Source organism: Trifolium pratense, linkage group LG6, assembly GCF_020283565.1.
Source record: "Trifolium pratense cultivar HEN17-A07 linkage group LG6, ARS_RC_1.1, whole genome shotgun sequence".
In the NCBI taxonomy this organism is placed as follows: domain Eukaryota; kingdom Viridiplantae; phylum Streptophyta; class Magnoliopsida; order Fabales; family Fabaceae; genus Trifolium; species Trifolium pratense.
In genome coordinates this window covers 23,007,423-23,141,992 of record NC_060064.1, presented here as the reverse complement: position 1 = coordinate 23,141,992, position 134,570 = coordinate 23,007,423, and the positions used below count along the sequence as shown (strand labels likewise).

At 32.8% G+C, this 134,570-nt stretch overlaps 14 protein-coding genes, 4 long non-coding RNA genes and 1 other non-coding gene across 20 annotated transcripts; 14 read left to right on the top strand and 5 right to left on the bottom strand.

Annotated features, from left to right (window-relative positions):
• The first annotated feature begins 5,130 nt into the window (after positions 1-5,130).
• LOC123891317 (proteasome subunit alpha type-6-like) lies at positions 5,131-13,683 on the top strand. Its single transcript, XM_045941151.1, has 9 exons — positions 5,131-5,397; positions 5,834-5,928; positions 6,016-6,097; positions 6,730-6,826; positions 7,283-7,341; positions 7,499-7,581; positions 9,168-9,263; positions 10,375-10,434; positions 13,288-13,683. Exons 1-9 carry the CDS (start codon positions 5,322-5,324, stop codon positions 13,378-13,380), a joined length of 741 nt encoding a protein of 246 aa, XP_045797107.1. The 5' UTR covers positions 5,131-5,321; the 3' UTR covers positions 13,381-13,683.
• Positions 13,684-25,831: 12,148 nt separating this feature from the next.
• Positions 25,832-27,487, top strand: LOC123891277 (non-specific lipid-transfer protein 1-like). Its single transcript, XM_045941117.1, has 2 exons — positions 25,832-26,274; positions 27,251-27,487. The coding sequence occupies exons 1-2, from the start codon at positions 25,925-25,927 to the stop codon at positions 27,261-27,263; spliced, it is 363 nt and encodes a 120-aa protein (XP_045797073.1). The 5' UTR covers positions 25,832-25,924; the 3' UTR covers positions 27,264-27,487.
• Positions 27,488-33,591: 6,104 nt separating this feature from the next.
• LOC123889737 (RING-H2 finger protein ATL74-like) lies at positions 33,592-35,232 on the top strand. Its single transcript, XM_045939223.1, has 2 exons — positions 33,592-33,679; positions 33,766-35,232. Exon 2 carries the CDS (start codon positions 34,463-34,465, stop codon positions 35,024-35,026), a length of 564 nt encoding a protein of 187 aa, XP_045795179.1. The 5' UTR covers positions 33,592-33,679; positions 33,766-34,462; the 3' UTR covers positions 35,027-35,232.
• A 1,663-nt stretch (positions 35,233-36,895) lies between these two features.
• On the top strand, positions 36,896-37,576 carry LOC123891933. Its single transcript, XM_045941798.1, has one exon. It carries the CDS (start codon positions 36,896-36,898, stop codon positions 37,574-37,576), a length of 681 nt encoding a protein of 226 aa, XP_045797754.1.
• Positions 37,577-38,721: 1,145 nt separating this feature from the next.
• Positions 38,722-41,228, top strand: LOC123890688. Its single transcript, XR_006802925.1, has 2 exons — positions 38,722-39,170; positions 40,828-41,228. It is a non-coding gene; the product is annotated as an uncharacterized LOC123890688 (long non-coding RNA).
• A 1,897-nt stretch (positions 41,229-43,125) lies between these two features.
• LOC123891932 lies at positions 43,126-44,256 on the top strand. Its single transcript, XM_045941797.1, has one exon. The coding sequence runs from the start codon at positions 43,126-43,128 to the stop codon at positions 44,254-44,256; it is 1,131 nt and encodes a 376-aa protein (XP_045797753.1).
• Positions 44,257-46,988: 2,732 nt separating this feature from the next.
• On the top strand, positions 46,989-49,265 carry LOC123891931. Its single transcript, XM_045941796.1, has one exon. The coding sequence runs from the start codon at positions 46,989-46,991 to the stop codon at positions 49,263-49,265; it is 2,277 nt and encodes a 758-aa protein (XP_045797752.1).
• A 7,917-nt stretch (positions 49,266-57,182) lies between these two features.
• On the top strand, positions 57,183-60,912 carry LOC123889698. Its single transcript, XR_006802605.1, has 4 exons — positions 57,183-57,379; positions 57,462-57,555; positions 57,931-57,989; positions 60,585-60,912. It is a non-coding gene; the product is annotated as an uncharacterized LOC123889698 (long non-coding RNA).
• A 625-nt stretch (positions 60,913-61,537) lies between these two features.
• LOC123889697 lies at positions 61,538-63,442 on the bottom strand. The gene is made up of 2 exons (XR_006802604.1): positions 62,893-63,442; positions 61,538-61,699 (listed from the first exon to the last, which is right to left on the bottom strand). It is a non-coding gene; the product is annotated as an uncharacterized LOC123889697 (long non-coding RNA).
• Positions 63,443-65,824: 2,382 nt separating this feature from the next.
• Positions 65,825-70,600, top strand: LOC123889696 (probable serine/threonine-protein kinase PBL1). Its single transcript, XM_045939157.1, has 5 exons — positions 65,825-66,410; positions 67,830-68,503; positions 68,967-69,224; positions 69,514-69,633; positions 69,781-70,600. Exons 2-5 carry the CDS (start codon positions 67,871-67,873, stop codon positions 70,396-70,398), a joined length of 1,629 nt encoding a protein of 542 aa, XP_045795113.1. The 5' UTR covers positions 65,825-66,410; positions 67,830-67,870; the 3' UTR covers positions 70,399-70,600.
• A 1,584-nt stretch (positions 70,601-72,184) lies between these two features.
• Positions 72,185-74,912, bottom strand: LOC123891930 (B3 domain-containing protein Os07g0679700-like). The gene is made up of 7 exons (XM_045941795.1): positions 74,623-74,912; positions 74,116-74,212; positions 73,821-73,995; positions 73,655-73,728; positions 72,856-73,098; positions 72,440-72,480; positions 72,185-72,281 (listed from the first exon to the last, which is right to left on the bottom strand). The coding sequence occupies exons 1-7, from the start codon at positions 74,910-74,912 to the stop codon at positions 72,185-72,187; spliced, it is 1,017 nt and encodes a 338-aa protein (XP_045797751.1).
• A 4,638-nt stretch (positions 74,913-79,550) lies between these two features.
• LOC123893161 (elongation factor P-like) lies at positions 79,551-83,935 on the top strand. The gene is made up of 7 exons (XM_045943082.1): positions 79,551-79,770; positions 79,851-79,928; positions 80,167-80,273; positions 81,827-81,904; positions 82,045-82,146; positions 82,925-83,006; positions 83,773-83,935. Exons 1-7 carry the CDS (start codon positions 79,632-79,634, stop codon positions 83,892-83,894), a joined length of 708 nt encoding a protein of 235 aa, XP_045799038.1. The 5' UTR covers positions 79,551-79,631; the 3' UTR covers positions 83,895-83,935.
• Positions 83,936-84,907: 972 nt separating this feature from the next.
• On the bottom strand, positions 84,908-92,120 carry LOC123893049 (CDK-activating kinase assembly factor MAT1-like). 2 transcript variants are annotated; one of them, XM_045942969.1, is made up of 7 exons: positions 91,859-92,120; positions 90,107-90,324; positions 87,205-87,308; positions 86,110-86,183; positions 85,899-86,002; positions 85,712-85,774; positions 84,908-85,459 (listed from the first exon to the last, which is right to left on the bottom strand). In XM_045942969.1, the coding sequence occupies exons 3-7, from the start codon at positions 87,267-87,269 to the stop codon at positions 85,208-85,210; spliced, it is 558 nt and encodes a 185-aa protein (XP_045798925.1). In that variant the 5' UTR covers positions 87,270-87,308; positions 90,107-90,324; positions 91,859-92,120; the 3' UTR covers positions 84,908-85,207. The 2 variants fall into 2 exon arrangements, with proteins under 2 accessions (XP_045798925.1, XP_045798926.1); XM_045942970.1 differs by having other exon boundaries at positions 90,107-90,279.
• Positions 92,121-93,724: 1,604 nt separating this feature from the next.
• LOC123892573 (pentatricopeptide repeat-containing protein At1g09900-like) lies at positions 93,725-95,956 on the bottom strand. The gene is made up of 2 exons (XM_045942384.1): positions 94,358-95,956; positions 93,725-94,254 (listed from the first exon to the last, which is right to left on the bottom strand). The coding sequence occupies exon 1, from the start codon at positions 95,884-95,886 to the stop codon at positions 94,375-94,377; it is 1,512 nt and encodes a 503-aa protein (XP_045798340.1). The 5' UTR covers positions 95,887-95,956; the 3' UTR covers positions 93,725-94,254; positions 94,358-94,374.
• Positions 95,957-99,974: 4,018 nt separating this feature from the next.
• On the top strand, positions 99,975-107,441 carry LOC123890506. Its single transcript, XM_045940128.1, has 4 exons — positions 99,975-100,435; positions 100,535-100,967; positions 104,361-104,482; positions 106,508-107,441. Exons 1-4 carry the CDS (start codon positions 100,325-100,327, stop codon positions 106,958-106,960), a joined length of 1,119 nt encoding a protein of 372 aa, XP_045796084.1. The 5' UTR covers positions 99,975-100,324; the 3' UTR covers positions 106,961-107,441.
• A 3,166-nt stretch (positions 107,442-110,607) lies between these two features.
• Positions 110,608-114,778, bottom strand: LOC123890161 (leucine-rich repeat receptor-like protein kinase PXC2). Its single transcript, XM_045939710.1, has 2 exons — positions 112,740-114,778; positions 110,608-112,294 (listed from the first exon to the last, which is right to left on the bottom strand). Exons 1-2 carry the CDS (start codon positions 114,146-114,148, stop codon positions 110,848-110,850), a joined length of 2,856 nt encoding a protein of 951 aa, XP_045795666.1. The 5' UTR covers positions 114,149-114,778; the 3' UTR covers positions 110,608-110,847.
• Positions 114,779-117,442: 2,664 nt separating this feature from the next.
• On the top strand, positions 117,443-117,576 carry LOC123893329. Its single transcript, XR_006803435.1, has one exon. It is a non-coding gene; the product is annotated as a small nucleolar RNA Z247 (small nucleolar RNA).
• Positions 117,577-120,202: 2,626 nt separating this feature from the next.
• On the top strand, positions 120,203-122,013 carry LOC123890460. The gene is made up of 2 exons (XR_006802838.1): positions 120,203-120,356; positions 121,666-122,013. It is a non-coding gene; the product is annotated as an uncharacterized LOC123890460 (long non-coding RNA).
• A 7,963-nt stretch (positions 122,014-129,976) lies between these two features.
• Positions 129,977-132,452, top strand: LOC123889495. Its single transcript, XM_045938847.1, has 2 exons — positions 129,977-130,704; positions 131,984-132,452. Exons 1-2 carry the CDS (start codon positions 130,088-130,090, stop codon positions 131,988-131,990), a joined length of 624 nt encoding a protein of 207 aa, XP_045794803.1. The 5' UTR covers positions 129,977-130,087; the 3' UTR covers positions 131,991-132,452.
• Positions 132,453-134,570: the final 2,118 nt, after the last annotated feature.

Here is a 134,570-nt window from a genome sequence, read left to right as displayed (position 1 = left end):
TTGCCCAACTCTAGAGTTATACCAAGATAGAGACAACCCCTCTTGTTTCTCTCTAAAACCCTAGCCTTTGTATTGACGGAAAATCCTAATTTAAATTACCTACATCTTGCTCTCTTTCTATACTCTCTTATTTTTCTATGAATAAAACAATCCTCTATTTATAGAAAAATATATGCCTAAATATTAGAAATAAATCTGCTTTAAAATAAAACAGAATTCAAGTCAGATATCCTCTAAAAACTATTTTTTCCAAAAAAACATCAACAACCAAACATATATATCTATGCAAGTCACGTGCGTCTGCGCCGCGCGCAGCAGGTAGTGACAAAAGAAGAAAATGCGCATAGGAATTACGTGCTGCACCCGCCATATTGCGCGCCACGCCTAGACCAACTTGTGCCAAGGGTTTTCTGAGTTCTGTGGTTGAGATTTCAAGGTATGTTTCAACATACATCCAAATATGTTAATTTTTGATGGAATATCGTTGACCCAAAGTTGATTAAACACATTCACCACATTACCAAAAATGACTACACCTTCAACACGATTTTGGAGGAACTGATACGTCGAATGCACAGAGAAAAATCCAAACTTGCTCGGTATCCATTTCTAGCGGTCTGTTGTATCCATAACAAGTGTGACATATGCAAATAAAACCAGTAAATTAGTTGTTGCATCTATACTTGGTCGATGATCTTGTTTGCTTGTTTGACAATCACCATCTTCATCTTCTTCTCGTATATTTTTCTCTCAAGTTTATTTTTAAATGTCTCAACTGTCACCTTCTTGACTAGATCTTGACCACTATAGTTGAATATTTTGGATTTACTTTAATTAGTTTATTAAAATATAATTAAATGCGTATAAAATCAAATATATTATCTTGTCATTATTATAAGGCTTAATGTTGAACGGGCCGTGATGGGTTGGGCCGTTCTTTCTAGTCAGCCTATTGAGAGGTCCTTGCCTCCACTGATGAGTATATATTCTAGTCATCTCATTAAGCTAGACACACTGAAAAACATAACACGCATAAGGACTCATCAGTGAGAGGTAGAAGCACCGTCTCAACTCTCTTACTCTCTCAGATTTAAGTAACGAATGATTGATCCGCTGCCATTCCAGGTAAACCGTTCCCATATATATTCTCTAATATTACAATATCCTATAACTTGTATCTATTGATCTAAGGTCATTATATTTAGACAGATTTCTCCTTATATGCAATTATGTAACATAAGTCACAAGGTTTTAAAAGTAATTAAATTGCACTGACCTTTGAGAGTGTGACTTTTATCCTTGTAAGTAGAGTCATAACTTTAGCCAAATTCCATGAAGTCTTTTGCGACGTCATCTCAAGCAGTTCATAAAAGTAATCAAAGAGAAAACCATTATACCAAATCATAAAACTCTATTTTAATAAATCAATACAAGGATGTTATAATTTAATTTGCCTTAAGAATTTACAAGTGGGCATGAGATAATCACAAGACAACCATAACAATATTTGTGTCCTAATCAATAAGACCGAGTCTAAAATAATTTTAAAATGTAACACTATTAAGATAATTTAATAAGTGTTACTACTATAATATGACAAATTATACAAACGTATTTTAGACTCAAATTTCGAGAAAGTATTTATATATAAAATATTGTACAATTCTCAATTTTAATTAACATCGAATATGAAATTAAAATCAAACGAATATTCTCGAATAGAATTTATAAAATTACCCTGGGCAGACTCATAATTTTATTCCAAAAGTAAGTAAAATATCAAGTGTTACTACTATAATTTTAAATTCTTAATGACACGTAAATAGTCATAATGGGTATAATTAAAGTGTCATAAAAAATGAATCTGGGTATGCTCCATTTAGGTAGTAGTCCATTTAACCCAATACTTTCTACCGATGAAGTGTTAATTAAATAATTCAATAGTTGTGATTTCAAAATCCTCAATTTATGGAAGACACAGAGGATGCGTTTGATTCGTAAAACAGCAAGGACTGGACAGAACAGTACAGGACAAAACAAGATAATACGGGACAGTACAAACCTGTACCGGAAATATATAGGACGATAATATTTTTATATTCGAAAATAAAATGAGTATTTTCGTATTTTTTATACAAAAAATCTTGGTTTTGTCCTGTCCCTTGTTACCTAGTTTGTCCAGTCCCATGACCAATTTCAAATCAAACAGAGTACAACAAAAGTTGTCCTGTCCAGTCCTCTGTTTTTTTTGCAAATCAAACGCACCCGGAAACACATACGGTTTGTTGTTCACATCTCACCTCTTTGCCGTCTCACCGCCGTATGGCCGTTCGGCTGTTCCACTTTACCGCCGTATGTTGCATTATATTATTTTGACAATAGAATAGAGTTAATTTCAACTCAAATCAGAGGTTTCAGAGATTAAAAAATTGTATAAAAGAGAGTTATTATTATAGGAGTTGGTGTTGCTGCAGTTTAGTATATGAATTTTTTACTTCAAATAACCAATTGCTCTTCAACAGAGTTGGTAAAATCATGAGCAATACTTCCCTGTCACTCTGAAACCAATTGCTGAATAAAACTAAGATGAGTTTGGAAAATAATAACATGTTTTCGAGAGGATTTCACGGCGGCGGGAAGAGCTCTATCATCGGACGGAAAGCGAGAGCGGCGCCATCGTCGGAAGGACAAAGAGGCCATGACATGAAAGAAGAAGATGGAACACACAGGAGAAAGAAGAAGACGACTGTGTTTGTTTCTTTTATTTTAGAAAACAAATAGATTGCAATACGATATAACAGGTATAACATAAACAGATGATCGAATCACCGAACAGTTTAACAAGCAATAGCGATTTTATATCGATTCATTAGAATATTGATTAAGTCAAATTAGGGTTCATGTGATTCAACAATAGCCATAATATTTATCTAACGGCTCTGATACCAATTGAAAGAATTTAAATATAATGACCTTAGATCAATAGATACAAGTTATAGCATATTGTAATATTAGAGAATATATATGGGAACGGTTTACCTGGAATGGCAGCGGATCATCCATCCAATCAAACCTAGAGAAGTCATCTATGAAAGTGATGAATTACCTATATCCACCCATAGCAACAGGTGTTATAGGCCCGCATATGTCAGTGTGAATCAATTGCAAGACGTCATCACACCTTTTTCCTTTTGAGTTCCTGGACTTTGCAGTTAGCTTTCCTTTCAGACAATCGACACAAGTTTCAAAATCAGAGAAATCAAGATAAGGAAGAATATTGTCTCTAATTAGCCTTTCAATACGAGGTCTAGAAATGTGACCTAAACGCTTATGCCATAACATTGATGAATTCTCACCTTTCATAACACGTTTAGAACCAATAACAGAATTAACAGACAATTCGTCTGTATTCAACATATATAACCCATCTCGTAAAATTCCAGAACAGACAACGGTAGATTTAAAATAAACAACGAGTTTTCCATTTTCAAAATTAAAAGTGTAGCTAGATTTGTCCAATGCTGAAACTGAAATCAAATTCCTTCTCATGGGAGGTACATAAACTGCATCTTTCAAAATTAAAGTATGACCAGAAGGTAAAAGCAAAGAAACAACTCCTATCTCTAAAACAGGTACTCCAGCTCCATCGCCCACGATGACCTTTGCCTCAGCATCACTTGGTTTCCTCAGGCTTTGAAACCCCTGCAAAGAATTCACAACATGAATAGTTGCACCTGAGTCTAGCCACCAAGTATCAGAAGGTACATCTACTATGTTGAATTCAAAACAAGCTAGAGCTAGGAGTTTACCTTGTTTTTCGAGTTTCCTTTTCAGAAAGTTTGTATATATTTTTAATCGAAAATTAGAAATTTTATTAGGTCTCGTATATATTTGATGGTCTCGTATATATTTTTATTATTATTAGAAAATTAGAAATTTTTGGTATCCTTAACTAGTGTCCCGGGGGCACTGGTTAGCATGATCCATTATTTTATTATTATTAATAGTTAGTAGTACACTTGGTAGTAATATTATTTATTTTATTTTTGATGAAAAATATTGTTTTGTTTCTTTTTTTTAATATAGTTATTGTTTTGTTTCTTTTTTAATATTATTTATTTTATTTTTGATGAAAAAAAGAAGCTTGAGTAGCTCATAGATAGACAAGTAAGTCATTGGTGCTAAATTGATTTCGTAGTAATATTAGAATCACATATAAGTATGAGTAGGGATGTCAATTTACATCCGTCAGAGCGGATATCCGCGAGGATTGCCCCGTTTTTAATTACTTCTTGATTTGAATTTTGGAAGATGAAGATTTATCTTTCTAGGTTTTGAATGATGAAGATACGGATGAAGTTGAACTTTGATTTTCTAGGTTTTCAATCTGTTTTTTATTTTTAATTTATTTTTCTTATAAAAAATGAACATGTAATTAATTAGTCTACGTGGCTTTGATTAAATTAATCCAAAATGAAAAAAAAAAAACTTGAGTAGCTCCTAGACAAGCCATTGGTGCTAAATTGATTTCGTAGTCATATTAGAATCACGTATAAGTATGAGTAGGGATGTCAATTTGCACCCGTTTGGAGCTCTGAAAACAAGGATTTTTTTCCGTGGGGACGGGGATGGAAGCAAATATTCTCCCGCGGATACTTCGGGCGGGGATCGAGGAAGGCGCAACCGTCCTCGCGAATTCCCCGAATCTGTTCATTCAAACTGATTCGGGGGTCAGTTCTGGCATCAAGTGGTTCCAGACTTCCAGCCCCCTTCCGATCACAGTTGCTGGGGATCGAATCGCATTCCTCCCTACCAAGTTCAGTATCAATTACCACTGAACCAACTAATGGTTATTCAACAAGAAAAAAATTTAGTCACTAAACTACTTCAAAATAATATTGGCATCCACGTACTTTGATTGATTACTTAATTCTTTCATAAGCATTGATATCGCAGATTCCTCTCCAATTTACCCCAACAGAATGCATGATCAATCTTTTTCTCAATAATAATCTTAATTTCTCTATACCTAATAAACATCTTATATTCATAAAAAATAAAATAAAAACATTCATAAAAAAAATAAAAATAATCATCTTATTATTTTCAATACTTTCTTCCCTTGTACTCTTTTGTTAAGCAAACACGGTGTTAGTCGAGGTATTTTTTTTCTTTTCTTGAGCAAGAAGATGAGCTTCAAGAACAAATACACCCACACTCAACTCGTTTCTTCATTCTCTTCACAATCTCTTTCCGTCGACCACCGCAAGCACTGTCGCACCAAATTACCGAAAAGCCCTCGAGAAAAAGCAATCTGAAACATGAGTAGAGGAAGCGGAGGTGGATACGATCGTCACATCACTATTTTCTCCCCCGAGGGCCGTCTCTTTCAAGTCGGTATGTAACTTGTATCACTAATTCACGTCTTTCAACGGTGTCGTTTAATTAGGTCAATTGTAGTTTAGTTCTTCTCAATTTTGTTTTTCTTCTTCTAATTTTGTTTAATTAAATTAAATTTACTTAGGTATTGGTTTATCGAGCTAGGTTTGTCATTGTTTTTATCTGTTTATTTCAATCTTTTGGATTGCGCTTGATAAATTTAATTTATTTTTTATTTTTGAAACTGCCTAGTTAGTAGTTAGGAATTAGTATTGTTACATTTTTGTTGTGGGTGAGAATCGAACCCCTGATGTTAATCTGTGTTGTTAAAGCCGAATTTAAACAAATTGTTATAAGATACGCTATTTCGTATAGGATTTCGCTTGTTTTGATTGAGTGTGTAGTTTGTTAGGCTGTATTGTTCTGAGTTAGGGTTTTTGAATGTGTTCAACAGAGTATGCTTTCAAGGCTGTTAAGTCTGCTGGTAATACCTCGATTGGCGTAAGAGGAAAAGATTCGGTTTGTGTGGTTACTCAGAAAAAGGTTCCGGTGAGTAGAATAATTTGACTGTTAGGTTTTTTCTTTTAATGGTATGAGTATTTTAGCTGACCCGTCAGGTGGTAATGTTGAATGTAGGACAAGCTGTTGGACCAGACAAGTGTTACACATCTCTTTCCCATCACAAAGTATCTTGGTTTACTTGCCACCGGCATCACGGGTATGTTCATCATTGCATCTATATCTTTGTTTTAGATTTGTGAAATTGATTCAACACATTTTTCGGTCCTGTCACCCTGTGTATGTATGTTCTTTACTGCAACTGTTCATCATTACTTTGTTCTAGATTTGTGAAATTGATTTAACACATTTATATTAAAATCAGAAATTTGTAAGTACTCACTTTCTCTCATTCATCATTCTTTTATATTAATTTAATTTATTTAATTAAGATCATAATGGTGAGTTAGATGATGAAAATTTGTGCCACATCAGATAAAATGACACATCCGATGCCATCGTTTGTGTAACACTAGATGATGCCAACGACCAAAAATAATGTAATCTGACTTTGTAGGGAGGAAAACTAAAAGACAAATTTATAGTAATAAAAACCCAAATTCACTGTATTTGCAGAGACCAAATATATATTTAAACCTTTCGTCAAAAAAAAATAAAAAAATTTAAACCTATTGATATTCTTACTGCAGAGAATGCATATCTTTTGAACTATGATGTGATAAAATGTATTTGATTTCAACCACAGACAATGATAATGTTGATTTCCTGTGGGTTGACACGTTCATACATATATTTTGAACTAAAATATTTCTATTTCCCACTCCTTTTCAGCTGATGCCAGGACACTAGTTCAACAAGCAAGAAATGAAGCAGCTGAGTATCGCTTTAGATATGGATATGAGATGCCTGTGGATGTGCTGTCTAAATGGTAGGTGGTTCAGCTTTTAACATTATGCATACATGTGCTGCTATATTACTAGACTCTAGCTGCTTATGGCTCTCTTTCATGTCTTCCTTTAAAACTCATTATCTTAGAAAAAAGAGCAGAAGAATGAGTAGAAAATAAATAATTATTGCGAGATATCCTTGATACTATCATTATACAAAGGATTGAATAGTGAATACTAACCCTTAATTATAGGTCTATAAGACTTCTAACCCTAAATAAAAAGGAAAATCAAGAAACAAATAATGATAATAACTAGCAATATGGAATCTAATTCTAGAAGATAATTTAAAAAATTTAAGATTAGAAATTGATACTAGGAGATAAACTAACATAATAACAAATATATTATGAGATATTTCATATGTTCTAAATAGTTTTACAATTTGTTTATAATTTTTTTTTGTATCTGAAGTTTGTAACCTTATATGTTGACAGGATTGCAGACAAATCACAAGTCTATACTCAACATGCTTCTATGAGACCACTTGGAGTAGGTATGTGTTTATTTTCCTTTGAAGTGTTCACTGATGAACAACTTACACCTTGTTTGAAGGTTAAATACTTAATTTTATATGATATTAACTCAATTACTTATTGTCATTATTGATGTCATTTTCTCATTCTGTGATTTTAATCTATTGCGGTGCAAAGTTTCTATGGTATTGGGTATTGATGACGAATATGGGCCCCAACTTTACAAATGTGACCCTGCTGGTCATTACTTTGGTCACAAGGTACGTAGAAGATCATTTCTTACTTTGATTTTAGATTATTTGAGTTGTTTAATAGGAGAAGATGCAAAACTTGTTCGTAGTAATTTCAATTCCATAAATGTTTCTGATTTTTTATTCTTTATTAAATTCGGCTCTTCTAAAATGAGCACTTATTTAAGAGGGTAAAGTATTTCTTTATGAAAAAATTGACTGTTGTAATTTAAACACAGCCATTATTTGTTGTGATGTCAATGATTGATGTTTTTAATCAACAGTTGAGATTCACTCTCACTTTAAAGGAGCTTGGTTCTTCATCGATCTATTTCAATATTTTATGTATCGAAAGCTATCAAGTATAGACTGTAGTTATAAATTAATAGAGGAGGGGATTGACAAAAACTAAAGCAAGATGTTCTTTGTGAAAGTTGTGTATGAATCTATTCTTCTTTTATTCTATTATTATAAAGCACCCTAAAATTCTTCTTGGTGCTTACTAACATGATTATCGATAAGAAAGTAAGGAATTAAGTTATCATCCTAAAATACTATCTATATGTATAATTGTTATGACAACAACGCTCTACCTCTATGTATCTAGACCGAGAAGAAGGGATTTTATTAGGTAATAGTGGTGAAAAGGGACTACGTAAATGAAGAGAGGAAATATTGTTTATCTTTTATTAGAAAGGAATGTTGCTATTAGAGATTGTATAGTGCCCGGTGGTAGACGATGGATACAGTTAGGCAATCTAATATCTTGTCATTTTAAAATTATTTTAGTAGCCTTGGACTTATCATAAGTAGGTGATAAATTTGATTTAATAATTATCATCATAACATGGATACCAAGTTTTGGTGTAGCCAGTTTTTCATCCAATTTGTCCTTTATTTTTACTATTTTATCTATACCTTTATATAAAAGCGATACTAAGTTTTGGTATAGTCATTTTTTCTTTCAACTTTATGGTTCATTTAAAGTATTTTATTTATACTTTTGTCTTTTTTTACCCAATCAAACAACTGAGCTTTTTTACAAGTAACTGCATAAATTTTTTAACTTCCGTTTATTTTTTTTTTTGAAAAATTGTAACTTCCAGTATTTACCACTTAGAACTTGAAAGAAGGACATCAACAATGTTAGATGGTTAGTCATAATCATAGTTTTTGGAGAGAGGAGAAAAAATAATAACAGGGAAAGGAAAAAAAACAAGGGAAAAGAAGAGAGGAAGAGAATAAGATCTCTTTAGTGGGATTTAACTCCTAGTTTTATCGACAGGCTTTTACTGAAATTGATTAGGTCTTCCTATCTATAGATTTGATTGATTCTTTATTCAGTGGGTTTTGGTTTTGCCTATCCAATTTCTATTCTTCTCTTTTATAATTAATTTTTGGTGTGTTGCAGATGATAGGTAATGTTTGAGTGCCAACATAGTTGGGTTTCTTGCATTACAATGATGCTTCTGCATGCCATTTTTCCATTAAAAAACATGTTGTTTTCTTACTTTCTTTATCACTTTACGTGCCAATGATCGATTACCAATTACCATAACTATATGCACTTGCACTCAGAACTTGTCTATTTTTCTAAAATTCTATTATGTACTTAGGCCGCAAGTGCCGGATTGAAAGACCAAGAGGCCATCAATTTCTTGGAAAAGAGGATGAAGAATGACCCTTCGTTTACCTATGCGGAGACAGTTCAGGTAATATTTTTGCTTTGTTCAATTTTTCCCCACTCCCATTTTGCAAGCCAAATTTTGTTTGAAAGGTTAAATTGATGAACAGTACTGTTATGTTACTCTATTGCCTCGCTTGAGAGATTTACTGTCTTTCACTCAACTTTATTTTTGGTCTAAAAGGGGAGTCTACTATGTTATTGGATTATATGAATACTCCATATTTTTTTGTTGGTTACTACTTATTCCCGCTTGTTGGTTACTACTTATTCCCGCCGCTGCTAATCAAGTATCCTATAATAGGCTTTTCCTTGTTTGGTCTAGACTTATCTGCAGATATGTACTATAGTAACAAAGTGAAAGATAGCCAGTTAGTTACAGTTATTCAATGCGGTGGTTACTTATAGTTAGAGTCTTTATCTATAGGAGAGATTCTACTCTTTGTAAAGTTCTGATTACAAATTTATAGTTTCATATTAGTTTTCTTTTTACTCTTCACCATATTCAAAATATGGTACCTAGAGTCTGATTTGGTTTCAAAAGGCCTCAGATATTTTTTATCTCCACTTCCTCTTTCACCACATTCTATAGTGACAAGTGCTGCAATTCATGTTCTGCTTCTTGATTTGGGATCACTGATGGATTCTTCTACTACAGTAACACCCTTGCTGGAAGCTTTGGTTACACTCTCACACACTATTTCATTAACAATCAATTTCTTTATCATAATTTCTTCCTTTTCTGGAAACTCTTATAAATTTTCTCGATAACTATTTACTATGCTATTATAATATATTCTACCATTATGATTATTAATCTGCATTACAATTATTTGAAAAAAATATTGGATGTATGTGGATGGTGAAGATTGGCCATATTTAGTAAAAGGCGAGAAGTTGGCAAAAATACTGAAATGTGATATTTATTGTATTTCTGAGTGCTAAATCTGTCAGATAATGTAGTAAAACCAAACCTCCGATATTCATTGGATCTTTCAGGGTTTTGCTAAAAGCAATATTGTCATTGAAGACAGTACAAACTTATTGTAAATATATATTGTTTATAAATTTTGTTAAACAGTCATCTGAATACGCTTTTAAGGTTCTAACTCTACGATTTCCATGCTTTTTTTATTCAGACTGCCATTTCTGCCTTGCAATCAGTTCTTCAAGAGGATTTTAAGGCCACTGAGATTGAGGTAAAATTTAGTAAAACCTTTTTTTTTTTCCCCTATTAAGGATTTCATTCTTGTTTCCTCCTTGAAGGTGCCAAAACATTACCTTGCCTTTAATTTTGAAGATTATATGTAACTGTACTCGTATTGTTGTCATCTAACAATTAGGCCTGGAGTTTTGTCTTCCTGTCCAGTATTTTCCATTTAAAACCCTCTTTTCAGCATTATATAATAATATATCGTTATCTTTTCTCGCTTTTCTTTTCATGTCACTCAACTCAGGCTAGAATAGTTATTTTACTATCATGAATCCATTAGTTGACTCTTAATATGACGAATATATAACAGTCTTTTATCTGATTTCTGTTCCTGTCATATTTCCAGTTTTATAGCTCATGTTTATGTGAGTGATTAATAACCAAAACATATATTGATAATCAATAGGTTCTTGGAGCTTTGCATTGTAATATTGGTTGTGATGTAGGAGGATTTCTTCAGTATTTTATTATTTTAGCTATATTTAGTTTTATTATATTTTAGGCAGATTTCTTATTTTTATATTTCACCTAGATTAGTTATTTTTATATTTTAGGTAGATTTGTTATTTTTATTTAGCTAGGTTTGTTATTTTTATTTTTACAATCTTTTAGAAGATTTGTTATTTTTATTTTTCACCACTATTTAAACCAAACTATTGTAGCCTTGAAAGGCAACTTTTTGATTGAATAAAATATAGAGTTTTCTCTTAAATTTGGTGGATTCCAAATTACTCCTTCTGGTGGATTCCGGAAGTCTAGTGGATTCTAGATTAGTTACTCTTTCGGTGGACTCCGAAACCCTATTTTGACAAGTTTGTGTTTGCGGCTTGTCTTTATCCATTAGGTTTAGCGTTTTGCTAACCTAGCGCTTCCGTACTGCGTCAGTTGGTATCAGAGCAGGTTTCCCCTGTTCTTTCGTGAAGTGATCAGATGGGAGATCAACCGGTGACGAAAACAGAGTTTGATGGTGCCATAGCGGGTTTAACCGGGGCCATCACCGCTCTGACAACACAGATGACGACGTTATCCAACAACGTTAACAACAACAGAATCAATCCGAATAGGGGAGGAGAACGAATTCCGGTTATTAGGGTTCGTAATAACAACCAAACTATTGTTACCTACATAAAATCAGAACATACGCGTGGTGAATCTGATTTGGAATACTATGAGCGTAGATACTACAAAAGGTTGAAGGATGATTACTACACGTTTAAAATCTCTGATTCGACATATCGTTGTCCGTTTTGTTGCAACAAAGATTACTCCTTGTCCGACCTTTTGAGACATGCTTACAGAATGTCAGGTAACTTGCGTAAGACGATTAAAGATATTGCTAAACATTCTGTTTTGATAACGTATATTAATTGGTATGTTAAGGTTAAATTCGATGAAGCATGGAGCCTCATCAATAATTCCAACAACAACAATCATGCCAACAATTTTCAACTACGTCACATAGCTAATGAAACCCTAGATGATAACCAACCATCTCATCCCGAGAAACTTGACGATTCTGCTGATAAATCCAAACCGAAAGAAACTGAAGTAGTTGTTGAACCAGATGTTTCAGTTGAAGGTGAAGAATCCAAAGATGAAAATAAAGAGGCCGATGAAGTCGAGCAAGTTCACGATGTTATTAGAGATTCCCAACACGATGAAGTCGTGGATTTTGAAATCGATAACACCAAATCAGCTATGGTTTCAAACGTCATCAATCCCAATGTGCAATCTGCTCCTTTAATCTGTGTCCAAACAGAGGCGACGCCAGTCACAGATTGCATAGTACCAGCGTCTAAATATCACAATGAATCAATGGTTGCGTTTGAAAGGATCATGGATGCAGCAACCGAGACTCAAATAAGTGAGAATGAGCCACTTGAAGTTGATACTTGGAGTTCTCAAACTTCCCTCATTCAGCACCATTATTATTACCTAATTAGTGAACTTGATGTTAGTGACACTAACTCATACATGTTAACTAAGGTGGGTCAAACATCCTTCTGTGATAAATTTCCAACTTTGTATGCCATCTTTGAGGAATGGGACCCCGGTGGTAATTTGGATGTGTTGGCACAAGACGGGTCCTCTCACTTCACTCAATGGGATCCAGGAGGGTGGTCTCTTGTTCATTGGAGGAATCAACTTGCAAGGGAAGCTCCTTATCAAGATGAGAACTCGGGGTCGAGTTCTTTTGAGGTAGAGGAGACTGATGTAGGAGGATTTCTTCAGTATTTTATTATTTTAGCTATATTTAGTTTTATTATATTTTAGGCAGATTTCTTATTTTTATATTTCACCTAGATTAGTTATTTTTATATTTTAGGTAGATTTGTTATTTTTATTTAGCTAGGTTTGTTATTTTTATTTTTACAATCTTTTAGAAGATTTGTTATTTTTATTTTTCACCACTATTTAAACCAAACTATTGTAGCCTTGAAAGGCAACTTTTTGATTGAATAAAATATAGAGTTTTCTCTTAAATTTGGTGGATTCCAAATTACTCCTTCTGGTGGATTCCGGAAGTCTAGTGGATTCTAGATTAGTTACTCTTTCGGTGGACTCCGAAACCCTATTTTGACAAGTTTGTGTTTGCGGCTTGTCTTTATCCATTAGGTTTAGCGTTTTGCTAACCTAGCGCTTCCGTACTGCGTCAGGTTGTTCCAGAATATTATTTCGCGATTTTTTGAAACTTCGTGTTTCCTGTGATATAGATCAGATTGATGGCATTTTTGTTCTAAATTTATTGGTTAAGGAATTAATTTTTCTTATGCTTGCTATCCAACAAATACTTTCTCATAATGATTTGATGCAAATGGTGGTATTTTGCGTTTTCTAGGTTGGAGTTGTGCAGATGGATAATCCAGAATTTAGAGTTCTGTCCACCGAGGAAGTTGATGAACACTTGACTTCAATAAGCGAGCGTGATTGAGTTCTCCAGACTTTTTCAGTTTAGATTAAGCAATTACCTGTTGTGTGGGATCATTCAATTGATTTTGTTATGATATTTGAATGTATCTAGTTGCCAAAAGATGACGTTGAAGATTATATTTACTATTATTACAAGTTGGAGCTTAACCATTGTATGATTCATATGTTGGCAATTACACTCTGCTTGAGTTGAACACATAGACAAGGGTCCGCTAAATCGGAGAAAAATCGCTTTGAACCGGTGAGAACCGGGAAAACTGGTGAACCGGAAAAACCAGCCGGTTCTCTCCCATTTAAAAAAATAAACTGAAATTTCATTTTATTTTATTTTTACCATTCCTGTATTTTCGTACCTGTTTAGTGAAGATGAAGAAAGAAATCTTGAAAACTTTTTTTTTCTCTCCTTTTCCCCCAAATATTACTACCTATGACAGTCCTCCTATATTTTGATTTGTTCCTTCATTCTATTAGTTTTTGGACAAACTCTTAAGTAAATGAATTCCCACAATCAATCCTATTTTTTTTCAATGAAATGATAAAGACAAACTCTAGACACAGAAAAATGGAAGTTGAAAAAGTAAGAGAGATGGATGCGAAGGTTGAGTTTTTCTTCTCGCACCCTCATAGGACATGCGCATCCCCTGATATTCTCAATTTATCCCTCTTGCTACTTAAGATATCAGTTTGTAAAATTGCAAAAATTAAAAAACCACAATTGACATTCTAGGATGCGAACTAGTTCATCGTATAAAAATCAACTTTTTTTATCCCCTTCATCTTATATGGTGGTAATACCATGAATTATATTGATAGATTGCATATAGATATATAGTAAAACTATTAGAATTATATATTTTTTTAAATATCTCTACGTATATTATTAGACTTTTTTTTGGTAAGCAAAGGGGCCTAAGCCCAGTATATTATTAGACTTTATTATTATGAAAGATTACTCCTAATTATATGAGAATCATTAGGAGTAATTAGGAGTAATCATATGATACAATTGTTGTATATATATGTGAATGGTCAAAGCAATAACAGGCACTACAAATAATTCTTACAAGCTATTACAACTCATATAATTATGAGTAATACTACCCTGTCTCTAATTATTAGATTCTGTTTGACAAAAATGTACTATTCATTTATCTTATTTTGAATGTAATTTATTAATAATATATAAATGTAAATATTGTTTAATTTGTTTTGATGAGTATTTTCAAAATATTAAATTTTTATAATTTTTACTAATAGACAATTAAATATATTAGTGATCAAAGGAACTAATTTTTACTTGAATGCAGCAATAGGCTTTCCATGATGGAATCCAATACCTTGCTCTTTTGCACTCTTAAACGAACTTTAAGGCCAATTTCTTCATCTCTTTTGGCATAAAAGGTAGTGAAAATGCAGATTAGTTCTTCATATTAGGAACAAATATATTTTGGAGTAGAAAGTCTAAATAGCAACAGAAAGTTTAAGATAATATATAACAGATTTATCAATGGCATATATCATTGAACTCATATGATTAAGCTTACAAATAGAGGGAATTTATAATTAAATGCATAGTCTTCCAAATAAAGAAATTAAAGTAATCAAATACAAGCATCGAGGGAATTTATAAGTAAATGTGTAGTCTTCCAATAAAGAAATTAAAGCAATCAAATACAAGCATCGAGGGAATTTATAATTAAATGCATAGTCTTCCAATAAAGAACCCATTTAGCGAAAGTTTTATAAATCCTAAAACAAGGAACCCACTTTGAAAGATTAACCTAAAACAATAAATCCTAATATCCTAAGGAAAGAAAATAGAATTGAAAGAAGAATAGCTAAGAATTGAAATCAAAAACCCAGGTGAGAAACATTGAAATTAAGAAACTTGGAAGATTCTGCTCCTGGAATTGTTTCAAGTTATCTTCAGCTTGTTTCCTCACAGCACCATCCACTGCTTGGGCATTTAATAGGATCTGTGTAACTTCCATTGCCATCTGAAACTATAATATACAGAACACGTAGCATAAGTAAAGGCATGAAAACTAAAGAATAGTAAAAAACTAGCAACAAAAACTTGTTAGATGTGTAATAAAGCTACTGGGAACTTAACAACAAACTATAACTAAACCACATAACAATATATAAATTAAATCAGCAAAACGGGTAAAACTCAATAACAATACGCATGTTCTCAATATCATGTTAAGAATGGGTAATACGAGGGACAAAGAACTAGGAAAAAATATAAAATAACATGTTGAAAGCATAAAGGATTGAGAACAAAACACCAAAGTGATTCTGGACATTAAACAAATGGATTTCACAGTAAGAGATAAGTTAAACGAGTTGCATATAAACTCAGCCATTTCAATAGGCATGATGATTTGACCAAGACCACCCATAAACCCTAATCTGACCACCATAAGCCCAATACTACTTTATAACAATAAAACGGGTATAAGCATAAGCTAATAGTATATGAAATTAGTAATGAGACTGCAAATAATAAACAATAAACAAATAAGAAACAATCAATAAACCGGATAATCAAAATAGAGTACAAAAATACATTTAACCTACTTATGGAATGTCATAGGGCACTAATAGATCGTAAAATACAATACGATTAGGTTAAAATCAATTTTCTACATTTTCATCAGCAACCAAACAAACACATAGTGAGCATCAGCAATAGTGAGCATCAGCAATCAGAAATACAAAACACTACCGATTTGAATAAATCTAATATGAAAATAAACAAACCTAAAAAAAAAACAGTTAACAAAACGAACTGATTCTAATAAAAAACAAAGAAATAAAATTAATCTACGGAAGTATAAATATCAAGCATTGATAACAAACTCGGATCAAACAAATCCTCGTAATGTTACCTTGATATAATGGTGGAATACATTATAATTTATAGAGTCAATAACAATGAATATATTTTGGGTCAATATATCACTCCGGCATATCAAATATAGGGTATCTAGTCTAAGTCATCGAGGCAACATTTAACCACGATGCTCATAATTCAACCGATAGAAAATCTTTTGAGAAAGCTATCGCACTTTGCAAAGTATGAAGTATGGGTCTAATTCAAAGTATTGATGTCAAACAGGGTCTTTCGGCAAAAGATCGAATCTTTCTAGAAAATCGAGAAAAAATGGATACCTTTTTTCAAGCAAAATCATGTTAATTATGTCATTTTTCTCTTCCACCTCAGATCTAATTCTCGAGCAACCTCTTCAAAAACAACACAGATTAGTGCATGTTGAATTTCAAAATTGAAATGAATCGAAAATGGATACTAAAAATAGTTACTTGCCTTCAGGTGTAGATTGCACTGTCACCAAGCAACCATTTAACCATTTCAAAATTTATTTCGTCAGCAACAATGGGATATAGAGATCATCAAGCCAACAATTAACCAAATTTATAATGCCAATATTAATTGGATTTAAGGTCATCCAGAGAACATATAACTGAATTTATATAGCAAATAATAATAGGACTTATGGATCATCGAGACAACATTTAATAAGGGTCAGCGAGACAACATTAACCGAATTTATATAACCAATAAGAATTGAACTTAAAGGTCATAGAGGAATAAGGGTCATCGTATATAGCCAATAAGAATTAGACTTAAGAGTCATCAAAGAAACATTTAATTAAACCCTATCAAGGCAACATATAATTGAAACTATGTAGCCAATAGGATTTAGACGTAAGGGTCTTCAATGGAACATTTAACCATATGAGAGGCGGAGAGAGGCAGAGTCAATAGAAATTTGAATTTAAGCATAATCAAGGCAGCATATTACCATCTTAAAATAATTTATGGAGTCAATAACAATAAATATATTTTGGGTCAATATATCACTCCGGCATATCAAATATAGGGTTCTGTCTAAATATTATATATACTCCTTTGTGAAAATTTAAAATGTGCAATTATATGTATGAAATAAACTATTGTCCAAAATAATTTTGAAATTTAGAACTCTTTAATCTCTAATTTCTTGCTAATTAACTTTATTTAAAATTAAAAACTATTTTGGGAGTATTTAAAATCAAATTATTTTGAGAATTCTATTATGGACAATTGTGTATTTACTCTATTAGTTAAATTCTTCAATTCATATTATTTTAGCATAACGATCCAAATATTTAAAGTTGAACAATTCTTTTGCGACAAATATAAATTTAGACCCTTGTTCTTAACTTTCTGACAAATATTATAAACTTTCTAATTATGTTAATTAAGTGTCTTGTCGCAATTAAATATTTGGATCAAGTTAGTATTAAACTATATATTTTATTTTATTCAATGATGCAATCTTGCATTTTTTATGCTAAAATTCTAAGTATGAATTAAAATTTATACGCCTCATTGTTGTTTATCACTTAAATATCATCAAAACAAGTTTATTTGAAATTGAGGCTATTTTAAAACTATTATCATCCTTGCAGCCAAATATTTAAGTAAATTATTTTGATTTATAATTAGAGTCTCATATATTTTTTAATGGCTTATTCTTTATGCATGGATATTCTGAGACGATGTTATCAAATGGTATTCTCGCCAAATCATCAAAGGCCAATGACTCTAAAGACGAATGTCACACTTTATGAGGTTAGTCACAATTTTATCAAATTCTTTAACCTCTTGTGACCCACTACTGGTTATTGCATATATGAAGAAATTTATTTCTTCTTCTCTTATTGTGCAATTATATAAATATAAAAGTGGAATCCTTTTCCAGGAAATTCTAAATAGAACTCTATAATGATTGTATATATATATATATATTTCTCACAATAAAACTCCATTTTCAATTTATATTTAAGTTATAGTGGGAGTATTTAAAACTTTACTCTAAGAGTTTTATTCTGGATAAAATACAAAACTATTTTACACACTTTTATTTTAAATAATAACTCTTCCTATCATACTCTTTCGTATATAAATTCTAAAGTCATATTTATGATGTGCTAATTTAAAATACTTTTAAGCATGTCTTTCTATTATATTAATATGACTAATATTGAATAAAATTAAATAAATTGTTTATGCATGATATTATTTTATCATATTCTTTTAAGCATAAACATTAATGATTTGTATAATTGTAATCTCACCTATCGTGGATACAATTATGCAAAGTATACCGACAACAATCATACCCTATCGGTGTGTTGTTGTTAATATAATATTCGTTATTACTCAATGTACTTTAATTTTATATACTTATATTTCAAATACTCTGTCACTATTAAAATGTTGTGACATAAGAACCGTACATTGAAATGCTATAGTTCTTACTTACTATCCTTAATACCCTTGAATGATATTACAATAAGTAAGAAATTTCATTAAATATATTATAGCGCATGTAGCTACTATCTTAATTTTGCAATCCAATATTATCCTAATTTTAATCAATGAATTATTTAAACTTTATTTAAAAATAAAAATAAAAATTGGATTGCCATCTATCCCTAGATTTTGTTAAGTGGCGGACATAACCCTATCGGTGTGACGTTACTCAACACGATCTTCATGTGATAGAGAAATAGTTGAATATTTATTTAAAATATTTTCAAACTTTTAATTCAACTATCATTCTCTATCAAGTGGGAGAATCCTCACTATGTATTGTGTGACGTAATGGACATACCATATCGGTATGACATTGCTTAACATGATCATCCTTTCCTTGGTGTAAGAAAAATATCTAACCATTTTAAATACCATTCTTTGTCAAGTGAGGAAAATTCTACATGCAAATTAACTATAGCTAAGAAACAAATATATTTATTTGTTTCATAATTCTAGACATAAAACTACTGTAGAGACTTATATTGAGGATATTAATTATAGTCTTTTCTCATAAATTATTATATACTTCCATATCATTCTATATTTTTGTAAAAGCAATATGTCAAAATCTCAAATGCTTAACAACTCTATCAACAAAAATTCTATTTATTTTATGTCATTATTTTAAATGGTTTTAAATTGTACATTTGAGATATTCAACTTTTTTTTCTATTTTCACTATATTTGACATATTTCAAACTATTGTTATTTTTCAACAGTTATGGAAGTTAATGACTATTTTCTCATATACCCTCAATAAATGTAAGTCTCGTGTATTTCCGCTGCGTGTAACCAAACTATTTCTCAAATGTGTATGTCTATAATTGTAGCATTTGAGTTTTTTGAGTGAGTTATTAAAACCTTTTATACCTTTTATATATACAGTCTCATATCCTATTTTATAATACTAGAGACTTAATCTCACTCATATGATGATAAACCTTTTATATATGATCATCATACTCTTTATATGATAGCTACTTTATATATAAAAATTCTTTTGAGAATTTTATTTGTTATAAGGAGATTTATATTATAAATTGTTAAGTGAAAATTAACAATCTCCTTAATTCTAAATGCAGAATATGTGGTTAACCGTGAAATCCAACACTTATAAAATCTGCCATTGAAAAGTTTTGTATACATTGGATTTTATATTATTATTGAGTTACCACTTGTGTTAGTAATTCTGCTATATTCATGTGCAAAATGTGGTTGAGGTTGTGACACTCTAGTATTGAAATAAAATAAAATTATATAACCATATATATATATATATATATATATATATATATATATATATATATATATATATATAGAAAATTTTGCAATGTTGAGATTCGAAAGACAAACATTATGCTAATAATAAGGTAATTTCTCTAATAAGAAACCCACTTGGGTTGGTGCATTGGTATTGACTTGGGACCTGGGAGTGTGCTCCTCTTGAGGTCTGAGGTTCGATTCTCTCTGGCGCCAATTTGGGTGGCTAATTTAGCTTCTTCAAAAAAAAATTTCTCTAATAAGATATTATCAAAATTTGATTGTTGTTGCCAATAAGATTGGAACAACAAACCTTATGCTAATAATAAGGTAATATTATAAAAATTGAATTATTATTGTCATTGGGATTCGAACAATAGACCTTATGCTAAAAGTTCCGCACAAGGAAAAACTCTATAATAATAACACTTAAGATTTTTTTCTTGAGAATGCACAAGAGAGCTCTGTAAAAATAATGTATATTATAGAGATATATATTTAGGCCTCCACTTTTTTCATACACTCGGTTATTTTTCAGGTTGTAGTTATTTTTCGGTTATTATTTTCCTTTAACAGTTTTTTTCCTTATTAATTATGATGTTCTAATTGTTAAATATTGTTTATTTCAAACAAAAATTATTGATCTATACCATAATATAAAAAGGGAAATAGAAAATATAACTACCAATTTTAGTTGGATTTTCTTTTTTTTACCAATTAGTTATTAACAATTTTTTTTCAATATTTTATTTAAATTTAATATTAATATACAACTCAAATATTGAAGCTGATATTTTTATAAATTTAAATAATAATAATATTATGAAACTAAAATAAATTAAATTAAAATGATTAAAACAAATACTCCCTAAACAAAAAAAACCCTTCAAATTTTGGTCATTATTATAAGCAAAAGTTAACTACTTTTAAACTAATTAATACAATTATTCCTAATATACCCTTATTTAATTCTATTTTATTTTAAGCATTTATTTCACTTTTACACTTTTACACTTTTCAAAATGGGTAATATAGTAAACTTAACTTATGTTTTGCATTAAATCAAGAAAATTAACTATACTTAACTAAATTTCTTAAACACCACGTAAATAGTTTTTCTTGCATATATTTGTGTCCGAAAGGAGTATTATGCAATAAAAATCATAATTTTTATTTTGTTTATATTATAGAAGTATTTTTTAATAGTATATTTTATTTTTACTACAAATATAATCGATACATTTTTACCTTTATTATCAAAAAAATCATATTTAATTTTTTATAAAATTAAAATTTACGTTTTTCTTTCTTACAATATTGTTTACTAAAAAATGTACATTTTTTTTGTTAAGTCTGATATTAATGTCCGCTTTAAACTCTACTAAGTTAAGTCGGCCATAAACTAAAGATACATTTAAATTTGCAATTTTAATATATAACAATGTTTTTTAATTTCTTTTTCAATTCAATAAGTGATTTCCACATAATTTTAGGTTTCATTTGAGTTTTTCCTTTGTGATTTTTTCGTTTGTCCCGCCTTAGTGCGAAGTTGTTTGTTATCCCGTCTTCGTACAGTGTTTATCCCGTCTTCGTACAGTGTTTATCCCGTCTTTGTACGGTGTTTGTTTTGTTTAAATTTGCAGATTTGTTTCGATCCAAATTCAGGGCAGATTCAATGATTTTAGAGTCGTCAACATTGCAGATCCGGAGGCATAACTATTCCAGACACTTGAAGTGTATTATATCAATTGTAGGCTTTGTCATTGAGCCGTTTTATGCTATTAACTCGGATGTTGTGAGCTTGTTCGTAGATTCATCCTTTTTAGTTTTTAGCGAATTTGAATATTAATGATTTTGATTGATGTACTTTGTCGATTTGAATGAATAAATAAAATGACAATATTTATAACATATAAGAGCCGAAATATGGTTGACACAGTTAAGAACCAGAATTAGGTTGTTTACCCAAAAACAAATCTTAATAAGCTTTTTCATTAAGCGGAAAGTAGCAATTACTCTCTTTAGGTCCGGAATAACCATTTTGGGGAAAGCATAAATGAATTATTCTTAGGCACACTCACATAAGTGAATATTTTTTAAAAAAGATATGATTAAAATTAAGTGCATATGTTAAGATTCTAAATATAGAAAATTGCATTTAATGTTAAAAATAAATTTAATGTTTAAAAAGTTAAATGCACAAATTTCAATATATTATTTCTACTTTTGCTTCCTTAACATGTGTCTTTAATGCACATGTTAACATTTTCCTTAAAATTATATTAATTGATGTGACCATTTTATTTTTCTTTTTATTTTTTTTGTTAATGTTTGTGTGCCTAAATTTGTGCATAAATCAGCGTAACAAACCATTGACAAGTAGCATAAAATTTAGTACCAGTCTAGTCGGTGGTCATTGACAAGTAGCATTAAATGAAATCAATTGATAGTTACCAAAATTACCAACCATTTCTTGTTTCAAATAATTTTATTTTATTTTTTATGAAATTATGTTTTTTTTTTTATAATCAAAATTGTATTAATAAGGAGTACAAGGAGTACTCAAATCCTTACAATACAAAGAGAATCCCTTAAATACTAAAGATACATATTAAGGGATTAACACACCAATCAGAATACAAGTAGGTGCAAGATCTACCCGAACGGCCTATGAACCAGAACCAAGAAATGAGTTTAATTTGGTCTACCAACAAAGCCAAATCAGCTATAACACCCCTAAAAATAATGTTGTTTCTTAAATTCCATGTGCACCACGTTGTCGCAAGCCAAATCAAATGTTTAACTTTTGGCCCCCTTTTAGATTTCACAATGTCTCCAAAAAAATTGAGATGCTGCCATCCTTCAGCACAATGATGAAAAGCACAACCCATCCAACTGAAAATCTTTCTACAAACTTGTTGCATAAAAGGACATTTGAAGAAACAATGTGGACAATCCTCTACTTTTTTGAAACAAAAAACACAAGATTACTTATGAAATTATGTAGTATGTGATGAAATAGTTTGTCATATGTTATTGTAAAAAGTAAAAACTCAAATTTTCAAATGGATTTGCATCATCTCATTTACTCTTTATTAACAATTTTTTCTCTTAATTCTCTATCACTCTATTAACGTTGGGGGTAAGCCCTAATCACAAAACACAAAAACAAATAAGGAAATTAATAGCCTCTATAGAAGACAACGAAACTTCAATAAAGCAAGTTAGCAACTTTATTAATAAAAATGTTGCTAATTAGGGCCATGTTGCTTTATTGAAGTTTCGTTGAAACATTAAGAAAATAATAAAAATGAAGAGATTTTTTTTTTTGGAAAAGAAAAAATGAAGAGATTTAATAAGACTAATATAGAGATATAGAGTATAAGGAGAGATATTCATAAGAGTAAATGAGATCAACCAATTATTAGAAGGGTTCTGCTAACATGTGCCCTAAGGGCACATTTTAAGGTGTATTTAATTAACTAATATCTCATTTAATATACTTCAAAAATAGCAATAATCAACTTTATTAATTAAAAGATATAGTTCATTATATTTATTACCCATTTAAAAAAAATTGCATAGGCAAAATATGATACTTGCCAAATATGATAATTAACTATATTTTTTTTCTACAAATCTTTTTTTTTGTCAAACTTTTTTTTTAAGTTGAAAACCAAATTAAATTATACTAGTAAGTATTATAAAATTCTAAAACATATTAGCAATTCAAAAGCTAAAATAGTACTAACAATCGTTACCATTATAACATAATACTATAATATTCGGTCTTGTTCATCGAGAAAAAACAAAAAACACAAGTTAGCATAAATCAAGTATTACTAGGAGTACATATAAACCTGATTGTTAACAAACAAAAACAAAAATTGGAATCATATAATTATGGTCATATAATCTGGCGCGTCATCATAAATCAAATTTGGCAGCATATAATATTTGAGCCGTGCTATATGGCACGACGGCACCCAGCGACGAACTGCACGACATGGTCTTTTGTATATAAATTCGGTGAAGGTATATTAGTATTTGTTTGTCAACGTGCATGTGCGTACATTATTACAATAATTAATATTTATTAGTCTAACAAAAATATAACAAGGGGACTAGTGCACAAAAATAATTATTTTAAGAAAAAAATAACTTTGTTCATATTCATTGATTTCATATCTAAACAAAAAATAACTTTTTACATTGGCCAAATAACTAATAATTATAGAATAGATTTATTAATTATTCGATAAATTTTAAAAAGTAATTTTTTACTTATAATTAAAACCGAATGGAGCACCAATCATTAGTTGGTCTAGTGATGATTATCGTTGAATACCTTAACTAACCCCGAACCACCGTCAATGAGTAATTTAATTTGATGATTTAATAATTCTATATTTTTTTAAGAAGTTAAATTAGTTTATCCAAATTGACATCAGAGATAATCGAACCTGAGCTGAAACCTTAAGAAGAAACATATTCTCAAGTCCCAAGTCATTATTACCGGACCAACCAAAGTGGGTTCAACACATAATAATTCTATATTAATTAATGCACTCGTGGTTAAAATCATTATGAATTAATTGAAATTTGAATATAAAATCAAATAGCCAAGGTAAATGAAACATATCGTGCAACTTGCACGACAACAGTGCCTCGTGCACTTTAGCATTTCTCATAATATTTTTGTCTTTCCAATTCTTTTAAATAGGTAATAAATATAGTGAACCATATCTTTTAATTAATAAAGTTGATTATTACTATTTTTAAAGTAAATTAAATGTAATATTAGTTAATTAAATGCACCTTAAAATGTGCCATTGGGGCACATGTTAGCATTTGCCTTATTTTAGAATTCAAACGTTAACCTATTGGTTAACATAACATCTCATTTTGTATCAAAATTAATCATATTATTTTTGGATTTTGACTATTACTGTGAATTCTAACATTAGTCTTTAATTTGATAAAAAATATGGAAGCGTATTTAGTCCCTTTTTAAAATTAATTTAAGAACATTTTAGTAATATTTTTCGTCTATTTTTTGTTCATGTTATTTTCAGAGTCTGGGTGATTGCATTTGGTTTCGTAAATTTTAAAGGGTTTGGTTTTATTAGTCTAAAAGGGTTAATGGTTTTCTAACGTGTTGGACTCATCCTCCGATCTGGGTTTGATTACGTCTATTCTTTGTTCTAATGTGTTGGACTCATCCCTCGATCTGAGTTTGATTTCGTATATTTTTGGTTTTGGTTGTACGTTGGTGCTCCTGTCCTCTTTGTTTCTCTGATTGTTCCAGGTCTGTTGAGATCTGCAGGTCTCAGGGTGTTAGGTTTACCTCCGCTTCGTCTTCTGTTTGTGACTGTGTTCGCACTCGTTTGCTCGAAAGAGCTTTTATGTCAGCTGCTTGTTCTTGGGGTTGTTGGCACGTGAGTCTTGTTCCGTGTTGGCGGTTGATCCATTCGCTAAGTTTGAACCCTTGTCGATCTTTGCCGATGCTTGGTCAATACAATTTTTAGGTGAAGATTAGTCATCAACAAAACACATTGTTACAAAATTAAAAAAAAATAGGTATTTAGTTACCGTGAGTATAGTTCAGCTGATAGGGACATCACATTTTAAGGATGAAATTTTAGTTATTAAACTTCTTAAAAAAATAGATATATATCTGAATTTTCCAATGTTAGATATTTGCTCAGCATTTTGACAAGTGTAAAAAGTTTCCCTCACAATAAATGTTAAACATTGGAACAAAGTTGAATATATATGTACAATATTCTCTATAAATAGCCCTTATAGCTAGACACCATAACACAATCATCACCTCAACACTCATTCATTCACTTGAAGCATATACATTAAATCCTCTTCCAATTTCAAGACAATCATGGCTAGTTCAATGCTTGTCAAGGTTACTTGTTTTGCTATGATATGCTTGGTTTTGGGCATTCCCTTAGCTGATGCTGCCCTACCATGTGGTCAGGTGCAACTAACTGTAACACCATGTCTTGGGTACCTTAGGAGGCCAGGCCCATCTGTCCCTGCACCATGTTGCAATGGGATTAGGAGTTTAAATAATCAAGCCAAAACTACCCCTGATCGTCAAAGTGTCTGCAGGTGTCTCAAGTCTACTGCACTCAGCTTACCTGGACTCAATCTTCCCGCCGCATCTTCCATCGCTGCTAAGTGTGGTGTTAACTTGCCCTACAAGATTAGCCCATCCATTGATTGCAACACGTACATCTCTCTAAATCAACTCTCTATTTATTTTCATTTATAATAATAAACTTGCCCTTTATATATTTTTGAATAAATACCCAAATTAATCTCACACGAAAAATCAAAGATATATATATATGCCTGGTTTCTTTTTTTTTTTTTGGGTCAAGTAGTCAGTGGCTAGAAATTTCACACTTAATCCCAACATATAAAATGTGATATCTCGAGTTAAGCTCACGAGTTGTGTGTCAAATTAGGGTCTTGGTATATAATCTTTGCAAATATTTTAGTCCCTATTAGAACTAATTTGATATTTTTTAAGGATCAAGTTGGTATTTTAATTTCATAGAGACTTAATATAATTCAAGGTAATTTTTGTCGGGACTAACTTGAGTTCATATTATCTTTTGTTTACTATTGATTTAAAATATGATCTTAGTTCTTGTGATTATGCTTTCTTTTAGTTGTCTCTACTACCAAGTTTTGTGGTTCTATAAAAATAAAACATAATAAATTTTTAATTTAGTCTTTTAAGTACCACTCTCTTATAATTTGTATTTTAGTAAAACAAAGTAGAAGAAAGTGATACTTTGAGAGATTAAATTATTTATTCAAAATATAAAATTTTGCTTTCGGTCCCTTATATGACATTATTTTTTAAGAACTAATTCAACATAATTCAAATATTATTATATAGGCATGACTAAAAAACTACAGAATAAGAAATAAGGAACATTATTTTATTTTCAAAAAGTCTAATAAAAAAGGATTTAACTCACATGTCAATTAATCAAATTAAATTATCTTATTATTAAAAATGTTTCTATTATAAAATTACACATATAATTGGTTGTGATAATTTGTTAAAAGTATAAAACATTTATTACAACGTGAACAATGTATTATATTTGTTTTTAAACATGTGAAGTTTTTTCATGCATAATATATAGATTTGTAAAGAAAATTAATGTCAACTTCACTTTACTCATTGCAGGGTAAAGTACTAAACAGCTTACGGAGAATACGCTTGAGCCCCTACTACAATAAATAACATTTGGTTTGTGATAATAACCAATACAGAATAAAGAAGATAGTTTAACTTCTTCTTTTGTAATTGAGACCCTACTAGGGATCACGTACTATACTATGTATTTCTTTTTTTTTTTTTGGTACAACTATGTATTTCGATAATGTTTAAATAAAATATATGAAATTTCTGCTCCAAATATCATTATACACTGTCTTTAACACTAGTTATCACATAATCTAATTCTTTATATCAAAATGACATGAAGTCCAAATTATATAACTTAACTCAAAAATACATTAAAATAACTCAAAATATATAATGATCAACATTTTGACGGATAATAATTCAGTATCAAGTTTAATAACATCACATAAAATGAATTATTATTTTCCCAACTTTTCATTTTAAGGAGAAGAAAATGTAAAATAAGCTACACAGTAGAGCCGACCCAAACATCGGCTCAGGCTCTCACTTTAGGCCTAAAGAAAAAAATATTTTTTTTACAAAGGTCTTTAGGCGCCAATTATTTTTCCTATATTTAATATAGGGAAATGCGAGATATTACGAATCCAATTTGAAGAAGTGTAAGAATTGCACTACGATTGATTTGTTATTACCATTTTACCCATTATTTATTCTATATATATATATATATATATATATATATATATATATATATATATATATATATATATATATATATATATATATATATATTACCACCACTACCCATGTATGGTTACATGTTTCCTACGGTCGTCCAATTTTTATTTGTAAAAATAAAACGTTTACATTTTTCTTTCTAACATTTGTTTTCCTGAAAAAATATCATTTTTAATTTTTTTGTTAGGGCCTCATTTTAGTATCCGCTTTAGGCCTCAAATTATGTTGGGGCGGCCCTGAGGTTCTCTAAAATCGTGGTGGACACAAATTTCTTGGAAGCCTCGAGTATTATACTAACAGGTTGTGTGTCTAATCATACTTGAGTATTATACTAACAATCCGGTGAAAAGCTTTGGCGGGGTGTTTACTCCGATTTTTTGTAATGTAAACAGCCGCTATCCATAAACACTTTGCGGCCAGATAGAAGTCATTTTACAGTATTCGTTCAAGTCTCGAGATTTATAGTTACCACTTCATGCGTTCTTTAAGAACAAAATCATTGTTCTTATTAGTGTTAGAATTGCATCCGGCAACTTTTAATAACAAATTGTCTCATGACAACATAATAGAAAAAAAAATATTCAAGTGAGCAATCAATAGAAAGAAAAATAAAGAAGATGAAAATAAATGTAGAATTGCAAAAGATAAAGGAAAATATATAAAGCAAGAACAAAGTAATATTAAATTGCAGGGAATGTAAAGGGTGGTTGGAATTCATCTATGTCCGTCGCTGAACCCGTTTACCCCCACGGTGTGGGTGTTACCAGACTTTCATATAATGGGATTCAACTCTTAATACATAGAAGTTACAACTATATATTTATAGAGAAAAGAAAATAACTTTCTACCAAGTTGAAATGAATATCATCATTTTTATAATTTTGATGTCAATAGGGGGTTGAGCATATGTTTTTGGGAAGATAACTAGGTGGCGGACTCGTTTGCATATAATCTGACTAATCTAACACCCTCTTTAATCTAACACCTTCCATTTTTTAGGATAGTAACATCATTTATTGTCAAAATTGTGAACTATGCATTACAATTTCGCACTCTAATTTGCAATATAGGCTTAATTAAGCAAAACGTGAATTTGGTGGTTTGATATTAAGGGACCACCCTACTTCAACCCAAGTGACATAAAAGCCAGATCCGATCCAACATATTACTATATATATGCAGTTGGTCGAATACATATAATAAATCTCTTGTCCCGTGTGACGTTTCATCATGTGGCACTTGTTCTACCATGACACCATTACGTCATTTGCATGCCACAAAAATCCAATTCCACAACGCCAATTGCTCTCGGAAAAAATATAAAAAATTACAAGTGTTTACTATAATCAAATTCAATTTGTTAGTTTAATGGAATCAATTAGCTTGATATTAAATTAAAAAATAAAAAATAAAATCAACTTGTTTTCATATATTAAATAGGTGTGGTTCCAATGATAAGTAAGTACTATCAGTTTCTCAAATATATATGTATAAGTAACGGCCATGTCTAACATGAAAAAATGATTCATGTGATGTACCATGCACAAATCTCGAATAACATTATAATGAATATGAATCACTTGTCTTTCAATCTAACGTACGATTTTGTAAAATTCGTATTCGTTATAATGTTATTCGAGACTTGTGCATGCTGCACCCATAAATCACTTGTTCATGTTATAAAAAGTCGTATAGTATAACTGGTAATTAGGAATTTGATTTCTGATTTTTTACTTATGGAAATTAGTTTAAATCTTTGAAGACTTTTGTAGCTTACACAAGAAGAATATCATGAGAAACAAAGAATAAAATTAAAAAAACCCATGATATATTTAGGTAAAAAATTGATTTTTCTTGGGTGTTGAACTAACACAACAAGTCTTAAATCTACATCAGCCTAACAGAGTACTCTACAAAGATGTCACTCAATTAATAATTACATATTGACTTGATCCACAATCAAGTTGAGAAGCTTAACACAAGTACACTCAGTTCACTCAATAGTATATTGATCCAAGTATTTAATTCAGAGAACTAGGAGTGAAAGTGGTTAAAGAAGAGCTTGAATACTTGTACGATAAAGACTAGTATAGAATGAATGTTTTAGTGTAAACTCTTGCTCTTCAAAGGCATCCAAGTGTGCTATTTATAAATGTAGTTTGCTCTTCAAAAAGCTTCCAAAGTATGTCTAATGTGGAGCCAAAAATTAGTTGTTCCTTAAAAAGGCAGATCAATTAAAGTTGATGAAAGAGAATTCACTACTAGAAAATTCGCTTTTAGAGACCGATTTAGCGACCGAATTATTTTGGTCGCTATAGAGACCGAATTAGAGACCAAATTTCGAGCATTAAAGTAAAAAAAATCGGTCGCTAAGTGACTATAGAGACCGAATTGGAGACCGATTATTAGCGACCGTAAATTCCGTCGCTATGTTTTTTTTTTTTAATATATATGCTATTTTTTTAAGTTAAATTATTTTCATAATGCAATATTTTTATTAAAACGACATTCGTATACCCAAAAACCCTGTTCTCCATCTTTTTACGTGAACCAAGAAACCTTTTCTTCTTCCCTCAATTTCTTCTCCCACACCCAAAACCTATCAATCAATCAAATTTTTTTCAAGTCTTCCAAACCCATAACCGTCTTCTTCTCACTCAATCGATTTAAACCAGAAACCCTTCATCATTATTCACTCACCCTCGACCCAGTCTCTATCTTTCTCCTCAATCGATTGAACCCAAAAACCCTTACTCTTCTCTTCCATAGTCACTCAATCTCACTCATTGACCCTAAAACCCAGAAGCTCAACTCGTTTGAACTAGAATCTATAACTCATTAAAACCCCAAAACGTTTTCAAACTGTTCTTCAGGATTTATAAATGAGGAGGGTGAGTATGAGTTTGCATGAACTGTATCAAGTTGTTAATCATTTCTAAATAATAGTTATATTCAAAATATAACTTCTAGAGACAGCTGGATATGGATGATCAAAGAATGTACAAAAATCTGTCCAAAAACAAGAACGTTTAAGTCTTACAACGTTCTCCATAATTTTGGTGATACTTGGCCTAGAATAAAGAGATTGTTGCTTATTCATCAAGGTAGTTGTTAAGGGCAGAAGAAAACAGCCGGAGATTCTTATCCAATTACTATTCACCTGTACTTGCAAAATTACAACTAGTTTTTCTTTGTTAGAAAGGACATGGGATAATGTTCATGATAAGTCCTTGAGAAGTACAAGCCAACTATTAGTCCGGAGATCTAACTCTCATTGGTCCATAAAATGTCTTCAAATAATCTTTGGTGGGAGCATGTGATTTTGAGAATATACAAATACCCCCCTGAAATTTTAAAAAGTCAATCAAATTGCCCCCTGACGTGGACTCTGGCTGATAGTGTCAGAGGTCAATTTGATTTACTTTTTAAAATTTCAGGGGGGTATTTGCCTATTTCCAAATTTCATAAGGGTATTTGACGAATTTTAAAATTTCAAGGGGTATTTGACAGTTTACTCCAAAGACAAGTTCATGTTTATTCCTTAAACATGACAAAATGAGAAACTTTCCTTTGTCACCATTTAATCCTTGCTTTAGAGATTTTGTGGAATAAAGTTTTGCAAAAAGTGTTTCTTTGTCACTTATTCAGTTGTCAATAAATTAAGTGCTTATTGTTGAGATATATTCTTGTACGTGTTAAAAGGCATAGATCGGAGAATGTATACTGATCATTCTCATAAGGTTTTATCCTTGTCTATATATTAATCACTCGAGCACTTGTTAAAATATAAAAATATCAGAATTCACTTAAAATATAATTAAGACGTTTGTTATTTTTAAAATATCAAATTAGAATTTTGCCTCGACAACTCGGAAATAATGAGCTTGATTGTATGCAATTTCATTTTTATTTGGTCACGCAATTTAATAATCAAAATTTTAACACTTACGAAATGTTAGTTGGTTCAGTGGTGATTGGCGCTGAACTTGGTAAGGAGGACCACGGTTCGATCGCCACAGCTGCATTTTGAAGGGAACTGGAACCACTTGATGTCAGAACTCGCCCTGAACTCTGGACTACTAGGACCCCCCTCCCCTAGGAATCAGAAGGTGAAAACAAAAAAAATTAACACTTGGTTGCGTGCAATTTTTACCTCATCAAATTGTCTTGTTGTTGCAGCGGCATCTCTATCTCCTAAATTAAATATTCCAAAATTCGCAACAAATGTGGCAACATTAATGTTTTCACGATCAGTTACAACTTACGATCACAAGCTTGCAGTGCAGTAGTTGCATTGTGCAAGACTGCGACTTAAAATCATGCATCATCATTCATACAAATGTTGCCACAAAAGCGGTTTCCTTTACAAATATCATCTATACTATATATAAGAAATATAAAAAGAATACATGAATTTTGGTGTCAACTTTTTTTAATATAAATAATATTCTTGATTTTTTTAGTAGCAACAAAATTATTTTATTAACAAATTCACCTTAACATAAGACACATTTTTTTTAGCAGAAAAAATCTTTTATTGACAAACTCACGTAACATAAGGCATTTTTTTTTACATAAGTTAGACATAGACAGGTGCGGAATGCTCCTACCTGACTCGCTAGTAAAAATAAAAATAAAAAAACACTATCTAGGAAACAAGAGTTTTATAAGTTTCTAAGGTTATTAAAAATTAAAACTAAAGCAGAGTTCTGGGTAAAAAAATATGAGCCCATCTTATCTTGGTATTGCGGCTGCGAAGTATTCTCGCTAAGCATATCAACGAATATCAACTCACTATTCCTAGGCCTCAAAAAGAAAAAAAAAGTTAATTTCTTCAAAATTGAGTCAAATAAAAAATAATTAACACGATTTGATCTCAATTTTATCCAATTTTATAAATTTCACCACAAATTAACTTTTTCAAAATTAATTTTTGAACGAGTTTACCAAAAAAGAATTTACCACCAATTTAACTCAATTTATATCTCTATAAACATAAATTCAACAAATCAACATATTGATATGCGATTTTAACAACTATACTATCCGTTATTTTTTACCAAAACAACATCTTAATAAAGTGAGCTGTTGCATGGTGTGAAGAGAAAAAAGAAACTATACAATATATTTTTAATGTTTGTGCTATCCTTTTCTCCATTTTCTTTTGTATCCTTTTCCCCAATCTTGATTCTTATCTGCATCTCTGATGTCAAAAGTAAAACAAAACCAAATTAGATGGCGGCAACATAATTTCCACTATATGCCTATTGCCTAGCTCTACTTATTACACCTTAGAAGTTAAAAACAACAGTAAAATCAAAGAAATTACCAATTAGTGAATCTTTTTTGGTTACACCAATTAATGGATTTGGTACCAAACTTTATTATTAATATTTTAAAACAAATTATTTAAACTATACTATTAGGTAAGCAAACCATGTGAAAACACTAATCCACTGGACCCTTTATGCTTATTTTAATAAGTCATTTTCCCTTTGCATCTTCATTTTGTTTGTCTTTAGGTACATACCTTACTTAAGTATCTAATATTGATTAATTAAGCTTTTAATTTATCCCTTTAAGGCCAACAACTAAACAACCCCAATTGCTATAAATTGCCATTCAAGACACAGATCTAAATCTCACTTACCCTCCAGTGTCTCATGAATAATAAAATGACAACAAAAAAAAAATTATCATTATTAACTTATTTTCAATTATGAAGCTCAGGTAAAAAAATTCATTATTCCTTCCTCTCCAATCATCGTAATTTGAATTATAGCTAATGTTTTGCTTTTGTTTCATTAATTAACCAGTGAGGACCATTTCTGAAGGGGAATCATACATGCAGCAGATGAAGCAATGGTCCCCAATTTGGATCAGAGCTACATTCCAAGACCAAATTTAACACTTTCATTTTCACACCACAAAATGGAAAAACAAAATTAATTAGAAAAAAAAGTATTTTGATATGTTTCTCTTCTCTTTAGTTATTCCTACTTAGTTACTCCTACTTGTGTCGTAGCGATTTCACGTTCATATCTCAATCATTGATTTGATATTAAACAGTTCAATTTTTTTTTTTAACAAACAGTTCAATTTTTAAACCCTATTTTAATTAATATAGTTTGTCTTAATCGTTGATTTGATATCAGACCTCCTACAATATAACAGCAGGAAATCCAGTTCAAACCACAATGACTCCTAATTAAGAAAATAGTTTCTAGGCATTCATGTGGTTATAGATATGGATTGTCTGATCTGATCCAACGGCCAATATTTTATCGTATAGCATATTTTATAAATCGTTCAATCTCAATCTAACGGTCGAGATTGTTTGAATGTGAGCTTCTATAACTTCACACAACCCCATAACAAACTACTAGTAGTCAAGAAAGTTGAAAACCAGAACCCCAAAATATCCATACAAAGAAGGAAAAAAAACCCAACAAATTTTTTAGCACAAAACTTCAAACTTTACACAAAAACACTAAAATTTCCACAAACAGAACCATGAAACGCCGTTTTCTCGAAACAGAGATGAGTATGCCACCATCATACAACAACAACAACAACACAAACGATTCATTCATCAACGTCGAAAACTTCGACACAAACATGGTGATTATATTAGCAGCACTCTTATGCGCATTGATATGCGCTCTAGGATTAAACACCATAGCCCGTTGCGCGATGCGATGCAACAGAGGATTCTCCGAAGAGACACCGGAACAAGCAACAGCAAGGTTGAACAAAACAGGGCTGAAAAAGCATGAACTGAGTGAAATTCCGGTAACAGTTTACCATACCAGAGAGAATATTCCGGCAACAGAGTGTCCCATTTGTTTAGGAGAGTTTGAGAATGGAGACAGAATTCGAATGTTGCCAAAATGTAATCACGAGTTTCATGTTATGTGTATTGACACGTGGTTGGTGTCACATTCTTCATGTCCCAATTGTCGAAATTCACTTCTTGTTGAGAGAGAATCCAATGTTGTTTGTTCTGATGATGGTGTTGTCGGAGATGGGTTGCCGGAAAATGTTGCGGCGGTGATTGTTGAAGTGGAAGCAAGTTGAACATGTGAAAAGGATGATGATGATGATGATGATGAGGTTTTGGTGTATGGTGGTTGTGAAATTTAATGGTAGTAGTTAGTAGTAGTAATCAGGTAGTTCATGAATATTATTATGTGACCAACCTTATTTTTTTTTTAATGAAAAAGAAAATATTGTGTTTGTGTTGCACATTATATGCTGATAAAATTATTGTCCTTTTTATTTAACTTTTTTGTTTATGATGACATGTTATTCTAAGGAAGTATGTCTTCAGTTTTCTTGAATTTCCTTTATGAAGTTATTTTTTATTTAAAGAAAAATAAGTAGGAGTCTATATTAATGTGCAAAAGACTAGAGAATCAAGTATAATTTGTGGTGCAAAATCATAAGGATGTGTGATAATATACTATCACAAGAATATTATTATGTTGAGAAGCTTCTGGGAAGTTTGAATATTTTAAAATAAAAGTATTCAGTATCCCTTGTGATTCCAATGTTGATTGAAAGAAAAATAAATAAATAAATAAATAAATTGAAGTGATATTCTTCACAATGCGAAATTAAATTCCCAATTTATTGGAAGACTAGCGTATTATCCAATTAGCAAGCTTATCGTAGAAATATTATGTGATGATTTTAATCTCATGAAATATTTGAACAAAAGTAATGTGTATTTTTATACTATGTAGAGCAGATGAGCCATTGTATGATAATACAATGATGACATTAATTGGATATGAGCTAGTGAAATAAATTTATAAGTAGAGACTGTGGCGGCCGCTTACTTGGATATGAGTGTCAAGTGAGGCCGCTTACTTGAGACTGTGGTGGGTCTTTAGAGCACTCATGAAAACCAGACACGGGCACGGCCTAAATACGCAACACCGCATAACACGAGAATTGTAGGGATGTGATCTGAATGGTATACCGCTAACATACACCAAGTGTATTTGGTTCATATAGCTTGTTACACCAATTTCGTTGTGTGTTAAGTATATTATTCTAGCACTGGTTCATATAGCTTGCTACACTAATTTGATTTATCACACTCAAAAGTAACCCAGGCAATGTTTTTAAATCAATTCTAATTTGTTATTCTTTTTGTTCTGGATCAGCTAAAGCCCAACATACGAGAATGCCCATCAAAATGGGATAAGGATAAGCATGTGGCGAAACGACCCGGCAAACATATGAACGAGCATGGACTAAAGGTGGAGAGCCTTAACCGTTCTCAAGTGCTCGTACGAAAGGACAATACAGGTGTTATTTGTGGCTGATCCACTCCAAATGGGGGACCCCACAATACTGTAAACCCTAAAAATCCTCCTATATAAGCATTTCATACATTAATCCCTATGTATGACATTATGCGCCTCCATTTACATTTTTAAACCTCTTTCAAATTGTTAGAAATTGATGTTCTTCTTAAGCCCATATCCATTGTGATCCAAGCCCATCCAATGTAGGATCCCTCCATAACATTTTGTATGTGATACACTTGGCTTGTTGCAAGTATCACACTTGTATTATTGCATGTAGTTTCCCTTACCACTTGTATAGATGCATGTATTTCCTTTACCACTTGCCATGTTGCATGTATTTCTCTTAACACTTGTCTTCATGCATGTAAGCTATGTAGCTGCTCCTTCTACTATAAATAGGAGTTCACAATGTACCTTGGATCATCAAACAACAATTAGCAACATAACATCTTCTTCCAAAACTTTATTGTCTTTCTAGTTTTCTAGTTTCTCTAACCTTCTTCTCCACCACTCTACAATAGCCTTTGTTTTTTCTTACATGGTATCAGAGCTTCATTGATCTTAACGGGTCTGTGAGGAAACAAAACCAGCAAGAAAACATTCACAAAAAAACCTTTATACACCATAAATGGCTTCCAACAATAGTTTTTTACCTCCACCTCCTATGTTTGTAGGAGAAAACTATCATTTGTGGGTTGCAAAAATGAAAACTTATTCGAGAGCTCAAAGTTTATGGGATGTTGTGGAAAATGGTAGTAACCCACCGGCTCTTCCAAATAACCCAACAGTAGCTCAAATAAGAAATCACAATGAGGAAGTGGCAAAAGAAGGAAGAGCACTTGCCATAATACATGCAGCTCTACATGATGATATATTTATCAAGATCTTGAATCTTGAGACCGCAAAAGAAGCTTGGGACAAGCTGAAGGAAGAGTTCCAAGGGAGTGAAAGAACAAAGAAGATGCAAGTGTTGAACTTGAGAAGAGAGTTTGAAGCACTAAAAATGAAAGAAACCGAAACTGTTAGAGAATTTTCTGACGAAATTTCGAAGGTGGTTTCACAAATCAGATTGCTGGGAGAGGATCTCGGTGATCAAAGAGTTGTGGAAAAAATTTTAGTGTGTCTTCCAGAGAGGTTTGAAGCAAAAATATCCTCTCTCGAAGAAACTAAGGACTTTTCTCAAATCACACTTGCAGAGCTTGTTAATGCTTTGCAAGCTACTGAGCAGAGAAGATCTTTAAGGTTGGAAGAAAATGTTGAAGGTGCTTTTGTGGCGCACACCAAAGGCAAAAAACCAAAGCTACAATAGTTTTGGGAAAAAACCTTTTGGTGAGAAGAAAGGAAAAAAGGAGGATGTCAACAACAAAGGAGAGAGCTGAAAAAAGAAGTTTCCAACCTGTCAACATTGCAAAAAAGATACTCATTTAGAAAAGCATTGTTGGTATAGACCAGATGTTAAATGCAGAGCCTGCAATCAACTTGGTCATGTGGAGAAGGTTTGCAAAAACAAAGCAAACCAGCAGAGACAACAAGCCCAAGTTGTCGAACACCACCAACAAGAGGAGCAATTATTCATGGCTTCTTGTTATTCATCTGGAAGTAGCAAAGAAACATGGCTAATAGATAGCGGGTGCACCAATCACATGACTCATAATGTGCTATATGTTGCTTCAATCTTGTAATGCCACCTCTTATTATTTCTCTACAAAGTTCACAACGAACATTGTTTCTATTTCAAGGTATCAGTGTTCCAAAGTGCCATCCAATATCATCACTTGGAGCACCCTCTAATCTTTTTGTAGGAAATGTTTCTCTTGGTGGCATTGTGTATATTTAATCGTACCTATTAAATTAAATATAATAATAAATAAATGTCAATCAATAACATAAACTAACTAATAATTATCTACGAATTAAAAATATAAACTAACACAATTTTTTTGTTTACAACTAACACAATAGTAACGTTCAAAAAAAACTAACACAATAGTAATTAAAAAAAATTAAGATAAATATCACTTACTATATAAAAATTAAATTGCCTAAAAAAAAATATAAAAAACAAATCTTTTTTTTTACAAAAAAATAAAATAAATCTATTATAAAATTTAAAAGAAATAAAAAAATAAATTCATATAAGATAAACAAGGATTGATCCAATGAAAAGGTTGTTTAACCACAATCTAAAAACAAGGATTGTAGATACAAATAAATTTTTTTTGACAAAAAAAAAATCTATTATAAAATTACTAAAAAAAAATAGCTCACTACCAATTTTTACTCCACTTCCATTCTTTCCCCCACTATATTTTTGTTTCCCCCCCCAATTTTTTCTTCACTTTCATTCTTCCCCCCACCCCCACTAAAATAAAATAATTATAATTATTATAATAATTAAACCTTTCTATTTATTATTAAAAAAAAAACAAAAAATTCATTCTCTCTGTTCTTGCGTTCTGGAGAACTCTTCCGTATCTCTTCCTCACTCTCTCTCAGAACCTATCTCTTCCTCACTCTCAAAACCACAAATCCCAAATTTTCTCTTCTCTATCTCCTTCCTCACTCTCTCAGAACCAACTCTGCTATTTATCTGAATCATCTCATTCTCACCCACTCACACAAACACCCAAAGAAACACAAAACCTAGAATTAGAAATCAAATTTCCAAATAACACCCAAAAAGCCAGAAATAGGAAAGAACAGACTTGAATAAGTAGTTAACAATAACAATATCATACCTTGAGAGATATCACATAGCATATGAGACCGATTGGAAAGAGGAAAGGAAGGGAGGACACAATCAGAGGAACGATAAAATTGCAACTCTTCACAGCAGCACCAAGTCTATGATTTACAGGAAAAGGAGATTCTAAAATGAATTGAATTGACTTAAAGGAAAAAAAGTAGGTTTATTCTGATTCCCTTTTGTTTGTTTTGTTCTGTTTTTTTGCTTTTCCTCTGTTTTGTTCTGTTTTTTTACTTTTCGTTTGTTTTCTTGTGTTTTCTGAAATTGATTCTAAGATTCTCTGATTTTAGTTTTACCTTTTTTCCTTGATTTGGGGCATAAATGACTGTTGCGGTCAATGCGGTCAAAACGCCGTTGCGTTGCGTTGCGGAAAAACGCCGTTGCGTTGCGGTTGCGATGCGGCATCACTTGTGATTTGAGTTCACACCGCAATTGCGGTCCGATGCGGTTGCAGTGCCTACCGCATCCGCAATATTGCGGCCGCATCAAGTGATGCGGTCCGCAATTTAAAACCTTGGTCCCGAATATAATAGTTAAGGAAACTAAAAGATAATTTTCATATTAAAACAAATATTATTTATATTTTTTTAAAATAAAAATATCCAAATTTCAAGAGTTATTTATCATATTTAATTCTTTAACTGATGTAGCAAGAACACTAGTTAAGTAGTTAACATTTTCCTTTTGTTTTTATTTGGACACTCACTACTTTTTTGTTTTTGATCTAGTAATTTAGTGGCTGAAAATTTCACCTTAAAGGTGAATAAGTGGTGTGTTCAGGGTTCGAACCAGACTCTTACATAATATATATGTGATGTCCCTACCAACTAAGTTATGTTCACGGGGACACTTTTTGGTTCTACTATTCCATTTAAAAATAATTGTTGATTTAACGTATAAAAATGTATGAAAATAAGTATTATATTTTGCTTTTTTAATATTACATCAATAACTTATTTTTTCACGAATTTCTTCTTTACTATTTTATTTATATATTATAACGATTATTAATAAAAATAAAAAGTCTGCACCCCCTGACTCAGGGTCCTGAATCCGCCACTGGATGCTGCGTTTCCCTTACGAGTGAGAGAAGGTTCGATTTGGATCTAAGGTTGGAGATTACGAGTGAGAGAGAGAGGACGGCTGAGAGTGAGAGAGGGAGACGACGGTGCTTGGAGGACGGATGAGAGTTTGGTGGTATCGCGATTTGGATAAGATGGTGTTTGGTGGTATCGCGTAAGATGTGTTTGGTGAGAAGATAAGATTTGCCTTTGTTTTACTTGGTTCCAAATAATTTTTTTTTTTTTAATTCATACTGACTTCTTACATCTGTGGCTATATATATATATATATATATATATATATATATATTGTAACATCCCAAACTGCTTTCAGGATAACCGACTGACCCCACAAACCAACACGAGTCTTTTCAGCGTGCTTTGTCCTCACTCGCACGCTTTCCGGGAAAACTTCCCAGAAGGTCACCCATCCAAAGACTACTCCAAGTCAAGCACGCTTAACTGTGGAGTTCTTATCGAATGAGCTACCAAAAAGAAGATGCATCTTGTTGGTATAGGTAGTACCCATCAATCCTTATAAGCCTTCCTTCCACCACACAGTCTCAAACCCGCATGATGAGATCCTCATCAGTCGCTATTTTAGAGTCTTTTTAATTAAGTTTTAATAAAATTTTATTAGTTTAGTGTTTAATTTAAAGTAATTTTAAATAAATTGCAAGTTTTGATTTACCGAGTCACTTAATTATTTTTCTCTATTAACATGATATTTTGTGTACCTTTTGTTTTGTGAAGTTATTGACATATTGTGTTTGACCAAAGTGGAGTACTCTATTTTAATATCATGGCCAAATTAAAAGGAATGATGGGTTATAGGCTGGTTGACCCGATCCAAAAAGAAGGTGGTCTAATTCATTGGTATTGAGTGGCGCACTGTTGAAGGAGATTTCACGCACACCCAAGAGGAGGAGAACGACACATGGACAGAGAGGGATGCTGCCTCATGCAATTGGAACAATAGCATATTTGAAGGATTTGCTTCAGGGTTAATTCTTCTTTTGTATGTTTATTTATTTATTTATATGAACATGAGTAGCTAAACTCTAGATTAATCCTTAGGGGATTCTTATTATTATTTCTCTTGAACTATGTGATTATCATATGTTATGATTAATGAATTACGAAGTTAGTTTCTTCAATCATTCTTTGTTCTTAATGCTTTGCATAACTTGATCAATTGTGTAATGTTTTCAATTATTTGTTTTACTATGACGATAGGAATGAATGATCGATCTAGGAACGATTGATCAATTAACTTTCACTTAAGACATTTCGGACCGTTAATTGAGATTAAAGGATTAAAGATTGTAAACCTCAATTGATCATAGATTACCTAAGACATTAGGGATCGATGATCAAGGGAGAGAATTATGTTACCAAGACATTGGGCATAATTATTTTTGATTTAATCTAATCGTGAAACTAAATTGAGTAAATTCGTTATTATACATGAAATTACCAAGAGAAGTAGTAATTAGATGAACCAAAAGGATCAATCGTTTTTCTTCCATCAATTTGAATCCCAAGTTATTTCTAAGTTTATGATAAAAATTCAAACCAAGTTAAACTCCCCCCTTTGCATTTTAATTATTAATCCTAAATTAATTTAATTGTTTTGTCGAGATTGAAACAATCCCTGCGGATACGAACTTTATAAATTTTATTACTTGACGACTATTTAGTATACTTGCTAAATTTCTATCAAGTTTTTGGCGCCGTTGCCGGGGATTGTTGATTAATTTTGACAAGGCAATTTAGCTTTACTTAGGATTTTAGTACATAATTATTATTTTTTTTCTTTCTATTATTTAGCCTTATTAGTCTTTCTTTTATATTGTTGTGCTGCTGGGGTATTTGTTTGTTTGTGTTTGCTTAGGTGCAATTGAAATGGCGGAGGAGCAACCACCGCCACCACCAAGGAGAACCTTGGGAGATTATGGTAGAGGAGCAAATGGAGATCAAGATCTTAGAGGGTTTCAACCGGCAAACCCGATAGCTTTTGATATCAGAAGTTCCGTCATAAAAGCTTTAAAGGAGAACAAGTTTTCTGGAGCCGACTCAGAGTGTCCAAATCTGCATTTGAGTAACTTCTTAGATGTGTGTGATTACACCGACCCTCCGGGTGTCTCGGAATGTGCCAAAAGGTTGAGACTATTCAAATTTTCTCTTACCGGAAGAGCCAGAGATTGGCTGGATACCTTGCCTAATGGGACAATTAAAACATGGAACGAATTGAGAGTCAAATTTTCGGACCGCTTTTTCCCAATTTACAAGTTCCTAGAAAAAAAAGCCGAGATCACAAACTTCGAACAAGGAGATTCTGAGTCTCTTTATGACGGATGGGAAAGGTTCAAACTCCTCTTGAAGAAGTGTCCCGATCATGGTGTGGATAATTTGGCTCAAATGCAATATTTTACTCAAGGTTTAAGAGCACAAACTCGCATGTTACTTGATGTATCTGCGGGTGGTTCCATTAATAACAAGGTTGCAAATGAGGCTAAAGAGCTTGTGGAAGCCATGGCGCAAAATGAATATAGAGCTCTTAATGAGAAAGGAGCTAAGAATAAAGTGAGTACGTTGGAGCTTGACACTCAAAGGGCTTTGTTAGCAAATTTCAAGCTCATGAATGTTCACATGGAGACTTTTATAAAACATTTGACCACCAACAAGCTTGTTCATGCTCAAGTACAACAAGTGTCAACATCACAAGCTCAACTTCCACCAAGTAGACCTTCACCATTGGAAGAAACTCTTTCTCAAGTCATGAAGATGATACAAGTAAATTTCGAGGCTATGAAGACAAGTCAAGAAGCTATGAAGATAAGTCAAGAATCAACAAATAAAAATCATGAAGCCTACATCAAGAATTTGGAAACGCAAATGGGTTAATTGTCTAGGCAAGTTGCGTCGTCATCTAATGGCGGATTTGAAGGAAACACATGCAATAATCCTAAAAAGGAGAGTTGTAATGCAATTCATTTGCGAAGTAGAGTGGTGCCTACACCGGTAAGTGAGCCACGTTCCAAGGAAAATATGTCAAAAGAAGTTGAAAATGAGAGAAATGGTGAGCTTGAGAAAGAAGTCGAAAATAAGAGTGAAAATAAAAAAATAGAAAAAAGTGAGAAAGAAATAGAAAAAGAGGGAGGAGTTGAAAATGAGATAAAGGTGGAAGAGAAGGAAAAAAATGATGCAAGATTTGTCGATAACGACTCAAATTTGAAGAAAATTAAGAGTAAAATTTTGAAAGATGGAGAAAAAGCTCAAGTAGTTCTACCTCATGAAAAGCTACCCTACCCTCACAAAAAGAAGAGTAAGAGAAAAGATATCGACTTTAAGAAGTTCATGGAGATGTTTAATAGCCTTCAAGTCACAACTCCGTTTATGGAAGCTTTGGAGCAAATGCCTATGTATGCCAAGTTCATGAAGGAGTTGTTGACTAAGAAGAGGAAGCCTAAAGAGGGTGAAACCGTGTTGTTGACAGAAGAGTGTAGTGCAATTCTTCAAAGAAAACTCCCACAAAAGAAGAAAGATCCTGGTAGTTTCACTATACCTTGTTCTATTGGGAATTTACATGTTGGGAGAGCACTTTGTGACTTAGGAGCAAGCATCAACTTGATGCCCCTCTCTATGATGAAAAAAATACCCGGTGCCATAGCTAAACCCACCAAGATGCAATTATCTCTTGCGGATCGGTCAATCACGTACCCCTATGGAATCTTACAAGATGTTTTGGTAAGAGTGGCCGAATTTGTCTTTCCGGCGGATTTTGTAATTCTCGATATGGAGGAAAATGCCGAAGTGCCTCTTTTATTGGGAAGACCCTTTTTGGCAACCGGGAGAGCTCTAATTGATGTGGAGATGGGTGATTTAATGTTGAGGTTCAATGATGAGAAAGTTAACTTCAACATCTTTGAAGGTATGAGAAATCAAGATGAGATTCCACAATGCTTTAAAGCGGATGTCATTGAAGATGAGAGTGAGAACTCAAAGAAAGAAGCAACAAAGTCAATTTCTCCGGATTTGAAAGCAATCCCTTCTAATGGGAAATTTGTATTTTTTGGAGATGATTATAAGCAACCGGTGATCGTTAGTAGGTTGCTCACCCCTTTGAAGAAGGAGGAAAAGAGGAGCCGAGTGGAATCAAATTTGAAGTATCCTCCCTAACGTGGATGATGATGCGTCGAGCTTGGGACGTTAAACACGCGCTTCATGGGAGGCAACCCATGGGATCTCTATGGTCCATTTATATCCTTTTTCTCTCCCTTTTTATTTAAGTACTTTTATCTTTTCTTTTTAGTGTCTATAATAATTGACTGATCTTGGATGACTGTGATGATCACTTGCACATTTTACTTTGTTCTTAATGAGCACCTTTATCTTTTGGAAAGTCCCATTTGTTTGACACCATCTTTTCATTCACTTCTATATACAATTATCTTGGTTTTTAATTTGAGCATCTGAAATGAAATTTCTTGCAGTGCAACGGATTTTTGCGATTGATGGATTGAAAGACAAGTTGATGAACATTCACAATTTTAACCGTTCGATAATCCGGCCGTTTAAACCGTGAGATTTTGAGCCTAAACACTTGGATTGTTTCTCGCTATGTGAGTCCACTACTTTACTTATTCTCTAGAACTTGCTTGTGTTCTTTTAATTGATTGACTGCAATGATTACACACCGAGGCAACTTTTGTTGGTATCTTGAGCCTTTCTAGCCTACCCTTGCATGCTTATATCCTTTGCTTAGCCCCTTTGAGCCTTACATTTCTTTGTTGATTGATCACTTAACCCATATTTTTTATTTTTTTTTTAAAAAAAAAAACATTTTCTTGGAGTTAAGTTGATTTTCATTACATATTGCAAATGCTTAAGTTTGGGGTTGCTTTTGGAATTAGCAACCAAATAAATTTGGGGTGAGTATACTAAAGAACTTGAATTGTGAAAAAAAAAATGAAAATGAAAAATGTTGAAAAATCAAGAAGTCAAATGTTTGTAATTTTGAAAAGAAAAAAAAGGCGACTACTTCAAAAAAAAAAAATATGAAGAGAAAAGAATGAAAAGAACGAATAATAGTTTGTGGTTGCTTGATGTTTTTATGTGTTGAGATTGAAAGATAAAGTGGAATTGGGTATGTCCTTAACTCCAAGTTTTTAACTCACTTCCCAAAAAAATCCAACCTTACCTAAGCCAAATTATGACCTTTAAGACCTCAAAAGTGTGTATTTAATTTGCTTATCGATTGATTGTTAGAATTCTTGCAAGCCTATGGTAGAATAGTTTGGTTTGTGTTGATTGAGTGATTGCCCGATTAAATAGTTGAGAGAAAGCGAGTGAGTGAAGTGATTATTGAGCTTGGTCAAATATTGTGAATAATTTTTTAGTCTTGTTTGGATTGAGATCATTGTGAAGAGAAGTTGCATTGAAGGTTTGATAATTGAAGTGCTTAGAGGAATTTCCAAGTTGATTGTATTTGAAGTTGTGTAAGGAAGTTGTCAACCCTTTGTGATTGTTCATTTGATAAATTTGTTCCTTGAGGACAAGTAACAGACTAAGTTTGGGGTTGTGATGAGATCCTCATCAGTCGCTATTTTAGAGTCTTTTTAATTAAGTTTTAATAAAATTTTATTAGTTTAGTGTTTAATTTAAAGTAATTTTAAATAAATTGCAAGTTTTGATTTACCGAGTCACTTAATTATTTTTCTCTATTAACATGATATTTTGTGTACCTTTTGTTTTGTGAAGTTATTGCCATATTGTGTTTGACCAAAGTGGAGTACTCTATTTTAATATCATGGCCAAATTAAAAGGAATGATGGGTTATAGGCTGGTTGACCCGATCCAAAAAGAAGGTGGTCTAATTCATTGGTATTGAGCGGCGCACTGTTGAAGGAGATTTCACGCACACCCAAGAGGAGGAGAACGACACATGGACAGAGAGGGATGCTGCCTCATGCAATTGGAACAATAGCATATTTGAAGGATTTGCTTCAGGGTTAATTCTTCTTTTGTATGTTTATTTATTTATTTATATGAACATGAGTAGCTAAACTCTAGATTAATCCTTAGGGGATTCTTATTATTATTTCTCTTGAACTATGTGATTATCATATGTTATGATTAATGAATTACGAAGTTAGTTTCTTCAATCATTCTTTGTTCTTAATGCTTTGCATAACTTGATCAATTGTGTAATGTTTTCAATTATTTGTTTTACTATGACGATAGGAATGAATGATCGATCTAGGAACGATTGATCAATTAACTTTCACTTAAGACATTTCGGACCGTTAATTGAGATTAAAGGATTAAAGATTGTAAACCTCAATTGATCATAGATTACCTAAGACATTAGGGATCGATGATCAAGGGAGAGAATTATGTTACCAAGACATTGGGCATAATTATTTTTGATTTAATCTAATCGTGAAACTAAATTGAGTAAATTCGTTATTATACATGAAATTACCAAGAGAAGTAGTAATTAGATGAACCAAAAGGATCAATCGTTTTTCTTCCATCAATTTGAATCCCAAGTTATTTCTAAGTTTATGATAAAAATTCAAACCAAGTTAAACTCCCCCCTTTGCATTTTAATTATTAATCCTAAATTAATTTAATTGTTTTGTCGAGATTGAAACAATCCCTGCGGATACGAACTTTATAAATTTTATTACTTGACGACTATTTAGTATACTTGCTAAATTTCTATCAAGTTTTTGGCGCCGTTGCCGGGGATTGTTGATTAATTTTGACAAGGCAATTTAGCTTTACTTAGGAATTTAGTACATAATTATTTTTTTTTTCTTTCTATTATTTAGCCTTATTAGTCTTTCTTTTATATTGCTGTGCTGCTGGGGTATTTGTTTGTTTGTGTTTGCTTAGGTGCAATTGAAATGGCGGAGGAGCAACCACCGCCACCACCAAGGAGAACCTTGGGAGATTATGGTAGAGGAGCAAATGGAGATCAAGATCTTAGAGGGTTTCAACCGGCAAACCCGATAGCTTTTGATATCAGAAGTTCCGTCATAAAAGCTTTAAAGGAGAACAAGTTTTCTGGAGCCGACTCAGAGTGTCCAAATCTGCATTTGAGTAACTTCTTAGATGTGTGTGATTACACCGACCCTCCGGGTGTCTCGGAATGTGCCAAAAGGTTGAGACTATTCAAATTTTCTCTTACCGGAAGAGCCAGAGATTGGCTGGATACCTTGCCTAATGGGACAATTAAAACATGGAACGAATTGAGAGTCAAATTTTCGGACCGCTTTTTCCCAATTTACAAGTTCCTAGAAAAAAAAGCCGAGATCACAAACTTCGAACAAGGAGATTCCGAGTCTCTTTATGACGGATGGGAAAGGTTCAAACTCCTCTTGAAGAAGTGTCCCGATCATGGTGTGGATAATTTGGCTCAAATGCAATATTTTACTCAAGGTTTAAGAGCACAAACTCGCATGTTACTTGATGTATCTGCGGGTGGTTCCATTAATAACAAGGTTGCAAATGAGGCTAAAGAGCTTGTGGAAGCCATGGCGCAAAATGAATATAGAGCTCTTAATGAGAAAGGAGCTAAGAATAAAGTGAGTACGTTGGAGCTTGACACTCAAAGGGCTTTGTTAGCAAATTTCAAGCTCATGAATGTTCACATGGAGACTTTTATAAAACATTTGACCACCAACAAGCTTGTTCATGCTCAAGTACAACAAGTGTCAACATCACAAGCTCAACTTCCACCAAGTAGACCTTCACCATTGGAAGAAACTCTTTCTCAAGTCATGAAGATGATACAAGTAAATTTCGAGGCTATGAAGACAAGTCAAGAAGCTATGAAGATAAGTCAAGAATCAACAAATAAAAATCATGAAGCCTACATCAAGAATTTGGAAACGCAAATGGGTCAATTGTCTAGGCAAGTTGCGTCGTCATCTAATGGCGGATTTGAAGGAAACACATGCAATAATCCTAAAAAGGAGAGTTGTAATGCAATTCATTTGCGAAGTAGAGTGGTGCCTACACCGGTAAGTGAGCCACGTTCCAAGGAAAATATGTCAAAAGAAGTTGAAAATGAGAGAAATGGTGAGCTTGAGAAAGAAGTCGAAAATAAGAGTGAAAATAAAAAAATAGAAAAAAGTGAGAAAGAAATAGAAAAAGAGGGAGGAGTTGAAAATGAGATAAAGGTGGAAGAGAAGGAAAAAAATGATGCAAGATTTGTCGATAACGACTCAAATTTGAAGAAAATTAAGAGTAAAATTTTGAAAGATGGAGAAAAAGCTCAAGTAGTTCTACCTCATGAAAAGCTACCCTACCCTCACAAAAAGAAGAGTAAGAGAAAAGATATTGACTTTAAGAAGTTCATGGAGATGTTTAATAGCCTTCAAGTCACAACTCCGTTTATGGAAGCTTTGGAGCAAATGCCTATGTATGCCAAGTTCATGAAGGAGTTGTTGACTAAGAAGAGGAAGCCTAAAGAGGGTGAAACCGTGTTGTTGACAGAAGAGTGTAGTGCAATTCTTCAAAGAAAACTCCCACAAAAGAAGAAAGATCCTGGTAGTTTCACTATACCTTGTTCTATTGGGAATTTACATGTTGGGAGAGCACTTTGTGACTTAGGAGCAAGCATCAACTTGATGCCCCTCTCTATGATGAAAAAAATACCCGGTGCCATAGCTAAACCCACCAAGATGCAATTATCTCTTGCGGATCGGTCAATCACGTACCCCTATGGAATCTTACAAGATGTTTTGGTAAGAGTGGCCGAATTTGTCTTTCCGGCGGATTTTGTAATTCTCGATATGGAGGAAAATGCCGAAGTGCCTCTTTTATTGGGAAGACCCTTTTTGGCAACCGGGAGAGCTCTAATTGATGTGGAGATGGGTGATTTAATGTTGAGGTTCAATGATGAGAAAGTTAACTTCAACATCTTTGAAGGTATGAGAAATCAAGATGAGATTCCACAATGCTTTAAAGCGGATGTCATTGAAGATGAGAGTGAGAACTCAAAGAAAGAAGCAACAAAGTCAATTTCTCCGGATTTGAAAGCAATCCCTTCTAATGGGAAATTTGTATTTTTTGGAGATGATTATAAGCAACCGGTGATCGTTAGTAGGTTGCTCACCCCTTTGAAGAAGGAGGAAAAGAGGAGCCGAGTGGAATCAAATTTGAAGTATCCTCCCTAACGTGGATGATGATGCGTCGAGCTTGGGACGTTAAACACGCGCTTCATGGGAGGCAACCCATGGGATCTCTATGGTCCATTTATATCCTTTTTCTCTCCCTTTTTATTTAAGTACTTTTATCTTTTCTTTTTAGTGTCTATAATAATTGACTGATCTTGGATGACTGTGATGATCACTTGCACATTTTACTTTGTTCTTAATGAGCACCTTTATCTTTTGGAAAGTCCCATTTGTTTGACACCATCTTTTCATTCACTTCTATATACAATTATCTTGGTTTTTAATTTGAGCATCTGAAATGAAATTTCTTGCAGTGCAACGGATTTTTGCGATTGATGGATTGAAAGACAAGTTGATGAACATTCACAATTTTAACCGTTCGATAATCCGGCCGTTTAAACCGTGAGATTTTGAGCCTAAACACTTGGATTGTTTCTCGCTATGTGAGTCCACTACTTTACTTATTCTCTAGAACTTGCTTGTGTTCTTTTAATTGATTGACTGCAATGATTACACACCGAGGCAACTTTTGTTGGTATCTTGAGCCTTTCTAGCCTACCCTTGCATGCTTATATCCTTTGCTTAGCCCCTTTGAGCCTTACATTTCTTTGTTGATTGATCACTTAACCCATATTTTTTATTTTTTTTTTAAAAAAAAAACATTTTCTTGGAGTTAAGTTGATTTTCATTACATATTGCAAATGCTTAAGTTTGGGGTTGCTTTTGGAATTAGCAACCAAATAAGTTTGGGGTGAGTATACTAAAGAACTTGAATTGTGAAAAAAAAAATGAAAATGAAAAATGTTGAAAAATCAAGAAGTCAAATGTTTGTAATTTTGAAAAGAAAAAAAAGGCGACTACTTCAAAAAAAAAAAATATGAAGAGAAAAGAATGAAAAGAACGAATAATAGTTTGTGGTTGCTTGATGTTTTTATGTGTTGAGATTGAAAGATAAAGTGGAATTGGGTATGTCCTTAACTCCAAGTTTTTAACTCACTTCCCAAAAAAATCCAACCTTACCTAAGCCAAATTATGACCTTTAAGACCTCAAAAGTGTGTATTTAATTTGCTTATCGATTGATTGTTAGAATTCTTGCAAGCCTATGGTAGAATAGTTTGGTTTGTGTTGATTGAGTGATTGCCCGATTAAATAGTTGAGAGAAAGCGAGTGAGTGAAGTGATTATTGAGCTTGGTCAAATATTGTGAATAATTTTTTAGTCTTGTTTGGATTGAGATCATTGTGAAGAGAAGTTGCATTGAAGGTTTGATAATTGAAGTGCTTAGAGGAATTTCCAAGTTGATTGTATTTGAAGTTGTGTAAGGAAGTTGTCAACCCTTTGTGATTGTTCATTTGATAAATTTGTTCCTTGAGGACAAGTAACAGACTAAGTTTGGGGTTGTGATGAGATCCTCATCAGTCGCTATTTTAGAGTCTTTTTAATTAAGTTTTAATAAAATTTTATTAGTTTAGTGTTTAATTTAAAGTAATTTTAAATAAATTGCAAGTTTTGATTTACCGAGTCACTTAATTATTTTTCTCTATTAACATGATATTTTGTGTACCTTTTGTTTTGTGAAGTTATTGCCATATTGTGTTTGACCAAAGTGGAGTACTCTATTTTAATATCATGGCCAAATTAAAAGGAATGATGGGTTATAGGCTGGTTGACCCGATCCAAAAAGAAGGTGGTCTAATTCATTGGTATTGAGCGGCGCACTGTTGAAGGAGATTTCACGCACACCCAAGAGGAGGAGAACGACACATGGACAGAGAGGGATGCTGCCTCATGCAATTGGAACAATAGCATATTTGAAGGATTTGCTTCAGGGTTAATTCTTCTTTTGTATGTTTATTTATTTATTTATATGAACATGAGTAGCTAAACTCTAGATTAATCCTTAGGGGATTCTTATTATTATTTCTCTTGAACTATGTGATTATCATATGTTATGATTAATGAATTACGAAGTTAGTTTCTTCAATCATTCTTTGTTCTTAATGCTTTGCATAACTTGATCAATTGTGTAATGTTTTCAATTATTTGTTTTACTATGACGATAGGAATGAATGATCGATCTAGGAACGATTGATCAATTAACTTTCACTTAAGACATTTCGAACCGTTAATTGAGATTAAAGGATTAAAGATTGTAAACCTCAATTGATCATAGATTACCTAAGACATTAGGGATCGATGATCAAGGGAGAGAATTATGTTACCAAGACATTGGGCATAATTATTTTTGATTTAATCTAATCGTGAAACTAAATTGAGTAAATTCGTTATTATACATGAAATTACCAAGAGAAGTAGTAATTAGATGAACCAAAAGGATCAATCGTTTTTCTTCCATCAATTTGAATCCCAAGTTATTTCTAAGTTTATGATAAAAATTCAAACCAAGTTAAACTCCCCCCTTTGCATTTTAATTATTAATCCTAAATTAATTTAATTGTTTTGTCGAGATTGAAACAATCCCTGCGGATACGAACTTTATAAATTTTATTACTTGACGACTATTTAGTATACTTGCTAAATTTCTATCACCGCACAGCCTCAGGATCCCTCTCATTCCGATGTGATTCGTTTTTGCCTAGAAGCTGCCAGGAGCCGCTAATTGTCATGCCTCATGCACTGAAAACCACTCCCCGCCCTCGTCAGACCCGGGCGTTACATGCCCACCAACTTCCGCTTAGTTCGTCCCCGAACCACATCGTACTAGAAGAGGTCTTGCTCTGATACCATTTGTAACATCCTAAACTGCTTTTCAGGATGACCGACTGACCCCACAAACCAACACGAGTCTTTTCAGCGTGCTTTGTCCTCACTCGCACGCTTTTCGGGAAAACTTCCCAGAAGGTCACCCATCCAAAGACTACTCCAAGTCAAGCACGCTTAACCGTGGAGTTCTTATCGAATGAGCTACCGAAATATATATATATATATATATATATATATATATTTTAGATCATTTTCGCCATAATTACAGGATTGCCACCGCGTTCAGTTATGCTTTTGGTACATTGAAACCAGATGTTAAACGTTTTTTCTATATATTTTTCACATCTGTGGATATTGAAACCAGATGAAAAGACTACTCCATATAGCTTTTCACATCTGACATATGTTCCTCAGATGTAAAATGTTTATGTAATATGTCATTTTTCTACTAGTGATCACAAATATATTTATAGATGCTTTAGAAAATGTTCTTGAAGCAAGGCAACTCTTCAAAAAAACTTATAATAAAAAGTTATATTTAAAAAACGCAATGGTTCATACAATATGATTTCTGTCAAGCACATATTAAACCGGTTGTTACGGACAGGCGATTTAAAAAGTTCTGTTTTCAAAATTCAAACATTGCACTGATTTGGAATTACAAACAGAGCAGATCTTTTTAACTCGGTCGAACAGGAGAGGCGCTTTAAAAAGAGCAGACAGCTTTTCTTAAATTTCAACTTTTTTATATTTTAAAAGCTTGCTTCGTATGGACTTTTATATTTAACTTAGAAACTTATTTGTAATTGATTTTAAAATAATTTCTGAGCATTCTAAGTTATATATATTTATTGAAAATGAAAAATCAAAGATAAGGACCATACTTACAATTAATTTAATTAAAAAACCTAAAACTTGGTCTTCATCTTGTTTCCTCTTGTTGAGCCTCCATAAGCTTTCTTCTTTTGTGATGTGAGTTTGTTATCATCAAAACCCAGCGAAGTTCAAGAAGGAAATCTTCTTCACAATCTCCCCCTTTTTTATGATGACAAACCATATCTTTTTGACATTGTTGCTCAATGAAAGTTATAGCACTTCAAGCAGAAGAGGATGAACTAGAGGAGTCGAAAGGTTCATCCTAGAAAGGTTTGACTGCTCTGGAAGCATAGGCAAAGACAATCCAAAGACAACAAGTGATCTGGAAGTTATTCTCACTCTGGCTCTGGACATTACAAAAATGAGTGTCCTCAGCTGAGCAGAGACAAGCCCAAGGAATTCTTCAAAGAGAAGAAGAAGCCTCTGATAACATCGGACGACTTTGACTCTTCTAATGATGACTCTGCCGAAGAGCAAGCCAACATGGCTCTAATGGCTCAAGCAGATTCAGATTGAGAATCAGATTCTGAAGAGATATTTTCTCATCTTACTCGTTCAGAACTTGAACAATCTCTAGCTAAAATCTTAGAAAAGAATAATCAAATACTGAAAAGAAGAAAGAAAAAAAAAAAACTCTAAAAGGAATTCATGGTGCAACCTCTAAAACTAATAATTAAATCATGAAAGAAAACATAGAGTTAAAAGACAAAATTAATACGATATATTTAATGTAGTATAAGAGAAAATCATTTAGAAACATAGTTTGTTTCAAATCAATATGATATAGAATTTCAAAACTTTCGAGCAAACGACATAGATAGACATAAGATGGCCTCCATGATCTAATATTAGCCTTGCTAGTCTTTTATTGTATATCTCCATCATTTGTGTAGCGGTCTCTTGGTGTTCCTCGTTGATGTTTGCAATTCCTCCAGAGATGAGAGATAGTGAATGTAGTGATGTGTTGATTGATTTCCTCCATTGGAACTGTTATAAGATCAGTTTATGGTGGATTCAAAAGACTATAATATATTATAAGTCGACAGAATATTACAAGGAAATTACAAGGAAATCATGTGAATATTGCGTAGTGACCGCAGTCTAGCAAGTGGATCAGTCTACCGTCGAGTAATAATTCATACTCTCGGTGTCTAGAATGAGTTCGTATCCACAGGGATCGTGCCAAGTCGATCGATCTTTCTTAGGAATTTAGATAGCTTGCATTCGTTTTGGTTTTAACAAGGTTTTGAGACAGATTCAGATAATAAAATATAAAAGAGTTAGGTTTTAGAAAATAGGTTAGGTACTTTCGATTCACTCTTCTACTCCTGCTTGGTAACTTGGTGTTATAATTCTTATTACCCCTTTTGTTAGCCGGCGCATTAATTTCTATTTGATAATATGTGCTCACGCATTCTAGTATTATCCCATTGCAAGTGAAGACGCTATTATTAATCTTAGTAAGAAAACCCTTTCTAATGTCACGTTTTACCCGTTTTAACAAGTTTTCAACTTTATCTTACTCTAACTAAATAATTGTAAACATGCAGAATTTAACATAAATGTAACTATTAATCCTAATAACCCCCTAGCCTTGAGTACTTGTATAATTGTTCCTAGTTCCGACTAGTTATATTACCTTTGCATGTGTCGGGATTAGTCATGTTGTCACGTTATCAGCTAATCCGCTAAGTTCATTCAACAATATGGCCGGTATTATGAATAAAGTGTGTAAAACAAAATAATAATGATTAACAAACTGAATAGTAATTAAAATAAACTTTGAGTGAACCAAATTACATAATATTAAGCATTCTTAGAGGAGTTCATACTCAACCTAACCTAAAGGTACTTAGTTACTAAAAGGCATATTAAACAATAAAGAAAATATGCATAAAGAATAACCTCATAGCCTTGCAGAGAAAGTTTCAACTCCCTCGGACGAGGAAGACTCGCCTTCCCTTGAGAGTTTCTAAACCCTCTCTGCTTCTCCTCCTTGTTGCTCCTTAGAGTATTTTACTTCTCTGAAGTTCTGAATGAATGAATAATTGTGAAGGAGGAGAGCTATATTTATAGTTTTTAGTGGATTTGGGGTTTTTCATCGCGTGGCATCGCAAGGTATCGCGCCACGATGGCTTCATTAAATTGCCATCGTGGTATGATGTGATCATCGTGGCGCGATACAATTGTTTTCTTGCTTAACACTTACGCAGATTTGCTCCAAATAAATCTTATTCCATCGTGTTGTGATTGTCTTCATCGTGGCGCGATGGTTCTGCTTGATTTCTTCATTTTTTTGCTCCTTTTTATGCAATTTCTTCTTTTTTTGCTTCTTGGCCAAGTAACTTCGTAACTTTAGTTAAAAACTACTAAAAAGCTAATTAGCTACTAAAAACTATCCTAAATAATAGCTAAAAACATCATATAATTGACTGTAATCACGTACCTTGAATGTTTGGTGCATTGGTGTATTTATTGCCCAAACCTTGCATGAGTATGCTTGGAGAGTGGCAATTCCACTACGTTAGTGGAGCCTAAAATAGTACTAATTTCATACTATATTGGATTCCTATTGGTTGAGGCCAAATTCTACTCAGGACGTATATGTCCTTGAGTAAGAGGAGTTATACCATGTTTATTGGGCCTTTGGTATATTGGACTTTAGTCCAGTCCAGAACAACTAACATTTAATAAAATTATTCTAATTTCATACATGAGACCCCTACGATATGCGGGTCGAGCTCGACTAATTCCAATACATAAAATAATTTTGGTTTTCCTCTCTCTATTATGAAAGACTAGATAAGAAGTAAAAAAATAGTAATGAAAGGTTGGTAACTAAAACCAAAATGAACTCTATAATTACAAGCAAAGTTATTCTATATGAGCTAAAAGGACAAATATTATTCATCATTGTACTTTGAAGAAATTCAATGATTTTTCTAATTTTAAATTGAAGGACTTACTGCAACAACATAATTATTAGAGTAAATTACACTCTCCTCCCTTAAAAAAAATTGAATTATACTATTATCTCCTCTTATGTTAAAATATATCCTTTAGTCCGTTTTATCATAAATAAATACTATTGTGATACTAATTAACTTTAAGTCACTATTTTATGTCAAAAATCTTTAAGTCATCATTTAAAAACTTAATTATCCTTTTTTTTAAGTTCTATTATGAATTTTATTATTATTATTATTATTATTATTATTATTATAGATTATATATAAAGTTTAATATAAAATGTTTCTTTAATCAACTTTAGTAATTTATCTGAAATTTGTATTTTATTTTGTATATTTTTATAATTTATAACAATATTTAACATTATAATTTTTTTTTGAAAGGTTAACATTATATGTTAATGATGTGAAGAAATAATAATAATGAAAATATATGAATTAGAAGTTTGATTATATTAAAAATGGAGTTTTATTAATTGAGGAAAATGTAGGTTTTAAAATAAGAGGGGAGGAGGAATGAAATTCAAGTTTCTTTCAAGGGTGTGGGGAGTGAAATTTTCTCTAATATATTTTGTATAAGAGTAGAGTGTATGTATTTTAACATAAGAGAAGAGAGTAGTGTAATTTAAGTATTTATCAATGGAGGGGGGAGTACTCTAATTTACTCTAATTGTTAAAAACTATTGAATTGATGTAAACATAGCAACAAGATTTTACTAAAGTGATCAAACCTTTTATATTTGTACATGCAAACGTGAAAAATAAACGGTTGAAACTCTCAATTTTGTTTATATTGTGATACTTTTTATTAGCCTAGTTGTGTATTTATTGGACAAACATTGCATGAGTATGCATGGAGAGCGGCAATTCCACTACGTTAGTGGAACCAAAAATAGTACTAATTTCCTACTATATGGGATTTCTATTGGTTGAGGCCATGTTCCACTTTGCACGTGTCTATCCTTGCGTAGGAGGAGTTATACGATGCTTGCTAACATGCATTAGAGCTTTACACCCCATTACTTTATTGGACCTTTGGTATATTGGAATTTCGCCCAGTTCAGAATAAGTGACATTTAATAAAATTGTTCTAATTTCAAACACGAGACCTCTAAGATATACGGGTCGACCTCGACTGATTCCAATCCATAAAATAATTTTGGTTTTTCTCTCACAATTGTGAGAGACTAGATAAGAAATAAAAAATAATAAAGAAAGGTTGGTAAAACAAAAATGAACTCTATAATTATAAGCAAAGTTATTCTATGAGATCTATCCTATGAGATAAAGGGACAAATACCATTCATCATTGTACTTTGAAGAAATTTAATAATTATTCTAATTTTATAGGAGTTAGTGAAACAACTCAACTATTAAAACTACTAAATTGATGTAAACATAGCAACAAGTTTTTACTATATAAAGTGATCAAACCATTTCATATTTATATATGCAAAAGTGAAAAATAAATGGCTGAAACTCTCAATTTTATTTATAGTGTGATACTTTTTGTTTCCCTTTTTATTGTTGTAGTCGTTAGTAAAAGTAAGTTCATTCTCATAATTATGTTATACACAATGTTTCACCCATTTTACTAATATTTCCTAATTCTTATTGGACATTACAGCAGAATGCATCGATAACAGCGATTGCATTAAATTATATCCAGATACTGTGCTAAAATGGTGCGTCGAAGGTCTTTGTATATGCCCATTTACATGGTAAATCTTATTTCTCTATTATGACACTCCAGTTTCCTTGTTCATTTTAATGTTAACTCTTATAATATCTCCTATACTCTCATATTTTTCGATCATGTAATTTTTTTACAACCTTAAAAGCATGTTAACAAAATTATTTTTGAATTGAATATATATATATATATATATATATATATATATATATATATATATATATATATAACTTTCAAGCGAGAGCAGTGGCAATTTCACCACCAGGCACGTGCCTAGGCTGCCAATTTTTAATTTTTTTTTATAATAAAACAAAAGAAATAAATACTACCAATATTTTTTATCAGTTGCTTTTTATTAAAACAGAAGAAATTAAGCTTTCTCTTTCTCTCTCAATCCTTACAGTCGCCGCTCTCTCTCTCTGTCTCGAAAGTATCAGTTGCTTTTTACATAGTACACTATTGGTATGTTATATTTCATCCCCTTATTTGACTCATATTTTGCTGGTTTAAATATTACTGTATCCAGAAATTTGGTTGATAAAATTTCCTCCAAAATTTTGCCTAGGCTCTCTAACATTCCTGAAATCGCCACTGAGTGAGAGGAATTTTAAAATGAGAGGATGTCTCACCCGTTGGATAAAACTTTATCGTGTTGCCTAATTTTTCTAACGGTAGATAATCTCTTTTACACTTCATCCCTACGCATAAAAACCATGCATGCAGCAGTGCCACTCTTGCTACTGATTTTAGATAGAGGAACAAAGAAACATTGGTCCCCTTTATAAGGCCATGGCTGTCGCCGTTGTAATGGATTATGTTGTTGCCGTCAATTAATACGTTGTGGCCGATTGACATCCTCCGTGCGTCCTATGGCGGTAAACTTTTTTATTTAGTTAATCATAAACTATGGGGAATGACAAATTGAGTATTGAAGTTTTTCTATTAGGAATGAAAAATATCGATAAAACCTTGAAAGAAACAGAAAGATGGTCAACGCCACAATTTTCGGGTTCGGGAGTCGATTATGTAAGGGGTTTATTAGCATCCCTCACATCGATTGTACTAACGGGAACCGTTAATTAATTTAGCGCTTAATTACGTGTTAGTTTTATGTTTGTTTCCTTATTATTAAAGGCGAATGAAAAATTGGAAAATGTTTTGATTTTAAATAGAGGGAAAAATAATTTTTTATTATTGTGGTTGACAAGAGTAGTATCTTGCTCCTACGTATCACCCGATGCAATGGAGAAATCAAAGCTACGTAGTTCTGGATATAAAATACTTGTTGGTTGGTTATTTTAGAGAACGATGCTTAGGTCGCATGCTTGTGGTTAAACGTATAGCTTGTATGCTCGCGCGTGGGAGTCTTAAGCTTGTTTGTATCACGTTAGAATGGATAAAACATTTGTGAAAAGAAATTTGGTGTGGAAAAATTGATTTGGTGTGTTGAGTTTGTTTTAAGCGTGGAAGACGAACATCCGACTAAAAGCAAAGAGCCTACCTCGTTACGAATATTCGGGGAAGTGTCGTGTGTCCACCCGATTTTTCTTTTTTCACTCGCATGAAAAATTGTTTTATTATTTTTTGTTTTATTAAGAATTTAATTGAAAGACGAATACTTTGAATGTGATCGAGATGGGGATCACGAGTTCCGCATTCGAGAAAGCGTCAGGTGTCTCCCCAATTTTTTTCTTTTTTCGGTCGATTAAACTATTAATGTTTATTTTTAAATGTTTGAGATGTTTTTTATAACGACCTAAAATTAAATATTAGTAGTTAATTGATTAATTTGTATTATGTGTATTTTTTGTGGTTAATTGCATTATAGTAACTAATTATGTGTAATTGTTATTTATTAATTGGGTAAAGTAATTAATTGGTAGAATAATAATAGTTGGGCTTATGAGTGGGCCTAGAGTTAATGCTAGAGTGTTACCAATTAGTAAGTGAAGAGGTGTAGATATAGAAAGAGTAGAGGATAGGGTTTTAGTAAGATAGAGAGAGAAAATCATAAGTTTGAAAAAAAATAAAAAGGTAGAAAGAGAAAGTGAAGTTCTTAGAGGAAGAAAGAAGAAAAGAAAAGCCAAGTTAATTAGAGAGGAAGATTGAAGAGGAAGGACTATAGAATCAAGAGAATCAAGGTATGAGAGTAGTATTTGTTCATCTAGAGTGATTCAATGGAAGAGGAAAAATCTTACTTTCTCCATCCCTTTCTTCCTACACTCTAATTTGGGATTTTTTGTAATTCAATGATAAAAAAAATGATATCTTTTGGATTCCATTATGTTTGTTAAACTTAGTACTAATTAGAAGTACGGATTTTGGGTTATAAAGATGGAAATCTGTAGATCTTTGTAATGATTTAAATGTGTTTATGAGTTTTTGAATAAAAATGGTTAAATCTCATGAATTTGACATGTTTTAATGTAAATGTGTGACCTTGATTGTACTTTTATGTTTAGTATGATCATGTATGCTCAAAGTTTCCATTTTTATGTGTTTATAATTTGGAATAGCCGTGAGCTAGGGAGGTGCACAATGGGATATAAGTTTATCCACAAAGAGGAATGGTACCGCATGCATATAGATATGCATTAGGAGACATTACATCTCTAAATGACATTAGTGTGCATTAGGGACTATGTATTCTTTCTTTTTTTTTAGGTCAAGTAGTCTCGTGGCTAGAAAATCCACCTTAAAGGTGAGCAAGTGGAGCGTCTCGGGTTCAAACCCGGGCTCCTGCACATATAGTGCGATGTCCCTACCAACTGAGCTAAGCTCACGGGGACAGGGACTATGTATTCTATTGATGATAATTGGTATTTGACATTGGAATGACATAAGTGTAATTGATGATTATGTGTATATATATTATCTAATTGTTCTCTTATGGGATGAAATGAGTATGCCTATTTAGTAGGATTGTGTAAGAGAATGTATGCTTATGATATGCTTTACTTTAATTCAAGTGTTTAGTATTCGAGATTACTTGCACTATTATTGATATCAATTACTAACTCTCTGTTTTGTGTATGTGTTGGACTTTCGGGGGTCCAGATTCCCAGGTAGAGGACACTAGCTCTAAGGAGTAGTCACTTCTTTGCTTTGCTAGCTTGGTGAGGAGTCTAGCGAGTAGCTATCTCTAGTTTAGTTTGTTGGGTTGTAATAAGTAGATGCTCTGATATTGTAACAACTAGTCGAGTTTTCGCGCTAGTATGTTATTGAATCTTTTGTCTATGTATGACCTTGCTTTTATTATGATTGTATGAGGATGTTATCCATGTGTTTGGATTATGACTTGGATTATGGCTTTTGGAGATGTAAGCTTGATGCATGATTACTTAGTATTTGAAATGCTATTTGAATTATTCCGTTGTTTATTAAATGAAATATCTCTGATGTATGGTTTTTATTTGGATGTAAACCTTAGAATACTTGCATGTTTATTTAATTAAGTTGTTAAGTACGGGCAAGGGTTTTAGGGTGTTACATTTTTGCCATCAAATTAACTAGTATCTTAGCATGTGCCATGCACGGGATTTATTGTTTTTAATATTATTTATGTGTTTATTTTGTTATATTATTTGAGTAATTCAGTTTAAAATTTTAAGATAAAATTAAAATAGATTTTACATGATATAGATTGTGCAAGCCGCCACTGAGTATATATATATATATGAATCACATATGTTGGTTGAGAATTACTCGGGAATTCTTTTATAGTTACTTTGTCAGGTTATAGGGGGCTACTCTTCTTTTTTGTCAATCGAGCCGCTTTCCCTCATTCCACTCGTCCATCCTGTTCGCGAACTTGTACAATCGATTCCACAAAGATAGTCAACTCAATTATCGAAGAAATAAGGAAATGAGCGATGATTTGGCACCAAATATCCGAAGGTGTGGAAAGAGCTGCGGTGAGAAGCGGAAAAACCATAAAAAAATGACGACTGTTCGTGAAGGTTTCCACAGAAAGACCAACATATATCTATTACAATATAAGAAAATTGATTACCATGGAAAAATCAGTTTTGCCCTTGCTCCATAATTTGCCACCTGTCCATTTCAAGGATATTTGTAGTCCAAAAATTAAGTAACTGAACTAATGTAGCATTGAACCAAGCCATTTTTCAAGTCAACCAAGCCAAATTTCTATATTGTGAGAGTAAAGGTAACTTTTCATCAAGCCACATGCAAAAAAGTAACCAAACCAGTTTCAATTGAAAAGTAACACATATGACTTATCTAATCAAACTTTTTGAATATCACACACTTTCCCTCTTATTGTGGAATTCAAATTTTGAATTCAAATCTTAAAATTAAATGCTATATTACCTTCTCTCACCAACATAAATAAGAAACAAAAGAAATTTTATCATTCTCTCACAAATTTCTCTTACATTCATCCTTTCATTTTCTGTCTTTTTTTTTCTACTACTTTTTATTACTACTACTTTCTTCTTATTATTATTGAATAGTGTTCTACATGTTTTATGTTTGTTAATTTTTTTCTATCTTTCAAGAGATGACAAAACAGAAAATCATATACTAACAACTTATGTCTTTCTTGCAGCATGAATAACATAGTTAACTTAAAAAATAGTGGTATATTTTGAAGAAAGGAGTACACTGGAAAATAAAAAACAAACCAAATCATGAGATGGTTGAAAGAAATATACTATCTCTCACTCTTTCTTAGCTATTTTTTGCCTTCATCTTTATTTTTTAAACTCCATTTACATTTATTTTATTTTGCAGGAAAGTTCTTTTTTTTGGACAATATGAACACATAAAAGTACCATCACAAGGTAAAAGTTTAGAAAAAATAAATAAAACATCCAGAGTAGATAAAATGATATGATCTATTCTTTAGTAATAATCGACTTTTCATTTAATTTGTTTCAATTTTGTGTTTTATTTTGTCAGGAACCTAAAACACATGAGAAGTAAAGATGAATGGCACAAATCCACCATGAGATAGAAAAATGAAGAACAAATAAATATAAACAAAGATGGAGAACAAAGAGCAAAGAGTTTGGGTAAGAAAATAAGTGTAAAGAGAAAGTACTGAAAATTAGAAAAAGTAGAATTTATGGATTGGATTTTATGATTTGAGTTATTTCTTTTTACAAGAATGATTTTGTTTATGTGATCATAGTATTGTTAAACAATTTTAACTCCTTACCATCTCCAACCTCTCAGCCCATACTCAAACTACACCACAAATGATACAAATTATAGAAGTGAAAAGTTTTAATAGACTAAAAAAACAGTTGTTTACAAAATGGAGTTCAACAGCCAAAAAATAATTTTTTAAGCATGTTCAAAAATGATTTTACTCAAAAAACAGATATAAACATTTTCAAACCTTGACCGGAAAAGTGATAGCTGCGGCGGCGATGGTTTCCGGCGCGGTGGTTTCCGACGAACTTGCTCCTATTGAAAAAATAATAATTGTGGGTTTTGGAAGGGGATATAAGGGAGTATTTCTATGTTAATAGTTTTTTGAAAAATTACCCGTGGTTGTCAAGATCTAACTAAGAAGTTAATGGTTGTAAAATTTTAAAATCATATAGAAAGGATGAAGATGGTGCATTGGTGGTTGTGGAGGAGTCATTGAAGGTTGGAAAATGGAAGAATCCAGACAAAGGGTTGTGGCGGCGGAAAGGGTGTCATGAAGAAGAGAAGGGAGAATTTGGTCTGTTATTATTACATAAATTTGGGGTTGTAAGCAACAATTGAACCATGGGTTGATTGTTAGAAGAAGAGGAGATGATTGAAGAAGGTGAGCTCATGAAATATTGAAGATGTTGTTGAGAAAAAGAAGGAAAAAAAAAAAGGAACAAAGAAAGAAATGAAGGAGCGGCTGTTGAATTTTCATGAAAGAGGAAGTGAAGATTTAGGTTTTGGGATAATAATAATAATAATATAATAAGAATAATAAATATTTGGGTTGGGTAATTAGTTTTGGGCTGAAATATGGGTCTATATGGGTCTCTTCTCAACAAACATTGAAACTTAACTCTAATTATTTTTGACAAAATCAATTTTGTCAATTAATAGGTAAACATTTATTTTAGTATTTTTTAATTAAATAAATCATACACTAAATATACTATTGATTTTGATTAAAAAAAAATATCATTGTAAAATATGTTACTAATTGAAATACGGGAAACATTTCACTATAATGTATTAAATAAGTGATAAATTTTTTCAAAATACGGGAAACAAACTATAATATACTAATAAGGGAAACATTCATTATAAAAAAAAATTAATAATACATGAAGCATTTAGCTAATGTGCTAAATAAATTATACACCGGACAAAATATATTATCATATACTCCTTTCGGTTTTATATATAAGCAAAATTTAACTTTTTAATTTTAAATTACTACTTCCTTCGGTCCTATATATAAGAAAAAGTTGAGTTTTTAGATTCATTGTAGAATTCATGTATCTAGACAATAATATAGTCTATATACATTCAGGACCGGAGGGAGTATAATATACGGGGAACAAGTTGTTCTTGATGAAAAAATTATTAACTATTATATACAAAGAACAAGTTATTCTTGATGAAATTTTTTAATTAACCATTATATACGCGGAACAAGTTATTATTGGTAATATATGAGTATTTTTCATTTTAAATGTAGTAGCACTGTATGATTCAATTAAATTTTTATTTAAACTACAAAGAACATGTCCTTTATACTATAGTAAAATGGAAGGGACGTGCATTGGGCACTGCAATGGCTGAAAAATTCGTGGATACACTCCACATCCACATGTTCATGCATGGGATAAGGCTAGCTATCTATACTAAAGTATGAATATTGTATTATTTTATTTCTAATATATTGCAAAGACAGAAACAATATACAATGGGTATTTGGACAAAATATTCTAACACATGGGAAAAATTATAATAATGTATTATTGTTTTTTATAAAATATCATATATACCGATAACAATCTCAAAATAATTATCATATATACTAAATAAACCATACATATGAGACAAATTATATCACTGATTCATGAAACTCATTAACTCATTTGTACTAAAATCTTTGTATTAACCATGATTTGTGTCTATGTTGTAATTGGCAAGGTTGTCAGAACCGGACCGGACATCGAACCGACAAGCTCGCCGGTTCAAGGTTCAACTGGTTGGACCGGGGTTCAATCGGGTCGGACCGTTTTAATTAAATATGTATATTTTATATTTTTAAACAATATACAAAATAATAATAAACAAAAAACGATATAATATTCAAAGTTTCACACTATTGAAACCATAAAATATCATAAATCAACATGTAAAATAATAAATTTGATTGGTTCAATTAAATAAAAAAATATATTCTATATGTTCACACTTCACACACACACACAAAAAGGATACTCAACATAATATTTATTTTTTCTTGCATTTTCAAACCTATCTTATTAGAAAGAAAATGAATGGTACGTATAACTATTACATTGCACATAGTGTGTGGACTTGGACCATACAAAAGACAAATATATGGGTTCTTGGGCCTTGGTTTCTAAAAAAAATATAATGGAATATTAAAACCCTAGTATTCCATTTTATTTGCTATGTTGTGCGCCTCCTTCCTATTTCACTCTAGATCTGAAAGTCAATTTCTCAACCAGCAAAGCATTGTCTACATGGATCTCTCATAATTTTTGTTCTTGCTCTTCTACAAATACAAACTAGTATTAGTTTTTCCCTTTCAACTCTCTGGTTTGTATTTTCAATAGTATATGATTTGAGATTTCATGAAATATTCCCTTCTCTCCTTCATCTTCTGAAACTCAAAATCAGTTTAAGAAAGAAAACAAGTGAAACTTTTCCAATTCTTTCTTTATGTTAAAAAAAAAAAATTTCTGCGAAAAAAACCGGCAGAACCACTAAACGATCTGACCCGACCGGTTCACCGGTTTTTAGGCATAACCGAACCGGATTACTCACCGGTTTACGGTCCAACCGGTTCGACCGGCCGGTCCGGTCCGGTTTTGACAACCTTGGTAATTGGTATTGAATGTTAAATTACTCTTAATGTTAATCATTTTTGAAATAATCATACTACTTAATATATTAATGAATATATAATTTGATTATTTTTGGAATGTGAACTTAGCAAAGTGTAACTTAAAAAAAAAAATACACGTAACGTTACGACCCGTGCGATAGCACGGGTATATTGCTAGTATATATATATATATATATATATATATATATATATATATATATATATATATATAAACTAGAAATCATGAACATTAGTATAAAATTTTCCACAAGACCCATAACCCATTCAATTCAAATTCAAAGAATAAAAGCAAACTAAAACGTAACAAATCTTAAAGAATTGACGGTGGTCAAACAAAGAATTCAACAAGAAAACTGAATTCGTCAAAGTTCAAAAACAAACAAATACAAAATGAAACCGTTTCTAGTTCATAACAAAAAAAAGGGACATTCAAACTCACTTTGAATTAAAAACTACAAAAATAGAAGCCAAATCGAAAAAGCAAAAAATGGACAAAATTGTCAAAACACAAACTAAAAAACAATGAAAAAACAGATCTTGTGTTTGGTGTTTAATGAAACAAATTTGGGTATTTGGTAGGTTTGACCAGTGCTCATTTTATCTTTCTTAAAACTCTTTTTTCTTTCTTTCTCTCTCTACAATCTTCAATATTCTTCATTCTCTGTTTCTCTCTCTAAAATCTTCACTTGTTCTCAGCTTTTTTCAATCTGCTTTCTTTGACTCGATAAGAGGGTTTTCTTCAACGAATTCAATCCACAAAAAAGTTCCAATTTTTAACAATTTCTCAGTTGCATGAGCTCCCATTTCTCCACCAGGTTTGTTCAATTTTTTATCCTGTTGTATTTGATTTTTGTAATTTCAGTGTTTTCAGCTGCAAATTTGATTTGGTGTTTATTTTTCTCTTATGGTTTTGTTCAATCTCTGGAAAATCTTGTTTTGTAGTTTGATTCTTTTTTTTTTTCTTTGGAAAATTATTTGTTAGGAACTTAGGATGAACTTTTTCATCTTGGAAAATTCAAATATATTTTATTGATATAGTGAAACTAAATTGATTATTTAGGTTTATGTTAAAAATTTAATTTTTCTGGATCTGAATTGGTTTTCATGTAGTTGAAGTCTACATGAAAACCAATGGAAAGGTTGTGTATTTTGAGCTATATTAAGGATTTAGCAATTGGGTAGTTTTATTCATTTGTAAACAAGCATTTTGCTAACTTGCTTTTTTTCCTTTTAAAAAAAAAGTTGTTGAATTGTGCTGTGAGATTGGAGAAATAAAGGAATTTTATTTGACCATTTTTTTGGAATGTGTTGGATGCACAAGTTGGAAAAAAGATTATAAGGCTTAATAAATTAGTCCTTCAAATGAAAATGAAAATGAAATTGGGGTGCAAGGGTAGATTGTGTTTGTTTTATTGTTTTAAGTTGTGCTCAATGGAGAAGCTAGGATTTTGAGAATCGAATTGTGCATTTACATATATTAGGCGTTAGGCATTTGATAATTGGAATCACGTGAATCGTGATTTGGTTCATGTGTTTTGTTGCGAGTCGTCGCTGTAGTCATGTGTAGTTTTGTTTTGTTGCTAGAATAGAATCATTCACACACCAAATGGCAGGAATCGTGCTGATACCATAGGAATCTAAATTCTGTATCTGCAATGATGGAATTTGATATAAGTGCATAGGGGCATTGTCAATTCAAGTTCTGCCCATATACATGCTGATGTGTATTGGGGCATGGAGCATCAAGAATGCTCCATTGACGACAGGTTGTTGGTGGTGGTAGGAGGATGATTTGGCATTCTCAAATGGATAGTTGAGTTTATGAGATATGAAAAGTGCCGCAGATCTGTGATGGACAGTCACTTTGAAACTAAGGACTGTCACCATAAATTATAGTTGCTGCCAAAATTATCTAGTAATAGCGTTGACAAAAAATGTTATTACAATATTCTAATACGAAATGAAAGTGAAGAAATTATTCTTTTTCTGTACATACTTTTATAATTGATCATGATTCACAAGTTTTACAAATACCATTGGTAAAGTAGGCTCTCCGATTAACAATTTTATTAATAATCTGATATTCATGTTGGGCATAATTTAGGAGATAAATATGACAATCAGATTCTTTATAATTTTTTCATGCTTTTCCTTTAAGCATTACTCTATCAAGTGCCGATCTCAAATTGATGAGAGTTGATTTATGCTCATTTTATCTTTTTTTTTTTTTGCAGAGATAAACAGTTCTCTACAACAGTCTAATTCTGTAAAAAGGATGGGGTGTTTCACTGTATTGAAGAGCAAGAAGAAGAAGTCTGATTCGTTTGCCTATGTAAAACGCATAAACCATAATGATCATGCGCCTTCAGTACTTCCTGAACCTCAAACTCATACTCGTTCACTACAGTCTGCACCTCCTAGTTTTAGGACAAGAGTGAAACCCGTTCAACCTGTTAATAAAGCCACTAACAATAGAATACGGGCATTATCTGCTCCTTCAACTCTTGATGCAGCCGATCAAGATGCTTTAACCTCAATTGAGTATGAGGAACAAGAAGAGTCAAAATACCGAGGAGGAGGATCAATGAAGGAGCAGCGTTCTTCTAGTCCACAACCTTTACCGCTACCATCTCCTCAGGGAGGTAGTTCACTGAAGGCTATTGGCAGCTTTAAGTTGGGGACTGCTAGTGTTCCTCTACATGCTTCTGGACCTTTGCCACTTCCACCAACTGGTTCACTTCGGAACTTTCCGTATGAGGAAGTTGCTGCTGCTTGCCACAATTTCTCTTCTGATCGATGCGTGTCAGAATGTCTTTCGTCTACAATATACAAAGCTTACTTTGGTGATGATCCTTCAAGTGCAAAGAAGTTTGAAGCCACTGTCACACGCCTTCACCCATCATCTCAGGTGCTTTTTTTAGTATTACATTATTTTAATTTCATATCTTGGTATTTTCATGCATGCTAATTGCTAATATAGCAAGAAATAATGCCTGCATTATTATCTTAGAATGTCTGGACTTCAATGTCATATATGTATTTTGTGATGCATTCGAATTAACCATTAAATCTAACAGATGAATTAGATTGCTTTTTAGTTTTTCACTTTATGTCCTTCAACTTTGCTATACTTAGGGCTTAAGCATTGTTCTTGCTATTCTCCTTACTCTGTTATGTCTCCAATATCCGTCCATATGAATATGTTATTGTTGGAAAATCCTTGTAAATTGACTAATTGCATACCTGCTGATTGAAAGTGACACGTAATTATCAGTTAGTGTTGTGAATTTTATGTTTGTCTTGACATTAAAAAATTTCTAAATGACCTGAGAACTTTCTGAAGTGGTCTAAAATTTTCTGTATTTTTTCAGGGCTTGAAGGATTTCATTAACGAGGTCAATACTCTTGCAACTTTGCAACATCCAAACCTCTGTAAACTGCTAGGATTTCATGCTCGTGATGGTTCAGAACATAGAATGTTGGTCTATGAGAGGCTATACCATGGAAGCTTGGACCGCCTGTTGTATGGTAGATCTGATGGACCATCCATTGATTGGAATACAAGAATGAAAATTGCAATGTGTGCTGCACAGGGTCTTACTTTCTTGCATGAAGAAGGGCCTTTTCAGGTAATTAGTATGAAATCATATTGGACATAATGAACTGGAGAAACTTCATGTTGTCATTGACTCATATGACCGGATAAAGACGATATGACTCATATCGTCTTTATCCGTTCACATGTTGTTTATATCTCACCAAGTGAGTGCCGAAGGACTTGCTTTATTTTATTTTTCATTTTATGGACTGGATGATTTCAAGGATGCCATGATTAGTTTTTTTTTTTTGTTGCCTCGGACCTATTTAACAATTATGCATGCATCTTTATCTTTGTTGATATAGCTTTTTATGTCTCAGGCAATGTATAATGAATTCTCGACAGCCAACATACAGATTGACAAAGATTTCAGTGCCAAGCTTTCCGGATATGGTTGTGTCGGACATATTCCTGAGGAAGAGATTTCCAGCAGTTCATCTGTAAGTACTTTAATTTACAAGTGTTTTTTGTAATTCTTATATATCCAGCTAGTGTCTATTCTATTTAGCCAATGTTGTTTACTTTATCGTCTTCATACCTATTTATCATGAATATGAATATCTTTTGTTTCGTATTGTATTGTTTAGGCTGTTGGAAACCTATCAATGGAGACACTGGAGAAAGGAATGCTGACCCCAAAGAGCAACGTATGGAGCTTTGGAATTTTTCTTCTGGAGTTACTTACTGGAAGAAAGAATCTTGATAGCCGTCACCCTAAGGAAGAACGGAATTTAGTCAAATGGAGTAGGCCTTTCCTAGCTGATGATTATCGTTTATCATTGATCATGGACCCTCAACTTAAAGGTCGATTTCCTTCCAAAGCTGCAAGAACAATAGCTGACATTGCACAAAGATGCCTACAAAAGGAGCCATCAGATAGACCCACCATGAGAATCGTTGTTGAGCATCTCAAAACAATACAGGATTTGAAATACTCTTGCAGGTTCCCACTCCAAGAACCAGCACCATTATCCGGAAAAGAAATGTCAAGATCACCAAGTCTTAATGGTATCGTCTGCCCTGCGCCAAGGTTGAGTTTTTCTCCATCACAGCCGTCCGTAGCTCCGCTATCTGTTTCGCCTCCAAGATGGTCCGGTGTGCCTGTCCTTCCACCTCGAGTTTGTTCTTCTATGGAAGAACTCGATAGGCAAGAGAGCCGTAAGTCATCTTCCGCCTCTAGGAGGGCTAGTGTTGAAGGATATTGAATGTCTATATAATGTTCATTTTTTTATTTTTATCTATTTTTTTTGGTGTGGTTCAACACAAATTTATAGGAGATAAAGATGTGGTTCTTCCATCTTTTAATCCCTCAGTGTGATTTCTGAGAGGATGTTCTTTTGTAGATAGTGCAAAGGTTGGTCAACTGGGTTCAATTAATAACCCTATTTATATAAAAAAAATTATATAGTTTTTAGCATGTTTATCCTTTATCCGGTGCCTAAAAACAAAATATATAAAATGTTGTTTTGCCAAGGTTAATAATCTAGTATTTAGTATGTGATATAGAATGTGCCATTAAATTTAGTCCTGAACTTGGAAGACTAATTCCTGAAATTAACTTGTTAACATATATTCATTTAAGAGTTGACATTTCAATATTTTATAATATATTATTTTGGGTTAATAGTTGTTTTGTCCCTCGCTGTTTAGGCGAATTTTGCTTTACCCTCTCTAATTTAAAGATTTTCTGTTTTTAAACTAATATATTGGTATGTGACTGTACTTTTTTTTTTTGGTATAATATGACTGTCCATTTTGATGATGTGTCATGTTTACTTGTCATTTTTTATGTACTTTTAATTTGAGAGTAAATAAAACGGGTGACATGCCAAGTGGTATTAAATGTAAATAAAAAAAAAAAAAGTAGGCATGTCATGTCATCAAAATGTCCAGTCATATATCAACATGTGTGGTTAAGAGTTAAAAACGAAGGACAAAACATATATTAACCTTATTATTTTTTATACACTGCTACTAAAGATTAAACCTCTACCAAATGGTAGAGACCAAAATATTTTTCATTTGTGTTGCACATGGGTTGAATTCTTGAATCCATCTTTTCTTGGTTTGGTACCCTTGTTTCATTCTTCAAATCACCAACTCTAGGTTCAAATTTGAGAGGTATTGCCTACTTTTAAAAGAATAGTGTTCTTATAAATTATAAACTTATCATTAGAGTTGTTTTTTACTGTGATTTATTAAGAGATTAAATAAATAAATGAACATCACTCACTAAATAAATGAGTATTAATACATTGCTTGAAGATTAAGGTAAGAAACAGAAGTAGTAATCATGAGAAATGATAACAACTCAGCTATAAATTTAGCTAAGTACTATTATTTAGTTCCTCATGGGAGTAGTAAACACATTAGTGACATGATTTCATTACTTGAAAAGAAAGTGATCATTGTAGAAGTGACGATTAAGTGATAGATATCTTAACAAAAGCGCTAAAAAGAGATACGGTTAACCATCTTAGAGTTTTCTCTTTTCCACGGTGTTCTCAAATTCTTACTAATTAGATAACATTTTAAAATCGCTCATTTTAGAAATTTATGGATTTAGTTGCCTAAGGTCCTGATCCTTAGGCAACTAGATCCACCCGATATAGGTACCAAATAGTGGTCCAAATCACCATCTTAGATAAATATTTAGGATTATTACAGATAAAAATGGAATGCATAAACCCAGAGTCTCAAGACAGATTTATAATTACAAGAAAAATGGAATGCAACTATCTCATTGTGTAGTAAAACCTACCATTATCCCTAGGCAACCTAATTTATGAATATATTGCAACTACAATGAAAGACTCTTCTCACACAAGATGTGGTTAATTGGCTTCAAAGATCAATTGATATCATTGTGTTATTATCAAAAACCAGCTCTTTTGCAAAGGCCATTTAGATCAAAATCCTTTTTAATGGTTTCAATTCATGGGAGAAGAACATGAACACCTGATGAAAGCATACAAAAGCTTAAAGACCTTATTAAGAACAAGATTTGTTAACACAATTGCATTGCACCAGAAATTCCAACTTCCTCCATTTTGAGCACTTATCACACTGTATCCATTGCTCATTCATTCTGTAGTTTAATCACAATGCAAATGAAATATTCAATTAGTCCAAAAGAAAATAGGCGACGACTTAAAATTGATTAAAAGCTCGTAATTTTGTAAGGACTAAGTGAATATTCGAACTAACATTAACTAGCAGAAACACTATCACACATGTTTATCTTACCCATTTATGAATATACCTCTCTTTGCAATGATAGGAGGTTCCTGCATCAAATTAAGTATAGTCAATTACCAGTTACCATTAAACATATGTGGATCTTTTTTCATTAATTCTTTTCTTAAAAATTGAAGCATTGTCACCATGTTATTCCGAAGTCAACCTTCCAGGGGCAAAAACAGATTTTTCGGGGTATAAAAGAAACATGTGGGGGGGGAGAGAAAAATTCGTTTTTACATGGCTAAGTCCTCAAATGTTTGGCTAGTGACAGCCACACGCCGCGACAGTGATTAGTCTTTAGTCGAAGAACATATTAATATATGTGAAGTCAAAAATGAAAAAAGAAACTAGACAGAACAATTTGCCAACAAATAATGAATTTCATAAAAATTACAGGTTATTAATGATAATAGTTTACTCACTTCATATTCTTCAAAAACATGATCCTCAATCACTACAATGTTTGAATTAACTGTAGGGGGTGGATGAAGAAAATGTTGAGCCTCTTGCCAAGTAAGTTTCAGCATCAATGCATCTTGGTTATCAAGAACCTGCCTCTTGCTTTTTGATCCAATGTCACATTTTCTTTTCTTCTTAGGAACCAGCTCTTTTGGCAGATGCATTTCCTCTCTTTTCTTGCCCTTAGACATAGTAATGTCATGCACCTAGTGGGAAAGAAATTATCATAAATACAAAAATAGAAAGTTTCATTTGAATTAGAACCATAGCCATAGGACACATTAGACATATAGGGTCTGTTTGATATTCAAATGTAAGTAAGGGATAGAACAATACAAGGTACAAAACAACACAGGAGAAAATTTAAGGTATTGAACATATTTTGTCTTGTACATGTTTGGTGGACAAAAGGTTACTTTAGTATTGTAGACAACTTGTGCTGGATAAAAAGTTGTCTCGTGGTTTAGTGGGGGTCAAGAATTTCAGCTTTTTGTACGGTCCATTGACCCCCAGTTTGTCTTAAAATCAAACACAAAACAGTTGAAGTTGTTGTTTTCAGTCCCTTATTATTTAGCAGATCAAACACACTCATAATATTCATAATCAATATGTTAAATGTTACTAAATGCATACATATTCTAAGAAAAATCGTCCTCTAATAGCACGTAGAAGAATTTCGCACTTCAATTTTCTGCTAATTTTTTTCTGCACATTTTCAATCTTACACGAGATCTTTAATAGTATCAATTTAGAGTTTGTTACCTCTATAGAAGAAATTGACGCCTTTCGAAACCCTATTATCAGTCTCTCCTCGGGGTCCATCCTGCTAAATGTTACTGCAATTTTTTTTGTAAAAGGAAAACATTAGTATAAATTTCTATCCATAATTTGAGCCTAAATTAAAGTAATAATGGATCATAAAATGTACCAAAATCTCCAGCTTGCAATTGCATAGACTGAATCCAAGGAAGTACACCTTCTAAAACATATATCCTGCTGTTATTATTTGGCCAAAATCTAAACCTAAACATCAATTTCTTCCCTTTCACATCTTCAATATGTAAGTAAATACCCCCTGGTTGAGAAATAGGAGGAAAATATGTCTGCAAAATTATACCACTTTAGTTCTAACAAATTATAGAACATTTATAATAAAAAATTGGTCAAGAATAAAATTATTGGTTCAGAACTAAACTTAGCTGCTTATAGGTTATCAAACTTACTTCAACACATGGTTTCGGAAGAACCATGCGACCGAGTCGACAAACATCACTGGAAGTCAGTGTCTTCTCAAATAATGGCACAATTTTGGAATTTAAACTTGAACACATAATGAGTTATGGTTAACAAAATAATTTTCCAAGAGTATTACTCTGTCATACCAACAATAAGTTTCTCATTTCTACATAAAACAAATTCAAGAGCGATCAAATTACACAAGTGTAATAATTCGGTATTGTTACACCGTTCGATAACTCTCACATAGATCATGTCTACAAGTTTTTATGTTAATCTAAAATTGCTTAATGTGTCATTGAGATATATTAAGATTAACATTTCTTAACTTAATGCTTCTCAATTTATAGATATGATTATATGAGAGTATATATATTGAACGGTGTAACGTTATCCAATATTACGCCGATGTAAATTTCATCCTTCCTCACATAAGTTAATACATGTCCTATAAAAAAAAAAAACTTAAGAAAATTAAAGTATTTAATGGATACTCTCCAGATAATTGCTGCAATTCTTGATCAGTAATCTTAGGCAAATTACGCGGAGATATGTGTTTCCTTCGTCGTCTTATAGGTGATTGTCGTGCAACATGAATGGAAGATGCCATGGACAAATTTTTCTCTAACTCTGATAGATTTGGAGTTGAAGTTTTACTACTTTGCTTTTCACCAACAACACTATTACTATTACCAAAGGAATTTGAAATTCCTAAAGGAGCATTAAGGGTCATACTCAACTTTGGCCTATTAGACAATGATTCATATACATCTCTAACTTTCATATCAGATTTAGTTGGCTTAGATGATGCATTGGAACTCCAATGAAATTGTGAAATGTTTCCAAATTCTTCAATGAAAGTGGAATATATACTGAACTCTCTTAGCCTTTTCAGTACTTGAAAACTGTGAAACATACAATCATTGTTGTCAGTTCTTGGCACGAAAAACTCAAGAATAATGCAAGTATCAAACAAATGAGTTCAAGTAGTTAATGAGTTCTGCCTAAAACGAGTCGTTCAGAAGAATCTAAATTCGCCATATCATATTAAATTCTTATCGCACATCCGCATGTTGGGTTTAGTATGGCCCGATAACGGATGATTCAACAGATTTTTGCAATAACAGCAATATATAATGAATTAAGCAAGAGAAATTTATCTTACACGTTGAAGTCTTGAATTCTTGTATCTCTCGCAACTCAAGTAGTGACTTGGAGGAAGTGCATCCGCAATGGAAACACTACACATAACAAAACATTTACAGTGTCATTAATTAAACATATTGTAGCATGTCGAAAAAGAGGATATATAATTCGTATTTGCAATGTCCAATTTCAAACAAACATATAATAATTTTGTAGCCTCGTGTGTATATAGATCAAAGTTAACAAGAAAATCCAAAATGGACACACAAAGATGACAATTAATTAAAGTTTATAACATTAATGGAGGCTAGGGTTCTATTACACTAACCAACTAACATAATCACTAATTTATTGGAGAGACTAAACTACCCCTTTTTTTGACAAAAGACTAAACTACCCTTAAAAAGTCAAGTTAACACCTGTTAAATTCACACGTATCAAGGAGTATCTAGAATTTGTAATGAAACGTGACTTGTTTAAACGAAGCATTATATTTCTTAGCATAACATTTCACTTTTTAGTTTTACATTTTCTTTTTTAAGGAGTCTAGTGGCTAGAAAATTCACATTAAAGGTGAATAAGTAGAGTGTCCCGGGTTCGAATCTGGACTCCTGCACATATAATGCAATGTCCCTACCAACTGATCTAAGCTCACGGGGACAGTTTTACGTGCATAGTTTCCATTTAAACTACATACATTCTTATTATGCAGTTTCCATTTTAATAAGCTCCAAGCAAACCGTCTAGGTCTCAAAAAATAAATCTAAAATTTGGGCTCCAAAATAATTACGCCAAAAAAAACCTAAAATCGGCTGGAAAAACCTAAATTTTAGATTTTGTAACCGTTGTTAGGTAGACTCACAAGTATAAAAATAAAGCGTAATTTTAAGTATTACTCTTTGGGTTGAAAGTACAAAAATATAGTTATTTGTACATGCATGCGAGTGAGTGCGTGCGTGCGAATGTGTACCTAATAAGATGAAATTGGATAGGGAGTGTGCAAGCAAACGACACGAATTATTTATACACAACAGTAATTTAAGTAAAATGACAAGCATCTCATAATATTAAATCAACCATAATATATAAAGAAGATGAGAAGATTAATGTGTAATAATTTTACTTATTAATCTTGCTTCATCACACACATTACTATGAAAAATAGGGAGCACATCAAGCAAAACCAGCAACAATGTAACTAATCTCGAAGAATTTATTTTTCCCACCTATCCATGTTGTGGTTGATAGAACCACAATCTTCTTTCCTCGAAACTCATATGTGTTGTAGTTTTTTGAGGGCTCATATGTATTGTAGTTGTTCTCTATTACTATCTGTATTTTGTCTTGAGCTTCTAGGTCAACTTCGATCTCTCCGTATAATTTTTTAAAGGCGGACAATGTAGCTGTTCTCATCCAAACGATTAAGTCCTCTTATTCACTCGGACAGAAAAGATTATTTTCTAAAAATTTGTCAGAAAAGAACACAAGTAAAACTTGTTTAAAGATTAATATGAAGGTATTGTTTACTTACAGGGGTCTTTTCATCAAGTTTACCACCCCCAATCAAACCTTCGGCTTGGAAATTTTTGGGATAGCCATATCAGCCCTAAATTTTTCCTTTTTGTCACTTTTCCATGCTATGTCCTTTTTGTTGATCACCATATCTCCTTATTATTTGTGGAAAGTTTGTATGTGTCATTCAACAAGCTCCACACGGAACAATTGGCTGATGATTTGTTGTATGACCTTCAGGACGGCATGAGTTGACATCATTTTCACCTGCCTTACTCCCAGTTGTTTATCACTTCTGCTTTCGACATATCTGCAAGATAATATCATTCAAAATCTAGTATATATAGTACTTACACCTATCAGGGAGTAATTAGAAGAAAGCAACGCCTATTTTTGTAACAAGTCGTTGGCAAAAATTACATTTCCAACGACTTGTAAAAAATGTAGTTTTTGCCAACAACTTGTAACAAAAAAAAGGCGCTGCCAAAAAACAAATTTCTTGTAAATTGTTAGTCAACAAAAAATGAACGTGACTTGTTTAAACTACCCAAAGCATTATACAATATTTCTTAGCATAACATTTGCATACCGTTACTTTGTAAGCCGGCCCTAATTTCATTTTAGAGTGAGAAGTTCCATTTTCTCTCTAGGTCTTCTATATCTTTATTTACGGTAAGAGTGTGGTTTTATGTTATTTTTTGGCCTAAAATCACCTTCTGCATCTTTTTTTCTTCTCTTTTAACTTAAATAAGTGATTTTCACATAGTTCAAGTTTTTTAGTTGATTTTTTTGTGTTGTCATCTTTCTGAGTGCGGCGTTGTGTTGTCACCGTCCTTGTGCGACGTTGTTTGGTTTTTTCTCTTGTTGCGGTGTTCGTTTAGTTCATATTGAAATATCAACTTCAATCAACTGCAGATTCAATCAATGATTTGGATATCAACATTGCAGATCCGGAAGCATAGATATTCCGGTGACTTTAATTTTATCATATTATTTGTAGTCATTTTGCCGTTGTATGCTATTAACTTGGATGTTATGGGTTTGTTCGCCAATTCATCCTTTTCGTTTTTAGCAAAGTTGAATTTGTATTTGCATCTGATGCACTCTATCAATTATTGGAATAAATGAATATTATCTTATTTTAAGTCCAAAAAAAAATACATTTGCAAACCGTCTAAGTCTCAAAAAATAAGTCTAAAATTTGGGCCCCGAAATAATTCCTTTAAGGATTTATTAATCCCAAAAAAATTTGGTGGCCTATTGGCAACACTAAGGAGGAATCCTAAATTTCAAAAATTTGTCTTTGTTCGAGTGCCGCTTTTTCCCGGAGAATCTCCATATGCTCTAATTGGACAATCATACTTGATATGGTTGATAATTGATCACTTGATGCAACGATACATAAGTACAAATGATCAGATTCTCTCTATGTATGTAACCCTCAATATCAAGTATCAAATAGATATGCATACAAATCAATTTCCGAAATGTATGCTTATAAGATGCTATCGAAGGTGCAACTCTTATTTCTACTCTTATGCATGCTACTACTACTTGTCAGACTGCCTTCATACTACTCCTTCATCACTACACGTTTGCACTTCTCTTCTTCTCATAATCTTGTTGTGTATCAACACATACCCATTGTCTCCCTCTAGTTTTCTCTCTGCAAGTTTGCAACTCATCGGTCATCCGTAGTTTTATCTTGTTTTCCCTTTTTGCATGCGATTTTCAATTTTCTTCTTCAAGGTGTGCAATTTTCTGAATTGAATTGTTGTAAATGTTGTCAAATTGGAACTAGATCAATGCTTGTAGAAATTGATGTAAAACAATTGTTAGTGAGTTTGTATCGAGAAATGCTCGTATGAATTTTGTATGAGTATATGGATATTAAATAAATAAATAAATAAAATCAATATTTTTTGGAAATTCAAATTTTCTAGACTACTTAATAGTTAGGGCCCAAATTATAGATCCTCCCTAGGCCACCAAAATCTAAAAAACGGCCTGACTCCATGACTAATTGGCAATGAAAAATTAGTAAGAGCTTAACTTTATATATAATTGTACGGGATTAGTTAAAATGCAACCATTATAAAACAACCATTAGTATTATTCACCAAAAAAAAAAAACCATTAGTATCACTTTATTTAATAATAATTATTAGAACCAGCCGTACACATTTCGAGATCTTGCAAATTAAAAAAAAAAATAGTAACACGTTGTAAAAAAAAGAAATAGTAACACTAATATCTATATATAGCTAAAAATAGTGTTACTATTCCTTAAAATAGTCCCTGTGAGTTGCATATACTCTTGTTTAGGCGGTTAATTTTTGAGATAATTTTCATAGATTTGAGATCATTCTATTATTTATTGATCGTTTGATAGTTAATAAAATGAATTAAATTTGATTGATTTAGAAAAAAAAAATTAGCATTAGCTTTTTATTTTAGAATTAAAAATAATTCTTTTTACAAAATAATTTTTTAAAAAAATATCTAAAACAAACTCATGCTAAATACTAGAGTAACGAAATAAAAGGATGAAACAGTAATTAGCTTATGTTGATACACAACTTATGAATAACAGACACGGATACCGGACACGACACAACGCCACAGATACTGACATTGACACGTCAACACTGATAAAAATTTAAAAAAATGACATGATTTAGTGTAATCGTAAGTGTCGGTCGACACCGACACGTGTCCGCGTCCTAATTTAAGGAGTTCCTAGTACACAACACAAAACAACGCGAAACCTGTAATTTCGAAAAGCTTCCCTTATCTTCTACAAACCATTTTTTTTCGCAGTTACAAAACAAAGAGACAACGCAACATGATGGCGGGAAGCGCAACCTTGAAGCTCAGTCTCTCACATTTTTCTTCTTCAACTTCATCTCTACGCAAATCCTCTTCTTCTTTCCCATCCAACTTTCGAATTCCAAACCCTCCTTCTTCTAATCCCAATTTCTTCAGTGAGTTTAATTTCACTTTCAACAACCTCCATTTTTAACTACCCCTTCTTAATTTTACTAATCTATATCATTTTTTTCAGAGGTTTATTCACTTTCTAGTAATGACATTAAAGTCGGTTCCAATGTCGAAGTTGATGGTTCACCTTGTCGTGTAATAGGTATTTATTACTACTACTATTGTTTTTTGTATTAACTTCGGTCTGCCACAAGGTAAGTAAAGTTCGGTTTCCACTAGGATGAACTGTTGGGGAGAACCCAAGTTCTTTGATTTCTGGTAGGAACAATTTTTTACCAGACTTTACTTACCTTGCGGCCGAACTCTAAATTACTACGACTCTTTTCCCTGGGAACCAGTAGTGTTAATTAAATTAAGTTTTATATTTTACTTTTTTTTAGAGTTTCTTCATGTGAAACCTGGAAAAGGGGCGGCATTTATAAGGACCAAACTCAAGAATTATCTTACAGGAAATACTGTTGATAAGACCTTCAGAGCTGGAAGTTCGGTAATGCATCTTCATTTTTCTACACCTTTATGTTTTCAAAGTTGCATTGTTAGTTGATTCAATAGAACAAATTAAATTTTACTATATATATTCGGGATAAATACACATGAATGAAAGGTAAGACAGGCAACAAGATGAGCCGCTAAACCTTTCTGAATGGCAAAATTTATACAAGAAATATCAATTTTCTTTCAAATTGTTCGGATTAGGTCTCTAAAGACCCTTTCATGACTAATTTTTCTAGGGCTTGAGTTGCGGGAGATAAGGTGTTTTAGTTATAGTTGCCTTTTTTTCCTAAGAAAGCAAAAACGTGATTGAGTGTGTGTTTGAATGAGCATTAGTGTTATCAATTGCAAGTAGTGGAAAATAAGGGTTTGTTTAAATTCCGCTACGCGCCACTATAGCCGCTATTTGACAACAATGGTTTCAAAAGCCAAAAATTTGGATTTCTTTGTCAATTGAATGTTCAACTGGTTTTCTCCTTCAGTCTTTTGTCTGGCAACCTGAAAACCCCCTTTTTATGGGGTAGCAACTGCATAACAAGCTATAGTAATACAGGAGTTTGTTATCAGCCATTTAGGTTAAGCTTGGTAGTTGCACGGTTTTCCCCACATTCACGAATTATAATTTACCTGCTCATATTCACTCTGGAGATCTTGGGAATTAATTCTGAATATGTTCATATGATAGTATTTAAAACTTTTGTCTTACCTACCTTCATGAGCATACAACCCCAATTTGTGGAGGTAGAATGCAAAGTTGGAAAGATATTGTCGGGTCTAATTGAGCTTCGTTGGTGAGTGAACCAATCTGTCATTAGTTATACAAGTACCGTGCAACTTAGGGTGGAGGGTTTTCTGCTGTTTGTCTTATAATTTGTGCCTACTCTATAATGCAAGGATACGATACGTGGATCGGATATTATACATATCCAATACAGCGAAGCATCGTTCCTTGACAAATATAGGATATGATACCTATAGGATACATATAAATATATAAAATAATTGAAGTAATGAAAGTTTGAAAATAGGTGAAGAAAGTGAAGCAGTGATATAAATTGCATCTGTGGCAATCAATATATAAGTGGGAAAATGGAAATTAGGATCTGAATGAGTGAATTTGTGATATAAATTGCATTGTTACAATTAATGAGTGGGAGTTTGAACATTACATAAATTATGCACCTGAGATGTGAAGCCATAAAGAACATTCAAATGTATGACGGCTTGTCAAAAGCATGTCAATGTCATATTGAAAGCATTTCAGATTATATTTTATTTTGTTAAAAAAGGGTCTCCATTAATTTTCTGATGCCTAGTCAGCATATCAGAGCATATTGGGTACGATATGAAAGGAAAAATGAAGTATCAGCGCATCATGGTGCCTAAAAATGGCTGTTATGTGTGTGGCAAGAGTCTTTAATGGTTGTGACACATGAATTATGAAGTATTATAGGAGTACTGTGTCTCTATCAGAGTGTTGCTTCTATCTTCTTATTGATGCTTACCTTTTTCTGCTTTTATCTTGTCTGTTCTATTTCCTTTCGACAGATTGATGAAGCAGATATAGTCAAGGAAACAAAACAGTTCACATATAAAGATGGTGTTCAGTATGTCTTCATGGACTTGGTATCATCTGGAAACTGAAATCCTTATATAATCTAATTGTAGAAAAGTTAGCCTAATTAGGTTCAAATTCTCTATTCCAGCAATTCTTTTGCTTTCAGGCCATACCCTTTTTTTACTTTATGTTAATTTTATATTATCAGAGTACATACGAGGAGACTCGTCTGAATGAATCAGATGTTGGGGACAAAATTAAGTGGCTGAAAGAGGGAATGGACTGCAATTTGCTGTTATGGAATGGAAAAGTAACCTTTTCATCTCATAATTTATTACCGTCTTTCACACTCTCTCAAACCTTTATTTTCCATGCCAGTATTGATGATGATAAATATGGGTAACTGTGTTCTAAGACAAAAAGTGGGATCAAATTTTTGAAAACTTAAATTAATTTGATTGTTATATGCATAAATAAGGGGGAAGTAACTAATTGAATTCAATCTGTCCCAATAGAGGAAACTATCGATTCATAGTTGCTAATGTACTAAACTAATATAAAATGCATTGCAAATCTCATGGTTTTCATTTTATCTTGTTTCATTTGAATTTGTATGCTTTCTGTATCATCTTAAATAATATTTCACTTCTATACAATGACTGTATGGTTGTCTGAAATATTGAATAGTACCTTGTGGGATATATATTTTGATACAATATGCACTTTGAGAGTATTCCTTTTTCCCGAATGCTGTTTGACTTAGACTGCTGTCAATAGTTTCAATACTTTTGTACATTCTTGTAGTAGTTAATGGTTTCAACTTTCAAGTGTGGTTTCAACTTTGCATATTGAATGCAATACTTTTTTATGCATAGATTGCTAACACAAGGCTCCATAAGTTATTAAGGCTGTATCAATTCTTGATGTAATTTTATTTTTAACCTAAAATTTAAGGATGGAGTCACAATTACTTGCTCACTTTACTTGCTCACTTTAAAGACATAATCTAAAGGAGTTTTTTTTGCTGATTTGCAGTTTGACATTTATAAGTAAATTTGTTTAGCAACTTGCCTATTGATATTTTTCAGGTTATTGATGTTGATCTCCCTATAACAGTCAAGCTTAAGGTAGTCCAAGCAGATGCCGGACTTAAGGGTGACACAGCCCAAGGTGATGCCATTTTTTTATGAATTTAATTTACATGCACTGTCGGTGTAAAGTTATTTTGCACATGCGTCCAATAATATACTGACACATCATGTATGGTAATTAAAAACACATGATGTGTCACATTCATTAAATGATGTGGCAACACATCATTGGATGTATGTGCAAAAAAAAATTACACCGACGGTGCACAACAATTAAACTCTTTTTTTATACTGCTAATTTCTTTCTTACCAAATTTATATTGTAAACATTGTTAGTGCCAAGAAAGTTCTTTGTTATACTAAAATGCTCAAATTATCTGCTTCATAATATTCCCTTAATCACATTTCACATGTTGGCATTAGAAAAACAAAAACAAGGAAGTGTTATTGAGTTTGATCACCTAATTATTAGCCATATGAATATAAAAGCTAAAAAAGGACAACCTTAGGGTATAAAGCCTCCACATTTGCAGAATCCATTGTAGGTACGTAGCTTTACGTTGCATTTGCAGGTCTCATTTCACAACTATAACTTGTGACCTCTTAGTCTCACGGTACCCAGTAACTCTAGCAGTTGCACAAAGGCTTCCATTCAGTCATAAAGAAACTAAGTTGTATTGGATACCAAGTGGGTAGGAATGGTTTTTTTTCTGCATCTATCTTCTGAACAAAAAACAATTGTGATATCCTATTGTGCTTTTTATTGTTTTTTCCCCTTGTCCTATGTCACCCTGTGTCTTACATTCCATTGTAGAACTTAACTGTAAATGAAATTTGATTGACAGGTGGAGGATCAAAGACAGTAACTCTTGACACCGGTGCTGTTGTCAATGTTCCGCTTTTTGTAAGTGAAGGTGAAGAAATACTGGTTGATACAAGATCTGGGCAGTACATGAGCCGTGCTTAAGATTTTACATCAAATTTTGTCGTTGGTCAAAGTTCAGAGTTTCATGACTTATTTTGTTCTTTTGCAATAACATGTAGCATATGTAATAGACTAATAGTAAACATAGCAAATTGACTATGTACATCACAAACACCGAGTTAAGATTTTGTTGTGACTTCGAAGTTCATTGTGAAAATGAGGCTCTTGCTGCATTATTATTTAGCATGATTGTGGTGTGGGGCATGAAATTATATCCTTGTCATGAAAATTTCCAGTCTTCCATTGGGTTGAAGAGAAAGGAAGATCAACCATTCAACCATAAATTCAGAAACTAAAATTAGGTTCCTAACTTTTAGCTTCATGTTTTGATTGTTTCTACAGATTCCTTCTCCTATTTATATAGCCGATCAACTGTTCTTGTTACTCTTTTAGTGACAGGAGATGATTATGGTTCATGCAGTAGTGCAATAACAACAGCACTTCGTGCAAAAGTCAAACTTAGTTTTGTTGATGAGTCATTTCTCATTCCAAAGAAGAAATATGAAATTTCCACTTAACAATGATGCAATGATTTGGTGGCAAAGTTGAATTCTACATTTAGTTTCACCTCCAGGAATGCAACACAAAGAGTCAAAGACAAAGGGAAATGAAAATCAGAAAATTGATCAAGGTTCCAAAACTGATTCTTGTTTGTATTTAAATTTTGCCTTTTTTCGGATTTACGAAGGTTTGCAATGGGGTCATGATGTTGAATGACAAGTTCGTAGTTCAAAGTTCGTTTTTTTTTTTTTTTTGAATAAGCTAAATAAGCCCACCCAAATTGACACCAGAGAGAATCAAACCTAAGACCTTAAGGAGTACACTCTCAGGTCCCAAGCAATACCACCAGACCAACCCAAGTGGGTTTCGAAGTTCGTTATTGTTCAATTGAGAATTCGATTTTGGTTGTGATGTTTATGTCGGTGGTAGTAATTCGAAGAACATGTGATTCAAGGACTTGGACATGCTCCAAAAGAAATTTATAAAAAAAAAAAAAAAAAAATGGAAAAACCACATCATAAATCCCAATTTGTGTGTGTGTCAACGAGCAATAAACAAACAAGATTAAACCTTCAAACATGGAAAATTGAGGAATAATTTTACAAAAATAAGATTAAAAATAAAAAATATTAACTAAAGCATCCCGTTAAAAGACTTGTTAACTTAACAAAATCGCGACAAATCTTACACTCTAGACCATTTGTATCTGAATGACTATGTGAATAGCTTGTGACAGTAGAATTCCTATGCCCCTATAATTTAATAAACATGTCACACCTTCCATGAATATGTCTCTAAGAAATCCAAATGCTTCCAAAAGCTTCTTCAAGTGCCCTCTTCTTGCTTATTTCTATACTCCATCCTCCAGCCCTTGCTCGTCGCCTCAATGTTTCCTCGTTCTCAACTACGTAGCCGGCATCACCGCCTCCAAGCGGTAAAGGTTGTGGTCCCATGCCTGTGGGTCTAGGCTGTCCTCCTGCAACTGTAGGTGCATATTGCCCCTGAGGGACAGCACCAAATCCAGCTTGGGAATTTTGGCTTGCATCCTGTTTCAAGAATAAACAAAGTTAATCTGTTTATTAATTTATATTTTGCAACTTTGCTGAATAAATAGGTGGCACAAAATAGAAATTGAAGCAAAAAAAAAAAAAACTCTTAAATGGAAGAGTATTATCAGAAGAGGTCAATCACTTAAATAGATTTCAATCTCAAATTATAAAGCCAAGCTCAATTAGGTTCAACATATTGTGCCAAAAATGTAATCTTAATGAACACATAAATAACAATCTAATGCTTACATCATTATCAGTTTGGGCAGGTTGTCCCTTGCTTGCTGCCATAGCTGCAGCTAATTCTTCAGCCTATTTAATTATTACAAGCACAATGACACATCAAAATATATAGCAAGAAACCAGCACCCACATAACAAATGGATACAGGACAATGTGAAAGAGACTGAACCATTGAAGAGACCATTAAAAATACCTTTCGGGCTCGATTAATCATTATTTGTTCTGCATTTTCTTCTTGGTATTTAGCAATCCTAGCTTCAATAGCCGCAAGATCAATTCCTTCAATCAAGTTAAACGCTGCAGAGGGGAAGGGGGAGAAATTTGAACAAAATAAATAAATAAATAAATAAATAAATAAGTGACAGAGGGAAACAAAAGTCATTATCATGAATATAGAAGCTTACTCATGTCTTCTACTTCCTCCAAATAATCGTTGTACTCTTTCAAAGATGGAAAATCATCTTCACGTTTATTGAATCTATAAATTTACAATCAAGTAAGCAGAAATGAATACTTGAATGAATTCAATATAACATGGACCCCGAAAAGTGAGAGTCTGAGTTTAGAATATGATCCTATTTCTTGTCTACAAAAGATTCAAATGCAATAGACTTTCAAAGTAATGAGAAAACCAAAATTCTTATGTGCTATATCTATTCAATTATGAACTCTTAAAGTGAAATGGTAAGACTGAGCATTTGGCAATTGGAAGAAAGAGAAAGTTTTGCAATTTATGCCAATTCCATGGCTCCTCCTTCACTTAACTAACCAGAGTAATTAAGCATGTGGTCCTATATAGTATATATCTCATGATTAGAGCCCTCAGCAATTAATCAACATGTATTCTGTAAACTACAGAAAGCATGTGGTCCTATATTTGATAAGTTTATTTGAAAGATCCGAGAATTGGTAATGAATTACTACAGCTGAGCCACATGCTAAGCATCACTGACCATACTAACTACAGAAAGACAATGAAATACTACCCAGCAGAAGTGATACTGGAGCTATGCATTCTAGAATTATTTTTTTGGTACGATGCATTCTAGAATTTTAATGTAGAATGAATTGATTTCATTACATAATACTGAGAGTACATCAGGCATATATACATAGCCTGTAGGTTAATTTAGGAAAGAAACTAACGGCCCATTTTAAAATAAAATCCCTGATTATGGGATATTTCCTAATTTACTAATCCTATACTAATAGGAAATAGATACAAGTTTGCCCTCAATATAAATATTCTAGGCTATATACACAGCTTCTGACACGCATAAATTTTGCTAACTATTGCAACTTCAATAATGTTTTAATCCAAAACAAAATGTAATAGATAACCTATCAAGCAAATTCTGCAGGATTGTAATAGATAACCTATCAAGCAAATTCAATATTTTTGCATTATATCCATACTACTCAAACATATGATGCATCTAGTATTTCTCATGTCACATAGATGAAGCAAGCAAGAAACAATGTGGGAAAGAAAAATATACATGCTAGCAATCCTCTTCCTGATGGCTATCTCCTTATAGTGCGGATTGGTACTAGTGATCACCATTCTCCTAACACCAAGTTCCTTTTCCTCACTTCTTATCACCTGAAGTTTAAGCAATAAAAAAAACATACATTGATAAGGATGAATTCTAAATACTTTTTGTGTATGAAATCCTGAAGTTTAGAAAATATTAAATCAATGAAAACATAATTATACAAACAAGATTTATAAAATCTAGGTAAAAAGACCTCAACTATGGAAGAATGAAGAGGGTGCAACACATCAGAAATTATATCAAACATAGACTCAAACAACACCCCCTCTTCCCGTGTATTTATAGTCTTACAGAAACAAACACAAGGATAGTACACTTATTTGTCTTATGGTATCTTGAAGCATGTGCAACAAGAATCCAAATATTAAAAAGTACTTCCAAGATTCTGTGAAGCCAAAATACTAGACTGTGGCATTGAGCAGTCCACGATTCTGTGTTTAACATTAGAAGCAAAAGTACTTTCAACTCTTCTTCAGTAGTACTCTTATAACACCCCAAATATAAATCTAGAATAATACCCGGGGTTTCACATAAGACAAATAAGACCTCAACTATGGAAGAATGAACAGGGATACTTAAAAATTTCAGAAAATTAGGTGTTCACAGTTTACATATTCTCCATCAACACTTGTGAACATCACTTTACATACTAGAATAACGGATAAGTTCATGGATACAAAATCCATCCCAGTTCAGAACAAAATGAATCTCAAATATCTGAGTACTGAACTACAACAAAGTTAAAGAAACTGAAATTAAACCAATAAACCATATCATACGTTTCGATTACAATTACAATAGATAACAGAAAGCAGGCTGGAAATAATAAGAAGGGTGAGACGACGTCTCAGTGAGTTTCTCATTACTCTGCAGCTTTCTTACCCTTATCTGAAAAAAATTAAAACTAGAAGGGTGAGACGACGTCTCAGTGAGTTTCTTACTAAAACCATTATTGTTAGTAAGTCTAAAATAACCTATCAGTTGATCTGGGGATATTGGTCTTTTCATAACATATATCTATGATTCATAATAACAATTGCAATACAATCAAGTGTAACAAGCGAATTAAGCCTTGTTCTTTTCAGTCTCTTGTGATATCGCGAGCATAATGATACTCGTATACCACTAGTCAGTAAAGTAAAGCAATATAGCATGAGTAGCGTCCCACCCATTGATCTTTTACTGATGTCATCCCACAGTTAACTATAACTCCATATGGAATAATAAATAGGAGTTCTTTAGCACTAACGGCTAATGATTTAAAGTGGCGCTGATTAATAACCGGATTTCATCAACTCTAAACCACTTAAATCTTGTCATAATCGTTTTACCATTTTTCGGATCAACTGAAATTGAACTGTTGTTAACAATTAGCTAATTGGGGTAAAACTTTTTCACATTCATGATTTTTCACTAAACAAGCTATAGGGTCTTAAAAGGCAGAAACCCCCATTCTTAGTTGACATTAACTTGCCTAAACATTAAATTGGGTTTATCATTCTATACTAAGAGAGGTTCATCAATCGTTGTGTTTTCAAAGCAACAGCCCCAACATATTAATATACCCAAGAATTCACTAATGCCTTATGCCTAAGGCAGCTTCAAGTACCTGCAAGTCCATCAAAACAGACAGTTGATAGACATAATTATACTTCCTAGTTCCAACAACTAGTTAGCTAGTGGTTCGTCGTCTACCCTATGGTTTTAATGAGTAAATATTTTAACTAATTACTCTGTTAGCTCCAGCAGTTTAATGCTAATTTAACTACCTAATCCCTATTTTCCTCTAGCAGCCCCCATTCTAATTTTATGAGAAAAACACTAAGAGGAAAACAAGGGAATTATCTACTTTTCCTCTTAAATAAACCAAAAACTAACTAATCTAATATCTAGCTAAAATCATAACCTAAAAAGACAGTCACCAATTAATTGATGAGAGTTGGAGGAGTGAGCAATAACAACTTCAAGCCTCCAAAAATCAGTTCTTTTCTTCGATTCTTACCAAGTCCAGATTTTCAGCTTGGCTTCTCAACACGCAAAAGCTCAATTCAAGGGGGAATTTTGTACGTGCAGAACTGAAAAGAATGAAATTGGGGCTTTGAGATTTTAGGGGTGAATTTTCGGATTTAAGAAGGAGAGGAAGGAGGAATTGCTAAAATTACTCTTTGTGGGTTCAATTGAGATGATAGTGGAAGGATTTTACTCATGCAAGGCTTGATGGAAAAGTTTGAATTTTTTCTTCCATGGAGGTGAGGATATGCTTACGCTGGTTTATGAAGAAGGGGATGGAGTTCCTTTTCGGATATCTTTTTTTTTTTTTGTTCTCTCCCTTTTGTTACATATAACATATAAAATGTAGCTATAATATGTTGCTCCACTGATACTATTATTATTAATTAAAGTTGGGTTGTTACAACTCTATCCCATAATTAAACAAGGAATCAAAATAGGAAAATGCTAACTAGTGCATTGGATAAAACTGCATTGGAACTTGTGTAGTCAATGTTTGTAAATTTAAAGTGTTGTTTTCAATGCAAAAGTTACCTTTTTTGTATCCTTAACTAGTGTCCCGGGAGCACTAGTTAGCATGACCCATCAAAATAAAAGACCGTGTTCTATGTGCCGTATTAAACTACAATACGCTACATACACTAATGACATCCGATACTTTCTATATATTCCCCCTCAAATGAAAAGGTTGCAGTGAAAAATTCCATTCATGCTGCCACCCCATTGAAAATATCAAACACAGCCAATTGAAACACACACACACACATAATGAAGATAGAATATATCAACTCATTAGTTACAAAGTCAAAAAGTAATAAAATCAGTACTTTTATACCTTCAAAATTTCGTCAACGAAGTTACTGCCTTCCTATGTAGGGACAGACTTATAATGTTGTTTGTATCAAATGAATGATTAGAACCAGTTAAACCTATGGCAATTAGGTTATAACCACTTTCTTCAAGAAGTGTTATAACATTTCTACCAAAACCATGCCCCGAAGCCTCCTCCTGTAGGACAAAATGATTGGCCTCAAGATCATCAACCTTTATACCCTATCAGATTGAAAACCAGAATGTATAACTTATACAGAATTAGGTTAAAGAAAACGCTGAAACAAAGATGATACAGAAAAGGAAAAAACGGAGAACTTCTGATATTTGTACTGAAAATAAAATGATGTCATTTTTCCCTACTGGTAAAGATAACCTGAAGAAGTTTATAGTAGACCATTCTTCTGTTATAGTTGCAAAGTAGGGAACTTTCAATATACATGTTAAATTAAGAGAATCATAGTACATTTACACCCCAGGTGGTGAGTCAAAAAGAGCAGTAGTGAATCTGTTTAAATTTCAAAGTCATTCTTAAAATCTGGGATTCGGGCCTAACTAAACCCACAAACGGCTTAAAAGTGAGTTTATAAACACTGCCTGCCTAGGTCATAACCACCTCCCACTCAAAATTGGACATCTGAATTGTAGTCAAATGCAGGTAGAATAAAAAAGTATCTCAAAATCCCATCATGTAACATCTGGAACATGGACAAATGAGGATGGAATATCAGACATCTTGGCCCAATAACAAATCTAAAATAGGTTCTTATACCGTCTTAGAATTTGGGCAAAGATTGCTCAAGCCATAAGCACTACTAGATCACATCTCTAACCAATGTGGGACTTCCAACTGTCACTTTAGATACCCCGATATCTTTGCTGTAGGGAGAAAGAGGAAAAACAAGAATACCTTTAAAGCTACATCTGATTTTTAGTATAAAATAGCTGATAAACGGAAAATAGAAATCTTCATTTTTCCAATATTGACAAAATTATCAAAATTAAAGGTTATTGGCAACAGTAAAAGCAATGGCATGGGTTGGCGCCAGGCTTGACCTTCCCCCTCCCCGTGGAGACTGGGAGAATGGGCAACCAACACCACACACATCAAAGGTAATAGAAACTCTTCTCCCCGTGCTCTCCACTTTTATCAACTGTTGGACACCTTATCCTACTCATTTTTATCCAATGTGACTATAGTCTCCCTCCTCTTTTTATCCTTCCATGGCTACCTTGGTGATTACAGTCTCTCCCCGTCTGACACCCCCTCTAAACAGAAAATACCGCTCCAACTTGTTCTTCCACCCATACAAACCTTCCTCAGGGAAAAGAGAAATCCCATTGTTATTCAAATCATGTAAAACTCAGTTATCTACCCACAACTCGTAAACACAGCTTCGATACTTGGCATTTTATTAAACAAATAGAGAAATATTCCTTCATTACATAGTATATCTTAAAATTTGCGTTGACCATAACTCAACCCTATAAAACCGACACATTTCCAAGTCATAAACTCATTCAATGTGGGACTAGAACTCAAAACCTCGAGGGTTTGCAACATCCCAACCCCTCATCTTACCTCTAGCAAACATTTACATGATAATGATCTCAGTCACGAACTACTAACTAACAAAACTACCTAAACCTAATTCCCTCAACTAACAAATGATTCATTCATGTATAAACTAGTTTATGATTATATTTATTACACCTAACAAAAGAAGTAAAATAAAAATGAGAAAAAAAATCTTACATCAAGTGACGGCAGCAGCGACGGCGAGTCTAGGGAAGAGAGGAACGAGTTCTCTGATCGCTGAAGAGGAAATTGGTGAAGGAAATTGATGCAATGTTGATTCGTGGTGAAAATGAGAAACGGCACACAGTGTTGTGGCGAATGGGATTATTAGGGTTAAATACAATTAATATTTTCACGGTAAACACAATCCTCAGAACGGGGTTGAGAAAACTCAGAGAGTATCAAAACTTGTCTAACTACTTATTGGGAACAAGAAGGAGTTTTAACAGTCTATCTCTAAACGCCAAACAATTTTATTAGTGGTTAATTTTTATTTTTAATTTTTATTTCTTTTTTTTTATTTTTGGTTAATTTGTTTTTTTTAGAAGAAAAAAAATTCAGTAAGAAATTATGAAATGATTTACCACCTTAAAATTATGAAAAGAGAAATTAAGTCATACATATGATATGATATGAATACAAATAATTTTATTAGTGTTGCGATTAATTTCACACTGCAATCTGTTACGCAATATACATGATACAAATCATGAAATTCTTGGCGCGAACGCGACTCTATTAAGTAATTATGTAAATATTAACACATTTCTTCGATAGGAAACCAAACAAAAGGAAGCACAAAACACCCTCACATTAAGTTCATTAGCTATCTTCTGAGTTTCAAAGCTTTAAATTTTTTTTTTTTTTTTGGTATTGATCATCCGTCACCGATAGTATTCACATTGTTGAAAATCCCGTTTTCATTAAGTACCAAACACATTGATTATTCTTTAGTTTGTGAAAAAATTAAAGTAGGTTTTATTACTTATTCCCTTCTCTAATCTTGTGATCAATTGATAAGCATTTTTATTTTTTACTAGTCCACTTGGAGGTGTTAAAAGGAGTGTCCATACAAGAATTTGTCCCATCTCCAACTTGAAGGAGTGTTGGGAGCATATCATGGGATTTAGAAGCATATTACATATCAAATATATACGGCACATCAAATTACATTTCATTAATGAGCATACCAATTGTATTGAATAATCTTCTTATTATAGGCAAAGTAGGTTCTTAATTAGCTTTTGATTTTTTGTACAGATTCTTTCTCCTATTTTTTTTTTTTTTTATTATTTTGGTCTAGTAGTAGTTTAGTGGCTAGATTCATATCTTTAAATGTGAAGGGTGGAATTCCAGGTTCGAACTCGGGCTACTGCATATCAATGTCTCTGCAGCTACCAACTATGCTATAATTTTGGAACCTCTCCTCTTTATTCTATGAACACATCAATGACATTAACAGCACATATTTTTTATTATTATTCTCTTATGGAATTTCAAATGTGAAACCATGATTATCATTTCAACATCATTTGGTTAGGACTCATAAATTATAATATTTGGAGCCAAGCAAAGGACCATAGTACTCAATATTGGAAGGAACACAACTAAAATTGACATCAATGTTTTATGCTTTCCTAATATATCTAAGCTTCAGACAACTCATCACAAAAGCTCAATTACCCACACTTATGTGGGAGATGACTGTAATTACTCAACAGAACAGCCTCTTAGCAATGCATACCAAAAAAATCTCAATAGCACCCTCTCATATCTATCCGTTGGTGCAGTGTATGGTCTTTATGATTGCCGCGGCGATGTGGTTGGATACGTTTGTGAACTCTGTTGTCTCTCTGCTGCATCCAGAGAAGTTCTTGGGTGCTGCCCCAATGGAGTCTCTGCTACTATATTTTATAGCTTCTGCATTTTTAGGTACTCAAATGAAAACTTCTTTGGGAAAGTCACAACATATCTGTCCTTCTTGGACACATTTTGGAGCCAAAAACGTCTCTAGTGCAAAATAGAGATTCAGAAAAGTGAGGATTTGATGAAACGTTTGATCAGAAAAGCAACTAATGAAACAAATCGATTGTACTATATGGATGGTTTCAATTTGAGTTATACTGGGAGTAGGTACAGACAGATCATGAGCAACATCGCTAAATATTACGGAAACATATACAAATGCACCAACCAACATATGTTATGCATGCAGCAGACTCTTCTATCCATTAAGAAAGATGCCTTCAACAGGAAAAGGCAAAAGGGACTATCTCATATGTCAAGGCAACAAATTAATTATAATTAGGAAGCTCAAATCAATGCACTGGCATTGGTAAAAGAGTAGACTAACTTTTGAGTATCAACTCAACCATCATGGTAATAATAAGCAACCCTGTTTGAGCACAAGCAGAGTCACCATTGTACTCTTATTCAAGGCTTGTTCAAACTTCAAAGCAATCACTTAGGACATAGCTTGCAATCATGGCATTCCAATGCACCATATCTTTGCACCCTTCACATGAAATTCCTTATGCATTATCAACTCAATAGCCATTTCAGCATCATTAAGCCTGCTTAAGTTGGCAAAAAAACAAGAATAGAAGCGAAGCTCCAAACAGTTGTTTTGAAAAATTCACGATGAACAACCCTCAGGGCGCGAGCGAGAAAACTCACCGAGTATCTAGAAGTTGTTAACTCCATTTCTCAACTTGCAGCTCCTTATTGGGAACAAGAACAACACCTTGCTTCAATGCAAAACCAAACAAAACGGAAGCACAAAACACTCTCCCATGTGCATTAAGTTCATTAACCAATACATCATAAGAAACTAAATCACCAATTCCTCCATTTGCATGCAAAAGAAACAAAGTTGACACTGCCTCATCCACTCTACCCTGACCACAAAGTCCTACAATAACTTTCTCAAATGCAATTGCCTTAACAGAATATCCCCACCTAACCATATCATTCAAATTCATCAAAGCCTCATCAAACTTCTCCCCCCTACAACATGCCTCAACCATCACCTCAATTGTCCTTTTATCAACCACTAAAACCCTCTCTTTCATTTTCTCAAACACTTCATATGCATCCTCAAGCAACCCTTTTTCCTTCCATGATCTTTTACACAAACGTCTCACCAATGTCCTCATCATCCTGAAATCCACATCAAATCCAATCTCCACCATTTCCTTATAAACCTCAAATGCTTCATCAATTTCATTCCACTTTAACAATCCATGTAAAACAGTATTATAACTAATATAATCAGGAACACATTCATACTTCTTCATCATCTTCAAAACACCGACACCTTCCATTGGTCTCCCTTCTATAGAATACCCTTGAATCAATATATTGAAAGTAACCACATTAGGTATCAATCCAATTTCAACAACTTCATTCAACAAATCCATCGCATCATCCGAACGACCGACTTTGCATAATCCATTCATAACAGCAGTATAAGAATAAACATCAACCCCAAAATTTGTTTTCTTCATATTCATCAAAATTTCAAGTGCTTCTTCAATTTTTCCCACATAAGACAACCCTTTTAACAAACAATTATGTTGTTGAACACTAATCTTCAAACCCTTTCTCTCCATGAACTCAAAAACCTCCATAGCTTTCTTTACTTTCCCTCTTTTGCAAAGGGAATTTATGAGAACAGTTATGGTTGTAGAATCTGGTACAAACCCATTTTCAAGAACAGTAAAAAGAACTCTTTTTGCTTCTTCCACTTCATTTTTCTGACAGTGACACCTTATCATGATTGAGTAAGTGCAAGAATCAGGCACAAGATGAAAAGATGACAACTTTGTGAACATTGTTGCACAAAGTTCTGATTTTTGTGCAATCCATAGAGCCATGAGAAGGTTATTGAAATCTGATATGGTTTGAAATTCAGAAGCATTTTTCTCTAGAATTTGTAGCATTTCAATTTTGGTTTTGGAGGAGGATAATGATGTAATGTTTTGGACAAGATTTTTGATTGGAAACGTAGTTGTTTTGTCCTTAAAATCAACGAGGTTGTTTGTTGTTTTTTTTATGGAGGAATTGGTGACAGAGAAAGAGTGTGTAGTTAGAATTGATGGATTAATTTGTTTGATACTACTAATGGTATTGTTATTGAAAAAGGGGATAGTGATTAGTGTATGAGGTTGAAAAAATTGAGAGCATATGGGAATTGGAGGAACCATGAGAGTGAGCTCTAAAGGATTGTTGGTATGGCATTTACTGATATGCTACCTGTGGTGTGGTTTGAAGTCATTGGATTTGGATATGTATTTTTCTGGATATTTTCCTAAACTCTTTGTCATCAAATATTTCCTCCTTCCTAATTTGATTAGTGCAGTGTACCGATTCACAATTTTGATCATTAATATTTTTATTTTTTTATTAGTAAAAATTATAAAAACTTGATATTTTGAAAATACTTATCAAAATAAATCAAACAATATCTTATATGCTAATATTAAAATTTATATATTATTAAAAAAATGCGTAAAATAAATGAATAGTATTATTTAGTCAAATTAGATCTTATAAAATGAAACTGAGGAAGTATCAAATATATTTGGTGTTTACTTAATTTTTGTTATATTTTTAAGTCTCTATAAAATGTTTTCTTGCACATAGTTCTGGTATTAATAATACACATCGGCTTAGTAGCAAAGATCAAAATTAAATGCTGATAATTTTTTTAGAGACTAAAAATATTATAAAAATTATGTAAGATCAGAACTAAATTTGAAAGGTCACTATTTTGTAGGGAATGTATGTATTTAACCCTAACAAAATATAGATCATGTCTAACAAAAGAATAATTTCTAATCATAAAGCACTTTGGAAATTATCCCTTGGTCCATATATAGTGTATAGAGTAGACACTCTACTTTATTTGTGAACAAAAATAAATTACATTTTTAGCATATTTCTTTGGCTTCTTCAAAAAAAAAAAATACTATAGCTTTTTAGAGCATATATTAGCTTGACAGTAACATTAACATATAGATAGTTCAATTATCAATAAAAAAAAGAATAACAATGAACATATAGATAGTATATATTAAATGATACTTTGGCATGGCATTGATCATAATCGTAGTGATCTGCTGAATTCCTTGCAAAGCATAATATCCTTAGGATCTGATGTGACATGTTTTCTTCCTCCTCTCACTCTTTTCCTACCAAAAATAGGTTTGATTAATTTCTTCATGACCCTATGAAATCCTAGCCCATGAATATTACCATGATGAGGCCCTTGCATGACCTTATTCATCAGAGGTATTGGAGCCATGCTAATGAGCCGTGACGGTGACCTTTGCAACCTTGGTTCAGATAGGCTTCGCCTTAGCATCGCTTTGTTTAGCTGTGCCGCGTGCGCCTCAAATGAGAGCCTCTCAAATTCATCCAATAGAGTGCTCTTTTCGTCTCCAAATCTTTTTTCAATCATAGCCATTTACTCCACTGGTTAATTGTTGCAATGCCATTTTCACTTAACTAAAGTAACATTTTATAGTTGAGATTTGATAATGTGACATTGAAGGCTTAAAGGATTTTTTTTCCTTCTTCCTTTTGTATGGTATATATAATATCTCTTTCTCTACCCTTTTGTTTACTTTAAGATTCCTAGATGAGTCATTGTCTAACCCAAGTATCAGAAATTTTAGTGAGGTTATAATTTATGGGGTAATTCATTTTAGCTAGGTTCTGTCTAATCCAAGTTAGTAAATGGAAATTAATAATTAATAACATCCCCTATGAGCTTATTAAGAAAAAAAAACGGTATGATATCTATTTTATTTTATTCAAAGTGTAATTAGGCATCTAAATAAAATGAAATAAAATAAAAACATCCTTGCAACACTTTATTCTTTCTGGCTTGAATGAAAATATATTTCTTCCTACAATACTTCCTTTCAGGAGAGAAGTACATTATATCGACAAAAAGAATAAGAGAGGTTGCACATTCAAACAAGCTTAATAGTGTTTTTTTATTTTTTAGAACATATATATACCATTAAAATAAGAAATACATCACCCTAACAAATTCAATATTATTGATAAATATAACTATCATACACCAGACAACAATCTTCCTTTGACAATAATTTTATAACAGGACTAATTTCACACTAATATTCGCCATATAATAAATAAAAATTGCGGCAACTTCACAACCAGTGCGTAAGCACGGGTATCATACCAGTTGTTATAATAAAAACCAAACCAGTAAACATTAAACGTAATATAGTCACTACACATAACATTGATATGTATATAAAAAAAAATCAACATTAATTTATATATGAAAAGATAAAGATTCTTTATATTGTCAATCATAGTCTGTGTAATGATAATACATGAATTTTTCTCTTTCCTTCTATCTTTCTCTTATCCCCTAAATTTCCGTTTTTACTCCTGAGAATAAGGTTCAGAATATACATTTCGAACAAATATATGGTTCGGAAAACACAATCCGCTTGCTTGGGTTTGGAATATAGGTTCTGAACTTATCCTTAGTTTATACACACAACCTTTAGTTGTTTTACTTCACTTCTTCATCTTCATCCATACTCAACCTAAAATTTAATCAATTTTTTTTTCGTTTTTTGATGGAGTGGGGGTCTAAAATCAATATTGGAACATTGACAAAGACTTTCTACACTCCTTGAGGCTTAAATATAAGGTAACAATTGATTCTCTTGTTCTTTCGTTGCTGCTATTTTTGTACTAGAGATTGGTTTGGTCAGAAAACAGATTTCAAACTAGTTTAGAAAATGGATTCCAAACTTTGGTTCGGAAAACATGTTCTGAAATGTTCCCAAACCGACAATTTTCTACACGTTTTGTATTTTTACATGCATTTTATGTTTTGTTACTGAATTCTTCTTTTCGTGCCCCCGGAGCTTCTCATGCGCCCTATGGATTTTCAAAAATACCCATCTCGCAAGATAACTAGTGAGTGTTGAAGGGTGCAAATTCTGAAAAAACACAATTCGCTATCTAGGTAGCGAAGAGTTCACTACTTAAGTAGCAAACCTTATAAAATTTAATATTTTTGTAATTTTCACGCTTGATTCACCCATATCTTATAGGGTTCGCTACTTAAGTAGCAAACTCAATTTGCTACAACGGTATTTTCTTTTCTTCCAGATTTTGTGCCCCTTGAGTTCGCTACTTAAATAACGAACTGTGTTTTTCAGATTTTCACCCCCTTTAGCACTCACTGCTTAAGTAGCGAGGAAGTATTTTTGGAATTTTCGGAGGACTAGGAGCATATGAAAAGTAGAACTCTTTGTCATTTTGTGTAGAACTCTTCTCTCCCAACACCCTCATTTCTTTTCTACCCCCGAAAAATCTCATTTTGCCCCTTGTGATTTGAAAAAATTTTGCCAACAAATTTCGGTTTTTACGAACCGAAGTTTTTAAACATGGAAAAAAATTCGGTTTATATAAACCGAAATAACATATACCCCCCAAAAAGAAGAAAAATTTATGTGAAAATTCGTGTAGAGCTACATGTGGTAAATTTAGCATATCTCTCTGAATATAAGTCGTATGCTAATGATTTTTAATCTAGTGTAAAGAAAACAAAATTTACTACAAGATTGACACTAGAATTGTTAAATTTCATTAAGTATATAGTATGAGAAAATCTACCTACAAGTTTGAAAAAAGTTTCTGCAAAATGTTGTAGAGATACCTGTGGTAAACTTATCATAGCTCTCTGAATATAAGTCGTATGCTAATGATTTTTAATCTAGTGTAAAGAAGACAAAATTTACTACAAGATTGACACCGAAATTGTTAAATTTCATTAAGTATAGTATGAGAAAATCTACCTGCAAGTTTGAGAAAAGTTTCTACTCTGTTTCTGTACCAGTACCCATTATTTGGTCAAACTGAACCAATTGGATAGTTAACCCTCAAAACAAAAATTATATTTGTATTCTTGACACCCTAAACTTTCCAACGAGTGGTCGTTTACTCAAATTGGACATCGTTTAGTATTTCAAATAAATTGTGGAAGTTGAGGGTCTCATGCAGAATTTATGCAGGAAATTTGGAAAAAAAATTTGGAACACAATATTTCGGTTTATATAAACCGAAATTTTTTAGATTGAAAAAAAAATTCGGTACGCATAAACCGCGGTACCCCCAAGGACAAAAACGGAAATTCAGGGGTAGAAAAGAAATGCGGGAGGTCGGGAGAGAAATCATCTGTGTAGTTGTGGATGATTAATCTAAAGCCCAAAAAGCCCGGCCCATTCCACAGAAACCCAGCTCAGATTCGTCTCTCGTTTACCAGTTCTTCGTTTTCATTTTCTGAGAAAGAGTGTTTGTTTGTTATCTCTGGAAACACACTTTGCGTCAAGTCTTCTTTCTTTTCTCCTTTTCCCAATTAATTAATTCCCAATTCTCAATAATTTCCTCACAATCCAAATTTTTCACGAGTTTCTCTATTTTTGATCCCAACAACTTTTCCATCATTTTTCTCACTTCAACGAAACCCAGTGATTTTCTCACAAAGGGGTTTCTCTAGATTTCACTTTTCTCTATTGTTTCTTCTTAATTTGCTTCTACCATATGTAATTTTCTCGATCAAATTCAACGTTTTGAAGCTGCATCACAATGGGAAAACACACCTTATTGAAACTATTATTGTTTTCTCTGATTTTGTTTCATTGTTCTGATGCTTTCTTTATTAGGGATTTCAGAAATTTGATTGATTCAACAACAAAGGTGAGTTTTTTTGTTGTTTCTTAATTTTCATTTATTAAAATTTCTTCAAATTTTTATTATTATTTTGCTTACAATGGTTGAATGAAGCTATTGTTTTAGGATTCTCCAATACCAAAAGAGAAACAATTAGATCCAAAAAACACTGTTGATGCTAATGTTCCACCAGTTTCACCGCCACAATCGTTACCTAAGGTGGAGAAGAATAACAATGGTGATAATCAAAATGGGACCAATAAAATTGATACTAATACACCTCCCCCTGTTACGGAAACTGCACCCCCTCCTCCTGTTACGGAAACTGCACCCCCTCCTCCTGTTACGGAAATTGCACCCCCTCCTCCTGTTCCGGAAACTGCACCGCCTCCTCCTGTTCCGGCAAATGCACCACCTCCTGTACCCAAAAAAGCTGAAGAAGATGTGAAGGGTAAAAGTGAGGGGATTAAACTTGCACATTCTACCACTAATGACAGTTGTGTTGGACTGAATTTTTGCACAGATGATGGAGTCTTGGTTGCTTGCATTTCCAATATGGGTATTTAACTTTGCTTTTATCATTGGTTTGTTTGAGACTTTGTGTTAATGTTTATTATTACTTTTAATGAAGTAAGTTTGAGGCTTATTAATGGAAACTAATCTAATCTTAGGGTATCTTGGAATATCTCGTAATATTAGTTTCCATCTTACTTGGTTATTTATTATCATGATTTGTTTCCTTTCCTGATTTCGCTATTTATTTAGGATTAGGTAGGAGTAGGAGTCTTGTATCCGTATAAATAGGACTACTTTTAGTCTTTAATATAAAGTTACTATCAAGTTAGTATCAAGTTATTATCAATAATATATTCACAGTTGGTAGGGACATTGCATTATATATATGCAGGGGTGAGAATTCCCCACTTATTCACCTCAATGGTTGAATTTTTAGTCACAAGGCTACTTGACCGAAAGAAATATTCACAGTTCTTATCAAAAGCAAATGAATCTACTTGAGAACATCCAAACATGTAGAAAAACCATCAAAATCTGGTTTAGGTTTCACTAACATGGATCTGAACATGTGATAACTTGTAGTAGATGAATATATATTAATGTAGAAGCCAAGGGAAAAAAATTATCAAAATTTGGTTTAGGAGAAATTGCTTCTACGAAAAATGTTTTATTGGTTCCTGTGTTATTGAATATCGACCATGGCGGATATCGGTGGCAGATTTTGGCCTCTCCAATATATATCTGAATGTTCCGATTTCAATTGAAACAGTTACAAGAAAATGAAGTGTGGTTAAAAAGTGAATGCTGTCATTGAGTTACCACTTTGGAAATACTATTATTATTAGGGTTTTTCTAACCTGTGCAACATTGCACAGGATAAGGAGTTATTAATGTTCAACTTTACGAGGTTTTCAAAATTTTATTACTGAGTCTTGATTTTTTTCTTCTCTCTATTAATTTTTACACTTTTATTTTCGCTCTCTCTCTCTTCTCTCAGCCGATCTTCATCTCTCTCACTCCCCTATCAATTCACTTTTATTCTCTCATCTATCTTTCTCAATCTTCTTTGTGTGGATTTTCTTCTACTTCTTTACCGATCCAGAAAATTGCAGAAATCCCAACAACTTTATTGCCACAAAAATGAAAACCATTCAAGGAGAACTAAATCCAAAACACAAACAAGACAAGAAACAACTAGATCTTGAGCCTCCAAAGGAATTACCCGGAAATTAATATCATTGAGGAATACTGTGAAGGAATCTGAGAATGTGAAGTTTAGGAAAATTGTTGACAACACAACCTTGATTTGTGTTTCTCAAGTTCTTTCCGTCTTGGATCTTTTTTTATTACTACCAGTATTACTAGTTTTGATAGAATTGTAGAAACGAAGAAGCCAACTTTCTTTGGCAATATTTGCTAAACTGTGGTGCATGTTGGTGGAGTGAATCTTGTCATTTTTAAGGATTTCTCTCTAGTTAAACAATTGTTTCGCACAAAAATTAGGCATTTGATTTCCAGATGGTATGAAACACCTGGTTTTTAAGGACTATCTTTTATCCTCCCTTCCCTTTGTGCTGATAAATATCTTTAGCTGTATTCTCCTCCTTCTGTGTTGATAAATCTCTAAAGCAGCTGCTTGTGGACGAAATTAGGCATTTAATTTCTATATGGTTTAGGCACCTTTTCGTTTCAGTAACTGATTTGGCAGCTTCACCACATTGATGCCTTTGGATCCTTATTTTTACTTTTTCTTTGCTTCTATTTTTTGGAGTATTTGGTTATCGTTGTTTCCCTTTGTATTCTTTTTCTCTATATATCTTTTATTAAAAAAAAAAAAAAAAGTGGCCCATTGTCGCCAAATAATTAAAATGAATCAAGAATTCTGTAAGAGATACCATCAATGAACCCAATACTAACCCTCTGAAGGTTTATACAGAAGGAAGTATAGGAATATGATTAGTTAGGTTGTTGTTTCCTTTGGTAGTTAGTTTAGCTAGTTGTTAATTTTTTTTTGTCTTGGGTTAGTTGCTTTAGATCCTCTAAACCTTATCTGTGTTCTTTCAAAAGAACCCTAACAAATTCCTTTAAGTAGTGGAGCTAGTTCAGGATTAGTGGGTGTTAGAAAATTAAGTGTGAGAAAGTGCACGAATCTTAAGAGGAAGTGGGAGAAAATGTTCTCAGAGATTTCTGAGTGATCTTTAACCAATTAACTGACAGCTGTAATAACGGCTTAAGAGAACAGTATCTGACATGCTTAGTTACTCTAATAGTGGATTGCTATGAATCTACTCCTCCATTTGGAAACTTTGCTAGTTTGAGGAATTTGCACATCAATTAAGTAATCACTTAATTGATGTGTAATGTACCATATTAAGGGAGTAGTTTTATTTAAGCTATATTAATCACTTAATTGATGTGTAATTGAAAAACATCCTTGTAACTAACTGTAAGTAACTTACTGACTGACAGGTGTCGGTCACTGGCCAGTACTATAGTTAACTAACTGTCAGGTGTCAGTTATAAACCAGGCTCCAAATCTGTGGTACCATATTAGAAACTATGAACCTAAGGAACTGAGTAAATCTTAGAGAGAATCTATTGAATGATAAATCTGAATTTTCTTGTATTTTGATATTATGAAAGTTACAGTCGGTGTTCAAGCTGAGTATACTAACTGACACCTGTCAATCTTACAAGGGTTGTTTTCAAGTGTTACATGGACTCCACTAGTTCCTATGAGCTTGAGTAAAACTAATCCTTTAATATACCAAAATATCCTTATTTTAATCATTAACTGTGTTAGAAATTTTTATCTTGGGGTGAAGTTGGAAGAAGGTCAAATATATCTCGGGTTTCCGAAACACCCAATGTTTTGAAACAAAACTGAAAATGGTTAATCTACCAGAGTTTAGGAATGGAGGGAATATTTGTCTTGTTTTAAGAAATAAAATAATTATTTATTCTATGAACACTAAACCTCTATGTGGGCTAGCGCTAACTTGTAGTTCATCTACTGAACCGATCAGTTTGATGGTCCATCTTGCTTTTAGAACTGTGACTGTTATCTTGTGTGGATGCATCTGTCCTTGATCAGCATTTAAGAAGAAAAGCATGCAATGCTTCTTATTGTCATGAAATTCCATTTTTACGTATGATTTTATGAGCGTCCCGGTAATTTCAGCAATTTGCAGCTAATATTTAGTTGTGTGCACCGTTTAATTGAAATATAAATACAAAATAAAGCGGGAAATACATACTAACAACTAATTGTTGACATACACTGCGAAAAGGAAGGGTTCCAGAAAAACCTCCTAATTGATATTACAAAAACATAAGGTCAATTATATAGTTCTTCTGTTGTATTACTTTTTTTTCTTTCATAAGAATCAAACAATATAAACTCATTTGTATTTATATTCCTTGTAAAAATTGCCAGATTCCAAACACTTTGTTGTTCTACTTCAAAATAGAGGGGATGGCACTATCAAAGTGAAGCTTCGCAGTGATTATGAAAGTAACCTTGGAGATGTAGAAGTTGACAAAAATAAAACAGAAAAGGTATTCGTCATTTTTTCTTAAGCTCATTTTTATTTCCTTTAATGGGTGATATTATGGTTGGACCAATGTACCATTTATTCTTCATACCCCGTCACACTTCGAAGTGAAGCTAAAACATTTGAGATGCACCACTATCTCAAATAACCGTCTATTTTATGAGACAAGAAAACTCGAGCATTAGTTTAGACAAACAAAACATCATCTTTTAAAAGCATTCGGCAAACATCAAGTTTGTTAGATGAGTAATAGACGGCCGCTGAACAATTTCGCCGTTTCCCAGACTCAGAGGTAGAATTTCAGAATCTTACAATTCATCTGTTTGTGATGGAAAGCATTGTAACAAAGTAAGTTATGACATAGAATATAAATGACACTTATGATTGTTTCTCTATTTATCTTAGGGTAATATTGGGAACATAGGATAATGGGAAGTAAAGGAGAAATTTTACAACTTCTTACCATTAATTCTTTTTATATTTTTTTTTAAGGGTTAAATATTTTTTAAATTGACAAAATTTGATTTTAGTTCTATAAATTTTAACTTCATTTTTAATCTCTAGATTTAACAAAAATATTATGTTTTTAGTCCTTCAAGGGGGACTAATAGCACACAATTTTTGTATTTCCTAGAGACTAACAATAAATAATTTTTCTGTAAGGTAGTAAAATCAAATTTTACATATTTAACCTTTTTTAAAACTATTGTTACTCATTGTTGGCGATGGCAGGGGAAACAAAATGCTCATTAAATCTCATTCGAATTTTTGCCATTTTAGAAGGAAGAATCTTAAAGTGTTGTATTCCTCCAGAACTTATCATTCCATGTGCTTTCTTCTTTCAGTTACAATCATCCATCCAAACCAATTAGTCAGTGGCATGCTATAGAATTGAAGTGTCTTGTTCATCCTATCACATTATTGCGTTGTTCTGGCCACTATCTGCTGCAATCCTTTTATGGGTTTTCCATTCCCATGTGTTTGGTGACTTTAGGGTGAACCATCACCAACTCTGGTTAAATTCTGTAACAAAATCAACTCCACCTGACCTCCTTAATTCCATTGATTCTTTCCAAAGCATAAAACTTTCTGCATGATTTGAAATGGGTATCAAAGGTTTTGTTGAAGGAGGTGTGGGTTCCATCATTGTTGAGTGTTATGACCTACATCGAAACTTGTAAAGGTTCGGACGCAACTCCGAGGAGAGACCCAAGTCTGAAGCCCAAAACCTCTAACCTGCACTTCCAATCCACCCGAACTCTGTCCACGTGTTAGCTCTGGCACAATTAAGGCCCCTTTGTTGTCAGCTTTAAACTATTATAACAAGGTGTTGTTGCCCTTTTCTTTGGCATCTCAGCCAGTTTCTCTAATCCACCCCCACAAGACTTAATAACATAGAAATACTCAAGAAAAAAATGTGCATTCCCAACACCGGCACCAGAAGCAGCATGCCGCGGACATGGCAACATCAACATCATAAACATGACAGTACAATAGTAGTGCACACTGTGAGTGACAGCATATCTGCAATGTCAATGCCTGGTAAGGGACTCGAGTGTTGCCTAATTAAAATTTGAAAGGGTTGAAAAAATAGTATCATAAACATAATAAAGTTCTATTACTAATAAAAATTATGGTTCGTTTGTTGAACTGTATGTACAACCGGTTCACCCTAAAATCCACCAGTTTTAGTTTTCATGATTTCTCGTGTTTTTTTTTTTTTTCATGGGAAACAATATAGGATTTCAACTTTGAGACACCACATTTTGTGTGACCTCTGTTTTGACAAACAAAAACACCCTTATTGTTTTCGATGGCTAACCTCAGCTCTGCCATATTCCTTTTATTTGTATTTACTGTGAAAAACACCATTTCGGTCAAGTTTGTGTGCTCTGTTTAATTAGATGTTTGGTTTCATAAGTTTCATCATTCATGACAAACACATTGATGACCCAAAGCTCTTTGTTACAGTCTCACCTGCATATCAGATTTGCTATTGGCTTACTGTTTTGCAATCTTGTTTATTCAGGTCACTATCAAACGAATTAGAAGCGAAAGTACAGAACTGACTTTGGATGCCGGAAAAGGGGATTGTGTGCTTCACGCTGCTACTCCTGTACCTGAGCAGAGTTTTTTTCTGCGCCTTCCTTCTTATGACAAGATTTTAACACCAGTAAATGGCGCCTATTTCCTCATATTCACATTACTAGTCTTTGGAGGGATATGGGGTTGCTGCTGCATGTTCAGGAAGAAACGACATGACGAGGTCCAATATCAAGAACTCGAAATGGCATTGCCAGAGTCTGTTTCAGCTACCAATGTGGAATCTGCTGAAGGTTGGGATCAGGTATGGGATGATGATTGGGACGACAATGCAGCAGTTATATCGCCAGCCGTACGCCATGCAGGAAGTATCTCAGCAAATGGCCTTACTTCTAGATCTTTAAACAAAGATGGATGGGAAGATAACTGGGATGATTAGTTATCAAAAGGGAAAAGGAATAAGGTAAAAAGATATTAACTTCAAAAGCGACAGCAAAAAAGCAAACATAGTTGGGGAGGGATGTGACAAATGTGGCTGTGCTAGGGCATAACTTAATATATGACCTTGCAAAGGGGCAGCAAAAAAGAAGAGAGAAGTGTGATAGTTTTAACACATTGGATTGTTAATCTTGAATGTGTAATAGTGAATGCCTTGGCTCAAAAGAGAGTCAAAGGAAACTGTGTAAATGAAATATAGAAGCTAAAGTTTTGTTTTTTGCTTTATTAAAATCCATTTACTTCTTTTGGCACACACTGTAAACTGCTTTTATTTTGCTATATTTTGAGGATATTTTCTATTCTTATTAGAGGTGATGGGGGTGACTTGTGAGATGTATTGAAAATTTGAAATCCACAGTAGTATTGGCTTTTTGGTAATGATATGAAAAAAGTATTGGATGGTGTTTTTGGTACCTCTCCAACAGTACAGTAGTATTGGCTTTTTCGTAATGCTTTATATAAAACGTTGTGTTGGTTCTAAATAATACAATTTTGAAGTAAATGTAACAAAAATTCATTCAGAATCCTAGATAAGATGAAGCTAAAATTTGAAAAGTCACTTTAAATTATAAAGTTAAATTTCCAATATGAAAGAATTTAGATGCTATCTCTGGCAAAACCCCCTCCTCCCGTTCCATCCAAACACTTAAAGAAGCGTTGGAGGAATTCAAAAAGTGCATTGGAAGATGATTTTTTAGGGTTTATAAGAATTCTTTAAATTTAATTTATGTTGTTATAATATTTTCAAAATTAAAAAATATATTAATCCAAAAGAATTTATTTATCATTCTCTATAAAAATACTCTCAAAATATGAAAACTCAAATGCAATTTTGGTCCTCCCACTTTTAAAACTTAAATGAAATTTTGGTCCCCCACTCTATTTTTTGTCAATTTCAATTTTTAGGTTTATTTTTCTCCCCCAAAAACTCACCCTTTCTCTCCTCCAAGCTGGCAAACAAAGTCATCACAAATACTACTCCTACAAACATTTTCTTATATATCAAAGGGAAACAAAAAACACTTAAACAAATGAAGGTACTAGTATCCAAAAGGGCATAAAAAAATCATGTGAGAGCATATGCATGTATATCACTCATTAGCTCTTTTTCCTGTGACCTACGCATGCTAAGACAATAGTAATAGACACACCCAATAAATGATCATGGTTCCACATACAGTAATTAAAAAACTATTGTAAATCAAGGCCAGAGTGGGATTGTTCAAATTTTGATGCACAATATTCCACTTTCTCATCATCTTGCCTGTATTTGCTCATTGTGGCAATGGGTTGAGTGTTATTGTGTCTCCACAAAAGTAAACCAAAAGGTGTGAGTGTCTTCATGTGAATGTGGGATCAAATTTTATTTTATTAGACCCATTTCAATTCACTAACAAGCTATGGCACACTTTTATGTCACACTTCATGTTAATCATTAACCAAGTACTAATATGATTGGGTTAAATTTAATTATTTGAATAGTATCCATGTTCAATCTTTGGTATAAATAAATTTTAAAAAAAGATGACATTATACTAAAAAATGTTTAGATGAGATAATACAAGCCTATTTTTTTTTTTTGATAATATACAAGCCTATTTTAGTTTAATCCAGATTATGGGTGCAAATATCTGGTTTGGAAATGTAGTGTCGTTAAAAATTTTAGAGAGTTTTCCACCCGTTTGGGTACCACAAGGCTCAAAGAATTTATATCTGCAGTTGTGTGCAAAGAATGTCTGATTTAAAAAAAATAAAAATTGTCAAATTTTATTTATCTTTCGGTTTAACTTTGTACTATTAGGTAAAGACAATTCTTTTCTAGAAATTGGATGATTAAAACAAAACAAATATAATAATAAAACTCAATAATAATCCTTTCTATGAACAATTAATAAAACAACACTGTAAGTAATTTAGACAAAAAAAAGTACTTAGATTTTAGGCATTAGAGTATTAATCACTTTCATGCATGTGTTAGTCAAACTTAATGTATACGCTTGCACTCAACAAAAGGCAAAAGCAACTAAATAATTAGTAGATAACAACATTTTGCTTAAAGTAAAAATCTATAAATTCTTAGACTATAAGTATGTTAAGTTAAATGTTGGTAATTGGTAACCATATTTTTCAATGGTGATAATAATGTTTAGGTGACTCATCTAGATTTTTTTTTTTGTGTCATTTACACGTAGACATTCTCATCTTAGTATATGGTAGCGTGAATGTAAATCAATGAGCTACATCAAACATTATTTCTGATGATTAATGTGCGTGACGTTATTTTTTTTTTTTCTTTCTTTTCTTTCCAATTTGGAATGAAGAATAGTAAATTGTCGGAAGTGGAACATGCCATGATTGGTATGCATTACATCAAGTGTTGCCAATTGAAAAAGGTTGTTAGTTGGTGGTGCTTTTAAGGACATCTTGTGATGCACTTTGATTTGATTATTATGTCCAAGAAGCCTATTTGATAAGGTTGTGTGGCACTCCTTCACCTTTTTGTTTAACATATTTACTTCACATCCAAGCGTTGATAGCACAAATTGATGAGGAACATGTCAATAACTAAATGCTACTAGCAAATTGGATTATCCACAATTGATTTTATGATTCTCACTTAGTTAGAGGATCCAAGTTTAAGTGCAAACACAAACTAATCTGGAGTGATATGATCGACGTCAAACAGTGAATCATCAAGGTTAAAGTTGGTAGAGGTATCTGCAATCACTCTCACACTCAAGTCACTATGAGAACGTGGATTGAGAGACTTCTATTATTATAATTGCATACCTCTTGGTGTTGGGAGAGAACACCTCATACAGGAGGAGCAATGGTGTCGTTAGAGCATTGATATGTAGTCGTTACGAGACATCGCTCATCATGATGAGCTCCGATGTTTTTGAATGCCACTATGACATTAGAATTCTAGGAAATCTGAGGATGTCAATTAATATTTAAAAGGAGACGATTCATTGGATTGAATCAGATCAGATAGATATTCCTCTCGTTCTATGGAACAGGGTCGACATGACAAACATGGATTTTGGACCGGTCCATAATGCAAAATAAACTACTACTAATATTACATCTTTTTAACACCTTTGATGAGGAACATTTTACTAAGGGGGACAAAAATACAAGTCACGACTCATGAGTTTAAAATTGCTAATAAAGCAAATGAGTGCTTTTTCCTTTACCTTTTTCTGTGCTGCATTATTCTTGGTTGTGGAATGTGGATCATATTTTTTATCAATTTGTATTATGCATTACCTTTTTCTTCTTTTTTCCCTTAGTTTATTATGCAAAATCTCAAGTTTGGTTCCATATATGAAATGGAAATAGTCAAAGCAAGTTGTTCACTACTTTTGAGCTGAAGATAAATGATTATTTAGAATATATTATGTAATGAAATCTCATAATGAATGAATAATAATAATATTTTTTTATAACTAATAATTGAATGAGAAATCATTGTATATTCAAAAGAAATGTTCAATGTCATGTAGTGGGAATAATCCTTGTCCTATCAATAAAAAAAAGTCATTTAACTGCAAAATATACTTAAAAATTCAGAAAATGCCAAGCCAATTATGATTAAGATATATCATTATATTTATATCAGCCATCTAACTGGTGAAGAAAAATCCAGTGATACAAAACATAAGATAAACAAAAATAAGAGCAAAGAAAAAAAAAATCAACTTAAATAGGAACAATAAGTTGAAAAGGAAGAAAATTGACTTAATAACATTCTATTGTAATAACTTTTTAAACTGGATTCTACTTCACCAGGTACTTCAATGTGTGCTGTTTGTTTTCTCTCAAAATTCATTCTAATAGTTCCTCTTGGCCTTCTGAAGGGCACTGAATTAACTCTAAAATGTTGATAACCTCACTCATATCAGGCCTATTTGATGGAACTTGTGATGCACAAATCAACCCTAGTTTTATCACAGGAATTGCTTCTTCAGCAGCAAAATTACCTAAAAGTCTTTCATCGATACATTGTTCAACCTTTCCTTCTTCCAATGCACCCCTCACCATGTCACATAGAACCACCACATCATCTTCCATGTATTCCACAGGTCTTTTTCCTGTCACTATCTCTAAAATAAGGATTCCGAAACCGTACACGTCGCATTTCTCGGTTATCTTAACTGTGCGGCAAGCAAACTCAGGAGCCATGTATCCGAGCGCACTTTGAATTTTGCTGCTTAACACACAATGGTCTAGCATTGGTAAGAGCTTCACCAGGCCGAAATCACCGATCTTTGGCTCGCCGGAAGAGTCGATGAGAACATTGGTTGATTTTAGATTATAGTGGATAATGTTTGTTTCGTGCAAATGTGCCAACCCTTTTGCCATGCCGAGAATAATCTTGAACCTTTGTCGCCAAGATAAGACATTTTTGTTGGTATTGTCGTGCAGAAGCTTATGCAAGCTACCACTTGATAGGTACTCGTAAATGAGAAGCTGCAACGATGAAGTCCAATAATAACCTTCGAGTGCCACAAGATTCTGGTGCCGAATCTTCCCAAACCTTTTCACTTCCTTCTCGAACTCTTCTTGAGACTTGATCAAACTTGAGACTGTCAGCTTCTTGATTGCAACAGCATGCCCGTCTCGAAGGTAAGTGCGATAAACAACTCCAAATCCACCACGGCCTATTTCACTCTCTTTATTAAGGAGATTATGAGCTCCATCAGCAAAGTCTGCATCACCAGAAAACATGACAAGTTTGCCATAGTTCGGATCATTCTCCGGAGAATTTGTATAGTCATCACCACCGGAGAATGCAAATGGAGCAGCAGATCGTTCCATTGCAGAACGGGCGCGCATATTTAGGAAAGTGATAGCCACAACGCCAACTGCAATAAAAGCAGCTGCACCAATAGCAATAAGAGCAGATATACTAAGAATGATCTTGTGTCGATGATATTTTGAGGAAACGCTGGAGTTGGAAGCTGAAGAGTTGGGATTCAAGACAATAGGTTTCGGATGAACCGACGGACAGGAGTGATTGACAACAGAACCACACAACAATGCGTTACCGGTAACAGATGTAGAGGAGATGGTGTTGAAGAACCCACCGACCGGTAACTCGCCTTGAAGGTGGTTGTAAGACACATTAAATGACAAAAGATTGGAAAGATTTGTCAGCTCCTTTGGTAGACTACCAGAGAGCTCATTCCACGACAAATCTACATGCTGAAGATTGGTTAGGTTTGCAATGGCCGCAGGGATTGAACCAGTAAGCTTGTTGTGAGAAAGAACCCTGCACAATTAAATGAAATTCACAAACAAAAAAATAATTAGAAAAAGTACAGACTTTTGAGCTAGAAATGTTAATTTTCACAATTATATTTAACCGAAGCAAATTAAGAGAGCTCTTTTTTAGGACTTGTTTGAAATGACTTATTTAAACTTATCTACTCACATAACTATTTTTTAGACTGTTTAGGAGAACTTACAGGAATAGGATATGACATGTCCATACGTTTTTTCAGGATAGTTTATGAAAACAGCTTACAGCTTATATGAAAACAGTTTGACTTTATTTTATTTTGTGTAATAGAAATAGCTTATACATAACATAAGCGCCTATTTAAGTTGTTTATCGAAACAAAACCTTAATTTGTAAACACATATCAATCACATTAAGTTGTAAAGAGCAAAGCATGAAATAAGGGAAAGCATGTTTTGAAATTAGAGAAACTTACAAAGTTGTTAGAGATGAACACTTCGCGATTTGTTCGGGAATTCTCCCACCAAGGGAATTCTTATGTAGCCTCAATTCACCGAGTGAAATTGCACCTTCTATTTCAAAAGGAATGCTTCCATTAAGCGCATTGTCACTCAAGTCAACAATGTATAAAGATTTGAGTTCACCTATCCCACCAGGAATAGAACCAGAGAAATAGTTGGTAGACAAATTCAAGATTTTCAAACTACCAAGACCACCGATATTAGACGGAAGTCCACCAGAAAATCCATTGGAAGACAAATCCAAAACCTCGAGACCATGATAATTACCCTTCCTAAAAATCCATGAAGGAAGATAACCATCCAAATGATTTTGACTGATGTCAAAAGCCAAAAGCTTAGTACAATTCATCATTGAATCCGGCAAGTTTCCTGTTAACTGATTCCTCGAAAAATTCAATCTTTGCAGCATTTCAAGATTCCCTAATGACTTTGGAATCCAACCAGAAAATCTATTTTCAGAAAGATCCAATATTTCTAGATCTTTCAACTCTCCAATCCAATCAGGGATATTACCAGTGAATGAATTTCCTTGCAAAATGAGAGAATTACAAGAATTCAATTGTTGCATTGATTGAGGAATTCCACCAGACAGAAAATTACCACTCAAATCGAGCGATTTCAAAACTATGCAACCACCAATATCCTCGGGAATTCGACCACTAAAACGGTTTTTCTTCAAACTCAATTCCCTCAAATCATAAAGGTTGTGAATCCCCTTAGGAATTTCTCCATCAAGCAAATTATTTGAAACATCAAGTGATTGTAAACCTCTCAAAAACCAAACCTCAGATGGCAAATTTCCATAAATTTGATTATAAGAAAAGTTAACATTTGTCAAAGTGTTACATAAGCTAAGAGAATCAGGAATTTTACCTGTAAGATTATTCTTAGCAAAGTTAACAGTTTTCAAAGATCCACATTGTTGAAAAAACTCTTCAGGAATTGACCCTTTAAGATTGTTATAACTAAAGTCAACAACTTGTAAATTTCCAAGTTTAGGAAGATCAGGGTTTATGAAACCTGTGAAATTGTTACCAGAAAGTGAAAGAGTTTGAAGAAACTGTAATCTCAATAAACCTCTATCAATGTGTCCTGAAAGAGAAAATCCATCAAGAACAATAGAAATAACTCTATTGTTTGAAGAATCACATTTCACACCTTCCCAATTACAAGGTGTGTAATCATCTTCATTCCATGAAATTAGTTTATGATTAGGATCTTGTAAACCAGCTTTAAACACAATTAATCCCATTATTTCATCATTGAAAACAGGATCATCAACAGAAAACACTGAAACCAGAACCAAACCAAAAATACTCAAAAAAAACAAACTGAATTTCAACATCTTTGTAGAACAAAACATGTGTAAGAATCAAAAGGGTAGTGTTTAAACTTCAAAAAGAATGATTTTTCTTCATGAATTTCAACAAAGGTTTAACCTTTAACAATAACATTAAGAATAAGAAAGTGTTGGTATGATGAGAAGTTTCTTGTTCTCAGCAGAAGACAGAAACTGTAGAAGAAGTTGCAAGTAAACAAAAAGAGAAGAGAAGAGAAAAAAATAAAGAAAAGAAAAAGGGTTAGACAAAAACCATGTGAGAATGAAAAGAAGAAAAAAGACAAAGTAAAGTGAGTTGAAGAAAATCACTTTTTTTGCTTTTTCACTGTTGAGAATTTCAAAATCTCTTCCATTCAAAGATGAATGAACATGTTCCCACTAAGAATATAGAACAATGGGTCAATTTTATACTAAGAATCAAAGGATGGTATAGTAAAAATAATTGATTTTTTTTACTTTCTTTTTTAGCTTGTGTAGTAGTGAAAAGAAGAAGGAGAGAAAAAAAATGATTTTTTTGATTTAGATATTGGTTTCCAGAGAAAGCGGCGAAAGGGACGCAATGAGGGAAGAGATTATAGAGAAAAAAACAATTGTTGGTGGAAGCTTTGGGGGTTGAGAAGCCATTAATAGTGTGTGAGAGAGAGAAATTCAACCGAGAGGATTTAGATGAGATGATACATATATTTTCGACTTTAATTAATGTTCTGAGTTTGATAATCGATTTGGACATGCAATAGCGTTAAAAATTTATAAGAAAGATTCGATTTTCATTTAAGTTCCACAATATTTCAGAAATTGATCTATATTGTTGCGCACTTCCTTTTTTTTTTTTTTGGTCAATTGGCCTAATGACTAGAAATTCAATGTTAAGGGTGGATAAGTGAGATTAGCGGAATTCAAACTCAGTCTTGCATATGTAATATCTCTATCAACTGAGCTAAACGTACCGGAACAAGATTATTATTGTGCATTTATAATAGATTAAAAAAAACAGAATGAGAGAGAAAAGCATAAAATAATTGTGTTTGAATAAATGGAATTTATTGAATGCTTCTTTTATGCGTTGTTGTTGGTATAGTGTCAGAGAGAGTAAAGTGAAGCATTTAAAGCTTCTAACGTCAAAGATAAAGAAAGACTGTGTTTGTGTTTATGTGCCATGTGTTTCTAGCATAATAGAATTGAGAGACTTTGAGGTATTGTTGTTTTATAGTCTTGTAGAGGCAGTAGGAATATTAACCATGATTATGATATTTATAATGACATGTGGAATTAAAATATTTGAATAGGAGTATGTTGAATTTAATTATAAAATATATCTTATATACAAAAATACTTTTAGTAATAGTAATTTTTTAAGTTACTAAACATAACTTTAAAGTTGAAATTCACACATAACATAACTATAAAGTTTTGAGTCTCAATTAAGGTACGTCTTATCGGAAGAAAAAAAAAACATAGAATACATTAGAAAAAATGTTGCAAACCGATTAAAGTATCGGAACCAAATCCATTAGTTTGGTTTGGTTTTATTTTTGAAAAATACTAAAAATTGAATCAATCGAGAATTTATTAGTTCGAACACTAAATTCATGAAACTTCAATCCAAACCAGTCCAATTATACTCCTACATGTTCGTGTAGATAACAACTTTTGTATATGTATCCTCTAGGTACTTAAGTGTTCATACTTGTATCTGTTACTCACATTTTTATCAAAAATAAATTGATAAATTAGAAAATATCATAGTAGTATCATTTTAATAAAATTAAAAAATCAAATAATTTAATGTTGACTTATAAAAATTGTAAAAAATTGGTTGTAATCATACTAAAGTTCATATCTTTATTGACATATTCAAATTGTTTTTGCATTGTGTTATATATAAATATAAATAATTATATTAAAATTGTATATTAGTTTAATAGTTGTGCTGGATCGGGCCTAAGGCTAGTCTAGAGTCGAGCACGGCCCAATAGGACGTGACATAACCAGTTTGCATCAAAAGACACACGTTTACCATGTGCTCCTCCACTTAGGACATGTGGCCATCCAAACCTATCCATTATCCGAGATTAGCAGAACAGTTTGACCGGAGGGTGAGCACGAATAACGCATCCCTACATTCACGTATAAATTCTGGCAGTCATCCATTATGGGTGGATACACTCAGCCCATAATAATGGAGAGCTTTGACTTAGCGTTCGGGGCACTATATAAACCCTCCTCATCAAAGGGTCAAATATTCTATTCTTCACCCACTTTCTAACTTGTACTTCTACTAACTTGAGCGTCGGAACAACCCACCCCCCCCCCCCCCATCCCCCCGTGGATTGCTTAACTACAGACGTGATTGCTAGTCATCTAGCTGTCCGATCTAGCTAAGATCAATAGTGTTAGATTTTTAAAATTGACATACATATATTTTGACATAATAATATAAATAAAGACAAATATATATATATATATATATATATATATATATATATATAATGTGGATATGAGGTGGGGTGAGTACTAATGTACCCCCTACCTGCACATTTTTATGGGTAACTACCCAGTTAGAGATATAATTCCCTGATACTTGAATTATATTAATAGCATATGATTATAGTGTATCATGTAAATTAATATGATTTATATGTCAATTATAGACTAGCATATATTGTTACTAAAAATAGTGCACATCCATCATGATTCACATGATTCTAGGATCGTGCCTTACCACACTGCTGTATATATTTGTATGTTGTGCATTGTATAATCATCATCAAGAAATACAAATACTACTTTTCTATCTTGGCATCAGAGCGCTTATGCCTTGAAGGCTCTAGATCCAACACAAACCATGTCATCTGCTGCAAATGCAAACCATAGAAATGATCTCCCATCCACTATTTCTGTCAAGTTGGACAGAGACAATTATCCACTATGGCAATCAATGGTGTTGCCTTTAATCAGAGGTGCCAAACTTGATGGCTACATGTTAGGGAAGAAGGAGTGTCCTGAAGAATTCATCACTGCTGCAGATTCAAGCAAAAAATTCAATCCAGAATTTGAAGATTGGCAAGCATATGATCAACAACTCCTTGGATGGTTGAGAAATTCGATGACCATTGGCATAGCAACACAGTTACTACACTGTGAAACCTCAAAGCAACTTTGGGAGGAGGCTCAAAGTTTGGCTGGTGCTCACACAAGGTCACAAATCACTTATCTTAAATCTGAGTTTCATAGCACCAGAAAAGGAGAAATGAAAATTGAAGATTACCTGATCAAGATGAAGAATCTTGCTGATAAACTCAAACTTGCAGGCAATCCAATTTCAAATTCTGATCTGATCATTCAAACTCTAAATGGTTTGGATTCTGAATATAATCCTGTAGTTGTCAAACTGTCCGATCAAACCACACTCAGTTGGGTGGATTTACAAGCTCAATTGCTGACTTTTGAAAGTAGAATTGAGCAATTGAACAACCTCACCAACCTGACTCTCAATGCAACAACAAACGTTGCAAACAAATCTGATCACCGAGGCAACAAATTCAAATCAAACAATAATTGGAGAGGTTCCAACTTCAGAGGTTGGAGAGGAGGCAGGGGAAGAGGCAGGCCATCCAAGTCATCTTGTCAAGTTTGTGGCTTGAGTAATCATATTGCAATAGATTGCTTTCACAGGTTCGACAAAAGCTACTCAAGGCCAAATTATTCAGCAGACAGTGACAAGCAAGGACCTCACAATGCCTTCCTAGCCTCTCAGAACTCAGTTCAAGACTATGACTGGTACTTTGATAGCGGTGCAAGCAATCATGTGACACATCAAAATGACAAGTTTCAAGAATTGACAGAGCACCATGGTAAGAATTCACTAGTTGTTGGTAATGGTGAAAAATTGAAAATTGTGGGTACAGGTTCTTCAAAACTTAAGTCACTCAATTTACATGATGTCTTATATGTACCTAACATTACCAAAAATCTATTAAGTGTTTCTAAATTGGCTGCTGACAACAACATACTTGTTTAGTTTGATGAAAACTGTTGTTTTGTGAAGGACAAGTTGACAGGGAAGGTAATACTAAAAGGGCTACTTAAAGATGGATTGTACCAGCTCTCAGGAAACAAAAGGAACTCAAGTGCTTATGTATCTGTCAAGGAGAGTTGGCATAGAAGACTTGGTCACCCTAATAATAAAGTCTTAGACAAAGTCTTGAAAAGTTGTAATGTCAAAGTGCCACCTAGTGATAATTTTAGTTTTTGTGAGGCATGCCAATATGGCAAAATGCATTTTTTACCTTTTAAGCCTTCTTCTTCTCATGCTCAGGAACCACTTGAGTTGGTCCACACTGATGTATGGGGTCCTGCACCAATAATGTCATCCTCTGGTTTTAAATATTATGTGCACTTTATTGATGATTTTAGTAGGTTCACCTGGATTTATCCCTTGAAACAAAAGTCTGAGACTGTGCAAGCTTTCACTCAATTTAAAAATTTAACCGAAAATCAATTCAATAAAAGAATCAAAATAATTCAGTGCGATGGAGGTGGCGAATACAAACCTGTGCAAAAACTTGCTTTAGAAGCTGACATACAATTTAGAATGTCATGTCCATATACCTCTCAACAAAATGGAAGAGCTGAGAGGAAACACAGACATATAGCAGAGTTTGGCTTAACCTTACTTGCACAAGCTCAAATGCCCTTACATTATTGGTGGGAAGCATTCTCAACTGCAGTATACCTCATAAACAGATTGTCATCCCAAATTACTCAAAATGAGAGTCCGTATTCACTCATGTTTCATAAAGAACCTGACTATAAGCTCCTTAAACCCTTTGGTTGTGCGTGTTACCCATGTCTCAAACCTTATAACCAGCACAAGCTACAATTTCACACAACCAGGTGTGTGTTCTTGGGATATAGCAACTCCCACAAAGGGTATAAATGTCTCAACTCTCATGGAAGAACTTTCATATCAAGACATGTCGTTTTCAATGAAGACCATTTTCCATTCCATGATGGATTTCTCAATACAAGAAGTCCTCTAAAAACAACAATTAACAATCCATCTACTTCTTTTCCTTTGTGCACTGCAGGTAATTCCACTAGTGATGCAAGCATACCAATCACTGAAGAAGAAAATCCAGTTGAGATAAATTCAGAAGACTCACAAGATGTTAACAGCGACACAGAACAAACTGACAATGGTTCATTAGAAAATGACACCGCTCATGAAGAGACACTAGACATAGCTCAACAGCAAAGTGTGGGTGAATCAAGTCTGAACACAAATACAAGCAATGCAATACACACAAGGAGTAAGTCAGGCATTCATAAGCCAAAGCTACCTTACATTGGACTCACTGAAACCTACAAAGACACAATGGAACCTGCAAATGCCAAGGAAGCTCTCACAAGACCCTTATGGAAAGAAGCAATGCAAAAAGAGTTTAAAGCACTCATGTCCAACAAAACATGGATATTAGTGCCTTACCAAGATCAAACAAATGTAGTTTACTCAAAATGGGTCTTCAAGACCAAATACAAGTCAGATGGCTCCATAGAGAGGAGGAAAGCTAGACTAGTTGCAAAGGGGTTTCAACAAACAGTTGGAATTGACTACGAAGAAACATTTAGCCCGGTAGTCAAAGCTAGCACAGTCAGGATTATCCTCTTAATTGCAGTGCACCTCAATTGGGAAGTCAGGCAATTAGACATCAACAATGCATTTCTAAATGGATACCTTAAAGAAACAGTATACATGCAACAACCAGAAGGATTTGTTGATCCTGTAACGACCGTTTTTTTTTTGAATTATTAGTTATTATTATTTTATTTCGATTATTATGTGATTAATTATGTTTTTGGTATGATTAAGAATATTTTGGTCATTAATAGATTATTAGTTAATTGTGAGAGGTTAGACTAATTATAAGTGAGATAATTAATTAATTAGGAGAATTAATGAATCTTAAGTGTTATTGGGCCTAAAATGTAAAATAACCATGTTATTAGTAAAATATAAGAAGAAAATGGTAATTGACTAATTGTGTAGTAATGTAGTAAAATTTTGGTTAGAAAGAATTAGTAGTATAATTAGGTTTTTAGTCATAAAAATAAAGAGAAAAAGAGAGGTAGAAAGAGAAAGTAGAAAAGAAGAGTTTTAGAGACAAGATCAAGAGTAGAAGGAGAACTTGGAAATTGAAGAAGAAGGAGTAAAGATTCCAACTTTGATAAGGTAATAGAGTAGTTGTTAAATTTATGAGAGATGATTCAAGAGAGGGGAGAAGGAATCCTTCTCCATTCCCAAACTCTCTCATCTCTAGGTTTGGGTTGGGTTGATGGAAATATAATTTTTTTATGAAGTTTTGGTGATTGTTATATGAATCTACATATTCATTGATGTTAGTTGTATGATTTAATCTGTGAAAAATGATCACTTGATGTTGTTGTTGTTGATTTTTACATGATTTTCATGAGTTTTGGTTCAAAAGTGTCAATTTGATGAATTTAAGTGATTTTGAGGTTAATAAGCTATTTTTAAGTGCTTTTGAACTTATGTAAACTTGACCCATGTTTGGTATAATCTTTCTGTGCGAAATAAGTTGTTTTTGAGCAAATAAGCACTTCTGAAATAAGTTCCTGAAGCCAATTCGCGTTTTCTGCAAAATTATACAGTTTATGGCCGCGTTGACTTTTTGCGTTGATTTTGACTTTTGACTTTTGTTGACTTTTTTTTATCCGGAACCTATTTTTCACAGTTTTTCGCGTAGATTCCGATTCCGGAACCCGTTTTATGAGATGAAGCTTGGTTTATACAGTTCACTTAAAAATTGCATACTTTCTATATATAATTTAATAAGGTTCGTATGCTTAAGTGGATCAAATTAATTGTTATTATTGAAGACTTAGTTTGGGCATACTTACATGGTTTTGAACTGACGTTTATAAGTAAATTACCATGTATATGTTTGTGTATTATTTTTCTTTAATGAGAGATGAACAATTCATTTATTTAGTGATGATGTGAATTGTGTTCTATAATACGTAAATATAATACTATTGGATTGTACATCCACTTTGATGATGATGTAGATAAATGATACTTGAGCATTCCAATCATTCGTATTGTATGATGAGCAGATACTTTAGCTGCGGTTGAAAGTATAGCAGATATTTTAGTGGTGGCTAAAATATATGGATTCAGTTGGTCCAATAAATGATGATGAAATATTGCATGCATTAGTAATGCTAGGGGCATTGCATAAATGTGGCATTAGTTGCATTAGGTAATATGTGCACTTATGTGAGGTGTTTGGTATTTGACATAATTGATCCGTGTACTTATAACTATTTGAATAATTATAAATCTTTGATTCTATGATGACTATGATGGTATGAAAATATTGGATAAGTTAGATAGAAATATTTAATTGAGTAGTATATGTGTTGTCTATTTAAGTGTATAGTATGCGTACTTTTGCACTTGTATGAATTTCATAACTAACTCTCTGTTGTTTGTAATTGCTCGACCTTTGGGGGTCCAGAGTTGCAGGTTGAGAACCTTGAGCCTCATATCTAGTCGCGCCGCTTTATTGCTTCTAGTTCTTTTGGTGAGAGGATAGCTTTAGGCTACTCCTATTTTGTTTAGTATCTAGATTACCCGAGTCTTAGTCTAGATGCTCTGATACTTGTACCACCTTAGGATTCATCTTTTGTCGCTTATGATGTCTGAAATTATGTATAGGAGCCTTATGCCGAAATTATTTTGTTATTCGGATGACTGTATTACTACTATGATTGTGATACCTATGCATGTTTGGATTAGTCTGTTGAACTAATGTCTTTGGATATTATGAATATGCATGATTTCAAAGTATTTATTTTATGAGATATGAACTTGCTCTTATTTGATAGAAGAATAGGACAGGTTTTATATGATTCCGCTACAATATTAATATATGTTAAGTATGCATGTTATGTGTTTTAATATTTTAAATGTAATACTCTGATTAATGCTATGCATTTGTATCATATATTTAATTAGTGCGCGTAGTATTAGTTAGGGTGTTACAGATCCTACCAAGCCTAATCACATATGCAAACTATCCAAAGCAACTTATGGATTGAAGCAAGCACCAAGAGCTTGGTTTGATAGCCTCAAAACTGCATTGTTGAACTGGGGCTTTCAAAACACAAAAAGTGACTCTTCTCTTTTCCTTCTAAAAGGTAAAGATCATATCACGTTTCTCCTTATATACGTGGATGACATAATTGTCACAGGCAACAATAACAAGTTCCTTCAAGCTTTCATCAAACAGCTTAACGATGTCTTCTCTCTCAAAGATTTGGGTCAATTACACTATTTTCTGGGCATAGAAGTACAAAGAAATGTCAGTGGAATGTACCTCAAACAATCCAAATACATTGGTGACTTATTGAAGAAATTCAAGATGGACAATGCCTCATCATGTCCAACACCTATGATAACAGGTAGGCAATTCACAGTTGAGGGGGAGAAATTGAAAGATCCAACTGTGTTCAGACAAGCCATAGGAGGACTACAATACTTAACTCACACAAGACCTGATATAGCCTTTTCTGTTAATAAACTCAGTCAATACATGAGTTCACCCACCATTGACCACTGGCAAGGCATAAAAAGAATATTGAGGTATCTTCAAGGCACCATCAATTATTGCTTGCACATCAAGCCATCAACTGACTTGGATATAACAGGTTTTTCTGATGCAGATTGGGCCACTAGTATTGATGACAGGAAATCTATGTCTGGTCAATGTGTGTTCCTTGGTGAAACACTTATTTCTTGGTCTTCAAGAAAACAAAAGGTAGTATCAAGATCAAGTACAGAGTCTGAGTACAGAGCTCTAGCTGACCTAGCTGCTGAGATAGCATGGATTCGTTCACTACTTACTGAGCTTGAACTCCCATTGCCAAGGAAACCCATATTGTGGTGTGACAACTTAAGTGCCAAGGCATTAGCTTCTAATCCAGTACTGCATGCTCGATCTAAACATATTGAAATTGATGTTCATTATATCAGAGATCAAGTACTACAAAATGAAGTTGTCGTGGCTTATGTCCCCACAGCTGATCAAGTTGCAGATTGTCTCACCAAGCCATTAAGCCACACTCGTTTCAGTCAAATTAGAGACAAACTTGGTGTGATCCACTCACCACCAGTTTGAGAGGGGGAGTTAGAGATATAATTCCCTGATACTTGAATTATATTAATAGCATATGATTATAGTGTATCATGTAAATTAATATGATTTATATGTCAATTATAGACTAGCATATATTGTTACTAAAAATAGTGCACAGCCATCATGATTCACATGATTCTAAGATCGTGCCTTACCACACTGCTGTATATATTTGTATGTTGTGCATTGTATAATCATCATCAAGAAATACAAATACTACTTTTCTATCTTACCCATGCTCATGTCGTACTCATAATGTGATTTTTATACCTGTTGTGGGGTTTTTTACGAGTACTCACTAGGTGTGCGTCTAATTGTTATCTCTAAGGAGTGACCCCCATTTATCCTGTCATTTTTTAGGGTTTAACCAAGATTTTAGACTCGGTATTTTAAATTAGCTCACTCTCTTAGCACTAATCTGATGATAATCTTTTCCTTTTCGGCGATTTCGAGTCACCTATTCGATGGAGCACCATCCAACCTATAGGTAACTCACACGTAAAAATTTAACTACTCACACAGTGAACCCAACATAGTATACACATGAGAAAGAATCTGATGTGGCTCAAAGTGTTCAAGTTGGTGTGTGCAATTAATATGGTTTTGGATAATGTTGGTGTCATGGTAGAGTAAATGCAAAATTCTTGAACAATACTACTCCGTAGTCCGTACACTATACTGTGTATATTACTATATTATATATATAGTACGTACTACAAGATATTTTTGAATTTTCAAAGCCAGCATTATCAAAACAAAACCATGTCAATCGCACACAACACATGCATGTAACTTGTAAGCAAGTATACAAAACCATGTCAACACTCTGATCAGCTACATCAGATTCAATTGTCAACACTTAAAGGACGCGTAAATAAATAACTTCGTTATATACTGGATGAAAAATTGAGGAAAGACTAAAGCAAGTAAATCTCAAATACTATTTTTTTTATATAAAATTAACGGTATTCAATAAAAAATACGAGTAATTTTGAATTTTGAATTTTATGGTCTTAATTAATAACCATTAATTTTGAATTGTAATTAATAACGGTATAAACCATTAATTTTGAATTTGATGGTCTTAATTAATAACATATCAAATAAGAGTAATTTTTAATTTCTCTAGTATCTTTAGTCCTCTTGTTCAATAGAAGAAGAAATGATCCAAATCCACAATTTAAATGAGTTAGCTTAATGGCATTGGCATAACACTAAATTTAGTGTGCGCACCAAAAAATACTTTAGTGAGAAAATTTTGAATTGAACTATGTAAAATACGTCCACTTTATCTTTAAGAGTTTAGCGCAGATCTAGTGTGGTGCACGCGCTGGCTTATCATGGAGATGGATGATCTGGACTGTCTGATTGATCCGACAGCCGTGATGAGATCATCTCTTGGCCGTCTGATGGAAATCAACGGTCTGTAACGGTGGTCCTGCGGTAGGCGCGCGACACTGGATCAGCGCCAATATGTTTTTTTTTTTTTTTAAAAAAAGAAAGGGTATTTTTGTCCAACTCAAAAGGTGCACCTTGCTAATTTAGACCCAACTGGGTCTAAATTAGCAGCCCCATATATATATATATATATAAAGCAATCAAGCAGTCTGTATATGGATCCTTTCATACCAAATAGTCAAATACTGTAAACCATACACACCTTCTTGTTTCTCTATATTCTTTCTCTAGCATCTTTAGTCCTCTTGTTCAATAGAAGAAGGAAATGATCCAAATCCACAATTTAAATGAGTTAGCTTAATGGCATTGGCATAACACTAAATTTAGTGTGCGCACCAAAAAATACTTTAGTGAGAAAATTTTGAATTGAACTATGTAAAATACGTCCACTTTATCTTTAAGAGTTTAGCTCAGTTTATAGGGATATCATATATATTATGCAAAAGTCGGTATTCGAACCCTCAAATACTCTACTTATGTATCTTTAAGATGAAATTTAACAACTAAGCTATTAAACAAAAAAGAAGTCCACTTTAATGAAAGTGAATTTTATTTCTTTTATCCAAGAAAGTGAATTGTTAGAAATACCTAACACTAACAGATCATCTTAAAAATATATTTTAAAAGCTTTGTCGTCTCACAAAGAAAAGGATCATATGTGTCCATAAACATAACTCAGTTGATAAGAAACATCACATATTATATATGCAGGGATCGGGGTTTGGACCCCGAACATTCAACTTATCCGATACATTGTGCATTATTTTATCCAAACATTTATTTGAGAGCAAATAAACGCACCCTAAAGCTAACTTAAATTCAACAACCAACAATAGCCATAGTAAATTTAAGCATGCAACAAGGCTGGCTATTATTTTAGGCTACTAGTTATAGAAGTAGCCATAGACGTCATAATCAGAACGGTTTAGAAAAACAATTGAAGGCACATGAAGCCATTTAATTTGTTTTGTACGTAATGCTTGTTTTCAAGCTTCAAAAACTCAAACTTCAAACACCCACTGTGTTTTTATTTATGGGGTCTAAGCTGTTTTCTCTTTTTTCTTCATTTATTTATAGTACTTTGCTTTGAATTTAATTTGTTTACCCAATGTTGTCTAATAAATTGACTCCTTTAGCTATTTGCCTTAGAAGGCAAGAAAATACAAGACTAATGAAATGTCACGTTTTCCTGTTTTCAGTTTTCACACCTTATGCTTTCTTTTTTTATTGTCATCGTGTTTGTTGATTAAAAATATATAGTACCACCAAATTCACATTCACATGGTCTTGGTTTTAAAATTGTTTGACTTTTTAATTTTATTTATTTGGAACGGTTTCTGTCAAGGAGAGTTCTTAATTTGTACCTATAAAAAAATGTTTTTCTTATACCCTTTAAAAAATTTGGGATATATATTTATCCGGCAACTAATAAAAATAAGTCACATAAGTAGATTTGTATGTGAAATAAAAAAAGTTTTCAAGTTAATTTGTAAATACCACATACAAATTATTTACTTATTTGTCTTATTCTCATTAGTTATTGAATAAATATTCTCGGTTCTTAAAAGGATAATGTATGTTTCACCATTAAAAAAAGGCTTATTTCATTGCACATAGGATAAAATTAATTCAAAAATTAAAATAAAAAATGATTGTGTACATGGCGTCAAATAACCGAATGTGAATACTATATTACTATTACTATACCCAATAATTTTTTTAAGTTACATTGTATGCCTTGCATTTATTTTAAGTTTTCTTTTTTATGAAATTTTAAGTTTTAAATTAATCCCCTATAATTTTTGTTAAAAAAAAAATAAAAAATTGATCCCCTAGCTATATTTTTTTAAAAAAAATTGATTTTTTTTAAAGGAAAATTGATCTCTTATATTACTAATAATATTATAATGAGTTAGTCTTTTTAATCAAATATTTGTTTAAATATCCTGGTGACTAATATAGAAACACATGTGGATAACTCTGAAAGGTGCCACATTGACGTTTAAGATAGAGTTAACTCAAAATTTGACAAAAATGATTAACTTATAATGACATCAATAATATAATAAACCAACTTAAAATTTTTTAAATATAAAGTCTGTTTGATCTACAAAATATGAGTGCTGGACAGAACAAATATAGAATGTAAAGATAAATGTGGCTGAATATTAGGGGTTATGTGGCTGAATTTTTATTTCTCTTTGTATAATAAAGATAAAGAAGAAGACGGTGGCTTATTAAGAAATCATGGCACTCAAGTCTAACTTTTAGAGATTACTTTCTCTTAGGGAATAAGCTAGAGGGGAAGGGTTCAATCATAAATCTTACTCAAAGTTAAGCATTCTATTCTTTTTGTCGAGAAAGATAACTCTTATAGTCTTCTTAGGCTATGGTGCCAGTTTCGCAACACCCTTACTTCTAGAGTTCGCAACTTTTCCCAAGGCAGAGAAGGGCTTATATTGCTCGCCTTTAGTAAGATTTTGAGGAAAATTAGGCCAAAAGATTCTGATTAAGTGACGGCATTTTCATATAGTAAAGATAAAGATGAGATGATTGGGCAAAAAATCTTACATTAATCAAAATAGACGAAGAAATTTGAGTTTGCCATGGGAGCAAGAGAAAGTTTACATTATGCAAGAGTAAAAGAGAAAACACTACATGAGAGAGAGATGGAAAAGAGTGTCCAATTTTTTTAGAAGGAATTGGATGTCACTAAGCACACGATTTAGGAGCAAATGTTTTTTTTTTTTTGATTTATAATGATTGGGATCGAATCCAAGACCTATAGCGTACTACCCAAACCCCTTACCACTAGACTAAATTTAGTGACTTTTCGGGAGCAAATGTTGATTTGCTTACTTTTTTACTCAATTGAACCTCTTTCGGATCACCCACCCAAGAACTCATCTGTCAAAGAAAAGAATAGAAGTAAACCAGAAAAAATTGAGCCGCCAAAATAATGATACTAATGTTTTCTAGCATTCAATGAGCATTAGTATTTAGCAAATGGAAAAAAAAAATGGTGCAAAACTTGTTTGGGCCCTTTTTGAGGCCCAATACCATTTTTTATATATATTTTTTTCATTAAAGGGAGCTTTAGTAAGATTTGGAGGAAAATTAGGCCAAAAAATTAGGGTTAAGTGACTTCATTTCCATTCTTTTTATTTTATATAATCAAGAAATTAGACGGTTACTTGGTATGGATTGAGAAGTTAAGATTTGTCACTCTTATCGTGAATCAAATGCTTGTGCTGATGCTCTTGCTAATTTGGGGTGTGATCATGAGCCGGGGATGCGTGTGTATGAACAATGTTCTGTGAGTCTGAGCTCATTGTTGTTAGCTGATGTTATGGGGATAACTACCCCTAGAGTCATCTCTCTATAGTTACTTTTTTTTTGGGCTTTGGCCCCTTTTGTATCCAAAAAAAGAAAGAGTAAAAGTATAAGAGTCAAAATCGTTAAAAAAAATAATAGGTATTAAAATTGCAAATTAAAGATGATAATTTGACCCACAATCCACAAAAATGTCAATAATTATGAATATAACACATGTACGAATAATTGCATGTAAAATTAAGCAGATTGTTTTTTGGTTGATAAACGAAATGGTAAAGTCATTATAAACTCATAAACACAAGTTAGTAAACCGGGATTCGAACTTCAATCATGACATCCAACTTAACAATTTTAACATTTTTATCAGTTGAACTAGAACTTGTAAACAAATTCGGCGGATTTATGTAAGACTACAAGTAGAACAGAAAATTTAGATGAGGTTAATTTTATTAATAATTTATTATCTTGAGACTGTAGTAGATAGATTTAACTCTTGGTCAAAATATAATTAATTTACATTTCTTAATAAAAAAGAATTACATCCACGTTTGATTTTGTCAAAATAAAAATAAAATTACGTGCGTACTATATATAAATGAGATGAAAAAAAAAAGAAGCTTAACTCCCTTTCTATTGCAAAAAAAAAAAAAACTTAACTACACTCTTACGTTTTAGGTTTCAATTTGGTCTCTTACGTTTAAAAAGTATTAATCCGATCCCTTACGTTTTCAATATGTTTCAATTTAGTCATTTCCGTTAATTTTGTCACTAACACCGTCTGAACTATACACGTGTCAGTGTATCCAAGTGTCCACGTATCTGACTATCTGTCCATATATGCAAACCAGTTGTCACATGTGACAAAACTGACAGAAAAAACTAACTAATGCAAAAAGTAAAAACGTAAGAAACCAAATTAATACGTTTTAAACGTAAAAAACCAAATTAAAATCTAAAATAAACGTAAAGGATCAAATGTGTAGTTAAGCAAAAAAAAATACTTTATTTGTCCCAAATATAAGAATTCATCCACATATGCATATGCATAAGTATTAAGAAAAATAACTTTTGCATTAAATTTATCAAATAATATGTGGGAATGGATTCTCTCAAGTGTAATTTACACTTGAGAGAATAAAGTGTGGTTTGTTACCATTGATCAAGAGAGAGAAGCATATAAAAATTTAGAGAAAATGAATTTAGATGGTGTTAGATTACACTTTATTCTCTCAAGTGTAAATCACACTTGAGAGAATCCATATTATTTTTCCAAAACTACCTTCAATTATTAAAACAGAGAAATAATAATCCATAATTTCTTTTCATTTAACTAAAGATATTTTTTTGCTTATCAAAAAAAAAAAAAAAAAAAAAAAAAAAACTAAAGATATTTTTGTCAAAAAGTATCTTATCTAGTATATTGCATGTTCTACCATCAATAATATTATTCCAAACTTGTGTATGGTGCACCAAATTAACTACTCCCTCCGTCCCAAATTATAAGGGAAAAAATGCCATTTTTTTTGTCCCAAATTATAAGAGAAAAAATCATTTTTAAGAATGTTTTTTTCTTATTTTCATAAAATTAAATGCAAATTGCATTTAATTTCTTCTCTCTCTCATTTTCTCAATAAACAACAACCAATAAAAATTATTTTTACATCTTTCTATGCAACTTATTCCAAGGAAAACCCACAAAATCATACTTCAAATTCTCATGTTTTACTTTTTCTTAATAAGTGTGATTTTTTTATTTTCCCTTATAATTTGGGACGGAGGGAGTATTTGTTTATGTTAGAAAAAGCAGTATAAAAGAAAGTAATATATTGAATGATTTGAATCCCAAGCCTGTTCCATTTAATTTTGTTGAGAAGAAACATTTCCATCACGTAAAACCCTGCCTATCCCTTTTCTCGTTCATTTTCATTCAGAACAAACATCAAACACCATGAGCGCATCTCCAAACAACAACTCTTCTTCCACCACCACCACTGCCGCCACCACCACCCTCGACAACTACTTCCTCGAAACCCTAATGGACAGACTTCAACTTCGTGGTCCAGACAACAAACCTCTCTTCGATAAATCCTACGACGATTTCCTTTTCAGCGAAGAAGAAGATGATGACGACGACGAAGAAAACCAACCCGGTGCTTACCAAGACGCAAAACAAGCAATCTACAAAGAAGAATCTAAGCTTGAAGCTGAAATCATCAAATTAATCCTCACTGGAAAAGGAGATACTCTGAAACCAAATTCCGGTGAAGCAATTTCACTTCGCGAAAGCAATATTTGTGTTGGGTGTCATGAGGAAGAAGAAGGGGAGTATGTTGTGTGGGAATGGCATGGACATATTATGGGGTATACTGATGAACATGGGTTTGCTCCTGAGTATATTTATGGGAATTACTTTCAAAGAATTGTGCCTGTTGAGCGTTCTGATGCTGTGCCTGTTGAAGATGATGCAGTGAATAAGGGTTTGAAGGATTTGATTGATGGTGCTGTTAGTACCAACCCTGGTAGGATTCTTCATCGCAATCTCAATGCTGGGAATATTTATACCAGGTACCTAATTTTACATTTTTGTCAATGCAATTCATTTTGTTCGATTTTGAGTAGTTTTTATTGGTATTCATTCAGTAGTTTTTATTTCTTTCAATTTTGAGTTTTTATTTTGTATACTATTATTACTCACATGCTATGTGCTTTGGTTGTGGATGAATTTAGATGTTACTGTTAGGATGTTGGATTTTGTCTTTAGTGTTTAGGAGTATAGATGCAAGGTTATAAATAATTGTCGCTTTAAGGTTGCAGTTGTCGCGGTGTGAATTAATCACAACAGCACATAGATCTTGTACTACCACATATATATATATATATATATATATATATATATATATATATATATATATATATATATATATATATATATATATATATATATATATATATATATATATATATATATATATATGTGTGTGTGTGTGTGTGTGTGTATAATAACTTAAATTAAGAGATAGATATGAATTTTTGAACTAGGGAAAGAGCTAAAAGGAGACCATCTCAATTGAAAAAAAATGGAATTCTCTGTCCATTTGCATTTTGTCGCGACTGTAATGGCGTATCAATGTTACTTTTTTTCACTGTATAAAAATGGGGAAAAATGGTTACGGTGGCTGCTGATACTGTTTTTTACTCTGCCGTTTTCTCGGTAACGTACCATTTTTTAAAACCTTGTTTAGATGGTAATTAATCACAAATGGGGTTTCAGAAGGCCTGTGTCATGGGCATTTTACCTCTCTGAGTCGTTTAAAATTTGAATTTTTTTTTGCGTCTATCTAATGATATTTATGGGCAAGACGAGTAATTAACTATTTCTTAAGACAAAATGATTAATATGAGATTGTATGAATGGGTTATAAGGAAAGCCACGCCTTTAGTCCTTAACAAAAGTGGTCGAAGAAAACCTTTTAAGTTCTCTTAACCCTGACAAGGTTTTGCTTACAAAACTAGCTATGATGTTCTTCATGTTGGTGATGTATGACACCTTTAATCCTTCACAGAAGGGGTCGAAGAAAATCTTTTAAGTTCTCCTAGCCCCGACAAGGTTTTTCTTGATAGGCCATACCGATGCATTGTTATCATTATATAAAGAAAATGACTATGGTGTTCTAACATAATAAATCACATTATATTGTGTGTGATTTATTATGTTAGAAGTGTTATAATATACTTTTGAGCATTTTTTATGCGTTTTATTGCATCGAGTGCAACTTTACCACTGAATTGAATGTTTTATGCTTTTATATTTGGTTTCTCTCATGTTCTCTACTGAAATCTACAGGTTCTAAGAAATTCGTCATTGGAATTTCATAAGTGGTTGCAGGCAGAGGTTGAAGCCATCATCTCGTTCCCTTTGTGAAGCAAAGATTGCTTTCCATTTTCCCTGTGCAAATCTCAAGATTAAGCTTGCATCTGTATGTCTATTTGAGCTTTAAAATCCTACTTGTAAAGGATGCGAGACATGGTTTATTAATAATTCATTATCTTTCCTTGGCGAATTAAGGGAGGAAAGTGAAAGGAAAGAAAGATGCATATACTTGTTGTGGTAAAAAAAAATTCACACAAATTTCTTCTTCCTCTTTGTATGTAGCTCTATGTTCTGTATGTTCTGTTTTTCACTGTGCGGCGCCTGCACATTTTTTTTCTTCTTTTTTGCATGTTATGCACTGTTGCACAATTGCAACATAGCATTAGGTAGATCATTCCTTATGTTTGGTGAGAGTTTGGGCACTAAAGCGAATTTGGGCACAGCTGATTTTTGTGTTTCAACTTGTGAATTGTGAACTGTGTGACTGCCACTCTGTTTTCTTTATGTTTGGCTATTCAAATTTTGCCGCCGGTAGAAGGATTATTGTCTTTTATGGGCACTGTCACTTTGCATTTGTCATTCATTTCTTATTAAGCTCGTTGTGATCAATTATGAAATAGATTCTCTAATTTTCAAATTTAAATAGCTTGGTTAAATTTGAATAGTATATATAGACTCTTTTACTCCCTTTAATCACCACTTCACTTGTTGTTTATATCAGAGATTGGCTCCAAATTCATTAAACCACTTTAAAACTTTCTTGCTTTTGATCATTCTAATCTATTACAGTACTAATTTTTGTTTGAAAAATTATAGTAATATATTATCAAACATATCTTTAAACCCTATTATAATTAAAAAAACAACAGCTTTTAACTTCTTTTTTTTTTTTTATAAAAAATGTAAGATTTATGGTTAAAAGAGCTTATACACCTAAAAAAAATTAGGTCAAACGGTATCTATGTCTCAAGGACGATCGTAAAAAATTCTCATTCAAAAAGTATTTAGCTTTGAATATTCTTGACACCAAAACATCTGGATTGGTTAAGAAATCTCAACCTTGCTTCCCCAAACATTGCTAAATTAAAGCAGTGAATGCTCCGAAATCCCCTGCCACCCCATTCTTTCCTCACAGTAAGTCTATCCCAACTCATCCATCTAATACCCTTCTGATTTTCACCTTTCGCACCCCACCAAAAGGAGTTTAGCATCTTTTCTATATTTCTTCTTCTATAGATGTTGGAAGAAGAAAAACTCCCATGCAACATGAAGGAATAGCCTGGGCAACTGATTTTATCATGATTTTCGTCTCTGCTTGTGACAACATTTATATAGTGGAATATGACTTTCTTACTACTCCAACTAGAAATTCTCTTCCAAATTCTATCTTTTATATAGTGGAATATGACTTTCTTACTTCTCCCAATCATGGATGAAAGACCTAGATATTTTCCGATACCAAAACATTCATTCAGCCGTAAAATATTAGATATAACATTTCTACTAAAAAATATTTCTGACTTCGTCATGTTAATCATTTGACCTAAAGCATTGGCATAAGTATCTAGAATTCCTTTTAGAGCATTAGTTTTAGGCTCATTTGCTCTAAAGAATAAAAAACTATCATCATCGGCAAAGAGTAAATGACATATGGATGGAGCCCTTTTACATACCTTTATCCCATGTAGAGTACCATTTCTTTCCGCTTGTTTGATTAGAGCGGACATCATAGAATTGTATTAAGTGTATGATTTTATGGTGGAAAAAATTGATTTTGGTTAAAATGAAGTTGAAGATAAAATGATTTATGTTCAAATACAAGTAAAAGTGAGTTGAAAATTAAATTTGCGTACAAAAATTTATTCTAGAATAAAAAGTTACAATTTCTAACTTCAAGTAGAATAAATTCTGAAGACAAAATCAATTCTATTTTAGACAAATCAAACATATCAAAATCAATTTTGTTTCAGACTGGGCCAAAGGGTCAACCACGTACTGGACTAGGTTACTCGACTGTTAAGTAACAACACATACTAGATTATAGGTGATCATCTCCCTTTTCACAACGAGTACAATCATACTTTAAAATTAACTATATCACCAGCCAAAGTCCTATCACAATGACTTCCACCGTCTTATCAAATCTCAGGTCTAAAGAAGATCATTGTGTATAGGTACCACCCGTGACCTCCTTCACAACGGGTACCATCATCAGCTACAACAACTATATTATCAGTCAAGTCTTATCACAACGACTTCCATCATCTTATCATCCAGATCTCAGGTCCAGAGAGGATAAATTCTAAACCTCTGAAGGTAATTTAGTTATCATTTAATTGGTGGTTCTTTGCTTTAGGAATGAACCAAAGGATCTAGTACTATCATGTACTAACGAACAATGAAGATAGTTACTAGTCGAATAAATCCGTTTCTTGCTCTATAACTCCTTCAGCTGTCTACTTTATATGAGTACTTATAGTCATAGATCGAATTTGGTACTGCATTTTCATTATTTGTCTTGAGTAAAGTTGAGGCTTAAAAACAATTGCGATCTCATAAC

What these genes read in the sequence shown, in the direction of transcription:
- LOC123891931 (XM_045941796.1), top strand. Translation starts at nt 46,989, where the DNA reads ATGGCGGAGGAGCAACCACCGCCACCACCAAGGAGAACCTTGGGAGAT.
- LOC123891930 (XM_045941795.1), bottom strand. Translation starts at nt 74,912, where the DNA reads ATGAAAGTTAGAGATGTATATGAATCATTGTCTAATAGGCCAAAGTTG. An exon ending in ATTGCAAGCTGGAGATTTTG is followed by an intron (nt 73,729 to 73,820) that starts GTACATTTTATG and finishes AAAAAATTGCAG; the next exon opens with TAACATTTAGCAGGATGGAC. An exon ending in AGAGGTATATTCATAAATGG is followed by an intron (nt 72,282 to 72,439) that starts GTAAGATAAACA and finishes ATTAAACTACAG; the next exon opens with AATGAATGAGCAATGGATAC.
- LOC123891277 (XM_045941117.1), top strand. Translation starts at nt 25,925, where the DNA reads ATGGCTAGTTCAATGCTTGTCAAGGTTACTTGTTTTGCTATGATATGC.
- LOC123891932 (XM_045941797.1), top strand. Translation starts at nt 43,126, where the DNA reads ATGTCAAAAGAAGTTGAAAATGAGAGAAATGGTGAGCTTGAGAAAGAA.
- LOC123889696 (XM_045939157.1), top strand. Translation starts at nt 67,871, where the DNA reads ATGGGGTGTTTCACTGTATTGAAGAGCAAGAAGAAGAAGTCTGATTCG. An exon ending in GCCTTCACCCATCATCTCAG is followed by an intron (nt 68,504 to 68,966) that starts GTGCTTTTTTTA and finishes GTATTTTTTCAG; the next exon opens with GGCTTGAAGGATTTCATTAA. An exon ending in ATGAAGAAGGGCCTTTTCAG is followed by an intron (nt 69,225 to 69,513) that starts GTAATTAGTATG and finishes TTTATGTCTCAG; the next exon opens with GCAATGTATAATGAATTCTC.
- LOC123891317 (XM_045941151.1), top strand. Translation starts at nt 5,322, where the DNA reads ATGAGTAGAGGAAGCGGAGGTGGATACGATCGTCACATCACTATTTTC. An exon ending in GGGCCGTCTCTTTCAAGTCG is followed by an intron (nt 5,398 to 5,833) that starts GTATGTAACTTG and finishes TGTGTTCAACAG; the next exon opens with AGTATGCTTTCAAGGCTGTT. An exon ending in TTAAGGCCACTGAGATTGAG is followed by an intron (nt 10,435 to 13,287) that starts GTAAAATTTAGT and finishes TGCGTTTTCTAG; the next exon opens with GTTGGAGTTGTGCAGATGGA.
- LOC123891933 (XM_045941798.1), top strand. Translation starts at nt 36,896, where the DNA reads ATGGCTTCCAACAATAGTTTTTTACCTCCACCTCCTATGTTTGTAGGA.
- LOC123890161 (XM_045939710.1), bottom strand. Translation starts at nt 114,148, where the DNA reads ATGTTTTGTTCTACAAAGATGTTGAAATTCAGTTTGTTTTTTTTGAGT. An exon ending in TGTTCATCTCTAACAACTTT is followed by an intron (nt 112,295 to 112,739) that starts GTAAGTTTCTCT and finishes TTAATTGTGCAG; the next exon opens with GGTTCTTTCTCACAACAAGC.
- LOC123893049 (XM_045942969.1), bottom strand. Translation starts at nt 87,269, where the DNA reads ATGGTGATCACTAGTACCAATCCGCACTATAAGGAGATAGCCATCAGG. An exon ending in AGGAAGAGGATTGCTAGCAT is followed by an intron (nt 86,184 to 87,204) that starts GTATATTTTTCT and finishes GTAAATTTATAG; the next exon opens with ATTCAATAAACGTGAAGATG. An exon ending in CTGCCCAAACTGATAATGAT is followed by an intron (nt 85,460 to 85,711) that starts GTAAGCATTAGA and finishes TTCTTGAAACAG; the next exon opens with GATGCAAGCCAAAATTCCCA.
- LOC123893161 (XM_045943082.1), top strand. Translation starts at nt 79,632, where the DNA reads ATGATGGCGGGAAGCGCAACCTTGAAGCTCAGTCTCTCACATTTTTCT. An exon ending in TTCTAATCCCAATTTCTTCA is followed by an intron (nt 79,771 to 79,850) that starts GTGAGTTTAATT and finishes CATTTTTTTCAG; the next exon opens with AGGTTTATTCACTTTCTAGT. An exon ending in TTCACCTTGTCGTGTAATAG is followed by an intron (nt 79,929 to 80,166) that starts GTATTTATTACT and finishes ACTTTTTTTTAG; the next exon opens with AGTTTCTTCATGTGAAACCT.
- LOC123889495 (XM_045938847.1), top strand. Translation starts at nt 130,088, where the DNA reads ATGAGCGCATCTCCAAACAACAACTCTTCTTCCACCACCACCACTGCC.
- LOC123890506 (XM_045940128.1), top strand. Translation starts at nt 100,325, where the DNA reads ATGGGAAAACACACCTTATTGAAACTATTATTGTTTTCTCTGATTTTG. An exon ending in TGATTGATTCAACAACAAAG is followed by an intron (nt 100,436 to 100,534) that starts GTGAGTTTTTTT and finishes CTATTGTTTTAG; the next exon opens with GATTCTCCAATACCAAAAGA. An exon ending in ACAAAAATAAAACAGAAAAG is followed by an intron (nt 104,483 to 106,507) that starts GTATTCGTCATT and finishes TTGTTTATTCAG; the next exon opens with GTCACTATCAAACGAATTAG.
- LOC123892573 (XM_045942384.1), bottom strand. Translation starts at nt 95,886, where the DNA reads ATGGTTCCTCCAATTCCCATATGCTCTCAATTTTTTCAACCTCATACA.
- LOC123889737 (XM_045939223.1), top strand. Translation starts at nt 34,463, where the DNA reads ATGAAACGCCGTTTTCTCGAAACAGAGATGAGTATGCCACCATCATAC.